General features: G+C 47.7%; 2 protein-coding genes across 3 annotated transcripts; one reads left to right on the forward strand and one right to left on the reverse strand.

The window, feature by feature from the left end:
- Positions 1–379: 379 nt before the first annotated feature.
- Positions 380–18,849, forward strand: PSMB7 (proteasome 20S subunit beta 7). Its single transcript, XM_054283952.1, has 8 exons — positions 380–482; positions 637–730; positions 888–985; positions 1,295–1,435; positions 1,952–2,067; positions 7,776–7,834; positions 18,039–18,190; positions 18,673–18,849. The coding sequence occupies exons 1-8, from the start codon at positions 421–423 to the stop codon at positions 18,782–18,784; spliced, it is 834 nt and encodes a 277-aa protein (XP_054139927.1). The 5' UTR covers positions 380–420; the 3' UTR covers positions 18,785–18,849.
- A 1,932-nt stretch (positions 18,850–20,781) lies between these two features.
- On the reverse strand, positions 20,782–63,663 carry NEK6 (NIMA related kinase 6). 2 transcript variants are annotated; one of them, XM_054283950.1, is made up of 10 exons: positions 63,600–63,663; positions 47,506–47,627; positions 41,011–41,151; positions 40,056–40,118; positions 38,858–38,968; positions 35,568–35,676; positions 34,219–34,326; positions 28,054–28,148; positions 24,571–24,684; positions 20,782–21,285 (listed from the first exon to the last, which is right to left on the reverse strand). In XM_054283950.1, exons 2-10 carry the CDS (start codon positions 47,596–47,598, stop codon positions 21,175–21,177), a joined length of 945 nt encoding a protein of 314 aa, XP_054139925.1. In that variant the 5' UTR covers positions 47,599–47,627; positions 63,600–63,663; the 3' UTR covers positions 20,782–21,174. The 2 variants fall into 2 exon arrangements, with proteins under 2 accessions (XP_054139925.1, XP_054139926.1); XM_054283951.1 differs by having other exon boundaries at positions 47,506–47,630; positions 63,600–63,617.
- Between the last annotated feature and the right edge of the window lie 79,814 nt (positions 63,664–143,477).

Here is a 143,477-nt window from a genome sequence, read left to right on the forward strand (position 1 = left end):
GGAGGAAAAGTTAAACTGGACGCTGGATGTAGTTTATTCAGAAAGCACTAAATTAATTTTAACGACATACAGCAGAACTCCTGCAATTTTGAAAATGGTTTTTTGTTTGGTTTTTTGTTTGTTTGGTTGGGTTTTTTTGCCACAGAACCATTCCATTGCCAGCACGTCGGTTTGGGGTCGACTTGGGGCCAGTTTTGGGTCGGATTCGGTTGGTTTCGGGTCGGTTTCGGGTCGGTTTCGGGTCCGTTTCACGCCCCGCCCGCTCCGCCCATCTTTGCCCCACCCATCTCTGCCACGCCCATCTTTGCCCCGCCCCTCAGCGCGCGGCCCCGCCAGGCCCCGCCCCTCAGCGCGCGGCCCCGCCGCCATTTCGCTGCCCCGGAAGCGCTCGCGCGCTCCCCCTCCCGTGCCCGGCGGAACATGGCGGCCGTGTCCGTGCTGCGCGCGCCCGCCGGCGGCTTCAGCTTCGACAACTGCGCTCGGTGAGGCCGGGAGCGGCACGGGGCCGGGGGGGGGAGCGGGACGGGGCTGGGGGGGGGGCGGCACGGGGCCGGGGGAGTGCGGGGACCGCGGGCCCGGGCCGGGCGGCGGAGGCGACACCGTTCCGCCCGGCCCCACCGGCCCGCTGTGTTGCAGGAACTCGCTGCTGGAGGCCGAGCTCGCCCAGAAGGGGCTGCGGGTGCCCGCGCCGCGCAAGACCGGCACCACCATCGCCGGCGTCATCTTCAAGGTGAGGCGGGCGGCGGCGAGGCCGGGCCGGGCCCGCGGCGGCGGCTCCGCGCTGCTGAGTCAGCCCCGGTGTGCCCGGTCCGTCCCGGCCCCATCCCGGCCCCCGAGCTGCCCCCGGAGGAGGTCGCGGCCTGGGGAATAATTCTCCCTTCCTGCAGGATGGCGTCGTCCTCGGAGCGGATACGAGAGCGACCGAGGGGATGGTTGTTGCTGACAAGAACTGTTCCAAAATACACTTCATTTCCCCTAATATCTAGTAAGTGTTGCAGTGCTTTGTTGGGTAATAAATTGTTTATTGGGTACATTATTGCGTATTGTTGGTACTGGGGCTTTTAGCGGTGTTCTTTACTAAGAGCAAATACTAAGCTGTCATTCAAAATGATGTTTTAGTAGCAAAGCTTGGGGGTTTGTGGTATTCCATTTACACTTAAGCAGGCTCTCTTGTTTCACACTCTCTATGCGAGAAGTTAATTCCCTTAATTTTACAATGAGAAAGTTGCTGCTTGTTGCCTGAAGCGTGGAGGTTTCTGTCTCCTTTTCCTCACTTGCTGATGACGTTCCTCAGCTGCTGCGGTGCGGGCACAGCTGCAGACACCGAGATGACCACTCAGCTGATCTCCTCCAACCTGGAGCTGCACTCCCTGTCCACGGGCCGGCTCCCACGAGTGGTCACTGCCAACAGAATGCTCAAGCAGATGCTCTTCAGGTAACCGGGGGATTTCTTGTTCATTCCCTGTGCTGGTAGAACCACCAAATAATGCTTAGGCAGTGTCCTGTCTCAGCCTGCTTGGCTTTCATAACAAGATTTCAGGAAAGATTTCGTAGTTGCTCTTTGCTTCATGGGCTTGTGAACTGAGATGGAAGAGAAATGGAGTCTGTGGTGTTTTACAGAATTATGCAGCAATCACACAACAAAAATAGAAGGATATTAGTTTAATACATAATCCCACCCATGAAAACTGCTGTGTATCCTTGTGATAAGAAGGCTGGACCAGTAACAGAGTAATGTGCAAGCTTATAAAGCTGGGAGCGGTTTGCAATAGAATCACTGCCTCAGAAAGTCTGCTGGACACTGAAATAAGCCATATTTTAGTACATTTCTCGCTCTATTGCTGCCAGCTGGTGAAAGCAGCCTGTTCAGTGCAGGCTGAACTGGGGAGCAGTTCCCAAGCCCTGTGTGGTGTTGAGCAGCCCCAGACTCACAGACAAACCTTGCTCCCAGGTACCAGGGCTACATCGGGGCCGCGCTGGTGCTGGGGGGCGTGGACGTGACGGGCCCCCACCTGTACAGCATCCACCCCCACGGATCCACCGACAAGCTGCCCTACGTCACCATGGGTGAGTGCTGCTCCGGGGCCCGGGCACAGAATGCCTCACGCTGGTACCTACAGGGCTTTCCCTTAGAGCCCCTTGTGTGCTGGGAGCTGGGTGGGCATCAGACAACAAAGATAGAGATGTACCTGGGTTTATAAGGCAGGTGCCCTGTTCTGTTTGCTCACAAACGTGGGCTGGGATAAAGCTCAGCTGCCAGGAAACTGGTATTGGGAATTTTGCTCTGTGTGTTCCACACCTTAAAGCACAAGAATTGTGGGATTCCCAAAATCTTGCTGAAAGAAAAAAAAAAAGTTCCTCAGAAACTTGATTTGCAGGTTGTCCCAACTCGTGGTTTGTACAAATTCACTTGGGGAACTTGTGTATTGTTTGGAAGACTTGAGTTATTTTAAAAGGAAGCTTGTATTTGGTAGAGCCATGGAAGTGTAAGGGAAAGTTCAAATAAATATATCAGAGAACTAATCTGAAAACAAACTGTGTCAGATTAGCAAATCAGCCTGTGCCTGGTGCAGCTTTTGAGCTGCTTCTGTGGTGGGAAAATACACATTTATGGATTCTCATTAATATTTTCTGTTTCTGGCTGGCATCTTTGGCTAGAACAGCTGCTCAGGAGGCGGCGGAGGTTCCTGTTTTCGCGGGTAGCGGTGTAGCGAGGCCGGGCTGATGAACGCCCGCAATTGGCGCTGGGCTGGGCTGGGCTGGGCTGGGCCGGGCGCTGCGGCGGCCGCTGGGTGGCGCCGGCGGGCCGGGCACGGCGGGCCTGCCGCGTGACGTCATCGGGGGCCGTGAGGGCTGCGGGGAACCGGCCCGAACGAGGCAGAACGGGGCTATGGAACCGGCCCGAACGAGGCAGAACGGGGCTATGGAACCGGCCCGAACGGGGCTGTGGGGCTGCGGAACCGGTCCGAACGGGGCTATGGAACCGGTCCGAACGGGGCTGTGGGGGCTGCAGGGAACCGGCCCGGACGGGGCAGAACGGGGCTATGGGTCCGCGGAGCCGGCCCGAACGGGGCCGTGGGGCTGCGGGGAACCGGCCCGAGCGGGGGCATGGGGCTGCGGAGCCTGCCTGAACGGGGCTGTGGGGCCGCGGAACCGGCCCGAACGGGGCCATGGAACCGGGCCGAACCGGGCTGTGGGAACCGCTCTGCTCTCTGCCCACGTTGGCTTTCCTGCCTCAGTTTTAAAAGCTTTACATCGCGGCCTGTCGGGAAATGCTGGCAGCTCCTCTTTCCCTCCACAAAAATAGCACGCTAGCAGGCTTAAGTTCAAACGAGGGGGCAGTAGAATATCAGAGGGTTAAGTTCCGTGTAGCTTAAACTTCGGTTTGCTGCGGGCAGTACCAGGTGTGTGTGGCTCTTTTTGGCCACGCTGTCAGACAAAGCCCCTGTCAGCATCAGAGTCCTTCACCTTCCCACCCCTGGTGCTCTGACACTTCCTCCAGTGACCAGCATCTGTTTTAGTAAAAAAATTAGGTAATGCATATAGGTGAAAGATAGAATCGAGACAGCAGAAAAACTATGAAAAGTCAAATTTAAGATAATAGTTGGAAATGTATTTAAGTCTTACTTAGACTAATCTACTGTTTTCTGGGGTATTTTATTCCAAATGTTCAAAAGGCGGTTTATTAAATCAGGGAAGGTGTGTATGGCCAATTAACTTCTGGAAATTAAATAGGAAAGGTGGTTGAGAACTTGAGTTTTATTTTGATGTGTCGGTCTGTCTGGATGGACAGTGGTGTCCCGCCTTGCAGGAGAGATTTAAAGGGTACACAGTGCTTACTCAGGAGCGAGAACATCAAATTAAACTGTTTATGCTGACAAAGGACAAAATTGGATTTCAGCAAACGATGCAAGATTGTCTGATTGCTTGGCTTGTCTAGGAAAGCTTCTGGCCAAGGCTTATAATGAAATGCATGCATAAAATTAAAGCACTTGAAGTGTGTAGCTGAGCTTTCGGAAGCAGGCGGAGTGCTCAGGAGTCTCTGGTGGCCGGAGCTGCTCCCCTGGTGCCAGTGGTGCTTCATATTCATAAATCAGCTCTTCACTGCAGTGGCAGTGTCGTGCTGCAGAGCAAGAACTCCCACTGCTGGGAGCCAGCCCCCAGCCAGGAGCCAGCTGAAAAATGATCCCAGTCCAAGGGGCTGCCGAGATCACGGAATTCTTACCTGGGATGAGCAGCAAATTGAATAACAATGAGTGTGTGTGAATAAATGCCCTGTCAGGGAGCCTTGGCAGTGATGGATGAGCAAGTGCTCAATGTTGCTCTCCAAGCTCTGCACATCCTCTGGTGTGGCAGCAAACAGGTCCTTGGGTGAGGAGATGGACTGTACCTGGCAATGAGAACTTGTCTTCAGTGAAGGTTCTGCTGAAAAGATCCAGTGCATCTGCTTTAGAAAAGCTCCTGCAGTTCTGATTCACAGTGAAAATTATTGTGAGCTGCACTTTGCTATGTATCAATAATTATCTTTCACTTAAAATCAGTACTGAAGTGGCACAACTGCTTCAGTGAAGACCAGATGGTATTTTTAAAGTCATTTTATTAGAGTTGCATGCACAAAATTTAACACCTTGGTTGGCAAAAATCAGGAAAGCACCAGAGTTAGTTAAAAAAAGAGAACGATAAATTCTCTTATCATTTCCTAATTTACCTGGTTCATACTGAAAAGCATTTGCCTCAGAGTAGTTCAGCTTCTGTAGTTTTGTAGAATTTGTTTGCAGTCAATATTTTTATCTATGTAGGTATTAGATTAATGCTTCCTGAATATTTGGTTCTGAAGTATAGCTTACTGCAAATATACACAAAGTAAATTCCTTGGAATTGAGATGGCATTTTTGACTTGATGTTAAGTGTAAGCATTCTTAGAAGATAGTGGATTTTAAAGATCTGAATGGATTTCTTCCTGAGTGCTATATAATACAAATAAATTATGACTTTGCTAATTATCCTTTACACATTATCACACAGCTTTCCTGGAGGTTTTAATGGATTTGGGGTTGAGCTGCTGCTGAATGTGACCTGGTGGTGGCTCAGCTCAGTTACCGTGTGTATGAGGTGGGGAATCCATCCCAAGTTAATGGATGGTGTTTTGCTGTGTTTGGATTTTATCCTTCTCCAGACTTTATGTTTGGGAATTGTGAAGCTTGTTTCTGCATAAAGGCAAAGCATGCTTGTTAAAAATGAATTATTGGTGGCCACTGAGTGCACGGACAAGAGAGCAGCTGTTTCCCCACACACAAACAAGTTCTCCATAGACCCTTAATATCCAAGTTTTCTGTGTTTTTATAGGAGCTGCAATAAGAAAACCGTGCTTGCAATGTTTACTTAAGTTCCCAGTTTTATTGCCCGCTCTCGTGTCACAATGCAGCTTTCAGGAGGCAGCTGGAGAGGCTGGAACATTGTGGGGCTGATTGGAAGGCCAGTGGGGTGGGACAGGGACAGGGATGCTTAGCTGTGCTGGGAGACTTTTGCTAAGGGAAATTTAAAATGTAAGCTTGTTTAGGATTTATAAGCACTAGAGAAAAAATGAAGCGAGTCTATTCAGCTTCCTGTTCTGCTAGAACCTCCTTAGGATCTTGGTTTTCAGATGTAAATGTCTCCATGTAGGTTTAATTAAGTTAAGACTTTAAACAACTCTTTGAAAATTTACATTATAGGACTGTCTGGATTTATTTATTTAAGGTTGATAGTAGATTTGGCATTTGTGTCTTGGTAACATAGTGAGATAAATAATTAAGTGTAATTCTTTATGTATAAAGGATTTCATGTACTGTAACACAAAATTCCCCCAGCCTTTTTCATTTTTCTGGTTTTTGTCTCTAAGTTACTGATTTCCTGCCCATAGTTCTTTTGGGAACTTCTTAAAAGGAGCTGGAGGAATCAGCATGAGCCATGTATGCAATTGTGTTATCAATAATTATTTATTTGTCACTAGAAGTTTTAAGAAATTAAGATCACTTTTCCCAACTAAATAGCTGATGTAGTAATTTTGGTCAGATATTACATTTTGAGCTTTCTTTTTTTGCACTTTTTCTCGTCTTTGTACTCTGATTTTGTAAACCTTTCCCCAAGAACAGGGTTGTTTTCCAGCTTTGAGGCTTCCCACTCAGCTCATAGTCGGCCTTCATTTGGGAATAGCAAGAATGTGGGCTTGGTTTGATACCATAGCCCAGATTTTTTTTCCCTCTCATTAGAAATATTCCTGTATAATTCCAGAAGAATTATAGTTTTATTGTTGAGGTTCCTTTATTTGTTTTGGCACATGCTTTATTTTGACCTTGTTTGAAGGGTCAGTAAAATTCCTTTTATTTGTGATTTGTTCTGTGATATCAGCTGTTTGCATCAGCAGTTCAGTTTTGCTATTAGTTGCTTTAAAATCTCCTTTATTCTCAGTTTCAGCATTTAAAAAATGGAGTTGTGTATTGCTCCAAAGTGTAAATGAATAGTCATTGCCTGCAATACAAGTGCATACTTAGAGTGTCCTACTGCTTTTAGATGTGATGTATTTGGTACTGTAAAGGTAATGATCCTCAACCACAGCAATATTCTGTAACAGGAATATCTGTCATATTCATCAGGATTACCATGTTCATTGATTTGTGTCTGTAAATCTGCTGTTTCAACCCTTTAAATTTGATCTATAATTGGACCTCCTTAAATGGTTCAGCTAAGGTAGTCTGTATTTTCTCAACAGTGTCACTGTCAGCTTCTCCTTTTTCATTATACATTCAGCAGACTTGATAAAATCAGCAGGACACCTCATTTGAAACTGTTTAATCGCTGCCTTTTGCTTTCACTAAACCATTGAGGTGGTCAAGCGATGTACACAAATCATTTTAAATAGGAAATATGGCTTTCTCTGTGACCCAGCTAAACAGATAGCACTATGCAAAACAAGTTAAAAAGTAATAAATGCCAAAAAATCTTCTAATTGGAGTAAAAAATTGCAGGTAACTTTATTCACTCCCCAAAAGTAGTGCTCTCTGAAATATGGGTAGGGCCACCGACAGACAAGAAAATCTTCCTGAAGGCTCACTCTTTCTGAACAAAGCAAGTTTACAGTTTCAAATAGTACCATCCTGCTTTTTGTGTATAAATGTGACAAAAAGCACATTTATAACTCTGCAGTCACAGTGCTTTGGGCAGAGATGGCTCCTGTTCCATCACTGCACTTGTACTTGGTCCTTTCTGGAGAGGAACGTTAAACTCTGGCTTTGTCTCTGCCACTTTGTTCAGCTGTTATTGCTCATTATTGTAAAAATAATGGCACAGAGCAGGAGCACAATTAACTGTTTAACTGCAGGGCAAATGTGCTGGTGGCAGCAGCCCCTGCCCTGTCCCACTGCTGGGCTGCTCATCCCCAGCCTTGGAGCCATCTCCTCTCTCCAGCACCCCTCAAAGAGGGGCAGGAGGGATGGAGGAGTGGGGACTGCAAACGGTGGCGTTCCCCTAACTCTGTTTCTGACCCCACTTTTGTACCTTATATTCAGGGTGGTGAGGAGGAAAGGCTGTCAGCGTGGGCCTGCGCCGAGTCTGTGCCCAGAGCTGTACCCCAGGATTAAATCAGCTTCTCACCTAGTGTACACACTGTACCATGCAGAGCAAGCTGTGGTGGGCTTGGTTGGTTTGTGCTGATGAGATGTAGTGTGTTTTTCTCTAAAATAAAGTGCCAAACCTGAATGCACTGGCTGAAGGGCTGTACTGGTGTTGTCCCACAGGTTCTGGATCGCTCGCGGCCATGGCAGTGTTTGAAGATAAATACAAACCCGACATGGAGGTAAGTCCTGGCTTTTTAAACCTCAGCCTTTCTTCTCTCAGCAATCCTCATCACCATAAGAATTTAGGAGGTTTGAAACTGTAAAAATTAGGTAAATATGCTCTGGTGTTGCTGCACTTAAAATGTACTAATGTCAGCTTTCTGCAAAGCTGTAAAAATTGACGGGTAAAATAAATAAGTTTGCAAGAAGCTGTATGTATGTATGGGAGAGTGTGTGATTTGAATGTAGGTGAAGGCTTTAAAAACATACAGCTTACTGGTTATAGTTTACTTCAGCAATTTACCAGCCCTTGCACAGTCAATATTTTTGTTTTTCTGTCCTTCTATCCATCTCTCTCAGTCTTGAAAAGAGAATGCATCTAAAAGTCTTCAGATGCTCCTCATTTTTGTAATGCAGCTGATGTGGGTCAGTGATGGTCCTATAAATCCTCAGTTCTTCTCTACAAAGCTGGTAAATGAAGTTTAAAATGTGAGATGATCTCCTGTACCTCCGTACATCTCCTGACACATCACAGTGTGCAATTCCAGCAGATGTTTAAAAAAGCAGTCAACTGGCCCACCTTGTTTTGAGAAGTTTGCCATTAGTTAATTGCTTCAGCATTAGTATAAAGCAGTTCTCCAGTTAGCCCTGGCCCCTCCTGTCAGTACCTAAGCAAGAGTTGTAGGTGTGCAAAGTTAGGGACAACAGTGGGATCAGGATTTTTGTGATTTGGGCAGCATGTGAAGATGCTGGCCTTCTGGCCTCAGGTATATTTACAATTGTTATCAGAAATACTGGAGCATGTTTAATGGGCTCCCAGGTGTCTCTGGGAAGGATCCTCACACCAGATGGCTGATAGAGCCACGAGACAGAGAGGAAGGCTCTGTTTTTCCCTCTCCCCTCGTGCTGCTGCAGCAATGAGAGCCTCCTTGTGCAGCCTCCTGTGTGACTGTGCACTTGGCATGTGTGCCATCCACTGCAAGCACGGACTGCAGTCCTTGGGAGCAGCAGCTCCAGCACAGCACTCCTCTTTCCAAGATACAAATGGCAAAGAGCTGTGCTGTGCAACTAAAGTTTTCATTTATTCTCAGCTAGCTTTCAGGCTTAGATTTTAAGTCATTTCTTGTGTTAGAGCAACCAAAAAAGGCACCAAAAACTGGTAAATCTCTAAATTTTCCTATTTAGAAAGGTCATCCTCATTAAACTGTCTTCGCACACAACCATAAGTGGCAGCAGATAGTCACTTATAACAAGCCTGTAGAAATGCAGCCTACCAATTTGTTGAAATAGATATTTAGATCTTTGAGACTTGCATGCACCTTAACCCTTCCTTTGGTTTTCCTGGGTAATCTGTTATCTAATAACAGTTCAGGAATCGTATTAACCAAACCAGCAAAGTTTCATGTGGTAAAGTTCAATGGTACCCTTAAACACTTCCTCATATTCTGTTATGGCTGTGAGTTTGTATTTACGTTCTAAGTCAGATGTGGGATTTGTTTTTCAATTAATTTATAAAATAACAAATATTTCTATTGAAATGAATCCAAATTAAATCTGAAACATGCTATGTATATTTTACATAAAACTGGCTACAAAATGGCAATGAAGATGAAATTGCTGGAGACTCATTTAATAAAATTGGTAGAAAATTATTATTTTTTTCTGTCAAGATCAATGCTTCTTTCTTTTGCACTAATTGTCAGAATAGCTTGCTAGGGCTACTGGAGGGTAGTGGTGTGCTTCAAGACCATCACATCACAGAAAAATGATTCAAAGGCAAACTGTCCTGCACCCTCTGGTATCAACTTGCAAATTAGCATCTGGAATGTAATTAAACAAGCTTAATGAAAGTAGCAGCTGAATACTACTGGAAAAGACAATCAGCTTTTTTGCCTCTGATATATATTCTGTACTATTGAAGCTGATCACCAAACGCATCGTGTGAGCACAGTTAAAAAAAAATTAGCATTTATTTGAAGAATAAGAACTGTTTTTCATTCTGTTATGCTTTTGGCATGCACTGGTGTCCCAGGAGAGCCATGCCACAGCAGATAGTGCACAATATTTATAAATCCATGACAGGCAATAATAGCAACTTGAAAAATTCTTTTGCTAGAATTTCAAGTTGAGAGCTGCCAAAAGCTGAGAGGATCAAATCTGCAGTGGCAGCTGCTGTGCCCTACAGTTAGAATCATAGACTTTGAAGATGCTCAACTAAAAAAAATAAAAAAATAATAAAATAAAAAAAAGACTGCAGGCTTAGCCAATTTTTGCAGGTTTCTAGAGCCCTGGCTCTCTGCCTTTTGAAGATGAGTTGCTGAAGCTTCTCCCAGTGCCTGAGGCATGCTAACACCAGCAGGATGTGTTTTTTTCCATAGACTTAGTGTGTCTTCAGATTTCAGTAGCACATGCTTTGTCAGTGCCAGCTGTGATGGTCCTTCCCTGGCTGCAGTGCTGGGAGAGGATCTTTCCCCCGTCCTTCAGGGGAGCTCTGGAGATGGATGGTGACGTCCCCGAGTGCCAGTCGCGAGCCTGATTTATGAGGCAGGGTTTGTTTGTGGGGAAGGAGGGCTGGCCTCTAGAGGAACCATTATAGATCGCTGAGGATGGGAACACTTTCAGCCCTGAAGGCCTCTAGATGCTTCAGAAATGTAATGCCAAGCACCTAACTACTGTGGAACAATATTAATCTGTCATGTGGGCAGCTATAGATCTGCTTTAAAAAACGTAAGTGGAAGAACAGCACATCTAATGGAGTGTTTCCAGCTTAGATCTTTCATTGGAGCCAATTTTTCTTCCAATAGACTCACCACTGGTTTTAAACCTTACGGTCATTTTGTAAATGCATTTGTGCCTTCTGGTGTTAAACAATAGCAAAGAAATACTTTGAGTCAGTGGATATGGAAACCATTGTGAGCTGGGGAAAAAAGTCTACAGTATGAAATGCTGGAATTCTGCGTTTATCTGTCCTGTGGTGGTTGAATTCCTCAGGAGATGGGGAGGGGGATATATTTTCTTCTGGTATTTGATTTCTGGTGTTTGAAAAGTAGAAGCATTTTGTCTGTAGAATTACTTGATGCTCAGTGGGGCTACGTTGTAGACTTCTTGTTTAAGCCAGGAAAAGTTGCTTGTAACTTCATTTCTTTTCTGTATTTCATCAAAACAACCAGGTTTAATAAAAAGAGGGTCCAAAAGGAAGAGAATCAGAAGCCTCAGAAAACAGAACTTTTGCAAAGAAAAGAAAGTAAATCTTGGAGTAGCAAGTTAGGAGAACAGGTGGAAGACAGGAGATAGGAGACAGTCTGACAGATATTTATTTCTAGGATGGATCACCACAAAGGTGTGAGATTATACTTACAGTCATTTCAACCATTTCTTAAGTGTGGCATGAAATCAAGTGGTGCTGAATAAAACCAAAAATACCCTGGAGGGTAAGAAAGATGAATAAGAGGACTGTTCTGAGGGTGTTCCACATGGAGCACAGACCTCTCGGTGCTGCAGCAGCTGTGCTGTCCCAAAAGCTGCAGCTGGTGTGCCTCAGTGACCCCCCTGCAGTGGGGGCTTTGGCTCACCTGTTTGGGTGGGACCTGCAGGGGCTGGGAGCCATCTGGTGAGCAGTTTAGCAGGCACGTTTGGGAGGAGAGGTTTTTGAGGCACTTCTGAGTAGCCCCTAAGCCATAAGTGAAGTAGCTGAGGAACAGAGAGCTTTCCTCAGGATGCTCCATGTGCTCTGGGATCTTTGCAGTATCGAAATGCGAAGTAGCCTAATGCAGCTTTTGCTGTGCACCTCTAATTTCCGTAAAAAAATGCATCAGGCACAAAATATGAAAACATGTAACTTTCTTCCATTTTTAAGCAGCTGACACACAGATCCTTCAAATGTTCCTGTGCTCACATTTCCTACTGTCCCTCAATGCGGTAGAATTATTTTTGTTTATGAACTAGTGACAACAATGCTGAGCTATTTTTGGGATCTGTCACAAGTCTCTGATGTGCAGCAGTAGTTGTCTCCATGGCCCTGGTGCCGTGTGACAGGGAGGGAGCGGTGACAGGCTGCAGATGCGCCCGGTTCATTAGCGATGGTGATCAGCTCTGGGCTCAGGTGTGGCAGCCGCGCCGATCCCGCAGCTGCCACTGCTGCTTTAATGACTCTGCAGGACAGTCACCACTTGCTGCGAGGTTTGTGGGCTCCACTCTGGCAGCAGACAATGGAGATCAAGCCAGACTAGGGGAGTTAGGCTGGAGAGCCTGCCTCAGATACTTGAACCCCTGTTGGTGTCAAACACGGAATTAAGTAAATGGGGGGGGGGGAGATGAGACGAAATCTGACTTGGTGAGCAAAAATCAGGACTTTGTGTTTCTGTGCCTGTGTATTTCATTATCCACTGACAGCAACTGAGGCTGTTAGTGGCATATCTTCACTCCTTGCTGCCAGAGCTTGTGGCACTGCAGTTTTCAGCTTTCCTGACATAGCTGTGTTCGTGTCTCCTGGAGACAGGGATTTCCATGGGTAAATATCAGGTCTTAGTGCATACAGTCAGCCAGAAAATAAAGGCTTATCATACCTGTTTCTTATTGTTAGGTTAGATCACAATTATCCCGTGGCAGCCTGGTTTCTGCCTGACACGTTGGACAGTTTGTACTGTTTTCATCATCTTTCACAGAACTGTGCCGTGGATCAATTTCCTTTGTGGAACTAGTGTTAAACAGGAAATCTGGGCTGATTTGGAATATGCCAGCTAGATATGCCCTGGCATGGTGGGATTGCAGGAGAGGTGTTTTGTGGGGTGCTTTCTGAAGGCATGAAAGCCTGGTTTGTGTGCTGAAGTCAGGGGGACACTGCCGGCAGCACCAGTCTGAGATCCCAGAGATACCCAGCAGTGCTGCCTTCCAGTTTGCTGATTGCAGACTGTATCAAGGGAAATAAATGTTACCTTTGTTTAAATTGGGCCGTGCTGCATGTCAAAGAGCAACAATTTCTTCACCTTTATGAAAGTAACAGTTAAACTTTGTCCGTAATAATGTAGACAAGCCGGCCAGAAGCAGGGCTCTGTGTTAAGGGATCATTTCCCTGCACAGGGTAGGGGGAGGACAGGTAATTATTTTTGATGCATTTCTCAGGAGCAGGTGTTCCAGTTTAAATTGTTCCAGTTTGTATATCTCCCATAACTGCAGAACACAGGCAAAACGTCCTGGAAGATATTTCACATGGCACGCAGCCCGAGCCTGCTCCCGCGGCGAGGCCGGGGGGCTGAGGGCAATTGCTGGGAGGGAGGAGGAGGAGGAGGGAGCCAGCCTGGCCTTTATGGAGCATTTTGGTGTGTTAGGAAGGATATATTACCAGAGGGCCCAAGGCTTCTTTTCCAAATAAAACATTGACCTTCATTCCCTTCTATCCTTTTGTCAGAGGTAAAGCAGTGGTCTGATGGGCAGAGTTTGCTTTATTTGAAGCCAGACATGTTATTGCTTGATATTATTTTTTTTATATACAGTAACATAAAGTAACTTTAACCACAGTGTTTTGCAGGGTTTGCATATCTGCGTGGCTGAGGGTTGGTGTGTTACTGCAGAGCAGCACAGAGGGGCCAGAGGAGGAGCTGCAGCCTGGCAGGATTTACAGCTCTGGTGCTGTTAAGCCAGTTCCAATTTTGAGAATCGGTTCCCTAAAATCCTATGAACTTTACTAAGTGATGGATTAAATGAGTTTTTGTAATCATTCTTAGTTCAGAGAATGGGAATAGTGTTAAAAGAAATCCCATAGTTGTGAGAAGAGCTTGTAATTTAATTCTGTGCCATCGGAAATATGGATTGTGCTAATCCCCGTGTAGGGAATGACATACAGCAACTAATGTTATTGAATAGTAGTTCCGAATCATATAAGTTTCTTGTCTTGGCAGGTAATTTGGCATAAATTGTTAATGTAAATCCAGGTTAGTGGGGAAGACATTATTTTACTAAAAAAGATAAACTGCTGATTAATTCAGTATAGAACTCAATTACAAATTGAAAGTGTCTCTGCGGGACGCCAGTACCCTAAAGACAGCAGATGTTGAATTGATACTCCAGCATATTTCACCCTGGTATGAAATATTAACGTGGTTTATTATACTGGTGGTGTATGATATCAGAGAGGGGGTGGGGATGAGCCTGCGCTCACAGGCAGCTTCCTCAGAACAGGAAAAAACTGTTATCTCTGAGAATAATTACCAGGGACCACTGAGCAGTTTATTTGAAAGTTCTTAGCAGAAGATGGTTAGAAAAATAAACATTTACTGACACTTCAGTCACAATGAATCCAAACATAAAACACATAGGTCTAATTAAAAAAATTAAGAGACAAGTTGGGTCATTCCTTATTCTAAGGCAGGACTGGAAATGCTCTTTTTTGGTGGGGGGAGACTTGTTAAACCTGAGTGGTTTGAAGGACACATGCCAGCCCCTTTCCTGACAGCCAAACCAAATCTGTTCTTGCTGCTGGAGCCTTCCAGCCTCCCCTTACAAGAAACAGAAAGTCCTTTGCTTCTCAGGTTTGTTCTCATTGGACTTAGAGCAGACTTCAGCATCTCTTGCAGGTACAGACTGATCTCCACCCCAGCCCCTCACTCCCCATACACTGCTGATTCTCTTCCAGACTCTAATTATGCTGCTCTAGGTGCTTATGTCCTTCAAGAGGTTTTGCTTTCTACCCCCAAATTCCCAACACTCCTTTAGCGATTTATTTTTTGTTGCCATTGTCCTTCCTTGAAGCTTCTGATTTTTTTTCTTCGCTTCCCACATAAGTCTTGGGGATTCTCATTTTAAGTAGTATCAACTTTTTATGTGATAGTATTTGAAAAAATCTCGTTGTAAAAGACTATTATGGTAAGTATTTGCATTTGTTTATTCTTACAAAAATACTTGTTTATGTTGATATTGTACTGATTGTGCATTGCATTTCAAATCTTTCTAAGAATTGCTTTGGAAAACTGCACAATGTATTGCATCTCTAACAGCATCCCAATGACCTGCAGAAAGGATTAATTTTATTTTGGTAAGAGAAAAAAAAAAAAAATCAGGAATTTCTAAAATTTTAAAATCTGGAAAAAACATCTCCTGTTTAACTTGCTTGTGAAGTTACAAAATGTGAGGAAATAGTGTTCACAAAGCCATTCCAGCTGCTCCCTTTGCTGCTGGAGCATAATGATAAACTTGTTTACAGGTTATTAGTGAAGACAGTATTAATACAATGTAGAAGTAGCCTCATCTCCTGTAGGAAAGTCTCTTTTTTTCCTTCAGTAGCACTTGAAATTTGGAAATTGCTCAAGTGAGCAGAGAAAGTTGATCCAAGTCATATACAAGAATAATGTGTAAAAGTTGCTCCTTGGTGCTGTTTGGGACTCGTGGCACAGCAGCTGTGAGAGGCAATCCATCAGCTCTGAGTGTCTGCAAACTGCAACTCTCCAGATAACAGGTTTAAAGTAAAGATTTAATACAGCCTCTATCTACTGTGATGTTGCAGTGACAGTTTAAAACTCATTCTCTAAATCTCAGCAGACTTTATAGCCGGCAGTGGGCCCATATAAAGCTTAATGGCATTACAACACATAAATCATCTTTTAAAGATGCTACCGGTAGCGCCAATATTAAATGCAGACAATTGTCTGCGTTATAAATAATTTATCAAACGGCGTTTCAGATGAGCCTTCCGTGCTGAGTTATTTATTTTTGCCTTTGCTGCCCCGCTCCTCAGGCAGCCCTGCGGGGCTGTGGTCAGTGTAATGAAGCTGTCCCCAGCTCCGTGCTGACCACGGCAGCGCTGCCGTTTGTCAGGCGCGGTAAATGGAGCTGCACATTGGAGCCAGGGGACGCATCGTGGGCTCTGGGATGGGCACAGACAGATCACCCCATAAAGTGCTGCTTGTCACCGCGGCCGCGCCGTGCGCTCCATCACTCGGCTGTAATCTCATTTAAGGAGCGCTGGGGGCCCCAGAGGAGGATATTCCCAGTTAGCTTGGTCTTTGCAACCATAAAGCACGAAGTGCTCCTTTTATATACTCTGAACTTTTAGGGTTTTTTAAGATTAATTATTATAGTGACTCATTGAGGGCCCTGGACTTGAGACTGTGTCAGCACTTTCCTGCTAACCCCTTATTTTGTGACTGTAAGTAGCAGTCCTTGCTGAACTCCGTGCAGGATCTCTGTAAGGAATACTTGGGGTTTTTCTTGTGGCTCTTCTGTTCAGCTTTGTAAATTGTCAGAAGAGGAGCAGGAAGCAGCACTGAGGCAGGGTTTTCTAATGACAATTATTCCATGTTCACAGCCTGAGCTGCACTGTGTCAGTGAAGGAGCTGAGGTTACAGCCTGGGCTCTCTGTGCAGTGGCTGCCTCAGTGCAGTTACAGCTCAGCTCTTCCAACTGCACTTTATTAGGTATTTTTTAACTATTTTGATAATATGATAGAGTTCATTTTTCAAGCAAATCAGATTTAAATTAGAGGAGTCTGTGAGGTTTGCAGTGTTGACTTAAAAGGATGCAATTAAAAGGAGGAGTGGAACAAACTCCACCTATCTGCTGTAGTTTTCCTAAGCTGCTTTTCTTACACCTAACCCTCATATAGCTTAAAATTACTCTGCTTTTGCTACCACTTAGTTCTTAGACCTACACATACTTCTTTGGTTTATTTCACTATAGTACTAAAATAACCTTTGTCTGCAACAAATTATTTACAGTTTTATGTCAGTTAAGTGAAGAATTACTTGCTTATCAGGATTTTATTGCCCAAAACACTGAAGGAAAGGTACAGGAATTATTTTTGCAGCATGGCTGTATTGTTCTAGTCAGCTCAGTAGGAAGCATAATTCAATTTATTATTTTTTATAAAGAGTAATAGTTGTGAGGCTGGGAGTGAAGTAAGAATTGCTGCTGTTTCTGTAGTTTGGTGGAGGCTGTGCCCTGCTGCCATGGCTGTTGGCACAGGAATGCTGCCATTGCCACTGTTCAGAGGGGCAGCAGGGAGTGCAGGGCAGGCAGGAGGCAGCTGAGCTGATTCTGGGCTCCTTGAGCCACACTCGGGGCTGGAGCAGCTGCAGTCAGGGCTGCGGCCCCTGGCACTGCGGCCCCTGGCACACACTGGCTGTGAAAATGAGGCATTTTCACAGCCGGTGCATTTATCAAATTCAGCGTTGACCCCATCTCCTGTTCCTGGTGTCTGGTGGCAGAAGATTATTCGAAGGTGTGAAATAGCAGCAAAGCAGTGAGGAGGGAGGCTGGCAGCCTCAGCATTCCAGCAGGATCTGCTGGGTGAGCTGAGCAGCCACTGCTGCACAACCTGGGGATGAGTCCACACCTCTGTGTCCATGGATGTGTGCCAGCCTTACTGATTGTGTACTGGAACAGGCAGCTCTAGTTTTCAAGTAACACACCTTTGAGAGAAAGTAAGGGGTCCACATTCTGTGGTTTGTACTTTCTAGGCTACTGAAAAGATCTGTGTATGTATATGGTGTATGCATATGTCCATATACATATTTATATGTTTTCCTCGCATTCTGACCCCTTGGCCAGGTGACGGGCACAGGCTCAGTGGAGCTGAGGGTGCAGGATGTTCCCTTGCTGGGCAGGGCTCTCCAAGGCCTGTGGTGCCATGGGAAGGGTGCAGGGCCGGGCTGAGGGGCTCTGGCAGTGAAAACATGTCCTTTGACACAATTTAAAATGATACATCAAGAAAGGTTACAGCAGGAGCTGAGACCATGTCAGATGGTTGCTGATGGCCCTGAGCTGAGTGTGGTACTTTGCTGGTTTGGAACAGCCCCAGCCCTGCCCGGGAGCTGCTGCAGAGGCTGCCAGCCCCATCAGTGCTCCCCAGGCCTCCACAGCAGCACCAGGCATGTGGTACTGCTGAGGGGGATATGTGATCTTAGAGATCTGCTGTAATAGTCTAATGGATATTTTGCTGACTTTGAAATGTTTCTTAGATACTCCTGACTGCTGTTGTGTAATATGGGCACTGTTGCACAGGGGTTCCTTCTAACTGGTAACTGTCTTAGTTAGATCCATTATGTAGCAAAAGTTCCTCTTTTGTTTCACTTCAGTGGTACAAACGTAACAATCTCAGCATTTTGACTGCAGTGCAGGTGAGTGGAGGGCTGGTGTATCATTTATTGTTCCAAGCTCAGCCTCCACAGGCACAGGGCCGCAGAGTCCTGGGAAAAGCCAGCCCGGGGGCAGTGACAGTTTTTCCCTTGCCAGGAGGAGGAGGCCAAGCAGCTGGTGCGGGACGCCATCGCCGCCGGCATCTACAACGACCTGGGCTCGGGCAGCAACATCGACATCTGCGTCATCAGCAAGAGCAAGCTGGACTTCCTGCGGCCCTACGACGTGGCCAACAGGAAGGGGGACAGGTGAGTGGGGCTGGAGCTCTCGTGGGGTCCCTGCTCTGCCTGGCAGGGCCCGTTTGCAGTAATGCCAGTTCTGTCAGTGTTCCCTGGCTGTAGAACTTTCAACTGCACAGTGCAAAGGAGCGGCTGTAGCAGCAGCTGAACAGAGGCAAATACATTGGTGGAATGATTCTAGAGTTGCAGAAATAAGTAAATTGCTCGTTCTTTGGTTTTTAGCACAAATGTCCCTCCCCACTTTGAGAGCCCACTGATTTCAATAACAACCCCTTCAGTTATGTGGCAGTGTTTTTGTCAGCAGTTTCCTGCAGTGCTGGTTTATCTGAAACTCTGTCAGTTATTGCAGTCAGTACAGATTTTGCAGTAAGCACAGCTTCTTTACTTTGGACTTTTACAGGAAATGTCTAAAGCTGATCAGTTCTAAAATTTTAAATGCAAGTTTTCCTCTGTACCATCTTCAAGACTAATTTTCCCCCATTTCTTTATAGGTTTGGTAGGTACAAGTGTGAAAAAGGAACAACTGCTGTTCTCACAGAGAATGTGGCACACCTGGAGCTCGAGGTGGTGGATGAGACCGTGCAAACCATGGACACATCCTGAGCCTGGTGGGGGCTCAGAGAGCAGCTGGTACAGAATAAAGAGGCTCTGCCCACTGTCTGTGTGTCTGTACCTGGTGCTGTTGCTGCTGCTTCTCCCTTCCTCCTTTAGAGCAGGTGAGGCTCGAGCAGCCCTGAAGGGCTCTGGGATTGACCCCAAGGGGAATGAGCAGGTGAGAGCTGTGCTCCCCTCCAGGCACCACCTGGCACTGGGGGCAGAAAAGGAGCTGCTTTATTACCTCACTCCAGGAACAGAAACAGCAGGAGTAAAACTGCTCTGCAGAAGTCTAATTTGATAAGTTTTAATAGAATGTAAGAAAACAGTGAGCATTGGTGGTTCTGAATTGCTGCCCTTGCCCCCTCCAACAGACACTGCTCTCCTACCTCACTGCAGGGTATCTCTCACTGGTCATCAGGGGCTGCTGCTGTTACTGCTTCCCTCTTTGCTGTATATGCAGGGCAGATCCAGCATCATTTCAAGTCTGATTGTCTTGTTATTCACCTCCACTTGGACCTTAATACTGGACTTTTTTGTTTTTTAAACAAAGGTGTTTATTTTGGAAATAATTTTTTTATTTATCTAAAAAGGCACAGTTGCAAAAAATTACCTTTTGAAATACATTTCTTTATAAGCACTACAAATTTTCATGTAGCAAGAAAGTGACCAGACTTCTCCAGATACTCGTATTTGAGCTGAGCTTCCCTGGAAGCCATGGCTCCAAGGAAAGCTGCAGTGGAACCAGAGAGGTTCAGGCTGAACTCTGGCAAGTGCTAAAAGAGCTGGTATAAATAACCAAGCTGGTTGGCATGGAAATGGTGGGAGCAATTTGGTGCCTCCACGACATTCTCCTGCTGATTTAAATTTCCCACATCTCCCGAGAGCAGCAGCCTCAACTTTCTGCTGAGAAGCCTCAGTAAGTGGCATCTTCCATTAATGATACCAACCATATTCACAGCAATTAATGGCTTTTCTTGGTACCCTATACAAATATTCCCAAATTTTACAGGAAGTAGTTGAAGATGGCACTGCAGTTTTCCTTTAAGTAAAGAAAGGTAGGTTAAAAAATCCACTAAAAGCATATATATGTATGTAACCCCCTAACCCTAATCTTAGTTCAAAAAAGTTAAAGATTGTAAGCTTTCTTTAAAAACACAAAACCAGGCACAGGCTGCATTTGAACTGTCTCACACAAATGTATAGATGGGCACTGGAGCAGCACAGGCTGGAGGGTTTCCTCTGGAGCACAGCCCTGCTGCTCCTGACAGGCACATGGAATGGAGACACTGGAACGTGAATCCACGGCTCTTCTAAGGCAGTGAGTATTTCCATTGGCAGTAAGGAAACAAATCATTGATTCAATGAATGAATTTAGCTGGTTGACAATTTTCATGCAGTTAAAGACGATGACTCCTTCAGATCACGTTGAGATTTTATAAACATTCACATTCTGTAATGAGCTTTCACAGTTTGAGAGAAGGGGCTGATCCTATGCAGAATTCCATACACAAAGCATTTCATTTATTTTTTTTAAATTTTCCAAGTGTTTAAAACACTGCTGAAGTTCCACCGATAGTACCCCATGTACTATTGAACATGTAAAAGTCTCTGCACCAAAACTGAGTTGGCTTTGACAAACACTGGTTTTAAACAGGAACCTGGAGGTGAAGAACCATTCCAAAAGGGAAAAATGAGGGAAAGGAGCAGGAGCAAGGCTGGTAGGGGTTTGCTTGGCATGTTTATCTTCTTTTCCCCAGGCTCATGTTTAACTCTGACAGAGAAATGCATCAGCAAAATACTCTTAAGTTTTCAATTAAAAAAAAAGAAATCATGAAACAAAAGGGTTTCCCACCCCCCCAACCCTTCCCATTTCCTAAGTCTGAAGAGGAGGAAATTAATAAAAACATAAATGGTTGCTTTAAAATATGCCAAGTAAAAACTGAATTTGCTATTAACCATTTGCAGAAGAGGCAAAGTAGCAGTTATACAAATTACACAAAATCTATGGTAATCCTTACATTAGTATAAAGTGATTTCACTGAAGGAATTATTTCAATATTTCACATTACAGTTAAGATAGAAGGTCTGGCAAACGCTGAGCCCTCGGTAGTAGCTGCTATCCTAGATTACACACGACAGTTTTAAGAAAGGACCCTTAAATGATCTACATCCGTAACATTATTTGCCTTAAAAATAAAAAATAAAAAGAATCACTTGCAATACCTCACAGAATCTTCACGTTAAAGCACAACCACCTGTAAGAGTCCTTGTCAAATAACCTGCAAACAATGGAGCCTCTGCTGCGAGTGCTCAACCTCCCACCTGTGTGACCTGGCACCAGTCGCGTTCAGCTGAGGAAAAGAATTCAAGTAAGACTGAGCTGTGCCGGCTCTGGCTCATGTGCTCGAGGTCCACACGTGCATTTGTTTGGCTATCTGGTGCACGTAGCTGATGTCGGGCCTCTGGTCTGGGTCGGGGTAGATGCACATGCTCACCAGCTCCCGCAGCTGCAAGAGAGCAGGACAGCACCGTGAGTGACTCCTCTGCAAGAGAGCAGGACAGCACAGTGAGTGACTCCTCTGCAAGAGAGCAGGACAGCACCGTGAGTGACTCCTCTGCAAGAGAGCAGGACAGCACCGTGAGTGACTCCTCTGCAAGAGAGCAGGACAGCACAGTGAGTGACTCCTCTGCAAGAGAGCAGGACAGGCACATGAGTGACTCCTCTGCAAGAGAGCAGGACAGCACAGTGAGTGACTCCTCTGCAAGAGAGCAGGACAGGCACATGAGTGACTCCTCTGCAAGAGAGCAGGACAGGCACATGAGTGACTCCTCTGCAAGAGAGCAGGACAGCACAGTGAGTGACTCCTCTGCAAGAGAGCAGGACAGGCACATGAGTGACTCCTCTGCAAGAGAGCAGGACAGCACAGTGAGTGACTCCTCTGCAAGAGAGCAGGACAGCACCGTGAGTGACTCCTCTGCAAGAGAGCAGGACAGCACCGTGAGTGACTCCTCTGCAAGAGAGCAGGACAGCACAGTGAGTGACTCCTCTGCAAGAGAGCAGGACAGGCACATGAGTGACTCCTCTGCAAGAGAGCAGGACAGCACCGTGAGTGACTCCTCTGCAAGAGAGCAGGACAGGCACATGAGTGACTCCTCTGCAAGAGAGCAGGACAGGCACATGAGTGAAGCCTCTGCATTCCTGGAAGGGCTGTGGGAACCAGGAGAGGGGAACCTCTGCTGCTGGGCAGAGTCCAGGCATGTGTCTGTCTCATGTCTGTGTGTCCCACCTCCAAAAAAGCCAGGAAGAATCTTTCCCACCAAATCTTCACTCAAGACTTAAATCTTCCTCAACCCCAGAATATTTTACATCCCAAAGGAGGACCCAGCCTGTGCACCCAGGACTGGGGAGAGCATGGGACAGAGGGAGGCACTGTGGCACAAGCAGAACACAAAGGAAGAAGGAAACCCGAGATCGCTTCCAAGATGTGACTGAGGTGGGAGGTGTGGAGGGACCTGCCAGTGAAAGGGAAGTGAGGAAAGGGGGAGCCTGAGCAGAGTTGTCAGGAACTGCAGTTGTGTTGCCCTTCCTCCACCATCCCCAGCACTAAACTCCAGCCTTCAGCATGAAGAGTCTGACCAGCACTTGTGGAGCCTAAGCTACTGGACACAGCTATGAGACCCTGGTGCTTCCTAAAAAACCTGTATGAGGAAGAGAAACTGGTCATTGATTATGTCTAATAAATAAAATGCAGAAGGGCTGGAGTCTCCCCACCTCCCAGCCCTCTTTATTGTGCACATGAAAGATTGTAGCTTTTAATTATACAGACACTGAAAGCTGCTGGTACCCCTGAGGCACCAGGAAAAACAGCCTTGAGCCTCTGATCTTCTCACATCCTCCCAGTAGCCACAGTGCCAATTATTTCACCGGTAATTAAAAGCGTGGCCATAGAGCCATCAAGCACTCGGCTTCAGCTGCATTAACGAACGTACCCAAGGATTCCAGCTCTGGATGGAGCCGGGCCAGCCCTTGCTCCCAGCCCAGACCTGCTGCCTGGCCCTGCCCCATTCTCTGGTGACTTTGACCAGCTCAGGGCAGGGACACTGCAGCCTTCACAACCCTGAGACCCCAAAGACTGAACACGAATCAGCCCTGACCACAAAACTCGCACCAACAGCTGAAAATGCTCCTAGAGCTCCGCCCAGGGCCTGTGCTATTTGTCCAAACAGGAGCTGTGCTCCCTGTGCCTGCAGCACTGAGACACAGCCCGGGCAGTTCTGTCCTCACAGGCATTCACCAGCCCCTACAGGAACCACAGGCTGAGCCTGGATCAGCATCTCCAGTTACCAGCCAATCTGTTCCCAATATAGCAAACCAGCCCTGGCTGGATCCCAGCTCCTCCTCCGGCTTCCAGCAGCATGCAGTTACTCACAGAAGGATGTGGACTGGTGAGGCACAAAAAGCCACAGAGGAGAGGAACATCCCTGAAAGGAAACTAAAGCTTAAAAAACACTGCCTTATTCCTCTTTCTTGTTCCAAGGAAGTACACGCTGGATGCTGTTGGTGCTGGAGCCCTGTTCTAATTCCCTGTTTGTGCTGTTCCAGTGAGCACCAGCAGCAGCTGAGGAGCTGCAGCCACAGGCACAGCCTCCCCAGCATCCTGTTAATAGTGCATGAAGCATCTGCAGTTCTCTGGGACCCGGCGCCTTTGAGCTCTAAACCATCCTTCTCACCCCGACTGTATCACTGCACTCCACACACTCTTTAGCACTGCCAGAGGGAAGCAAACAGACAGTAATTGTAAAGACAGGAAACACATCTGTCAACTTACACTAATTCCTGCTGCCAACAGGCATATCCTGAAATGCAAGCTGCAGCAGCACAGCAAAGGGATGCATGGAGCTGGGCGCTGCTACGGAGCTTGGGGCAAAAAAAAAGGTAAAATTCACTTCTACAGCCTCGTTCTTAAAGCACCGTTTTGCACGAGTTACTTGGCAAGGAAAAACAAAGCAAAAAGTGAAGTTGGTGCAGGTCCCTCCCAGGGCGGAGGCCAGGCCGTGCTCTCCCAGCTTCCTGCCTCCTCCTCAGGATGCTGAGGCAGAGTGAAACAAAAGAGAAACCCCATAGGATACAGTGAACATTCAGAATGCCATTAGCCATTTCCTTTCAAAGAGAAGGCACTGTAAGAAATGAGGAGGTTAAGGAAATCCAGCTGCTTTGTCTAGGTGAGGCAGAAAAAAGTCAAGCTCATCTCAAGAGGCCCTGAGGAAACCCAGCACACGTGTCTGCAGCTGGGCCAGCAGGAACTGGGACATTGGGTTTATGCACTGCTTCAGATGCTGCTGCCCGTCCCTCGTGTCCAGACACACAAACCTGCACAGCTGCTGTACAGGTCTTATTGCATTAAACTAAATGGCTTTTTTTCTTAAAATGAATCCTTCCCCACTTTGTCACACACTGAAGAATTCATAAACAAACATATCAATGCTCTTTTATGAAATGTTTCATGGAAAGGAAACAAGGAGAGGGCTTTCCTACAGCTCACTGCTGGTTTCTGCCAGCACCATAGACTTTCAGTTTCACAATATTCCTTACATTAAGAAATCTTTTTTGTCTTGATTTACCTTGTCAGTATTCAGACACCACAAAAGTAATTTGCTCAGCCTGAGGACCCACTGGCCATCCCCTGTTCTTCCCTAGATGTGGGGGGTTCTCCTCCCGGGTTCCCTTTCCCTGTGCCTGGAGAAGCTTCACTGCACCTCCCCACTCCCCTGCAACCACACTCCCAATTTACCTTTTCAGAATAATGTTCAGCTGGAAGAGGTGGGTAGTCACATTGCTCAATTTTTTGGCAAAGAGAAAACAGGTTCATTTTATCTCCATAGAAGGGACTTTGCAGAGCTGCCATCTGGAGAGAAAAAAACAGAAAATGTTTCAGAAACACAAAGGATTTGAGAGCCCTTGGTGCTGCCAGTTTGCAAGAGCCAATTCTGTTCTGTGCCAGTGAGCAGAGCAAGGGATGCTGCTGCTCCCCAGCCCAGGCTGCTCTGAGACCCCAACAGCTCTGCAGCCCTGTAGGGCTGGTGCCAGGCTCTGCCAGAGTTCCCAACAAAAATCCCCAAGAAAGGATGCTCAGACCACCAGCCCATCAGCAAGAACTCAGCTGGCTCTAAGACAACTCTGAAACCCTCTCAGATACAATCCTCTCTCTCTATCTTTGAACATTTAGCTGCTTAGAAGATGAAGAATCTTGAAAGCATGAGCATGTACTTAATCTTTTAAAAAACCCCTAAACAACCTCAAAACAAATGTATCTCCTGCCAGAAATCTGCTATTTAGAAAAGAGTATCCCAGGCAGATATGAGAACAAAACTACTGAAAATGTTCATCAATCTGCTCCTTTTCCTCTCAGCTTCATCCCAGGCCAGCTGAAGTTGATGCTTCTCACTGCACATTTAGGGGGTATTTGATGATTAATGGTCTGTTGCTCCTTACCTGTGCAGTGGAAGTGTCTGGAGAACTCTGGCTCTTTCTGACCCACAGAGAGCTCCCAGCAGGACTGGAGAGAGCCAAGACCAAATCCTCCAACCTCTCACCCCACAGTGAGGAACCAAGACTGATGCATTATGTTTCTTCGTCACTCCTCACCACTACTATCAGGAGTAACACTACGTTACTCCTCACAAACCCACAGACCTGAGGGTGAGGAGTCTCCTGACAGGATCCCAAAGAACCCCAGCACTGGGCAAGAGCGTCTGGAAGATTTTTGAAGGCAAAAGGTGTCACTGTTACGTCATTACTGTCATGACAGTAGTAGGCAACTCAGTAGGAGAAAAATTACACAGTCCAATTAGAGACTCTGCTCCCCAAGTAGGACTGATAGCAAACTGCTCTCAATCAGCTAAAACAAACTGGAGAACCCAGCACAGACTGTTCCAGGGAGAGCACTAATGGGGACATTAGGGAAAACAGAGAAAGCAAGCAAGAGTTAAACAGGGTCTCCAAGATCTCAATACACACATCAATAATGCCAGGGGGGTGGAAAGGGGTTTTCCAATTCCCATTAACTTTTCATTCCAGGTTTAGTTAAGTGCTCATGTGCAAAAGGAAAGGATTGAAAAGGACACACCGTGGGGTTTGGGATGGTAAATGCAGGGAATTAAAGTGGAAAGAGAGAGCACCCAGTTGTGACCACAGCAGCCAGGGCTGCAGGGCCATGACCACAGGCACTGTGAGTATCTCACTAACTACACTTTGTGATGCTGCACTGGGGCTTGCTCCTGACATTTTGATTAGAGCAATTACCCCGGGCCAGGCAGATCTCCATGGCAAACGCCCACCATGCAGCAGCACTGGTTCAAACATCCAGAGATGGGAATCCCTGTTAGTGCTTAAATTGATCATCTTGCCAGAACTGCTGAAGTCATTGCTTGTAGCTACATTCTGGGAATTAACAACTTATTTTTATCCCCTCCAAGTTATCTTGCTGACAGATATCTACAGGAAGTGAGGGATGAAGACAGTTACTACTATATTGATAAGATTTAATAAAAATCACTATTATTATCAATGTCAAAGTTAAGTGGTGCTATGTGGCATCATGTCCCAAAGCCCTCAATGTTCCCTAAGTGGATTCCAGTGGACACACATGTCTCTGAAGGCAATTTGTACATTAAATCTCTCTGCAGCTTATCTACACAATCTATCTGGAGAAATATCAGAAGTGACTCATACCCAAACAAGCATCCCTCCCTTACTTCTAAGCCAAATGGAAAAACATTCTCCTTACAAGACATAAAAGCAGATAAAATAATTCCTTCAAAGACACGCAGATCTGATGCTTCATTTTCAAAATTCTAGAAAGTTTAAGAAGTCAAGTAGTTGTTTAACAACTAAGCATAAAATTGGTAGCTGTCCAGTCCTCCCTGGAATCTGCAGTCTCTCACAGCTCCTGTTCCCTAAGTTAAGGTTTACCTACGTAGGAAGGAAATTTAAAACACTTCACATGCCAAATTTTTCAGATGTTACTGTAGTACTGCTACTCCTACCAGAGAATTATGTTTAGTGTGCAATTAATTCAGCTTCTTGAAATACAAGGAGTACCAAGACTCCTGTGCCATAAGGGGACCATATTGCCTGCAACAAAAACATATCTTAGCACAACGCTAAATATTTCTCTCTGCATAAATCTGGAATGCCATCCCCGGGAGCTGAGCCTGCAGTGACTCAGAGCACCCTGGCACTGCAGCCCAACTGGGCCCACTCTGGCTGCTCCCAGCAGCCCTGGGCAGGGCCACAGCCCAGCTCTGAGCCCTGCACATATGATGGGGAAATCTACTGTTATCATGTCCTACAACGTTTGTTAAATCAGCCAGCTGAAGTGCTCACAAAAGGAATTACATTTCTGTTTACTCTCTAATTTCATGGGATTACCAGAAGTTGTGTTGAGAAGCAAAATGTCATCAGTTCCCATAATTTGTTAACCAAAGAGGATGTGAGCAATATTCTTGACTATATATCCCAGGGATTTTTAATTCTCTGGGTGGGGATAAAAGCTTTCTAAATGCTGGCATGCACTGTCACTTGAATTGGAAGGAGCATCCATCTAAAAAAGATTTAGATTAGATTATAAAGAGGTACAACACTGATACCCTTTGATCCCTGCTAAAAATTAAATCATAAAACCAAAAGCACAGTTACTAAATCATAACACTTATTTTCAAAATACATGTAACAGCTTTTAAGAACAAGTTGCAGACTGGGCAGTTCATCCAAACGTGTCTGCTCTTACAGCCTCAAGCTGTAAGACAATGTACAATTAGAAAAAATACCAGCCATAATACAGTAGTTAGAGACACTGATTTCACATCACATAAAACCTCTGTTTTTCCTTACTGGAAGCTCCCAAGATTAAAATACCACAATTGGTCAGAAATCCATCTAAGAAACCAGTACCTTGCATTCAAATGAATTTGCTATTTTCAAAACAAAGGCAGTCAGGAAAAACTGTGACTGTGCTGCCCTAGCAGAGCTGTGCTCCCAGCAGGAAGGGGGATGCAGTGAGCTGGCTGTTCATGGCTCCATCCTCCACATCTCCTGTCAGCCCAATTCACTTTGGGTGGCACAGCCCTTCACTCTGCTCAGGAGGGGCACAATGGACACCAAATGCTTCTTCCAAGGATTCTCAACAAGTTGACTACAGGCAGTCTGACCTACTCAATCCCTGCCCCAGACTGCGTGGTTATGGAAAGCCCAGGAGAAAAGTGAAGATACTTGCCTCATACAGTAAACAGCCCAAAGACCAGATATCAGATTTAAAGTTATAGCCGTTCTCGTGTATTCGCTCTGGGGACATATAGTAGGGAGTTCCCACTGCAAAAACAAACAAAGCAGGGGTTAGTGCCTCACAAGTGGCTGTGCAACCCGTGTCACACACACAGAGACTGCGTTCTAGGGTCAGCTGTAGCACAAAGAGCTGACCAGAATCAAATATATCACCATAAACAGAGCAGAGAATGGTGAACGTGGTTGAAAATATTTCCTGTATTTCTGACATTTGGGAAACGTTTTGTTTCCCTTCCAGGCTCCCAAGAACCTTTAGAGTGTCTTGGATGGACAGAGCCACTGGAAGGGATCATGCCCTTGGACACCACTGGGTCTGGCAGGGCACAGTGTCACAGGGGGACCTCTGACAGTCACCAGGCACTGCAGGGACACTGAGCCCAGACCAGCCAGGAATGCAAAACCTGTCTGAAAAACACCAAGATAATAATTGCAAGCTTTAAAACCCTGCTCCAGCTTGCAGCTATGTCAGAAGCTAGGGGATTTCCATGTACTTCCACAAGTCTGTATTTTATCAAAAGAAATTTACTCAATATTTTGGACTGAAGTTACAGGAAATTATTAATAAATTCCTTACCTCAAAAAGGTTCTTTTTAAAATCCTAAATAAGTTTCAGTTGTGGTACTGGAAATACAAGACATCCTGGCAGTCTCAACTACATCAAATAATCCTCAGATACATCATTTATTAAAACATCCAAGGACTGTATATGCTCTTTTCTCCTGCTTCCCCCTTGCTTGTCCGTCCCCTGTCAATTTTTTTTTTCCTTTTGGCATCCCAGTGTATCCTTCTCCTAATTAAAGACCTTTTCTCACAAGATGGCAAATGCTTAATTTGCCTGTAATATTCAGTTTACAATTTCTCTGTTTGAAATGCTGCCTGAAGACAGCTGCAGGACTAATAAGCTGAAGGATGGTGCTAGAGGTGGAAGAAGAGCCACCACCTTCCCCAGCATTCCCATGGAGGGAAACAAATGAGTTCTGGGGCACAAAGAACAAGCTGGAGAGGCAAAACCAGGCCCTGGCACCTGCACATGTGACCCAGCACACAGAAGATAATTTATTTGGACCCTCAAGATGTTCAGCAATCAGCTGCCCTGTGTGATGAACTCAGCTCATGCTTCCAGGTCTTTCACTTTAGAAATTACTTCCCTTTCAATGTGAACAGTATCCTAACAAGAAGTTATATTTTTGCAAATTCTCTAAAAACCACAACACAGGGAGATGGCTTTGTTTCCATGCTCAGGAGGTGCAGGTCAGACTGGCACAGCCCCAGACCCGGCTGGGTTCAATTGCCTGAGAAAGGCCCCTGTGTGGGGAGCAGACCTGAGCCCTGGCAGTGGTTCAGGATTCTTACTGGGCTGCCCAGAGTAACTTCCTGGGACACCAGGAGCAGACAGGACTCCTTCTGAGGCTTTCCATGGCCCTGTCCACACCACGGACAGCACAGCTCTGCAAGTAATTCCCACACATCTGCCAGGTTTCTGTACAAGAACTGACTTGGCTGGGAGAGCACTGATTCATCTTCCTGCTTAAAAATATGCAGCTGCAGAAGAAATGGTGATTCATTCCAGGAAGTTGTGGAAGACACTTCTGGAAGTCCCCACTGAGCAGCAGCATAAGACACTTCCCAGCTGCAGCTCCTCCTCACTGCTGCTCTGCCAGCCGTGCCAGGAGCACGGGGTGGGCAGGAGGGGCACGGGGATGGCAGGAGGGGCACGGGGTGGGCAGGAGGGGCACGGGGATGGCAGGAGGGGCACGGGGTGGGCAGGAGGGGCACGGGGATGGCAGGAGGGGCACGGGGTGGGCAGGAGGGGCACGGCAGCAGCCCCGCTCGTGCCCAGGCTGGGCGGTGCCAGGGCCAGGGGCTGCTCTGGCACTCCATTATTCCAGGTCACTGCATGGGCACCAAGAGCAGCGTGTGGGCTCCAGAGCCAGGCCCCGCTGCCAGGGCAGCAGCTCTGCTGGGCCCGCTGTCGGCTCAGATCACGCCTGCCCGGCCGTGCCAGCGGTGACAGGGCCGTGACAGGGCCGTGACAGGGCCGTGACAGGGCTGTGGCACGGCTCAGTGCGTCACCAGCCCCGCTGTGGGGGCACAGGGCTGCTCCAGCCCATTAACAGCTCCGGGAGCGCTCCACGCCTGAGCTCATTTCGTGGAGCCCACCTTGCACATTTACCTATCATTACTGTAGCCTTGTCAGCAAATGTACAAACAAGCAGGGCTCTGCGTTTCCAAACTGATGCATTAATTTTTAAATAACTGTCATGATAAAAGACTGACAAGGCCAATTCTCTTTCTGGCCTGTCCAACATTACGTGGGAATCTCCTGTAATGAGCATCTTCTAGGAAGCCGCACAAGGCTTCCAGTGCAATCAGCCGGGGCTCGCCCTTGCATCCCATTAGTCAATTTGACAAGAGCAGTCTAATCGGAGACTATTAATCAGAAACTTTCTTCAGCGTTTGCCCTGCTGCAAATACAAAATATTGCTCAGGTTCAACATTACTCACCAGGAGGCAGAGTAATGCATTTGAAGTTATAAAGGTCGCAAAACCACAGGGAAGATTATGGTAATGGAAGGAGCTTCCTGCTCTGTTTCTGGAAGTTGGAGCCCCTTCATTGGAACATCAGCCACTTCAGAGATGCCAGAGCATTCCTGCTCTCCCAGCACTGCCCATGGGCAGCTACAACAGCCCTGGGATAGCTGCAACATCCAAGGTAAGGAAATGCTAATTATTCCCAGTTAAGATTAGGAGCAGAGTCTCTTCTTTCACAAGGAAAACACAAAGGCAAAGGTGGCAAAGTTATTCCAAAACTGAAATTAAAATTCCATTCCTCTCACATCTGCAAACATGGCTCAGCAATGAGCAATGCTTCCTCAGAAACTCATCCCTAGATGAAATCTACTTACTCTTCGAGAGAAACAACAAATATTTTGTGCATAATACTGCAGCCGTTGTTACAAGACCTGTTGTCCTAAGCTCTTTATTTTTTTCATTTCATTCATATAATTGAATCACACAACCCTATCAAACTCCTTTAGTTCTGTGGTTGGGTTGGGTTTTTTGGTTGGCTGGCTGAGTTTTTCACATGTAAATAGCACAATCTACCTGCAGCAATTCTGCAGATCTCTTTTCTTCCACAAATACCGAACTAGAGGCAAACCAAGAACTCCAAATACACTTGGCTGGTGACGTTTTCAGTGGATTTCTTGTGTCCATTTTTTTCTTACCAAGTCCTGATTACCAGCCCCTCCAAGCCCTGGGATTTTGTTTCAGATGGCAAACTGGCTTGGCAAGCAAAAGAAAGAAAAGAAGGCAGACAAATGGTCCATTTATTGAAGAGCTCTTCAGTTCCTCCCTGCTCACCCTGACATGCAAGCAGGAACCAGAAGGAATGTGTAACAGCCCATGTACTCCAATCCAGGGCTATTGGCATGTTCTAAACTGGGAAGATTTGACTTATGTGAATCTCCCAGAAGGAAAATCTGCTCCAAGTATATTCTTGTCCAAGAATAAATAATAAATCATCTGCTCCAAAACAAGACTATTCTGTGTAAAATTGGTTTCTTTTGGGGTTTGGTTGGATGTTTTTCTTATTGCTCTTGTTTCTTCAAAATGTAAAGCCAGTCAGAAGTTCTGGATAATGCCAAGTTTATTTGGCTAAAAATGGACATTATACCAGTTCTCAAAAAAGTTATCCATTGTATTATTAATGGAAATTCTCTGTATTTATTATAGCTCCTATGAAAACAAGCTCTATCAAGATTAATGTTAAGTTTGCCAAGTCCAAAATTAGGGAAGGAAGGTGAACCACCATGTTGTAACAAGTAGTAAAATTCACCTCAGCTACACCCAGTACCTTGCAAACATGAATTTGCTGGTAAGGCTTGTGCAGGAAGAGCTCTTCCCTATGGAGAAGCATCTCCTGTCTCTCCAGGGAGCAGCGGCAGTTGAGGCGTCGCCCTGTGAGCTCCCACAGCCCCAGCTGGTTCCTGCTGCCTGTCCCCGCACTGTGAGAGCCGGAGGTGCCCTGCTGCCCCTGTGGCAGGTGTGCCCACGGAGGTTTCCCAGGGGCCAGGGCTCTCCCTGCCCCGTGGCGTCCCTCTGCCCCGGCGCCGCTCCCGGCTCCCGCTGGCGCTCGGAGCTCGGCGCTCGCCGGCATCTCACGAGCTGTGTACAGGCAAATCTTTCATTTTTCTTTCATTACCTCGGCATGTACTGTCACTTAATTTTTATGTATGCAATCCTCCCTGACAAATATGATCTGCTGCCTGGTAATTCATCTGACGTTCATTCTGTTCCTTGCTCTAATTACGGCTCCGTTCCCGCCGCGGCGGCGGGCGCTGCCGAGCCCCTGCTACACCTGTCAGCCGGGTCGGGGCTGCCTGATGCCCTTTCATGCCAGTCTGCTGCTAGCAAATACAAGTAAAGGGAGAAATGAGATGAATATATTTGCATAAGCCGCACGTTCAATTCATGGGTCAGCAGCCAGAGAAACGACGGCTCGGGGCGGTTGCCAGGGCAACGCAGCAGCGGGAAGTGCCCGGCCCCGCTGGCGCCCGGTGCCCTGCCCTGGTCTGGGGTGTCCGTCCCCAACGGCTCCTTCAGCAAACGTCTTCATTAAACCAAGCCCAACACCAGTCCGTTTCCTGCTGCTACAAGCCTCTAGCTCTGGCAAATTATCCAAAAAATAGAGAGAAGCGTCACGTCTGCGTATTTTCTGATTGTTAAAATATTCTTTTTCACTTGGATCCAAGAACCGCTGGAAATGGTGATGCGTCCATCCCGCCCACAACACCTCCAGTCTCTCTCACTGCTCCCTCTGTCCTGCACCTCTCACCTGTTTGCAGGACACTGGTGATGGGAGGAAGGGCAGGGTTTGTGCACCAGGGGCTGAGCTCTTCCTACTCCAGCTTTCTCAATTAAGAGGGAGCAGCCCTGGTAAAGGTCACAAGCTTGGCTTACATGTGCAGCCAGTTTCCAAGCCCCAATTTATTCTTATTAATATAATAAGTGCAGCAGTCAAACTGGATAAGATCATATAATTAGACATGATCATATTTTGGCCTGTTCAGACGATGTGATTGTAACTTCCTGTGAAGAGGATTTATTTTCATCTATTAAGTATGGTGGGGATATATCCTAGGACAGCTTTTGATACAAAGGGTAATCTGAAATCTCCTATTTTACGAGAGTAAACTACAGAAATGCTTCGTATTTTTTAAGCACACACAAAACAAGGCAGGTATTTTCCTTCCTTGTGCACTGAGAAGCCCAGTGCTGCTGGCCAGGATTAGCAATGAAATTTGTTCACATCCAAGAAAGGATTCAGCAAGACACACTCAGCAGAGGAAATTGCACAAACAAAAATGTGAAACAAATATTGTGTGTTCCAAAGGCAACTGAGAGACATTAGCTTAAAAGAGCTTAAATATTACACCAAAAGCCAAAGTTCCTTCACTGCTGTAATACAGAAGCACCTTTGGGACTCAAAAAATTCAGATCCCTTAATAAAAATTGAAAATCAGCCACCTCTCAAGAGGTTACAGACACAATTATGAAATACTTTATACTGTAAGACTTAGAGAATGAACTGCATAACTATGCAATTTTCTATAGCACTAGAATTAATGTTAAAACTAAAAATGAGGAAGACAACCTTGAGATATGTGGAAGGTATGAAGAAAAGCTGGATGTTCAAAGCATAGGCCAGATTTCAAGTGAAGTCCCTTTTTGGGACAGATCAGCCATGAGGGCTCACCCACCTCAGGCAGTCCCAGCCCTATCAGGGCAGAGTCCTGACCAGCAAAGGTAAAAAGGTAAAAGGTGTTTGGGGGGAAACACTGAATTCCAGCAAGCACCGTGCAGCCAAAGTGCTCTTTAGAGTGCAAAAGCTGCATTTGCCATGTGTGCTGTAAAACACACACCAGGCCAGGCCTTCCAGAAAAAAATAACAGGTTTTTAAACAGAAGATACCTATGAATGCCTGCAAAGAGCATTTAAAATGCAGTCCCCACGGCCTGACTCCCACTCGTGTCACCCCGGGGGGATGGACACCCTGCATGTGAACATCAGGGCCCTGTTAACGAGTACAGCTTACCTAAGGAATGTGCTGCAGTGGTTTTAGAACTAAAAAACCGGCCTAATCCAAGATCTCCCAGCTTCACCACCCCTGTGGCTGTTATAAACACGTTGGCTGGTTTTATGTCTGCAAGAAGAAAAAGGTAAAAGGTCAAAGCCACAAAAGGTTATTTGGTTCTAATGCTGCAATAGAAGCATCGCCTGGAGCGCTCGCGGTACAAAGGGGCTCGAGCAGAACCTGCTTCTTTAGAGCTTTGATAGGCTCAGCCTTCCAAGGCTTCCAGCTCTGCACAGACACAAAAATCAGAGTGTACTTCCCAGCACACAAGAAATACCAATGAGGGAAAATGTAGGAAACAGCTCAAGAGAACAGAGGCAACCTCTTTAACTGCTGGAAATCAAAGACACGAGCCCAGTTCTCTTTGGGAATGATCACTTTGCACAGGAAACTGCACTGCCCACCACCATCCCCTCATGAAAAGGGTAATTACTGTTCCACATATACATAAATTCTGGGCTCTACACAGCCCAGCTGGTTCATGGAGGGTAGATATCACTACAACCCCAGTTTCCCAAGCAGTCATGTCAGAACTGAGTGAGAGGCTCTTTCCTCATGTTAGAGCAGACCCAATGTGAGAGGCTCCCCATTTCAGCCATTACAGCCCTAACTCAGGTACAAGTGATACACTGCACCAGGGGATGTGTAATGGAGCAAAAATGATATCACATTGCTGAAAAATACAGTGAAGAATTCCTCCTTCAAAGGAGAAGGAACTAACAAGCAGCCAAGATGGGTGCTGGTACCTTTTGGGAAATTTGCACTTCCTGAGTCCAATCCTTCCCAAAGCACCTCACTGACACTGAAAGCAATAGTGTAATTTTTGGATAGAGCTCAAAGTTATAAGATGTTCTGAGACAAGAGACTCAAAAATAATTAATGAAAATAGAGAACAGGTTATGAGAGTGTGGGACATATTTGTATTAATATTTTAGAAAAGCCCGCTAGACAGGAAAACTCTTCTCAACCCTCTAAGGTCACACCTAATATAATGAAGACTATTTCTTAGAGTTCACTGTATCCAGGAGTCTCAGCATTTTATTTCTGACACTTTTCTAATGGCAAGTTTGACACTTCTACTTAATATCAGTGTCTGGAATACAAAGCAGCTCATCTTCCTAATACCACCCTCACTTCGGCCTGAATGCTTTAACGATGAGGCAGAGACAGAAGGAGAAATCCATCTCGCAGGCTCCAGCCTCTCTAAACATGCATTGGCTGAACATCAGCATAATTGTTTTTGAATGTAGGCGCTTACTAATTGGAACATTATATTATTATTCAGTGAAAAGAGACTGAATTAATGTTACCTCTGTGCATCACCCTGCGGGAGTGCATGTGTTCCACTGCACTGCATAACTGCACAAAATATTTCCACACCGTCCTTTCCGGGATTAACCGTTTCTGCTTTTTAAAATACTGTGGGAGGAAATAAATAAAAGATCAGTGAAAAGGCAACATATTTGACTCGTTCCTGGAATTGTGTTAGTCAGCTGCAGGTTGCTCACGTCTTCCAGATCTGCAGCTGCATGACTTTTCTTCTGATTAGCTTTTAACTCCTCCTCTCTGTGTGGAAACTTCGATGCAGTTCGCTAATTAACAACTATTATGAAAAATATGCTTAAATAGGTTTGACATTTTTGAATGGACACAATTATGATTAGCATTAATCTCCTTAATTACCTTGCAAAACATATTTAATGCCTCAAAACAACAAATGTCTCAAATATTTTGCCTTAAGAAACAAAAGGCCATTAAACACCCCCCTTGTAAACATTCGTTATTGCATCGTCTACTAACAAGAATAAGGAAATCTGCTTTCCTTTTTTAAATGATGGCCAGGGCATCAATAAAGCATCCATGTTCTTTCTGTGATCAGGTAGAATAATATATTCCATTTCATGCATAACAGGAACACTAAATGCCCTGCACTCTGCAGTGACAGAGGCTCTCCTGATCAGCTGGGTGTGCTCAGGCAGCGCCGAGCGCAGCCGGGCCCCGTTCCAGGGACCTCTGGTGCCTCAAAGCTCTCAGAATAACGGGCAGCACAAAGCAGCACCACCGAGGGCAGCGTGGCCCTGGCTCCCTGCAATGCTGGAGTCTTCTTCAAGCCACTACAGGAATAAAGAGCCAGCTGCACACTTCAGGGAAGGCCAAACATTGCAGACCTTCAGCTGCTCTCCCTCCTTTGCAGGGGGGCAGCCCAGCCGTGTCTGGCACCGCACCCAGGCATCCCAACACTGCAGGGTTCAGATCGTAGGTCCCTGGCTTCTCACTGAGCCAGCCCTACAGCCAGAGCATTAACAGAATACCCTTCAACACTTGCAGAGGTTTCCCATTGCTCCTCGAGCCCTGCCACACCGGGTGGCACCGGGAGCACCACGCACCCTCCTGCCCCAGCACGGCTGCGCTTCCTCTGCACGGCACCCGGGAGGATCCCCCCCTGCAGCAGGAATAAAGGAAGGCAATGGCTTGCTGCCCCTTTCTGCATCTCATGCTTTCCCCCTCAGCAATCTGACGTCCGTTGTCACATTCCCTATTTTATGTGAAATGCTGTTACCAGTTCGTGTTTGACTCAAGCAATGGCAAATTTTCTTTTGCAGATCAGCTGTGAAGGGGCACGACTGTGCAATTCCCCAGGCAGCAAATCTGACAGATTGCAACAGTCTCAACCCAAAACTGGAGAGAGAGCACAGAGGAATTACAGAGGGTGAGGGAGAAAGTGTTATATACACAATAAAATTATTTCATTCTCATTAAAATATTTAAGAGTGGATATGCAAGACCACAAGTGATAATTTTCTAAATGTCATGTCCAATAAGGTTCGCCTGACATTTACAAGGAAGTCCCAACTCTCCAGTGGGTTTTCCTGCAGCTCTACATCCCTCATAAATAATGCAGGCACCGGGGCATGACAGAGACAGGCCCTGGGTTTATCACCCTCACACCTTGCCAGGGCTGTCACTGCTGCTCCACCAAAAACCCACACAGGAGCTTCAGCTCCCAGGGAGGGAGAGGGTGACACGGAGGAGCTGGTGGGGAAACTCCCCTGCTGCAGTGCAGCTGCATTTAGGAGGCAGCTTTTGTTCCCTCTTGCCTTGGTTTTGGGGTTTTTATCTCTGTTAGAAATTGTAAAAATTTAATTCCTAGATTTGTACCAGTTGAAAAACTTCATTTATATGACCTTGAAAAAAGAAATGCATCTTCTTCATGTCTGAAATACAGAGGGAACACAAAGCTGTGGAAGCTGGAAGCCAGCACAATCCAGAACTGGGCAAGGCACCAACCCGAGACTCTACCAGTTATGTTTTGGAAAATGTAACTCTTATTATAATGACACAGAAAGTTATTTTTAAAATTTAAATAGCCAACCCTGATAAGCAAATGAACGTACTTGTCAGTATTTTTGAACTAAAAACTACAGATGACTAAAAAATACAAATATTTCATATAATGAGATCTTACAATTCTGTAGGTAAAACTTTTGTAAGCCAAGATTGCAAAGTCAAGCAGAACCTTTGCACAGCCCAGGGAGGCCTCACACAGCCCTGACTTCTGCTCCCACAATCCCTGGGCTTTTTCCATCTTTGACCACAAGCACAAAGGGCCTGAGATGAGCTGCAAGTCTCCCAGGAAATGGTGGGGAAAGGGCAGAAGGCAGCAGGAGCCCCAAGGGAAGAGGGAGGCCAAAGGCAGAGCTGCTGTGCCCCCCCAGCTCCCCTTCCCCCTCGGGGAGGCTGCACTGCAGCTCCAGGGCTGTCCCAGGGTGACTCTGCCACCTGCTGCTCCCAGCACTCGCCCAGGGGCTCTCCTCTCACACCCAGCAGATTTTCCTGGATCTTGGAAATTTAGCCACTGACTATGGACTGAAAGGGGAACTTGTTTGACAGCCTTTGGCCTAGTGCCTCATGGCTCTGCTGGCAAAGAAAACAAATCTGTTAATAAGATATTTTAACTGTGACAACAAGGAGGAGGAGAACTTTCCAAACATTCATTTATGATAATTACAGAATAATGATGGCAAAAACCAGGTAAAACATGGAGAGAAGGTTGAGAGTGCTAACAAACATGATATAACACATCTGTTCTCACAAGGGATGTATGTCTAAAGATTAACATGTCAAAGAAAATATAAAAGCAGGTGGTAACAGCTTAACTAAAGCTGGTTTGCAGCAATACAAGTATTCCTAAGAGCAACATAAAAGAAGAACAAGTACTTGAAACATTTTCTCAAACCCAAATCCCCATTGCAAAGGAAGTCAATAGACTTCCTTGAATGTCTTCAGAGTGGCAGACAGGCGATGTGAATAGTGAACCCACCAGTAATTAAATGTCCCCATCAATCATGGGCTGGGTAAATCAACCTTGCAAATAACACATGTGTCCCACCAGATCACAGACACTTCCCTCTGCAGCAGTGACCAGAAACTCAGGGCATGGCTGGGGTATTTAAAATGCCACCAGCCACTTGGGTTCAGGTCTGGAAGCAACCCATGGGTGTGCAAAACCGCAAGGGGAGAAAAAAAGTGTTTCTAACCCAGCTGTGCTCACCCACTGCCTCAGGCCTGCCTAATCCTGCAAGGACAGACACATCCTTACCTTAATCATCTGAGAGAGATCCCCAGCATCAGCCAGCTCCAGGACAATGTTGAGTTCATTGTCTTCAATGAAAGAATCCAAATACTTAATTATGTTGGGGTGGTTCAGTTGCTGCAGAGGGAGGGAATGCAAGAGGAGCAGTTACAGGGTGGTCAGGACGACTCCAGGCACAGCACCGGCGCCTCCTGTGAGCCACAAGGGCACCCACAGCCTGGGCCAAATGCTCCAGACAAAGCCCTGGGACAAACAGCATCTCCCACAGGCACAGCACCCTGGAGGTGTCCTTGGCAAAGAGCAATTCCACCCAAACGGAGTGAAACAACCTCTTCTATTGCTAACTTGTAAAACATTTGAAAGCCATGTCCTGAAGGATGCCTTCTTAAGCAATAACCAATTTTTCCCCCCCATTAAATGGGAACAAACCCCCAGATGTTGGTTACAGTACTCAAGGTCTTTTACCCCTTAAAAGAACAGCTCAAACTAAAACTTTGAAGGAGGACAAAACCACACAAATTGTACATGTCAGTATCTGATTATTTATGCTGGCTTTTTCACTAATTCCTTTCTTTCATTTCAGTATAGCTCATTCTTACATTCACAACTGATGCTTGAATTTATTTTTTTCCTGGAACCCAAAAATATCACAGATCCTCTTTCTGAACGTAGACCTCAGCATTATTTTCCTTCTTAATACTGAGCAACTGGCTCATGTTTATCCTTCCCTACAGCCTACAGACTCAGGCTGCAACTGCATGAATTTGAACAGAAATCCCCAAAATCACAGGCACAGAAGTAATTATTTAATACTTTTAGAATGAAATTTGACTAGCTAAACTAAATTTTTAGCCCTTTGCAGTCTGTTACATTTACTAAAAATAGGTATTTAAAGTTCAACACATCCATGTTTTTAACCAACAATTTAAAATAAGCTACTAAGGCATCAAAATCACTACTTGTTTTAATCACTTAAACTCACTCTGGTTTCAGAGCCTTTATCTAAATTATCATTTTTCATATGTGATATTTATACACACACATACATGACATGCACAGCCAAAACTGCTTTCTCCTTTACTGTGTAAGCTTTATTTGCCAACCTGAAAACAATTTTTTCCACAAAACAAAACAAACAAAAACCAAAACCCTAAGAAAAGAAAAATTAAAAAAAAAAGAAAAAAGTTATTATAAAAATTCTTACCTTCAAGAGGTCAATTTCTTTAATGCAATCTTGCCTTGCCTTGGCATCCATCATTTCAAAAATCTTCAAACACAAAAGCATAGAAGATAAAAATGAAACAACAAAAAAAAAGTACTTTATACTTTAACAAGCAGTTGGTGTTTCCTTCCCCAGTTTGTACATCCTCTGCTGTAATGAGTATTCACACAATCCCCAGATCAAAGAAAGATCAATGTTTTCTTTATTTTGAAACCACCACAGGGATAACATTGGGGTAAAACTGATTTTAAAACCCATAGGCAATATTCTAACCAGCACAAAAAAGAAAGATACAAGTTTGTGAATTTGCTGCTGTGACTTTCATTGGTTTAATTATTATCAATTCCATATAGTAAATAAAAGACAAAATGTTTACTTTTCTCTTTTAAACAGATACAGCTTCCACTGATTTCTCTGTAATAATTAACAATAACTTTGAGCATTAATATTCATTCTGCAATGATCACTAAATCACTGGAAATGGGAGTTTGGAGGATTTGTTGAAGGATTAAAGGCAAACTTCTTCAAGCAAAATGCTGTTCTGAATACTGTCCAATACTTTCAGCCAAGTTTAAAAAAATCTACACTTCTGACATCCAAGTTCTCAGAAATTCTTCTCCAAGTCCACCAGCAAGCCCCAGCCATTTTCCCTTCCATGTTCCTGTGGTTCAGCTGTGTTGGGATGGCAGCTCCTCACGGCACCAGCACAGCCACAGGCCCTCGCTGGCTCACACATTTAACAACTATTTGGTGAGCCCTCTTCCCAAAGTAAAAGGTGAAATTTGAAATAAATGAAATGGCAGCAGTGCTGTGCAATCCTGACATGGACACAGGAACCCCCCGAGGGGTGATGAGGGACCAGACCCTGCAGGGCAGAGCTGGCAGCCCTGGGTGGTTCCCATCCCACCCCAAAGCAGGGGCTGCAGGAAATGCTCACCTGCACCTTCTTCAGAGCCACAGGTTTCCTGTCCAGCAGACAAGTAGCTCTGTAAACTTCGCTGAACTGGCCTCGGCCGATCTTTTTCTCAATCTGAAAATCTGCCAAGGTGCAGCGATACGGGTACGACGTTAAATGTCTCTGTCAAAGGAAAGGCAGTCAGGGACCCCAGAGAGCCACTCGGCCCCTCCTGCTCCCGGGCAAGGGCTCAGCCTTGGCCCTGGGAGTGGGGAACATCCCACCCCTAACACACCAACTCCTGGCACACGTAGCAGCAACACGGGCTGGAGGAAGCCAAAGGACTCCTGTACAAAGGGAATTAAAGTCTTGCCTTCCGTGTAAGTAACTAATTAATCCCCAACTGCTCCGGCTCGTTCCACAGCCTCTCATCAGCTCTGCCTGCCCGTGCCAGCGGGGAGATGCAGCCCAGCAGTCCCAGGTAAACAGGCAGGCAGGCAGGGAGGCCCAGCCTGACGAGGAGCAGGGACCCCACGGACCCCAGGGCTCCCGGGAGCCCCGCTCGGCTCCTCTGGCACAGCACGGCTGCCAAACAGTCCTTAAAATAGAAATTATCGAAATTAATTACTCCAAGTTAGCACACGTGCCAAGTAGAACACTTTGACTTTCAGCATCTTGAGCCATTTCAGAGTTTGCACCAAAAGCCCCAAAAAGAGAAGTTCCCCGCACAGGGGGTGGGGAAGGGCTGCCCAGGGATGAGGCAGGCTGCAGCCCAGCCACACCCAGCACAGGTGTCCCGGCAGGGCTGCAGGCTTAGGGAATGACCATTGCTAGCACTGCCATTTCCTAATGCAGCAGGACAGGGCTGGAACTGACATCTGAAATGCAGCAAAAGCCCTCAGCCCAGCGTTAGGACCTGCAGCTATTTCTGAAGGCAAATCCCACAGAAAGAGGAAGGTCATTTCTCCACGTGCTCCCTTCAAGCAGTTCAGGCCATGGTTCCCTTTAGGAACCTTCCAGTCTCCCCTGCACTCTGGAACAAGTCACCAGCTATTAACTGCAGTCAAAGCAAAAGCTTTTCTAACTTGCAGTCACCATTCACAATAGAAGCAGCACTTCTAACAGCATTTTATGAGGCAACTACTACAAAACTTTATTTTTCAGAAAGAAATCCATACCAAAATCAAGGACAGTTTTCACTCACCTTTCCTAAATCATTAAAGTGTGTGTTTACACCAATAGTGCTTACATGTAAATTAATATTTCAAGCACGTGCCCAGAAATATCTACCAACTCCTGAACTTGAAAGCATAAACAAACGTTAGGCAAGTGTGAGGGGAATGTGCCCCAGCCCCTTGGCCACGGAGAGCCCCAGAGCCTGCTGGTGCTGGGGGTGATGCTGCCCATGCCTGGACACCTCTGCTGATGTGTTCCGGCACCTCCAGGACTGCAGCTGCACATTTACATATGCAATGACCTAGATTTGCATGGGCTATCACAACCTATCAGACCTAATTAAAGTAACGGAGCTTTCAGAGAGGGCAGGAGATGTTCGATTGTGGAACAAACCAGGAATCATCCTCAGGTGAGCCCAAAGAGCACCAGAAAGCTCCCTCTGATCTCAGGCCACGTTCCCTTCTCGCTGTAGCTGAAGGCTGGCAGGATGATGCTGAGCAGCCCAGCAAGGACACCCAGAGCGCCGGGACCCAGCTGCCTCCCCTGGCACACACTGCATTGAGCCAGGACTCCTCACATGGGGCTCTCCACTGCTCTCTGGTCCCTCCACAACTCACCACCATCATTTCTCAGAAAGCTGGCAAAGAACCAATCCCTATTCATTCAAACCCGTGATCTTTATTTCTGCAAACCTCAGAGTTTTCATGTACAGATATCAATTGTGTGTAGTAAGACACCACCGTCATCTTCTAACTTGTCCATTAAAAATACATTTTCTCATTCTTAGGACAGATTTAGGCTCAGGTTTCCATAACTGCAGTCAAAGCAAGCCCCTGCCTCTACAGATCAGGTGTCAAGGTCAACAATGGAGCTTGAATTAAAAAAAAAAAACCCAAAAACAAACCTAAATGAGCCAAGAAAAGGGGAGAAAAAAACCAACCAAGCAAAAGGAACCCCAACCCTGGACAGTACAAAAACTGGGCTGTTTGCACAGTTCTGTTCCCAGGGCAGCTGTAGGAAGGGCACAGTCTGGGAAGAACTTGTTTTCAGACAAAGGCTGTTCTCTTCATGCACACAAGGAAGTCTCATTCTTCTCCTACTCCATGAAAACAAAGTGCCAAAGAATTCCTCATGCAAATAAAAAACTCATTCATTTTGAAGAAGAAATGCAGAGATCATTCCAAGAACAAGCTCTTCTGGACATCTCCTCTGGCACACATGTGCTCTGTGAGATGGAACCAGTGGTGCCAGAGCAGAAATTCCAAAGCTGGCAAAAGCAGGCAAGGGCAGCCCTTGTCAGAACGTCACGAGGAATCCTGCCAGGGCTTTCAGCCTCCAACTTTCAGGTGTTACAAGATTGTCTGCAGAACAGAATTTGTAAGGTTTCTAAGGACAGGCAGGTAGGATGCCTATACACCCTGAACACATTTGTTGTGTTTTATTTTTCTTCAGGAGTAGTTGTCCAGAATTTGTGTTTTGGGATGGGGAATAAGAAAACACTCTTCTGTAGAAAGACTTTCAATCTCCAGAACAATTACTGCTTGGCCAATACATTTACCTCTTTGTAATGACTTAAGATCCAGGGAAAACCTGACCAGCCCCAAGAGAGCTGTGGGAGCAGCTGTGCCTGCAGCCTCTGAGCCCTTGTTTTGGGCCAAGGAGCACCCTGAGAGTGAAAGCAAAATATCCCAAATGCAGCCCCACTGCAGAGCCAGGCCTGTCCCCTGCTCCCCCAGAGGCACAGGGAACCCAAGGGCTGAGAAAGGGCTGCTCACTGCTAATTGGCACAATACAGAAACCCAGAGTGCTAATGTTAATTAATAATCAAGTCAGTTGTTTTACTCCTGATTGGCATGAGGAAAACAGGCACCAGTCAGCCCTGCACAAAGGGCTGCAGGCATTTAGAGTATTTGTAATCAACCTAAAAACTGTTAGGATTAGTTAACCAACAGTTAAAAAGTCAGACAGTCCAATCTTCAGATGCCAATAAAAGCATCTTTCCTGTAGAGTCATGAAATGAAATATTCTTTAGAAGAGTAAAAACATACTCGCCCAATTAATTTTCTGAAATCTCATTAAAAAATTTAGCCCGACTAAGTCATACACTTCTGACCTGAATTTTAATTATCTTTACGCTGGATATAAGGTTTTTTCTGATATTTGCAATGCATCATTAATTTTAAAGGAACGGTTTCCTTGCTTCTAAAGTGCATACTTCATCTGAGTGACATTTACTGTAACTAATTTCACCTTTAAAAGACATCTGCAGTGCTACTGGGGGAGCTCCAGCCCCTCCTGCAGAACATGCACACACCATAAGCAATGATTTACTATCAACATCAGTATTTCAAACCCTTTTAGGATGTCCAAAATTATACACCTGCCTCCATTCAATAATGCCTACCTGAAAAGAATTTTGCATACTTTGAGGCTGAAATTCCAGCGTGAATTTATGAGAACACATTAGAACAGATTGATTAAAGAAGGAACTTCTAAGCTTGCAAGAGATGAGGAAACTTTTAAAATATGGATTATCCTTCAAACAGGTAGCCAAGTAATTATTGAAGAATACATCAGGTTTTTCAATTTGAGCTTCAAAATTAGACTACACAGTCATAAAATATCCTTCACCTGACCTGTTACCTGGAATTTAAAGTTTGCTGAAGAACTTGGCTTAAGTTTCAAAGTTTCAGCATCCCTGTCAGCATGATTGGGATCTATCCTGATATCCAGATATTCTGGGCCTATCTAGACATTTGTACTACTACACCACAAGGGAAGAGAAAAATACCAGCTTGGAAACAGTAGGACAAGGTGACATTCACAAAGAAATTAAAATTACCATAGAAATAATCTCTTAACAGCTCTGCTGCTAAAACGTGAGTATATAAAAGAGCTATTTAAAAGTGAGTTACTGTGTTTATTTAGTATGAAAACTAAGTGAAAAATTACAACTCTATATTTTTATATCACTGATTTACTCCTAAATAATTTTTATTGCTTACTGCTACTTAGTGTTTACACACTAAGTAATCTGGAGACTTAAATAATTAACACCTTCATTCTGGAACATTACCAGAAAATGTTCTCCCTCTTGCTAATGAACTTCCTTGGGGTATTTCTGGGCAGGTATGAGAGCCAAAAGCCAAAACTGTCATTTTATTGGACATTTTAAAAAAATGTTTGTATTACAGATAACTTCTAAGTATCCAGCATTACTCAAAGGTTTCATCTTATTAGCTAAACTACAGCAGTTAAAGACAGAAAAGCCTGACTCATATTCTGTACTGATGAGCTACAAAGCAGAAACAACACCTCTGTCAGAACTGACAAAAAAAGCAGCTTTAGGAAGCAGCATAATTATAGGAGAAGCTTCTGGGAGAGGAGTTGCTGCTCTGGACTTTTAGGGGCTGGCACAGTAGTTTGTAATGAAGGGGCTGCAAGGAAGAGAGTGCTGTTCCATACAAAGCTCCCTCCTCACCCAAGGCTCTAAGAACTCATGTTCTGGTTTTTTCTGCTTAAGTTTTTATCTCTGCCATTAATGACATTTCTCATAAGACCAGTTTGGTTAATTTTATCTTCCCAAACCTCCCCCCCCACAAACCATTACACAGCATGTCTGCATTACTCAGATTTTTCAGAAGAAAGAAAGGATCTAAGTTCAGATTCTCCAGGTAAAAAGTATCAGAGATTTGAAAAAGTGTATATAAATATATTCCTGAAAAATGGAAAAACAGAAATATGTCATCAGCAACCCTATCATGCCACCAATGGAAGGCTTCTAAACACCGCCTTTTCTATATGCATTTTTCCAGTTCCTTGGTAGACTGTATATTTTTGTTATTCAGGTCTTTTTATGTTACTTTGACAGCAAAACCAAAGACAGTCTTCCTGCAATTCTAATTCCAAATTAGACCATTCTCAGAACAGTTTACTAGAGCCCTCCATTAACAGGACTTGGGTATTACCAGAGTTGAGGGGAGGTTTCACTGAACAATGACCATACAGCAAAATGAGCCCACTCAGCATCAGCATCACAGCAGAACACAGATTATTAGCTACTAATTACACTTAACTATGTCATTACAAATTCTAACATGTGCTCCAAGATGCCATGAATGTATCTGCTGCACAGGAACACTTCCTAATCTTGTTCATGAAATAATTACAGGGGCACTATCCTGCCAAATGAGGCAGTAATTAACCCTAATTGCTCAAAATGCAACTGGCTAATTCTAGGAGATTAATCAAGGGGATTCAATTATTATTAAATGACTTAATATGACAAATTGCTACATTAGGAGAGGGGGCTTTGCTCCACACCATGGTACTTTCCCAGCAGTGCATTCAGTGTGTGCACAGAACTCCCCCTCAGCAGAGGCTGTGCTGGGCACTGGCAGAGCTTTCCCAAGGAAAGTGGGATTGATCTCCAGCTTGGGGACCGTGCTCACCTCTGCTTGGGGACCCTGCTCAGCCCTGCCCTGCTCGGGGACCCTGCTCACCCCTGCCCTGCTCGGGGACCCTGCTCACCCCTGCCCTGCTCTGCTTGGGGACCCTGCTCAGCCCTGCTCTGCTCGGGGACCCTGCTCAGCCCTACTCTGCAGTGGGAACAACAAAAGCTCAGCAGCCCTCCTCATGGTCACATCCCACCACTGCTGCAATTCTCTTCTTTCTGACAGCTTTCCATGCTGCTTTTGGTTCATTCCTTAATACAACACAGGGGCAAAACTGAATTGCTCTGATCAACAGAAAACAGGCTGAAAAGTCAAGCAGCCCGAATTCACAAAATCCAAGTTTCATGATTACACAGACTGTGGGTTAATCCTGGTTTTAGCTCCCTTCTGCAGAAAGGCAGGAAGAGAGAGGAGCTGCTACAGTGAAACTTCATTATAGTGTGGACAAAACACATTGCAGGATGAGTTCCAGAGACTCGCAGGGAGCCTACAGTTCCATGGAGAATGAGCTTTTTCTTTTATCTGGTAATTACTTCTCCGGCACTTACTATAAAAAGAGATAAAATACATTTATTCACTTACACAATAATCTATTTTACTTTGGCCTTTTCTTCAAAGAGTCAAAGACATGAGAAAGCCAACTCAGTATGTTTTCATAAGATGATTTAAAAACACTAGCTTTAAGTAAAATTCAAACTATTTCCTCTTTCTCTTATTATAATCAAAAAGTGGGTTCAGGAAACTGTCTGGTAGAATCCCAAACTGGATATTCCCTAAAACTGCTACAACTGCACTAAAAACAAAAGGAGGGGGACAAAAGCAGCTAAATGCTAAGAAATCAGGAGACCTTTACGGAACGAAGATAAGAAAAGACAGAGGGAGATGGATCAGAGACACCCGCGCTTACCTGAGGATCATGCTGGAATTCCTGCCCTGGCAGCTTGCACAGAGGGTTGTTCTGGTCCCCTAGATGATGAGGATGGTTGTGCTGCCCTTCCATGGTATCATACCAAACTCTGCCTCTCGGCTCTGCTGAGGCAAAAGAAAGGGGAGAGGTTTCAGGCCAGCCCAACACAGCAATGGGAAATGAGAGTCTGATCCCCTTCAAAAATGGTACCAGAACCTGCAGAAGCTGTAAAGAGCTGCCCAAGAGGCAGCTGAGGCATTCCAGTGCTGGAGCCACACTGTGATCCCAGATTAACTGATCCTCAGGCACAGGGCTGTGCACACACCTCAGGAACACCGTGGGCAACAGTGATGGGGCAGCTGTGGGACACCTCCCCTGCCTGCAGAGAAAGAATGAACGTACCCAGGTTTTCCAGCCCTTCTGGGAAATAAAACCCCTACTTGAACCATTTGTGTTCAAGCCTGACTCGAGGACAAACTCTGCTAATTCTGTCAGCTGCTCAGGGAAGCAGGACTGGATCACAGCACTCCCTGCTCCACACCAGCTCTGGGGTCAGGCTCTGGCCCCAAAACACAGTCACAGCATTCAGAGAACACGCACAATAAATACACCCAGAAAGGGCCATTCACAGGTTTGGCCATCCCTTACCCACACCCTGCCATTCCCAGTTGCATCTTTCCTGTCCTTGGCACTGACTGAAGACTAATGGAGACAAGGGAAGATTTAGTGGCCAACACAAGCATTTGCAGAAACTTATTTCAAGAGTTTTGGCAAGTATTCACTCAGTGAAAACACAACCTGACCTCATTAGTGTATTAATAGTGCGTGCCTGGCACTTGGTCAATGACTAAGTCTTAGTTTAAAATACAAAGGTATTTTAAATATTTGTGGGAGTGGGGGAGAAAATATGATGAAGAAGAATTCCTGCAGCAAGTAGTGCTCAACTCTTTTAACAGTTGTCTGTGAAATAAACCCTTAGCTCTGGCAGATCTTTCCCAACACCAGCTACCATAGCACAGGGGGAAAGCAGAGAGAGGCTCTTCTCATGTCTCAAGCAAATGAACCCTCACTCTGACAAAAGAGCTGCAGCTCCTGCTACATTACACAGGTGAACACATGGATTGCTCTCAATAAAAACAGTTTTTCAAAGTCAGTACCATGAACTGCAGTGGGGGAAGGAGAATCACTGCTAGTATGAAGAAATTTGATTTTAAGATCTTTTCAGTCTCAAGCATCTGTAGGTTTATTAGTAACCAGGTGAAGATACCTAGATAAAACTGTCTCAATACTGACACTAAAGTGCCCTATGAAATTCCTACCTTATGCTATACTGCTGGAACTATCTTAATTATTTTATTATTCAAGATCTGGAGAAAGGCAGTTTACTTGAAGGGAGAGCCACATGTTCTCGCTCTTCCAAGCCCACACACACAGAGCAAAGCCTGGTTCCAACACAGGAACCTGGACAGGGCACATTCCCAGCACAGACACATCCAGGCAGTGCCACTGAAGTGTCTGCAGCCTGACACTGATCAAACTGGGCATCCACTGTGTCCTGCCTTCTGAAGGACTAACACTCAAAAACAGGGGAGGGATTTACTGATTTATCTCTGGACATGGGAACCTGAACATCCTGACCACAGCCCAGTCTGGGCAGTGCCCGGGGACCCTAAGGAAACTCGAGGAGCAATCTTTGCTGTGAGGGAGCACCAGGGCAGGGACTCAGAGCCCAGGAGAGCCCACGAGCAGGGATGGGCCAGGGCAGGAGCTGCACTCGGGCACTGCTCGTTTGAAGCGCTGCAGCTGGAAGCAGAGGAAGGAGTAAGAACAAAATAGCAGCTTTGAAAAGAGATCCAGCAGAGCTCACATGACAGCACGGAGCCCGCTGACACCTCGGGACAGCGTGTCCTGCCCAGGCTGTCAGCTTGGCTATTCCAGGCTTTGGCACTGCACAGGGACAGGGCAGGGGAATCCCCGGGAAGGGGCTGCACAGAGGATCTTCAAATAGCAGCCAACAACACCCAGGCACTGCACTGCAGCAGCAAAGGTACACTCTGAACACTGGCCCGTTTTTACTTGGCACTGTCTTAGCTCTGCACTTTCCCTTTTATTCCTGCTTCCAAATGTCCGACAGAGTTCTGCAGTATCACACATTTTAACACTGAGTCTTGACTATGACTGTAAACCAAAACATCTTTAAATTGCGTGAAGCATCACACAGCTTTCCAGAAAGTGAATAAAAGAACAGGATCATCATAAACATCACAGGAAAAATGGCCACAACCCACATGGGATGAACAGCTCCTTCTCCCACACTACTGTCACCTTACTCTGTACAGTTATTACTCCATGCAGCAGCACTCACAGGTAACCTGGGGTTTTTCCAAATACAGGGAAAACAAAAACTCTCTTGTGCAGTCAGCTCCCCTGTCACATCCCCAGCTGCAATTCCTCTCTGCATACCAGTGTTCATACACCTAATCAGTAGAGAGCAAAACACAAAATCCCATCAAACCCCTGATACCTTGCAGGTACCTGACAGGTGGGATTCTCAGGGCAGAACAGCCCAGGGCACTTGGTAGCAAAGGCCAGGATCATTAGTTACAAGACACTCATTAAGGAGCAGAACCTCATCAGCATCCTGGCACTCAGTCCCAGCCGCCCCGGTGCCCCGGGTGCTCCTGGTGAAGCAGCTGTGCCCAGTCTGATCGGGTATCACCATGTGTCTCAGGATGCCTCCAACTCAACTGCAGGCCAAATTATTTGCTCCCAGATGTATAATCAACATGACAGGACCGTGCACCTCTTGAGCAGGCAGCAAAGCAGCAGCTTGTGCTCAGCGTTACAACTGCTTTCTGTACCAACACTTTTCACCCTCCTGCAAGACACAGCAGCTGCTCTGTGTGCCCTGTGCTCAGCCCTGCTGCTGCCCACCACACACACACACACAGAACTGAGAGTTAAAGCACAGATATGTCACACACACAAATCTGATTCCCCCTCAGTTACTGTATGCCTCTCTTATCCTCCTACACAGGGACTTGTGGGGGAGCCAAGCAGGTCTGTTTGGGTACCTTGTGTAAAACAAACAGAAACAAACAGCAAGTCATATATGGTTCCAGAAATCCACAAGCTGATTAAAACCAGTAAAGTACACGATTTAACCTAGTGCACAAATGTCCATCTTTTACCACACATGGGGAGTGTGAGACTGAAATGCAGCAGGGCACACCCAGCAGGCCCCCAGGCAGCTGTGATACCCACAGGGATGGGAGTACCATCCCTGGGTACCCACTGCCAGGGCAGCCAGGCTGTGATGCCCACAGGGATGCACTGCCAGGGCAGCCAGGCTGTGGTACCCACAGGGATGCACTGCCATGGCAGACAGGCTGTGGTACCCACAGGGATGCACTGCCAGGGCAGCCAGGCTGTGGTACCCACAGGGATGCACTGCCAGGGCAGCCAGGCTGTGGTACCCACAGGGATGCACTGCCAGGGCAGCCAGGCTGTGGTACCCACAGGGATGCACTGCCAGGGCAGCCAGGCTGTGGTACCCACAGGGATGCACTGCCATGGCAGACAGGCTGTGGTACCCACAGGGATGCACTGCCATGGCAGCCAGGCTGCCACTCCTCCTAGAGCCACTGTGCTGCTCACTGCAGGCTCCCCAAAGGCTGCAGCAATGCAAACTGTTTTACAGAATAAACACAACCACATCAGCACCACTTTCTTCCTCTCTACTGCCCAATAATATTCTTCCTCTTCCTTGCTCTTAAAATAAATCTGCCAGGATACTCTATGAGATTACCTATATATTTAAATGATGATCTGACCTTATGATTACATTATCGCTGTGGTTCAGGGTAGGTGCTCTGGGGAAGGCAGCCCAATCCTAGGAGAGTATTATTTTCGAGTGACTTTTATTGTCCATTACTTTACACCATTTCTGTCACAGCTATGATGCCTGGTAGGAATAGTTCACAACAGAAATATCTTTGTCGTTAGTATTCTCATTGCAATTTAGTCAGATCAACCTTTAAATCTCATCCGTCATACTGAAGAGCTTTGGCAAAGCGAGCACAGTAATATATGCTTCCATGCAAAACCTAATTACAGGCTAGGTTAAAAAGCCTACCCTGTTCCTTCTGCAGTGCAAGGTGACAGGAAATCCTGAGCATCCCTTGGTTTCTCACTCTCCCTTTTTGCCGGTGAAGTGCGTAACCCGTTCATTACAGCAGACTGATTCTGTCTGGCACATGACAAACTTACTTGAACCTAACAATTAAACTTCTGACAGCGTTTCCAAAAGCAGAGAGTATTTACTGTAAATGCCTGACAATTTTTTTCCTCTCTGCTCATCTCTCTCAACAGTCACCTTATGATGACTGGAAATTACCATAAGCAAATAGCAGTCTAACATCCAAAAAACCCCTCATGTAAATGTGAAATACACACCTGCCAACACTGAAAAAAAAATGAATATGAATGTTAAACGAAACAAGACGAGGAATGGCACTGAAACGCTTGAGGAGAGAACACTGCAAGAGCACAGTTAGAGAATGTGATTCAGTAAAAAAGTGCCCAGCAAGAGCTGCCTGTGGAGGGTGGTGGTCATGCACGGCCACCCTGCCCTGTGAGAGGGACTGGAGACTCTCTCACCAACAGCTCTGGCTGCACTGAGGGAATTCAAGCAAAAACTGTTAAACAGAGTCCAGTAAATCACCCAGAAACAGCTTCTGAATTTCAGGCCTAGCATCACGATGAAACTGCATCTCTAGAGTCACACACACAAACATTACAGTGTGAGTTACCTGCGATCTGTAACCCCCTGGGAAGGATGAGGGTCCTTGTAACAAACTGACCACTGAAGAGAATGGTGGTTTAGTCACACCTCACATTTCAGAGGGTTGGATTTACCCTGAGAGCAGATGCAGATGGGTTTCTGCTAAGACTTTGTGCAAACCAGATTTTCAACAGCCAGTAAGGGATGGGCTCCTCAAAGACCCCAAATCCCCTAACTGAGAATGTTTTCGTGAAATGGCTGAAAAGCCCTGGAGCTTTTTCATACCCTGTCAACAACTGATACTCATTAAACAAATGCTGTGACAGACACCATAATTCACTGTTCCATACCTAGAAGCAAAATGACATTAAGTCAACTATTTAAAGCTACGCAGAGTCATCTCTCTGTGGATGTCAATAAAACAAATGCTTCCTGCCAATAATTAACTGCATGAAACATCCCACTCTGTTTCAAATCACTACCTACACCCAGCTCAGGTCTGTATTCCCATTCTAAGCAAGCAACATTATAACTTCAAATACCCTGTCTTCTAGTTTGGGGGAAAATCTAGTACAGTGGCTGGAAAATAGCAAGGTTGGGCAGAGTGTGCTTGGCTGGATCACTGTGTTTGAGGATGCCACTTGAGCTAATACAACACTTTTGAGAGAACATTTCAAGTGCCCATCTCTCAGCAGGTAGGCAGGCAGCTGACTTCTAATTTTAGTTTTAAGTTTTAAAAGTTTTAGCAGAGTTACGGGTTGGGTTTTGTTTGGTCGGTTTTTTCCTGTGTTGTAGTACCAGCTCCCTAGAACTTGGTCCTGAACCAGAAAACATAATTGTCTAAGTCTTCTGGACACATTTCAGATGCTCTGCAGATCCATCCATTCCAAGGGATGGTTTCACAGGGCTCCTATTAAACAGCTCCAGGATCAGTGCCAAGAGCACTTGGTGATTCATATTTTAAGGTAAATGTTCCTTCTCACCAGCTTAACTGGACTATTCCCACCCCTTCTTCCACTGCACTCAATTTCCTAGTAAACACTACATGTAAATATTTATGTGTGATGTTTGTGTAGGACGTAAACATCAAATACATATTCACATCCAAAAGTCAGGACGGATAGCAGTCAGCAGCATTTAAAGGGACAATACTTCCTCTGAAGAGAGCTGATACTGTGACCATGGTACAGCAACAGCAGGTTGCATTCTTCCCCTACCAGTTTTCACTTAGGTGTGTTTCAGTAAAGTAACAAGCCAACTTTAATTTATATTCTTGCAGTTGGAATTTTGAGCCCTCCAGAAAATTCACTGTATTCATTTTTATCACCTTTGAACCATTAGAGCCAGATCTCTCAGGCCACCGCTGGTAATGAAACACACGTCAAAAATAAACACATACCAAATCTACCTGGAATTTTACTGTACTGCTTACCAAGCATGTGACAACATGCTCACGTTTTAATTTATAATGCAATAAAGCTTTCAAACACGAAGCCAAATTATTTAAGAACACTTCTGTTATCCTTCTTGGAATTCATTCATTTCTGATGAAGGGAAGATTAAATATAGGCTGGAAATATATTCACAACGTAAATGTTCACAGAAACTGCCAGACATTTTCACATCATTAAATGCTAACTGAAATGAGTCCCATCCCGTGGAACACACACTGTCTGTACCAGCAGCACCACCCCCGTTCCAGGCTGGCTCCTGGCACAGGAGGGAACATCTCTCTGAGCCCCCAGCCAGGTGACAATGACACTGAAACACAGCTCCACTCTCCTGCTGCACCTGAAGAACCCTTGCCAAGGAGAAGAGTCAAAACTCAAGCACTCGGGCAGACGGATTGTTCTGAGGCTATGGTGAAACCCCTCAACCCAAACCAACCCCTAAAATAAGTTTCTGTTAGACACAGCAAAGAATGCAAACTGCTTCCACAGCTGGATCCTGTCAGACACCTTTAGTGACCACCCATCCCACACAGGAGCACAAGTGAACAGACCATCTTAAGCCGGTAAGACAAAACCAGAACCAAGATCCAAAGTTAAAAAAAAAATCTGAATCAGCTCTGCTGCTAAAGGGGCAAACCCTGAACGTGGCATCCATTCAGCCCAGCCCGCCCTCAGAAAGTTTAACAAAGTTTTCTATAAATCTTTATGTACATATATGATTGGAAACACCACCACTTAGCACTTACAAATATCTTTTAATTAGAACACTTCCAAGCACTCAAGAAGTGTTAAGCAAACCTCACAAAAAGACTTCTGAAATACTGCTGAAATTTCTGAAATGTTTGAGAAAGGTAGATCAAAGTACGAGAGCAAGCCCATGTCAGATGGGCTCAAAATCCACAAAACCTGCTGGAACCAACTCTGCTCATGCAGCTTCTCTCTACAGCCGTGCTGTTGGCTATTAAAGACTCAAATTATATCTTTAATCCAGGGAAAAGGAATGGAGGAAAATAGAGATATATGTTCCCCCAACTTCAAAACATCAGAACAACAGCTTGAAGTATTTACACTTCCCATAATCAGAAGGAAAAGGAAATGATGCTGAGAATTGTGCAGCCCAGCCAATCCAAAGATTCATGTGATTCAAATCCAAAAGCAACTTCAAAGCCACCTCATAAAACTCTACCCAAAATGTGCAGGCAGCCAGATGTTGGCATCGCAGGAAGTGCTTCACAGCATCTGGATCCTGCAAGCAACAGCCAAACGGAAGCAGCAACTCTTCTCCACGTAAAAATATTTAACATTTCTCTGCTTACAAAAATAGTTATGCTAGAAATAGCATCTGTGGGTTTTCCACCCCAGCATAACTGGGGCGGAAAAATGAGTGAGTGAGACTGCATTATCAATATTGCTACTAAATAAAAGTCAGCTTCCCTGCACATTCCTGAGTACCTGCAACCGATGGCACAAGTTTTCCAAAAACAAATGCAGCTCTTTGGTTCATCTCCCCGCTTCTGTATCCCTGCATGCAGCACATCTCCACCTCCCCTCCCACACGGGCACAGCTGTCCCTAAAGAACAAGATTCATTCACCAGTACCTTGCAGACCAAGGCCACAGGGTAAAACAAAGAAGATCTGTTCTTTACAATGTCTGCAGAGCTACTTTTATTACTTATTTTGATGACAGACAGGGTTAATGAAGTTCTTGCAGAGAACTCTCCCTTTCCTGGGCTAAATGCCCAAATTCTTTCAGGATTCACAAGACTTGTCTATTTAAATTGGGTCCAATTTTTTTTCCCTACAGAAAGGCCTGCACAGAATGTTCTGAAGAGAAGCTGGGAATTAACCTTTCAAGAAAATTATAACTAAATGTGCAAGCTCTGTATAAGAGACAAATCACATTTCCCACTATATTCTGCCCTCTGTAACCATTTTCTATTAGTCTAATAAGCTTCAGTGTTGAAGCATAAACTCAGTAGTATCAGATTATTAAAAACCATGAGCTTACTCATGGAAACAAGAGTCCTGCCCAGCCTGCATTTCTTTCCTAATCTCCCCAATGCTGACACCTTATTAATACCTGTGAATAACACACTACAACTCATCAAAAGAAATTTTTCAAGTCCAGCAAAATCCAGGTGCAGCTATGCCTGACCAGGGAAGTTGGAAGCCACGTGGCAAGGCAAGTGCAAAAGCAGAACAGTTCCTCTTCCTGCATTAGTGATGAAGCAGAAAAGCTAAAATAAGACATTACAGTCACTTCAAAGCACAAACCACGGGAACTAAAAGAAATCCCAATAAGCCAGTCACAGAATAAGTTATTGCATACCTTAATACATAAAGGACTAAGTGCAAACACAGGTAGAGAACCATCCCCAACACTGTTTACTCTTGGATGGTAAAGTTCTTACATCTGACACAATGTTATAAATTGAGTAATTGACCCACAAGGAAGTAAAGAGCTCAAGACAGTTAAAAATTACCCTATAAATACCATAAAGATTAACAGGTTTGTAATACCCACCCAAGAAGCGCTTACTCTAAGTAGAATGATTATGAACACACAGCAAGAATATTTACTCCATGGCCCTGAGTTCAGTATATACAGACTCCACAAAAGGCAGCACTGCTTCTTAATACACTGACAGCTGAGAGTCACTCCTTGGCTTTCCCAGCTGATCACAGGGTGGCACACAGACACATGGTTGTGACTTACTTGGTTCCTTAAAATACAGTCATGTTTTTTAAAACCTTTTAATTGTTTCTTGGGGGGTTTTGTTACAATTTAATATTTCTGAGACTCTCATTTTTTTTTACAACTCCGATAGAAGAGCTAATGAAACACCAGCAGCACAAAGAATTAATCAGAATCTCCACGAAAGAGGAAGGAATTTTTGTGTTCATGTTTAGTATCTGTGTACCCTGAAACCCTACTCTTGGGGAAAGAAACTTAAAATACCTACAGCTTTTCTCCCCCTCTCCTCACTGCAATGACAGAGATTTGCCTCAAGAAGCAGAGCCCACCACAAACCCTCCAAGAAAGACTTCACATTCAGAGTGTTCCTAGGAACACTTTTGCAGGAAACAAAATGTTCCAACAAGGAGAAAACTCATGCCTTTTCAGGATGGCAACAACAAGACACTGAAATTCCTGAAGGGATCATATTGAATGTACTTTGAAGCTGTCATCTGTGCTGTAGGTGGGCATTCCCCAACTACTGCACCCTCTGCAGGGACTTTCCCCTCCGACTCCACAGTTTAAAAATCACCAAGTTAAGAAAAAAGTCACTCTCCCAAGTCAAAGGGGACAGTTGGCTCTAAGGAAAGAAGAAAAATCGGAACTTACATTATCCTGGACCACTTGAGGCAGGAGACAGTGGTGGTGTGGGAAGTGAGCACCACCAAGCAGGGGTGAAAGAGCTCGGGCTGCGCCACCCCCAGCTCTCAGAGGCAGCAGTCCCAACCACCCAGCATCTGCTTTTCCTCTCAGCAGGGACTTAAAACTCCATGCACTCCAAAAACCATGAGTTTTTAACAGGCTGGTGGATACTTTTCACCTCACAGCAAGAGGGCTTCCCAAAGACCCAACGACAAAAGTAACTGGAGAACAGGATCTGTCACTGAGCTCTGCAAAACGAGAGACTTGCAAATCCTCCCCAGGGTGTGGAGCAACACCTGCTCTGTCAGCAGGCTGAGCTGGGACCGGGTCACAGCCCTTATCAGAGCGGTTTCTGGCCCTGCAATCCCACCCACGTGCTGGGGAGACCGTGATTCATCTGCAGACACCGCGTGGAGGAGCGCGGCGGCAACAGCCTCCCCCAAAGGGACGGCACAACCAGTCCCAGAGTCCCACCACATCAAACAGGGAAGGGTGTTTGGGCTGAAAGGTGGGAGGATGCACTGAAACAAGACACTGAAAGCTCCCCTGGAAGGTCCCTCAGGTCTGCTGGCAGTGCTGCCCTGGCTGGAGGGAACACTGACAGCCACTCGTTTTGGAAGGTGCTGTGCAGTGCCAAATGTTATCACCCTGCTCTGAGGGGAATCTCTGCCCTTTTCTCCAGCACTGCCACACTTGAATTTGTCACCCTTGGTTCCTCCAGCTTGGCTGGTTTGGGACGGTTTGAGTTCACACACCGCCATGTGTCCTCCTGCCACCACCAACAGCACATCAGGAGCAGTCCCTGCCTGCTAAGAGGGCTCACTTCCAAAAGGGGTTTCTGGAACAGCAGCAGCAGCATCTCCACGCTTGGGAAATCAGCATTTCAACACCATTTCCAACTGATGTTATACAAACAATCCATCCATCCATCTGCTGAATTCAGGAAAAAGCCTTTTACACCCTGGACTGGGATGAGCCCACCCAGAGGTGCAGCCTTGGGGAGCTGAGGCGAGCAGGGACCGCTGCTCCCAACAGGGAAAGCTCAACAGCTTCACAGAGAGAACTGCCTCACACTGCAGCCCAAACCAGGCAGCACTTGGATAAAACAACAAAATTAATTGCCTTCCTAAACCAAATGCATTGATCTGTCCAGACTGGTGCCCAAGGTCTGGGGATGGACTGGAACATACTTTGATTCATCATGTGAAGCACAATTCAAAGGTTGGAGTCCAGAACTGGAGACCAAAGTCACTCAAAACAAATAAACACAAAAACTTTAAGAAGTGATTAAGAACTGTAAAATGCCTATAAATAGTCCAGAGGGGTTAAACCAAGAAAGACAACAAGGAAATCACTATAAAGGAGACACTGGATGCCAACAGCAGCAACAACTTTGTCATTTAAAAAGAATAATCCTACCATCTTCTGCACTTTGTGATTTGACATGTTTTAACTGTTTTAATAAGTTTATAATTGCCATGGTGAACTAGCTCATAGAACAATGAACTAGCACATCCAATTTATAATCTCAAACTTCATGCAGTTCTGTGCAAAACTCCATTTCTACCATCTCAAGATCTCAGCAGAAAACACTCAACCTTAAACCTGAAATTTTTTTCAGACTTACTTATACCTGGACTTGACTAAAAATGTGGATTTGCTGACAGTCTCTAAACTACCTGATTTTCTTGGGTGAAACACAGTGCAAGCACAGGACAGACAGCACCACCTGATCTCACCAAAACACAGCAGACTATAGAAGGCATGAACTACCTGCAAGGCCTTTTTTTTTTTTTTAAAGATGCAATAAATAATACATCTGACAGCTCAACAAGCATCTCTGAGGTTTCAAGAATGCTTTGGAGTACAAAATTCCCAAGGTTGCATTCACTTACACCACTTGGTTTCAAATAGATACGAGTCTGCTGTCGGTTCACTTAAACGTGTAACAGGAAACTCAAATTTGACTAAAAGGTTGTATTACATTACTACAGGGTTTATATGGAAACCTTTTTAGAAGGAAGAAGCTAAGGGTTTTTTTCCTCTCCCATCTGCGACAGACAGCTGTTCACTGCCTGGAATCTCTGATAGCAGACACTTAAAGTAGCACCACGCTGAAGTAAATAATTTAGAAATTTCTTTAATTGTACTGACACTGTACAATTATTTGCAATTTATTGTATCATGCCATGTTATAAGCCATGTCACAAGATTTAACACTGGAAACTACATACACTGTTTTAACAGAATAGAAAATGCAGCTTTTTGCTGAAATATTTTAAAATGTTAAAAAACAATCCAAGAGCCTTCTCATGTCTGGACAGCAATGGCGCTTACAGTGAGTCCAGATGTTTAAATACTTAGAACAGGTTGGAACTTGAAGTAGTCTTGATTCAATTCAAGGTGCATATAAAAAATATGTCAAGATAGAAAAATACTTATCTACCTGTAAAAAGATCTGACACTTTCACAGGCTTCTGCATTTGAACCACTATTAAAAATAACTCCTTGCACTTTTCTGGTTTTAAACAAAACTTTACTGCCAGGCTCTAGAACTGGCACTTGGTCACACACTCAGAACCTCAGCTCTACCCGTCCTGCATTGCAGCCAGCTCCAGACAGCAGCTCCCAGCCTGGCTTTAGAAACACACACCTCCTCACCACCCCAAAACCGGGGAGAAAAGAATTATAAGTACTTTGTGCAGTTTAATTTTCTATGTAACTTAGACACACTGCAGCATTTCCAAAAAGCACTATGACTTTCCAGTCAGACCTAAATCCAGATTATGCATGCAAATGTTTTGGCTTCTGGGGTTTTTTCTTCAAAAAGAAAAACACTGACTGGGCCACCATCACCTCTCAGTTTGAACACTTTGAACTCTTCTTTCACCTCCTAGATACTACATGTTCCTCCATTTAACTTTAGAGACACAGCTCTGCAGTGAAACATGGAATTCACAAGTGGAGAGACCCAGGGTCCAGCCTCTTCCCAGGGCACCCATCGCAGTCCCCAAAAGCAGGCCTGGATCCCTCAGTCCCACCAGGGGAAAAGGCAAGGACACAGCTTGGGAAAGCACCACCTGCCCTTCCCAGCCACAAAGAGCCAGGCCCTGAGCTCTCTGATTTAATCCAGCCCCTTTGGGCTCCTTGGTTCTACAGCAGTTCACAGAGAGCTGAGGCAGCCCACAGGATGGGGAACCCTCCAGGCCAGCAGCAGTGAGCGACATGAGCCCACGGAGACTGCCTGGTGCTGACACACGGAATCCTCCCCACTGCTCCCATCAGCTGGAGATAAGGTGCCCTTATCTCCCAGAGCGCACCCTGACCTGCCAGGAGAGCAGCAGGGCCTGCCTGAGTCCTGGCATGTGCTTGTGCTGAAAGCACTACAGAGGGTGAGTACAATAAACACAGCTTAACAGCGTTTGGTAACAGAAAAAAACTATTTTCAAGGCCTCTGCCTTTAAGAGGACAGTGTTCACTTTGCCCATTTTAGACAACCTTTAACTTCCACGTGATTGTGTCCTGGGAAAGGCCACTCTGCCCAGTCCATGGAGTGTGGCACGGGCACAGAGCCTCTTCTGCCTCCGTGCCTGTCCCACAGCCAGGAGCAGAGCAGCTCACCATTCTCTTGCTACATTTTCAGCATCTTCAGTGACAAGTGGCATCAAGGTCATCATCAGAAACTATATTTCAGCTGCATGACTATGAAGTTTTTGCCTTCAATATTACAAGATTTTTTCCTGCATCTTGTATTTATACTGGCTACATGGACACACATCACATAATTTCCTACAAACACCCCAGTCAAGCACCTGGGGAGGTGTACATGGGTTAGTCACCAGCTGCCCATAAAAGGTAAAACAGACTGGTTCAGTGAGTTTCCAAGGCAAAGGCAGGAGTGTGTGTCATGGGCAGAACGGCCATTCACGACTTCCAGAACCATAATTCTGTGCTCAAACCACACAAAGCGTCACAACCACTCTCTGTCTATACAAGTGCTGAGCTGTAGTAAAACTGTGGAAGTTGCAATTAGAAACAGGTTTGTTCAGTGGTGAAGGTGAGCCCAGCTTCTAAAATGAGGTTCCGTGTACTTAATGTTCTCATTGCTGAAGATCACCATGAACAACCTCCTTTGCAACAAGAACCTCTAAGAAAAGCAAGTCAGAATGACAAACACTAAAGCAGAAGTTCGGCTATTAAACTCATTTTCCCTAAGGACCCATCTAAGCTTTCATTTAGGACAAAGCAAATGTCCTACAAGGCCCAGATTTCCACTTTCGTCATTTCATTTTTGAAATCTTCCTGCAAGTCCTTCCTCTGCTCCTCCAGCCACAGTTCCTTTTTTCCTTGCTTTAAATTCAGACTGAACACATTTGATTTCTCCCACCTGCCCCAGCTGTTGGCTGCTGCAGCCACACGGGTTGGTCTGTTCTGCCAGGTTGGCTGTTATTATACATTTTTCATAGCCTTGAGGTCAAATATATTTTGCATCATATAAAGGAAGAAAAGATGCTAAAATACATCCACTAATTAATCCTTTATACTTCTAGAAAGCTGCAGGTGTTCAGGAAGGGAACTTGTTGGTAACCACCCCCATTTTACAGCCAAGAGAGCAGAGGCAGAGCAGGAGAAAAGACCACACAGACATTTCTGCCTTCTACCCCCATTCAAACAAAAATACTCATTTTACTCTGAGTAAACAACAGCTCCTTCAATATTTAAAAACCTCTTTCAAGCCATTGCAAGAGCCCTTCAGACCAACAGGTATGTGTGAATAAAGCCCAAAAATACATTGCATGAGAAGCATCAGAATCTCTATTTTCTCCAGTACAGCCTCGATAACTGCAAGAAATAAGAAAAAGCCAGTGTAGGCTCAATATTTTCAATGTATAAGTCAGTGTTATAGACTGACATAAAATTTTTCAGGCAGGATCATAGAGGGCAAGTGTTGCAAAAAAACCTGCTTCCCAATATGGGCTTGGGGTTCAAGTTATTCATCTTCATCTGGTTTTCTCCCAACAAAATGAACAGTGAAGAATTTGAAAAGGTATATAAAAACATTCCAATTATGCATCCATCCTCTCTCACAAAATACCTATTTGTCAAAAAACAGAATTCCAGAGGAAGGAGGGGAAAATTAAACAAGCAGAAACATTTCATACATCACAGGTGTTAAGAAAGCAAAAGTTTGGTTCTGCTCTGACAACTCCTTTGGGGTGACAGCAGTCACTCACATTCCATCTACAATCTCACTTCCCACAGAAGATGCTCTTTTTCCATCATAATAAAAGTTTCTCACAGCTCCCATTTTTTTAGGTCTCTAAGACTCAGAGCCAGAGGAAACAGGCAGCAAGAGTCTTATCTAAAAGCAGTTCCTTCTTTTTTTCTGCTGTTGCTTAACAGAACATGACTGTCACAAAGAATGTCTACAGGAAAAAAATAACAGTGGAAAGAGTTTGACTCAATGTCAAGAGATGTCTCAAATGTGAAAGCTGTAGAAATGCTGCAGAAGTTAAACGGTTGCTTACAGTGATTCACCAAAAAAATGAACTTTTAAAGGAGATACAGAACTGACAGCAAGACAGCCTCAATGTGTCAGGAACTTGCATCACTGGACTTCTAATTGCTACAATATTTCCTATCAAACTACTTCTCCTGCAATAATGCCATAGGCAATCACCATGGGCAGAGCTATTCCATGTGTGTGAACAGGCAGACAAACAGATGGGCTCAGAAATTCACCGTTATTCGAACCAAGCATAAATCACACTTTGGAGAGAAAAGATGGTATTTGGTAGTTCAGCTGCACCATGTGCTCTCCCCATGCCATGTGTAATCCTCCTCCGGCAGCGGGGTTACCGCGGGCTCCCACCTTCGGAGAGAGCGCGGCAGAGGGAGCGGGAACGGCCGCGACGGCTCTCGGGAGACCCCGGCGTGCAGCACCGGGCAGGGTCTGGGGCCGCCCGCACAGCCCGGGGCTCCGTGCGCCAGCCCCGGGCACCGCCGAGGGCACAGCGAGCACATCCCGGGCTGGGGGCAGAGGCGCTCGGAGGGGCGCGGGGTAGGAACGGGGAGGGTGGGCTCGGAGCAGAGCTGCTGCTGAAATGGAGACCCCCCCAAACCTCCCCAAGCCTCCGAGCGACGCCGGAGCGCGCAAACGCTCGTGTCGGTGCCACGGTCTCAACTTTGCTCGAGTCGCAAGGCCGCCGCTCGGCCCGTCCGGCGGCGCCGGGGCTGACCCGCCCGGTGCCGCTCCCGGCCGCTTCCCGCTCCCGGCCGGGCACGTGCGGACCCCGCGGCCCGGACCCCCCGCTCCCGCACGGCCCCGCCGCTCGATCCCCCCGCCGCCCCTCGCTCGGTGCCGCGGCCCAGCCGGGGCTGCCCGGAGGCGCCGCGCGGGGCCGGGGCCCGCGGCGGGCGGGCACACACCCCCGGCGCGGGGCGGCGCGGCCCGGCGGGGCGCAGGGCCCCGAGTCTCACCTGCGGCGCGGCGGAGGCGCGGCGGTGCCGGCGCGGGGGCGCGGGAGCCCCGCAGGACCGAGCGAGCGGCGCCGCGTCCCGCACGGAACTTCGCCGCGCGCGCGCCCGCCCCGCGCTCTCGCGCACGCGCCGCCGCTCGGGCGCGCGCGCCGCCGCTGCCACGCAGGCCGGGCGGGGGCCGCGCGCGGGGGGCGGCGCGTGCGCGCTCGGCGCCACCTGCGGCCCCGCACCTGGAGCGGCCCCGGCCCCGGCCCCACGGCCACACGGCCCCACGGCCCCACGGCCCCACGGCGCTGCCCCGCGGGACCCAAGGGCCGCCCGCCGCTGCCCCCGCCCCGGCTCCCCGGGCCCGACATCCCCTCCCGCCCCGGCTGCGGGAGGGCGGCAGGGGCCTCTCGGCTCGGAGCGGGACCCATCGCAGGTCCGGCCCAGGCGTTTCGGAGCCCCGGGCCTCAAGCGCGGCGCAGCCGAGTTCCTCCACGAACCGGCCTGAACGGGTTTGGCTCCAGAATCTATCCAGCTTTTGGGATAGAAAATCCTCAGTTTGCAAATTAAGGCATGAGTACTCGGCATAGATTGAATTTGAACCTCAAATTCAACAGGTTTTTTTCACAAATGAGCACGAACGTGGCAATAAACACAAACCAAACGAGCGAGGCTCAGCAGTGGTCCCTGTGCAGCGGCGGGGCTCGGGACCAGGGCAATTGCTCCTATTTTGTCAAGTGCTGTCACCTTTGTCAAACTTGCGTGGAGATGTTTGCTGGTACGGCTGGAAGCTCCCAGCGCTGGCACGGCTCAGTGCTAACAGCAGCCCTAGAGCAGCTCACAAATGAAACATGCTGTGCCAGCAAAAGCACCTTTGCCACTCTAACCATTTCCATGCAGTCCTTTGCTAGTAAAAATACTACTTTAAAGTGCTTTTTTCTTCTTTCCGATCACTCCTGTAGGGCAGACGAGTTGAAGGGCCCCAGCAGCGAGCAGGGAGCCAGTCCCAGCAGGACAGGACGGGGAAGGTCAGCCCTGTCCCCCGGGCCGAGGCCGGGCCCCGCGGCGGGCGAGCCCCGTCCTTCGGGACAGGACCGAGCTCTCCCCGCGCTGCCCGTGCCCCGGCCCCGCCGTTTCCCGATCCCCCAGGTGTGCCGCAGCTGTCTGCAGCAGGCGGTGGCACACGGAGCCGCCCTGCCCCGCAGCGCCGGGGATTTGCTGCGCGCGTTCCCGGGAGCAGCGGGAAAGGCCCCGCTCTGCATCTCTGCCCGTGTTCCAAGGAAGTGCCTGCAGCCCTCGTGGCGTGTCGCTGCTCTGTCCCCTCTCTCTCGACTGATTGCATCACCTCCACCTACACCAGAGCTGTGGGGAACCTGCTGCCCAAGACATTTCAGTTCAAATAAGTCACTTTTTCCAGTAGACTCCACTTACAGACTTCAAAATAATTCTGTGTTTTACAGAACCTGAAACATGATGGTAGATCTTTGCTCAAATGGCTTTTATCCATAGAAACTCATACTTTAGGAAATCCTTCTTGCTAAAGCAGTGCCACCTCCAGCATCCAGAGAGACCCAAAACTGCCGTGGTTGTTTGGTAAGATTTTAACTGTTTCTTCTGGAAACATCACCCAGTTTTGGTTTTGTTATAAAGCTGCTTACACCTAGCTATAGAAATTCACTATCAGTTTGGGTGAATATAAACAAGATCCAGGGCTTGAGTTTCTGATACATTTAAGAGACAGAGAAAGTCGATTCTCTCTCCTGGAGCATTTCTGATGGCGCAGAGTTTCTCTCCGGGGTGCAGATGCCTGCACAGCTCTGCAATGCTTCTCACTAGAGACAGAGCAATAGACACAACAGATGGAAACTAAGAGGCCACCTGGTTTTAAAGCAAATCATATCATCAATCTATCAGTACAAAATCTGAAACATGGGAAAGTGCTTAGAGAAACAAAATTAATTCAATTTTTTTTCTCCAAACTCAATTTTCCCAAAGTCTGTTGATGTACCATTTGCAAAAATGCATTTCTTTCTCTTAAAATGAGAATGTCAGTGGATTGAGGTGGAAGAACTTAAGTGCTTTACATCAAAACAACAAAGAAATATCTATTGTTAGGCTGCCATAAGTTACCGTCTTTCTATTCAGTAAAGCTGGTTTTTAAAATCTGCTACATTCTTGTGCACAGCTCCAAGATCCAGGTTTTTCATGGCTAAATTAGACAGACCAGACAGAATTAATTTAAATTATCAACAGCAATTCAGTTAAGAAAGAAAATTAAATTTCCTCAATTAAGTCTTGACAGAAATAGACTTTTGTTCATATCTGTGCTACAGTTCTGTGTGAAATTCTCTTTCAAACAACCCCCGAAGTGAGAACTTTCAGATGTTTACATTACTACTTATGTGTTTCAGGGTCTGTAGGATCAGCCACAGATCAAGTCTCCTGAAGTGTAAAAAATGTATTTTATACACACGCATCTAAATGAGGGTTGCATCATTCACAGATCCCAGCTAATAATTTCATTTAATCAGTTAATTATCTCATACACTTCAAGGATGGGTTGATGTACATCTTAATCTGCACTTCTTAAAATCACACTGATTCAACTGTCCAAAGGAATTCTTAGTAGTTACTGTGAGTCTGTAAAGAATGGAGAATTACCTAAATAAAAGTATTTAAACAACTTATTTTTTAACCTAAAACACAAAGAAATCATTTTTTATGCCTCTAATGCACTTACAGCCAATCCTCACAGGGTTGTAGAGCACCCTCGGCCTCCTCACTATTTACAGCCCAATGTTGTAGCACTGACCCACTGGGAGTGAGGCCACTTCATGATAATTGATCCAACAGAGCCGAGCACAGCAAGGGAGCACTGTAATATCAGGGGCTGAGAACATTAAACCAGGAACATTCCTGTGTTACTTGTGGGTATGGAGATTCACAAATCCGTTTTGGGAAAACTAGAATGATCTTGACCCAAATCTTTAAGGATTTTAAATCAACATACAGTCAATTCGATTGATTTACTTTATCCTGAGAGCTAAATGCAACTGTCATTGTATCCTTCATTCTCAGTCCATTATCGATAAATTCCTGGCCTTACTGACTTAATATATGCCTATTGACTTATTTATTTTCCATTCCTAATAGCACACAGAGAGCAGACTGCTGGAAGTTCTTTTTCAGGGAAGGAAAAGCAACACCAAAAACAAACAAACAAACAAACAAAAATAAAGACAATCCCAAAATAACCTTCTTAAATGTAAATTGTAGAGTTTAAGGAGAGCCAGCCTTCCAGCAGTAGCTGGAGAAGCCAGGCTGTGGATTGCCCCTTGCACAGGCAGGGCTGCAGCTCCCTCCACACAGGCTGAGCTGCATGGAGTGGCTGCAGCCTGCACGCTCCGGCTCACATTTCCATAAGGTTGGGTCCCAGAGGAAGCATTAATGCTGAAGGAATGCATACCAGCGTGGAACGAGGCGAAAAGGCAGCACAAAATCTCTCCAACAGATTGCTCACAGAAACACCTCTTTTGTACCATATTTAAGATCTGTAGATTGATCTCATGAGCATTTGTGCAGCAGTTTAGTCTCGAACTGATAAGCGTGCACCGAAAGGAGAGAAACAGAATCAAGGCAGATTAAAAAGCGTTGGTGCTGGGGCAGATAAGGAACCGAGAGCCACCACGTGACTCAGAACGCTCCAGCCCGGCCGCCTGCAGATCTCATCAGGGAACCAGATGTGACCAGTGGCAGAATATCCTTCTCAGCGTGAGATCTGGAGGATGTGATTGCCATCCAGGAAAGGGGAGATGGGAAAGTATGATGGGGAAAATGGCCTTTTTTTATAGAGTTTAATTGCTTAGAAGAAAGACACGTTTTCCTTTAAAGAAGAAGGGATGCTCAAAAACAGGCTCAGGAAGGTGTCTGGAGGAAGGAGCAGAAGGATTTTTCACATGGACAGAAAACTGAAAATCGCTTCCTCTTTTCTGGTGGTTGTGTGTTTGAAATGATGAAGTGGCAGCAAACAGTTCTCATTCATTTCTCTGGTCAGTTGAAACCAGGGTGGGGCAGTGCAGAAAAAGTGAAGAGGCCTGTTGTCCTCTTCTCATAGAGCAGAAAATTGTGCATTTTCATTCATGAATTTGTTCATTGTCCTGCATGGAGAGGACAGCTGGGAGAGATGCTCCATCCCAGGGGAGGGAACACCTCGGCCCTAGCACACTCTCGCTGGTACCTACACCACCCCAACTGCAGACAGCTACAGCATGAGCTCCACTCTGCCTCACAGGGGCTGTGGGGCAGCTGCTACTGGTGCTTTTGTGGAAGGACAAGTGGAAGATGGAGTTTTTCAAGCACCCAGTCTTGTGGTTGCAGCTCATTTTGGGGTGAGGAGGAGGAGGAGGAGGAGGAGGAGGAGGAGGAAGTTTGCTGTATGGAGTTGGAGCTGAGACACAGAGTAAGCTATGTGTCCTGCACACACAGGTAGCACTCACTGTGCTCCTGAGAGAGAAAGAGTTGTGGATGCCTTGTCTCAGCCCCAGCAAAAGGTTTGGAGATGAATCCTGTGCCCTCAATCTGTATTCCAGCAGAGCAGAGAAGCAGTGCAGGGAGCAGCGTGCTGGGGTGAGGCCCCCAGCAGCCTGGGCTGCCAAGCAGATGGGCTGCCGTGTTCTCAATCAAGTGCAGTTTTTAAGGTCATGCCTAGATAATGAGCATCACAGCACCCAAGCCTACAGATCATGAATATATGGATGAATATTGACTCGCACGCTCTCCTTTCTGCAGCTCCATCCCTGGAGCTGTCCCTCTGCTCCAGCTGTGCGAGTCTGGAGCTGCCACTAAGCCCTGGTGTTAGAGCTCACCCTGCCCTTGCTGCTGGGCCCTGGAGCACCTTCATTCGGGTGCCTCCCTCCCACTTCTCCGGGCAGGGTGTGAATGTGGCTCACTGGGGCTGCAGAGCAGCAGGACAACTGCAGAGCCTGGGCCCAGGTATGAACTCAAACCACATGTTAAGCTGATAGTGAAGATAAACCCTTCTACGTGCTTCATTATTGTGTAAGCAAGACACAAGCTTTATTGCTCTGTCTCCCTGTTTTCTTAATGAACTGCCTTAAGTTGATCCCTGTTTATACAGTTTATATAGTTTATATAGTGTCCCTGGTCATTAGTGAGGCTCAAATGCCCCTCCTTGAGCAGTCAGAGAAGAAGAGAGAAGAAAGAAACAGAGAAAAGAGAAGGAGAAAGGCAATTGAAGCCAGATTGAGCAGCTCTGGCTTTAACAGTCCTAGGCCCTGCCCCTGTTTGTGCTGACATTCCTCCCAGTGACCCTTTCCAAGTGTTCCGGGCCAGTTTCGCAGGAATGCACAGCTCTGTCTCCGTCAGCTCGCCTCGTTATTCCAAAGGAGCTGGCACAGCTCCCCAGCTTTCACAGCCAGATGTTAGCAGGGTGACCCTGCCAGACACTGCAGGCATGCACCTTCCCACTCCCAGCCCCTTGCACGGGGAATCGTTTCTGAGGAGTCTATTCTGGGTAATACTTTTCTTTTGTGACTTGTTCTCTTCCTTTGCTCTCAAGATTGATTCATAGCACCAAAGCTGCATCATTTCACAGCTAAGGAAAGTGGGACGAATTTTGCTATAAACTTTAATGGCAGCAGGACAGATTGGTAACTGAAGGATTTTTGGTCCTACTCATGAGTCAGGACCCAAGCTGTGCTTGTTGTTGTGAAAAAAAAAAAAAAAACAGGACAAAAGGAGACTCCTGCCCAGAGAAAGCTGTGGGTGGTTTTACATTTCAGACTAATCATATGGATCCACAGAGACAAAAGAATGCAAATGAAAAATGAGGCACTATTGGTAGCAGAACACACAGGGATCATACAACATCAACAGCTCTTCTTCCATCTTTTCTTTGCCTGTCCCAGGTGTTCCTGTAGCTTGTGGACAGCTCTGGGGCTGCCCACACCGAGGTGCAGAGCCAGGGCCCATCCTCTGGCAGAGCAGCCACACATCACTGCACGCTGACTGACAGCACAACAACTTTACAATCGTAACTTCGTGTTCTGTTGCTGTGGGACAGCCACGACCGTTTCAACCTCCAACCTTCTTTCTCTTCTACTGCTGCTCATAGTTTTGAACTAAACTATAAATTCTGTGGGACTTTGTGCAAAAACTTTGTGCATTGTAGGAGCACACTGGATTCCTGACCACTGTTGTGCTTTCCAAGAGCTACTGCGCTGCAAATACTTAAAAGTACGTCTCAGAACTAATGACTTGTAACTTCACTTAATTGATCAAGATGTCAAATGGAGATTGCACTTTAGCTCAAAATGAGCTGGGGTGGAGGTGGAAATAATGTCATTTAAATTTAATACCATTTTATGATTGTAACATTCAAGCATTCAAACAAATTACAAATTTAACCTTTAAAATAGTATTTTGAAAGGAAGTTAAAATAATTGCAGAGCGTAGCTCTTAAGGTTGAAGTGCTTTCTGTTCCTGCACTGATAGGTGCTGCAGAAATGTAGAGCATTATGTTTATTTATTAATAATCCCACAAAGAAATTTTTATGATCGCCACTGGGGACTGTCTGACAGGTGACACAGGCGACCTTCTGCCAGGAGTGACATCTCTCCCCTACAATTTACATTCTCTAAATGATTTGCAATCAAATTACTTACAGCACAAATTAGTTTCTCTCCCCACTGTTCACTCCCACAGCACCATATTCAACTGTTTGTTCCACAGGGCCATAAAAATAATAATATGGAAAGTCAGTGCCTCTGCTTCCAACATGGAAACAGTGCATTGGCCAAGAGATCGATTCCTGCACTCATTTTCTCCGGCACTGGGATTTGCATCTGGGGGAGATGCAGGTCATTGGCTGGAAAAGAGCATCCTGGGTTCACATTTTGATTGCACAACCAGATAAACAAACCAAGTGTCCCAATTAGAGGGAAGAAAATAATCAGCATTCGGCGGTAAAGGAATGGAGCAGACTAAGGAACAGCTTTGGAACAGCCGAAGAACAAACCCCAGACATTTACTGGGTGTTAGGGAGACTGTAACAATCAGTGGCAGGGAAATGGTTAAATAATGGTTAATATATTAAAGGTGCAAAGGGTCTCCTGACCTCTGCCACTGTCAGTTCTGTCAATGGGCCAAGAGACGCCAGCAGAATAATTATGGCCTATATTTAGATTATGGATGCATCGGACAGGGTGAAGGTTGAACATGGGGAACATGGTTGTTTGCAGTTCATTAGTGATAGGAGCAGCCAAGGGTGGGAGGAGGGCACTGAACTGGATTCATCCCACCTGGAGTACTTGTGCTGAGCTGCATAATGTCAGGGAAAGAGATCTGATTAGATGGGGAACCGAAGGCAATCAGCAACTGTGTTCAGCCTGTCACACCCAGCAAGGCCAAGGAGGGAAGGAGGGAAGGAAAGAGTGGAGAAAGCAAGAGCAGGCTCTGGCTCTCAGCTATGCTGTTCCTGCAGCAAGGAATGCAGCTGAGACCTGGGGTGGGAATGCAGAGCTGGGAGCCTGTGCATGTGATTGTGAGGTGTGTTTGCACGCGCGTGTGTCACACAGAAGAGCATCAGGAGTGCTCTGCAGCTGTACCTGTGCATCCTGCACCCGCTCCCAGCCCGTGTCCCTGGGAGCAGGGAGGGGGCTGTGGGCTGGCATGGGCTGTTCTCCGTGGTGCACAGCACACGCACAGCAGTGAGATGTGCAAGGACTGTGATGGCCCTGCTGACAAAGGCCTGGGGGGCTGCTGCACAGCTCTCCACCTACTGATCAGTCAACACAACTATTAGTAAATGGCAAGTCAGGTAAAGAAGAGGCTGCAGGGAATGTAAAATGGAAACCAGATGCCACAGCATCACATTAATTCTTCAATGCAGACTATAAATGACTGACAGTTTCCTATCATACTGACTACACAGGACCCCAGTCAAATGGCTGGCAAAGTTTCTTTCGAGACACTGGGGATAATGAATTCAGAAGATTCTGAACAGCTGCCTTTCATGGATCATTTGGAATTTGCGATGCAAATATGAAAAATCCATGTTAAACGCCCTCAACTAATTGAGTGGAGAACAGCAAATACAAAAGAATAGATCGCTGACCTTGGTAAAAACAGCACAAAAGCCTTAATCTGCCCAGAGAGACCAAGTAGGGAACAGAGGAATAGGAGAAAGCAGAAGCCTGTATACTCTCCCTCAGGTTCCTAATTCTGCTTGCCAAGAGATAAATACAGACTTTCCTTTTGGGTCTATCCAACAGCACCTACCTCCCTTCCTACAACCCACAGCAGTGGAGAAGGAGCGGCTGGGGAGTTCTGACAAACTGCCAGTGTCAAACTTGATAATTCAAGGCAGAATCTGACACTGAGGGAAAAGAGACAACTGTTAAAGGGTAGCTGTTAGCAAAGGTGGGGAGGTGGGTTTTAACAGTTGAGAAGGCACAAGATAAAAGGAGAAGAAAGGCAGGGCTGGGTGGGAGTGGGGCGGGTGAGAAGCAGGACAGCTCAGACCCCTGGGGTTACAACAGTGCTGCTCACAGGCAAGGATGACACTGAAAATGCAACGCTGGCAAAACTGAAAACAAGTGACAACTGTGGCTTTCTAGGACGACATGGTAGAGCTGTTCACCTTGGAAAAACAAATTCATGCTGCCTGCCTGTACCTTGCAAATCCCTAACACTATTCACTAGCTAGGTGTATGCTCCAAAGGTATTAATTGTTGACCATCAGCTGCCTGGATGAGGGGCTGTTTCTGCTGAGCAGGCTGGACAGATAAGGCATTGCTCTCCCGAGGCTCCCTGTATGGAAAACAGCAGCAAGGTCCAGTGAGCTAGCAAGTCTCCCCAGCTGCAGTTTTCCAAAATTGGAACGTCATGTCCGCTGGGCAGCACATACCAGCTCTGGTCCTGTCAGCTGTTTCTCACTTTATCATCGTGCTTCTTCCAGGGAGACCAGATAACTGATCTTGTGCTGTTGCAGGCACCGCCACACCTTTCCCAGGTTGTGTCTGTGAGGAGCAGCAGAACAGAAACACTGGAGACAGAAGAGGCCAATCTATTATTTATACTCAGCTACTCCCCTTGGGCCTGAACAAGCAAAAAGCTCTCTTTAAAGGCTTATAGTTCTTGGTCAGGTTCCAAGAGAGACAAAGGGATGTTGTAAAAAGAGTTTCATATGAGCTTGGTAAAACACTCTCCTAGGGAAGAGGCAGCAGGTTTCCTTTGTGTAGGAAGGCAGGAGGTAGACGATTTTGTTTAAATTTACATTCACAATGAAAGATTTTCCTGTGTGTTTCAATGGCTCTCATTCAAATTTACATTTCTTTGAGCAGTTTTCTGCATTTGTAGGGTTTCTGTGCCATTTCTAAAGCAGCAGCCCTGTTTCATGCCCTCTTAAGTCTGTACCACTCAGGAAGTTGAGAGTGCTGACTCAGCTCTCTGGAGAGCCTGTGAAGCATCGCTGTCCTCACTGTTAGCAGTTCTCAGATGTGAATAACCACAGAACAAAAATGTTTTGGTGCCTGTGGCCTAAATGCTGGGCAGATATGGGGCTTTCTTTTAAACCGGAAGGAAACAGGGAGGTACCACAGGGGTGCCACTGCTGCTGAAAGAAGAGCAAAGACAACTGAAGCAATAGAGTATTGGGAATAAAGCAGCGTTGCAGTCAGGTGTTGTGCTAGAGGCCTGGGAAAATACTTGGAACGTGCTTTTGCTCCACTAGCTTCAGCCAAGATTTAAATGCCCAGAAAGGATCTGGAAGGTTGCCAAGACAACAGCGTTTTTGAAAACCGCAATGTTCAGGTTTGGGTGGGGATGAGGAACATGTTCAAGTCATTCCACACTATCTGGAGTCACCAGGCAGCAAGAGAGCACATGCGGTCGGTAATGCCCAGCAGGAACCGACGCAGCCGGCACAAAGTTCTATTATTCCTTTTACTCCGCACAAACCACATGTTTTTCATTAGGTCCAAATTGTAAAATAAAATATATACATATTAAACCAAATACCAGAGTTGTGTGAACGTGTGTTTGGCAGTTTGCGTTCAGGTTACAAACGCTCACAGTGTATTTCACAAAAATGCTGTTTTACAAGGTTGCGATCCGCAGTCAATAATGCGAGACGTGCCATGCTCCCAACCATCATTTTGGCCCACACTTCCTCAAAAAGCAAATAAACAAAGTAAACTAAATCATCCTGCACTTCAACAGCTTGCTTGGTTGGGTAGATTAGTGCCTGGGAACAAAAGAGTTCATGGATCAGAGACCTCTTCGGTTTCCTGAATGTTTTAAGCCTGGCTTCCTAAGGACGCAAGACTCCTGCATTCACACCATCCATCTGTCATCTCCCCCCAGCTCCCCCACCCCCATCTTTTTAGCTCACTGGCCAATTTTAAATACTTTTATGTAATTTGGCAGGCAGCTGAAAGAGGCTCCAACACCGAATTCAGTTTGCCAAAGTTTGTAGAAGATCAGTGGACTAGAAAGCGATGAGACAGATGAGTGTCCGTGCTGAGCGCCGCGGCCGGGAGGGCACGGCCGGAGGGCACGGCCGAGGGGCACAGGGGACCCGTCGTGCCCAGCAGGGCGGTGTCACACGCACACAGCAGGGCACTTGTCACCGGAACAGCGGCTCCCACCGCGGCCTTTGGATGTGGATGCTGCCGGCCCTTCCTCCCAGCATGCTGCTCCCTGGCATTGTGCACGGCCTGGATTTCACTGTTGAGAAATCGCTGAGAACAAGCAGTAACTGTTGAGCAGCAATATAAGCGAAGGTGGTGTTTATGCCATAAAAGTATGCTGTGCTGGTGAGACATGTATAGAAGGAAGCAGGATCTGGGAAGTGATTGTTTTATGAGGGACTGACTTTAAAATGACTCATTTAGCACAGAGCACCAATTGTGACTTTATTAAAAATCACCATGTTCTGGAGTGAACTCCTTGGCTTGGTTACATGTGCTGCCAACTTCAGCTTCATCAGAAAATAGGTCTTGCTGAATTCCCATGGAAAAGTCCTGGAGTGGCTCCCAACTCTGTCTCCCTCTGCGGGGATGGTGCTGGCACCCCTACTGCAGGGCAGCAGGGCCGGAGCCTGATCCTGCCCTGGTGCAATCACATCTCCTGCTGCTTTTATAACAGCCTACTGTTGTTATTTTTGTTCCTCTGCATTCTTTAGGTACATTTGGTGCAGTGCTCAGACACTTCCAAGTGCTGGTATTAAATAAAGATATTAAAAAAACACTTACTTGAGATAAAAAGTCTCAGAGTTTCAGGATTTCAAGCTGCAGCCCCTTCCCCGCCACTGCCAGCGGCTGCAGCACACACCAGGGAAGGATGCTCAGAGAACACAGAACCCAGGGAAAGCAAGTGTGGGAGAAAGGGGACTTCTTGTAGTTAAGTTTCCACAGCCTTTAGGAGAATCCAACAAATTCCAATATAAAACAGACTACTTCATAGTTTAAGTGTATGGACTTTACATGGCCGATTTAGAACTCTGCGTTAAACTGTTTCTTCTCTCCCTTCCCCCCAAAACGGGTTTTGGGGATGGAAATCCTGATCTAAACTAAATCCCAGGAGCCTGACAATCCTTCTGCAGAACTTCCCTGAGACTCTGGGATGTTGCCAGCTTCAAGAGATGTAAAGGAAGATTGCCAGGTCACAGGGCATGCCACAGATGGGATTTGACTTCTGAGCAGTCTTTTAATTTAGGCCTGGAACAAGATTTATTTCTATCTGAAATCACAGAGAAAGAAAAAGATAGAGGGCTGTGGGGATGAGGCAGGGAGATGTGAATTCAGATAAGACAAATTTCATCTGAAGTGCGTAGAATATTCCTGTGAGGCTTCTAGTTTCCATCTCTGTTTTACAGATTGAGAAACTAATGCTTCAAGTTAAAAATCCATGCTAGCAGAGAGAATATTAACTAAAGACACGCAAGTCCTGCCGCCCAGCTTTATGGTCTGAGCCTCCCCTTCCTCCACATAGTCCCCGTGCAGGGAGGATGGGACAAAAAGGAAGAAATTTTGTGTTATTTTCTGCTTGTACCAAACAAGGCCTCCACAACTGGAGATGCACCATGGGTTGGCCTTGCACACGCATTAGGCAGGAGAGGTCCAAGCAGCAGCCACAGAGAAGCTTGCCCAGCACAATCCCTCTTTGCAAATGAGGCCTCAGCTCAGTGAGAGGGACGGCTATGTCAGTCCTGCCCCCTGGAACAGTTTCACCAGCTGCCTCTGAGGCATTGCTGCTCCTACTGGGCAGCACCTCACCCAGAAAAAGCTGGTCTTCCCAAGTGCTTGTCATTTTCTCTCTTTGGTCTCCTCCCCTCTCAAACCAAACCAAACCAAACCAAACCAAACCAAACCAAACCAAACCAAACCAAGAAACAAAATTGTTTCTCCATAGGCTGCAGACATAAGTTCAGGATGCAGGCTGCACAAAGCTAATGAGTTCAAATCCCAGCTCCCCACATACCTGCCCAGGAGATGCCCAGCCCTGTGAAGAGTGGAAATAAAAAGAGAAGGAGCACAAGTTGGTGCACCTCTAGGAGCTGGTGGCCACTCCTGTTCCAGTGGTGTTGGCGGCAGGACCCTGCTCCAGGATGCCACACTCACTTCACAGTAATGTCTTACCCTGAAGCACTTTAAAGTACAAGTTAAACATCAGCCTTTGTAGCACTGCAGTGCAGATGGTCATTGCTGTCCCCATATCACAGCTGTACAAACCAGGGTGCTGGGTACAACTGGGAACTTGTCTGTGCAGACCATGAGGTTTGTCAGGGCAAAGACACAGGTGGCTGGGCCCACCCTGCTTTGATGCTCCCTTTCCTGTCAGCTGTGGCCCCTCAGCTCAGCCAAGGAACTCAGTTCTCTCCTGTTAGTGGCAGTGACTGGTCACCATGGCAAATTCAATGTAGAGGGAGGAAATTAAAATGGCTCCTTTCCATTTTGGAATAGCAGGAGCCATGTGAGACTCAAATTAGGCCAGGGGTAGCAACATGCCACCACCTGCCCTGTGAACAGCACAGCTCACGGTGCTTTCCACACCAGGACCCACAGAGCTCCCCACGGGAGAGGCACCTGAGCCAGGACCAGCCACGGATGGAGCCAGGGACCAACACCTCATCTCCTATCTCACCTCAGATCCCTGTGAAGTCCTGTACCTCACCCTGTCCCACAGGGAAACCACTTAAGAGCAGCTTTACAGAGGAGTCCTGGCAGTGATGTGTCTTAATCACTGCAAAGCCCTGAAAGTCAGTGGGAGGAGAAACATGTTCCTACAGCTTTAGATGGTGCTTTCCAGAAGTGTCTCTCACTTTTCTGCTGCCAGCTTAGATTCCTATTATTTTGCCTGTTTGGCACATCTGGAGAGGAGGGGAAGCCGCCTCCTTCCCCTGCCCTTGACCGGCCAAGCAGCTGCCAAGCCCTGCAGGCCACCGGAGTGACCAGAGGAACGAGGGGCTCACACTGCCCTTGCAGAGACCCAGCTCCATGTCTGAGCTGTTCAGTTGCCCTCCCTGCCCTCCCAAGGGCCACCTTTCCCCACTCCTCAGCCACAAGCCCAACACGTGTCATACTGCAACTTGGCAAACTTTACAGAACACTAGAGCACCTCTCCCACACCCCAGGCTGAGAGGGACATTTTTCTGCTCCACAACATTCCCAGTCATGTCCCGCTGAGCTCTGCTGTTGTGATGCTCGTATTCACCAGAGACCGTGAATATGCAAACCCCAGGAACAAAGACACAACACCCACACCCACATGCCAGTGCCTGGATTAAGACAGAATCCATTCGATCCCGCAGCCAAGAGTGGATGGGCGCTGAAATTCCGCGGAGTGCCGCACATGAACCACTCAACAGAACAGAGCAGCTCCCAGTGCCCTCGAGACACAGGGCTGGGAGATCCAGTTACCCACTGGACAGATTCCCCTCTGCCCCTCTGCTGGTCTGCCCAGAGGGCAGGACACCGCTCCTGGGTTCTTGCTGGGAGCAGCTGGTACTGGTGGGAGTTAACCCTTTCCTCCACATGCCACCAGTGCCACCTCTGCAGCTGGTGGAGCGCCTCAGGCTGGGGCTGTCCGGGTGCCACCCGCTGGGGCTGTCCGGTGCCACCCGCTGGGGCTGTCCGGTGCCACCGGCCGGGGCTCTCCGTGGCTGCGGGCTGGGGAAGCCCCTGTGCCGTGCCAGCCAAGCGGTGCCTCCCCGCAGCGTTCCTGCCCGGGCAGCGTTCCCCAGCTTGGCTGCTCTGCATTTACTCACCAGGAAATGTTTGAGCTTCACGGAGCTGCAGAGCTCTTTCTGCCGCCGGTTGTTACCCAGGGCAGGGCTGCGAGGGGGTGTTCACCCAGGACCTGTGCACATTCAGCCCACTGCTGACAAGGGGCTAAAAAATTCCCGATGCAAACAAGTGGGACTCACGGCCCAGCCCCAAAAGCCAGCACAAAGCCTGGCAGGAGCTGGACCCCGTGGGGGAGCAGGATGCAGAGCCCAGAGCTCAGAGCAGCTGCCTGTTTCCTCAGGGAGCTGAGCCGGAGCTCTGGCCAATGTGCCTGATTTCCCTCTCATTTATTTTAGATTTTCAGCAAGACATTTCCACAGCTACTCCCGATTTACACCAGTGGGAATAAACGATGGTCCAGGCCCCTCCTCCCAGAAGCCTGGCCGGGGTTCCTCAGATTTCTTCCTTACAGAAAGCATTGAGGGTCCATTTTTTCCCTGTTAAATCATCCGATTTTTTTGGCTTCCCTTTTGAGAGGAATTCTTTCTTTCTTTTGAATTAATTTTGCTCAGTTCCAGCACTGACCCATGTTTATGAAAGGGGCTTATGAGCTGTAATGTTAACTAGCCTCAGTTTGCTGATTCAGCAGCAGAGTAAATAGGTAATTACACTCTGCCATATGTGTCTCTAATTCCAAATAGGTGGTGTCCAAAAGGCACTGTGCATTACTAGTGGATGACTGGAGTTGGGACTGTAAAAATGAGTAAATTGGTCCCCAAGGCCAGAAAAAGCTCTGTCAAATCCCACTGTTTATATCATACTGAGTGGCTGACTTGTGGTTATTTTGTAATTTAATACTGCTAAATGTCAACGGGAAATCCTTTCAACTGCAGTTTGATACCTAGTGACAGAAAATCATTCAAGACTTAGACAAAGCAGCAAGCTCAGAGAGGAGCACTTTTTTCTTTTAATCTATGCATAAAGAGTGATCCTGCAGCAGCTGCCCTGCCCCGGGGGGGACAGGGCAAACACACTGCTGCCCCCAGAGATGCCCCTGTCCTGTGCTGTGTCCGCGGCAGTGAGTGCCAGGCACTGGGCAGGGCTGCCTGTGCCTCCACCCGGAGCAGCAGTCAGCTGGGCTCTGTGTTCTCAGGGCCTCCCCAGTCAAGCCCAGCCAGACAAGTTTCTTTAGTCCTTGTCTTGCAAAGCTCAGTGTAGGAGCCCAACACCTCCGGCTGCACGTTAGTTTTTAAAAAAACAGAAAACCCAGAATTGCCGCATTGTAAAAATACTTTCTGTAAACAAATCCAAACATTCAAGCAAGGGCTGCTCAAGCTCTGCTGGTGAAGAAGCTGCAGAGGAGATTGCAAATGACTTGCAGTGTGTCTCTTTCAAACGCTGAACTGAGTTTCATAGGCTGTGTTATATAAAAGTCCGAACTCTCCCAAAGCAGCCTCCTGCACTGATTCACGGTGCTGTCCTGCCCCAGAGAGCTCTCTGAGGTGAGACAGCAAACTGGAGTCACCTACTCTGGTGCTCCTGGCTGCTGGTCACGGCCTCAGTCAGGGACAGTCACCTCCTGTTCCCTGGGATCAGGACACACGGTGGCACACTGGCAAGGAGGAGGGGACTGGGCTCAGGCTGGCTGGGCACAGCCCAGGGGCACCTGCCACAGCTCTGCGCTCCCACGGGACTTGGGGCCATGGGGGAGCGCCGGCTTGTGGCACACACGGCCTGGGGGACTCTGACACAGCCCAGACAGGCAAGTAAAGAGTTTTCTTCTTCCCAACGTGCAAGCACAGAGCTCTGCTCGGCCCAGGCTCAGGCTGTGTCCCTGCTGCTCTTTGTGCTGGGCAGCAGCACTGTGGTTCCCAGGGCTGCTGTCCAAGCAGGGTTTGCCGCACCTGATCCGCTCTGCTCAGTCTGCCTGCTGCAGATCCCTCATCTCTGGGGGCTGAACAGAGTAATTAGAGGGCTGAGAGCTGGACAAAGCCTGTCTGGTGGATGGCTAATTTACAAATGCTCAGACTGTCCACAGTCCTAAGCCAAAGAGGAAGCTTAATTAGAGGCACAGTAGAAATTCATCTGGGAGGAAATTAAGGCAGAGAGAAGCCCCACCCCATCAGAGGCAGAAGGACACCCTCAGTGCAGCCTGATCCTTCAGGGAATCCTGCTGGCATGGGGCAGGGACCAGGGCTTTGCTTGGAAGAAAAGGGCAAGTGGTGGCCCTGTGCCTAAAAGCAAAAAGGGCACTGCCATTGCTCACTGAGTCTCACTCCCTCCTGCTTTGGGAAGCTCTGACAGGATGCACTGTTCAGCTCAAGCATCTCTCCAGGGCTGGGGGCCCGGCCTTATGTTGGCAATTCCAGCTCAGGCTAATGGGGTCTGCGGGGAAGCTGTTTCACACTCAATTCTGCTGTTCAACACTGCTGGCTGCAAAGTGGGGGGAGCTGCACAAGCTGCTCTGGCAATATGTTAGTATAGGTCCCACAGGATCCTCAGTGACCCCTTAGGATCCAGTCTGCTTCTTCAGCTCTAGAAAGCAAGTGAGTGAACAGCTCTAACCTTTCTGTGCCAGGCTGGGGTACAGCAGTGTCACACGGCAGGAGCTGCCTGGCTCTGTGTAACATCAGGGCAGTGGACACAATTGAGGCCAGGCTAGAGCCTGACACAGCTCCAGGAGTGCCAGCAGCTTGTGCCACAGTTCCCCAAAACTGGGGCTGTGCCACTAGTTCGCCAAAAGTCTAGAGAAGCCTTGTGACCTAGGAAATCATATTCTCCCACTTTCTCCTGTCCTAGTAATGGGATGGAGCTATTTTGTGGCTGTGATCTGCTCCAGCCATTTGCTCTGAGGCTTTAAGCAGATACTTTTTGGCCCAGCTTCTTGCATGCACCTGACAGAGACAGAAGCCAATGTTGAATGCATTCCTGCTCTCCACTTCCCGCTTTGTGAGCCGGGCTGATGCTACCCCAGCCCTGCCCAGGACAGTGTCTGCAGTAGTGCATGTGATGCATGCCGAGATCTGCAGGTGAAAGAAACAGGAAAATGCAATGAAACAATCTCTGTGCTAGCCCAGCCTGCAGAAGCTTAAGGATGATTTGAGTGCTATAACATCATTTCCATGTGCTAAGCACTGTCTCTCCCAGACTCCCCACTGAAAACCAGTTCTTGGTGAGGCTTGGGGCACCTCCCAGGTAGATCAGGTGCTCAGGGCAGGACTGGCTACAGCACAACCCGCCCCCAGCTTCTGCTGCTGCTACATGAAGCCAGAGAGGCACAGGAGAAGCAGGGGATGTCTCTAGCCTCTAGGAATTACAATTCATGTGATCCTTCTTTCCCCATGGCCTCATTTGGCCCCAACCCCAAATTCCACAGCACCCACACTGTGCTGCATCTTCACCCTTTGCCCTGCCCGAGGCTGTTGTGCATTGCATGCCCACACTTTCTGTGAGCAGAGATAAGGCTGGGAGAGCTGAGATTGGATGTGCAGAGGATTTCCCAACTTGTTCCATATCACAGATTTCTACTTTTGGGATGAACATGGAAGGGAAAGTCTGGTTTGCACACCAGTCTGTAAAGCAAGGCAGCTGCTCTGCACAGTGGAACAGCTTCGCCCTGATGCTCCCAAAGCCACGGTAACTCCAGAGCTGCTCACCCCTAAGGCTTCCTACAGCCAGATCCAGCCCTCTGGGGTGCTGAGGGGACCCGTGACACCGGGGTGTGGCTTCCCTCTGTTCTAAAAACTTACAATTAAAGACAGCCAGTCCTAGTTTGTTTGATGAGGGCTCTAGAATGGTTGTATCTCCAAGTGAAGTCCGTTTTTCCTTTCATCCCTGGGCCTTTCACAAGGGACTGCTGACTCATACATTTGGGGCTGCCTGGGCACACAGAGTGGCACTGGGTCCTTCACACAGAGCATGGCTACAAAAGGGAAGAGGGAACAGGGGAAGAAGAACAGCTCTGACAGAGTGTGACTGACCAAGACAGTCATTTGAGAGAAACTGGGATACCTGCCCTGGCCAGGGAACAGCTCCTAGCTCCAGGGACAAGGAGAGATGAACTCCAGAGCTGCAAGGCCCATGGAAACAGGGACATTCTCTCTGCCCTGGGGTAAGTCGTGTCTCGGGGAGGAGGCCCCAGGGAGGGGACAGGGACCATGTGGCTGTGCTTCGGCAGGCCACATCTGCCCTGTCACCCCAGCCTGAAGTGACACCTGCCAAGCCCTTCCACTGCCTGGGAGAGATTAAAGGATGAAGTGGCTGGCAGTTAAGACTCAGTTCATTAGAAAGAGTCCTGTTAATTGGGTATTAACTGGCCTCTGGTGGGGATCAGGGACACATGGGCTGGGAATACAGGAGCTGCAGTGTGATGCTTGTCAGACATTTGAACTTTGGCAGGCTGGTGTAGCTGGCATGGGGAGGGCAGCCCAGCCCTCAGCTGCCACGTTGGGCCATGCCCCTCGGAGATTCACAGCTCCTATTGTCTTGGCCAGACTAATCCCTCTTACTGGGATGCTGGTCTGATGTTTCCTCCCCATCCCAGATTGTCTATCACACCTCTTGGGCTTTTCTCAGTTTAAAAATACATTTTTAGGGCTTAATCGGTGCTGCTTTAGGGCACAAAGACCAGGCTGGCCCTGAGATCACCTGACATTAAGTCCTGAAACAAAGCCCTTAGGGCAGAGTCCTCATACTCTGGCACTAAAGTCTCAATTCCTGTCGCCTGGAAACATAACAGGATTGTCTCCGTTTAGTGGGATTATGTCTGAAAAAGCCTTTTGTTACTGCCACTCTCTGCTCCAGGGTTGACAGCTGAATCAAACCAGATGGGAGTCCCACGGTCAGAAGGAGGAAATGGCGCAGGGCTCCCGGCCCTGACACGGCTGACCTTGGACAAGCCCCTCCACTGCCCTACACTCGGCCTCTCCTTCCCGGGGCAGGGGCGAGGAAAGGCCCTCAGGGATCAAAGCCTTTTGCTGCAGCACGGCAGGGAGCTGTGAGCAGCTCGAGCAGGGCAGGGCTTCCTGTCACTCGTGCCCCTCCTTGACCCCAGAGCAGTGTGTGCTCTTGGGGGACAAGCGGGGACTGCTGGCAGCGCGGCAGGTCACAGTCACAGGGCGCTGAGGGAGCCTGGGGAGCGCTGGGGGCAGAGGGGAACACGAGGCTTCCCAGCCACGGCTGCTGCCTCCCCGCTGCGTCACACCCCAGCAGCGCCTCTGCGTTCCCAGAGCTGCTGCCATGAAACTGCCCAGCCCCAGCTCACCCTGAGCAGTACCCGGGGAGGAGGAGGGTGCTGAGGGGCCTCTGAACACCAAGCTGCACCCAGCCCGCTCTCCCTGACGCTTCCAGAGCTGCGGCATTGACGGAAGCCTCTCTACCTCTAAGGCATGAGGTATGCTACATACAGCAAGAAGGTTTGCCTAATTAACTCCGATTGTATATGACATTGTCATGTTGATTTACTAAATATACGCGGGAAATCTCTTTATTTCACCAGCTGATTGGTGACATAATCTGGGTCTGTAAGGAGCAGCCTTGACACCAATTCCCTCTGGTTATGTTACCTGTCTTTTCCACCTGCAATCGCATCAATGAAGCCCACAAGGAACTTCAATAACTAATTTATTCATTTTGCTTCTGATTTATAGTAAAAAAGAAAGGATGTCAGGATACACTTGTCTAGAATGACAATCAAGCCCAGAACCCTTCCAAGCTCACGCCTTCTCAAGAGGTAGAAGGCTTCACCTCAGCAGCATGTGCACCGTGCTGATCGCAATTACCAACCCTTCTGTGTTACTGCAGACTCTCCCCACCTGGGAGAAAGTTTCCAGGTAACACAAGCCTGGAAAAGTCAATTACCTTGTTCCCTTATCTGCTAAAGGTATGGCATCGCTGACTGACACATGGCATGTTCAACCATGCTCATCATGTCCCCACTTGCCCCAGAACAATTCTCCATGTTTACCAGGCTGTGTTGAGAGCCTGCTTTTGTACAGTGGTGTCCACAGAACCCTGGGACAACTTGTGTGAGCAGCAGGAACAGGGAGAAGACTCAGGGTGATGCAAAAGAATCCACAATTGTCTGTGGATGAGTCCCAGCAAACTGCAGTACGGCTCAAGGACCTCCTCCTTATTCAGCCTTATTTATACCAGAGTACAGATATTCCATCAGTATTTGCTGTCTAAAGAAAACGGGCTCCAAAACAGCTCTGTAATCTCATACTAAAGCCTCCCCTCTCATGCGACATGGGAAATTTTCAGAAGTTTGTATTGGCAGGAAACAGTTTCCAGTGTCTGACCATGTGCCAGGAGGTCAAGGCTTTCCTCCCCAGATGGAGAGCAGAGGCATAATTACTGCTCTCCTCTTTGGAGGCCCCAATGAAATCTCTTTCCAAAAGAGAATACAGTCGCTGGTGATGTTCTGAGAAGCAGCAGTTGTTAGTGAGTGGTGCCTGCAGAGCACTGCTGGGACTGCCAAATGCCCAGGTTTGCCCTAACAGGGCTGGTCTGTGCACTGCGCAGACTGCAGAACCTGATGTGAACTTTTCCAGGCTAAGAGGGACCAGAACCCACATTCCCTGCTCTCAACACAGCAGTGGAAAGAGCACTGCTGCGCACCATTCATCCCACTCTGGCTCAGCACATCCCAGGCTTCTACAGTGGCATTTCCCATTTCCCACAACTCTGCTTTGATTTGTTTCCCACACTGGGAGATGTTTTTAAGGCTTAGTCCACAATGAAGCAGTAGTTCTCAGGGGCTGGCAATGTCAGTGGCCTTACACTGGCAGAGATACCCTGGGAGACCAAGAATGCCTCCTTCAGCAGTTCTCTGAGCTGCTCCAATTTCTGCCTGGAACAACTAAAGTTACAGACCAAACCCACTTCCTCCCGCACACAGACTGTCCTCATCAATGCAGCACTCCTGATCACAGTGAAACCAGAGCCTCATTTGGCAGAGCAATCAGGGGAGCAGGGTTAGCTGCTCCAGGGGATGTGCAGACACTCTGCGTCAGGCATGGAGCCCAGCTCAGCAGCAGGGAGAGCGGGGGACAGGAACACGCAACTCCATTGGAGGAGAGCCTAGTTAGGACCCGTCTGTGTCAGCCCAAAGCTTAATCTGGATTGATGCAAACTGCAGAAAGTATCATTAGAGACTGTCTGGGAAACTCACGGAGCTTCTCTGCTCCCTTCTTGTCTTCCGCAATAATAGAGATATTTCTGTTTACAAAGGTGAACTTGATCCTCAGCATTTCCTCTGTAGATCTCTAGTATTTGCATGTGTCACCCTGTTTTCCCTGGCTCATTAATCACTCCCTGTGCTTGTCAGAGTGGAGCAGCGCCTGCTGTGCTCCCACAACCTGCTAGAGGGGCCCCAGGCCGAGTGTTTGTGCTGCTGCAGCAGCGCCGTTGTGGCACTTGGGCCAGCCCCTGGTGTGCCCAACATGCCCCCACAGCCCCTGGGCAGCTCAGGGCACAGCCCTGGCACAGCACATGGCACATGGCTGCTTTCCTGGCTGTGCAACTAAAAGCTTTCCCTAAACTCCATAAAAACACCTTCCTCTACCCCAGGGACCAGTCTGCTGTCCAACCTTCCCTGTGCCTCCCCTGACCCTGGACAGGGCAGCCACCCTGGGAGTGTGAGCTCTGTGGGCAGAGGAGGAGAACGTGTCAGCAACATGCCAGGATTGCTGCTGAGCCAGGACAGACAGGCCCAGGTCCAGCCCCAGCCCCAGCAAGGTCTGTGGCTCTGTGTTGAGCACAGTGAGGTTTGTCTCTGCAGTGTGCAGTGTCTCTGGCTGATTAGGAGCAAAGCCCATCTCCTCCTTCCTGCCTTTCCCATCAGCTGCAGCACACGGCTTACAGGAACAGTTCCTTGTTTTCTTGTCTCCCATTTTTAATGACCAATCTCTGTGATTGGCATGAGGAGCTGAGTCCTGGTAGCGCTGGGGAAATTCAATATTGCTAAGACCAGGACAGGAAACAGCAATGTGTTCCTGCAGTCACAACTCCACATTAAGTAATTTGTGTATTAAACTGAAGATGACACTATGAAATGCTGAAATTATCTGGGTCTATTCCAGCTTACAGGCCAAAATAACAAAAAGGGGTTCCGTTTGGTAATTCTAGGACACCTATCACCTTTTTATCAAGCTTTGAAGCATGTATTTAGGCATTTTGCAGAGCTGATCTATTGGGGTGGAGGCAGCACCAAGGGAGGTTCAGTCACAAAACCTTGTGCAGAGCAAGGAACATGCTGACAGCCCCCCTGGTGAGCCCCAGGGCCAGTCGGGTCCCTGGTCCACAGGACAGTGGGATCCCTGGTCTGACGCTCATCTGCTATGCTGCCTTCACAACTGAAGCTGCAGGAGCTGCCATGTGCTCCCAGATAAGGAAGCTCTGCCAGATCCCCATTGTACCGAGCACGGCAGGGATGACCAGGGCAGGAGATGTTTCTCTGGGCACTGAGGGGGAAAATCCCACAGGCTAAGGTAGTTCTTTCCATTTGAAGATTTTTAACAGAAATGTTCCTGTGCTTGCTGCTCTGCAGAGCTCGGTGAGAGACTTGTGCAAAGCCAGGGCTCTCAGGAGGTGTCCAGAGTGCCTATTTTTAGTCAAGTCAGAAGAACTCCAAGATAGCACCAGTCAGGGCTGAGTGACACCCAGGAGGGCAGCTGGGCTCTGACCCAGGCATGGAAAAAGTGAACTCTGCCTCATCTCCAGTGTCAGAGTCGTGGAGCTGAGAGCTCCTGCAGCCGAGACTGGCACATGCTGCCCTTCCTCACTTTGTCCTGCTTTGCTCTGCACCCCACTCCCAGACCAGGCTGGGACTGGGCACTTGCTCTGAGTGTGCCCGTGTCCATGTAGGGCTGTGAGACTCACTGAGGCTTCTGTTCTCCCTCCTCCCATTTAAACTATTCCCCAGTGAAAATCAGAATTCAAAGGACAGTCTGAAATTTAAGCTTAATGTAAAGGTACTTCTGAAGTTCTACAGAAAGTTAAAATTAAACCCTACAAAACTCTCATTGAGTCCCATGAATAGTTATTAAATTTACCAAAGGAGTCAAGAACAAGTTTACTGATTTGTATGCTCAGCAGCAGAACACTGAAAAGAAAAAGCCAAGACCATAGAAATCTGGGAGGGCATTGCCAGAATCACACTTTAACACAAACAATCACTGGCAGATATTTCATTTTAGGTTGTCAAATGTCAAGTTAAAAGAGGAAATACAAAATATCTGTTGTCTTCAGATTGAAGATTTGCAGAGCTGAACTGCAACTGAATTGCCATAATCCTATGGATTGTTCCAGGTAGAAACACCTGAAATGCCTTTTGCACAGCATTTGATTATTTCTTTCCCACTGTTCATTAGGAAATTGCAACAAAAGCCTTACAAATACCCACCATGCATGTCTGTGAAAGGGAGGAGCAGGCTGGTGGAGCAACTCTGCCCTCCTCACTAACCCACTTAACGATGTGCTTAAATATAAGCTGCTGCTTAGTCACATACCCACAGATACACACACACTTCCAATCATATTTCGTTCATCCCAAACTTAGTATTTCTATTAAAAACCTCTGCAAATGCAGAAAGCCAAGACATGCCCCGGTATTGAACGGCAATTAAGCAATTTGCTTTCCTCTAAAACTTGTCTTCTGTAATCTTCATCAAGAAAACCAAGCACACCCAAAGCAAATTAATATAGATATGCCTGCTCAAAGTAAATAATTGTTAAAGCAATCTGCCTACTGGGGAGGGCTTAATTCTCTTCTTTTCTTACTGTTTACAGAGCCACTGCCAAAGAAAGGACACGTTTCATTTTCTCCAGTTCAGTGGGGTGATCTAATGGACCGGAGTGGACTCACTAAAGCTCCAGAGCACGGTATAAATGGGCAACAGCCATTAGACTATGCAAGAACAAGACAAATCAACCCTTTCTAGCTTCAGGTCCTCTACATGGCCCATGGGATTGAGCTAATGCAGGAACTAGGCAAACAGAAAAGCAAGGATGCAGTCCCTTAGTGACAGGAGCTGCCTTCCCTCAGGGACAGAACGCTCCCTGCAAGCAAGACAGAGGGACACTGTGAGGGGACATGGTGGCAGGGAGCCACAGCTAGGGGGGCTCTGTGGTGAACGTAGCAGGGGAAGGGGATTTTCCACATTGCATTTCTTAGGGAAGGAGTTTGAGGAGCCTGTGGCACAGTTTCCCTGGCCCAGGGAAGGGACAGGACTGTTTTCAGCTGAGGCTGTGGGGGGTCAGCACAGAGACAGCCCCACAGCCCAGCCCCAGGTTGCTCTGTGCTGTCCCCCACAATACAGTCACCAGTCAGGGCACTTCAAACTCCCTTTGATTCGTCCCTCTGGGGCAGCTCTGCATTTATTTGACTGACTCCAGGGAGCAGTCCTTGGCATAAGTGATCAGGAAAAGAAATTTTCAAAGTCACCTGAGTCAGCATCACTCACTCACCAGCCCAACCTGTCCCTCCCACACAAGGCACTCAGACTCCCCAGTCTAGGCACCAGGAACAAGCCTGTGGCCAATGTCACTCTCAGGCCAAAAGGGCAGAGCTGCAGTCTGGAATATCTGTGATCAATATATGGAATCAGAGAGTCCGAAATAGTTGCAGAACAGAAGTGCAAGCTCTGCTCCGACACTGCAACATGTTCCAGGAACAGGCACAGAACAGGAGGGGATCAGTCACTGCTGCACCCTCATGCTTTGGCCAGCACAGAGTCACAGGGCTGAAACAGTGCCATGTCCTGGGAAAAATAATTCACATTCTAGTGCACACCCCACTTCCCAGCCCAGTGCAGTTTCTCCCAATTCCTCTCTATTCCTACCACTGCTCCAATGCTATGTCCTTTTAAAACCCTGTGAACACACCTGTCCAGAGGTTCCATTCACCCTTTTCCCCCACATCTCTTTCCATGGCCTTGCTTGGTTTCTCTGCTGTGAAAATGACCCCACCAGCCTTGCCACAAGGTACGTGAAGAGGAGCTGCTCCACTAAATGAGAGAAAAAACGCTGGATGAAGATCCAAGGAAAAGGCAGGCAGCACACCCTGCATTCCCAGGGTATGTTGGAAGATGAGTATGAAGACCTGCAGTGCACTTGTTGCTGTTGGGGGTGTGTGTCTGTGCCTCTGGGTCTGACATTCAGCCAGGACAAGAGAGCTGCGCTGTTCCCATGTTTGCTCCATTTGGGCTCAGCCCTGTGGGTGGACCAGGTCCATGCTGGGTGCCCGTCTCCTACTGCTGTTCAGTGTCCCAGTACAGCACCGTGCACAGCTTCAGAAACACAAGTGCACTTGAGAGTGTGACCCACTGAAAGGCATTTACAGCTAATGGGGAATGGCAGAGGGACAATAAATATGCGTTTTTCAAAAGGCAGTATAAAAAAGTGTAGAATTAAGCTAGTGAAACAGAAATTACAGCTGGAGCCCATGATCCAGGCAGAATAACTGAACAGCTGGAGGCCTTGTCCTCGAGGTGCTGGGGGGGGTTTGTTCTTCAGACAGGTATTTACCACTTGCACTTCCCCAGATCTATTTCAACGTCTTGTTACAATCTTGTTACAGACTTGTTTCAAAACAATGTTCCCCTCTCCTTACACCAACATAAAATTTTTAAAAAGAGAGTCATAAAACACAGAGTAGCCACACAAGAAACTGGAAGCATGGCAGCTCCTACCCACTGGGTATAATTTTGAACAACCCAAACCAGCTCCAGAATAAAGCACAGAAAATGTCACCCCTTTGTATGAAAGGGCTTTTGAAAAAGCCAAGCTGATTCCAATTTGCCAGAGGCATTAAGACAGCATATGTCACAGTGCCTGGGAACTGAGAGGAGCAGAGTTGGCTCCCGTGCGCCGGGTAACGGAGCCACTGCTGCAGGTCCAGCGAGCTCCGGCTGCCACCCTGCTCCTGGTAGCAGTTTCCAGCATGCTGGCACTCAGTGCAGGCCACCTGCAAGCCAGATCTGCTCTGTCGGAGCAAACTGGGGCCTCTTTCGGTTGCCCAGCTGCAGCTCAGCTCATTTGCACGAGGCAGGCTGCCACATGAGAGCTGCTCGAGGAAGCAGCAGGAGGGAAACCAATCTGCTGCCTCCACACACAAGATGGGGAGGAGGGGGCGGCCCTGCCCCTGCTTCCACAGGGGCACAGGGGGTCGCTGTGGCAGGCACGAGAAGGCAGGGGCTGTCTCCTCACCCAACACCCTCTCCATTGCCATCTCTTCCCACGCCTGGCCTTTTATTAGATACAACTTCCTTCTCTTTAGTCACACATTCCTGCTCTCCTGCCAGAACTCAACCTCAGACCTAACAGCAGAGATGGCTGAGCTGTCCACGCTCACACATAACCCCGTATCCTCTTTCCTACTCCACTTGCAAGGTGTCTGCTCAACTACCTGCAGAGAAACAATAACATTGTCCCTCTACAGTTGTCAGCTTCCAGGAGAGCAGAGCTGTTCAAGGCTATTTATGTTTCAATAAAAAGCAGTGAAAATACAACCACAGCAAAGGACAAGAGACCTCTGTCCTCTGGAGAGAAAAATTGGCCATTCTCATCTCTATTAGCCTGTTTTCTTACCAGTAACCAGTGGCCAGGTGGGATGGACAGGAATGAGTCAGACCCAGGACTGGTCATAAAGTGAGTAGGAAATGAGAAGTACTGTTTGTGCAAAATGTGCTTATCGGAGGGCTGGAATGAAAATGTTCTTTTCTTAGGGAATGTTTTTAATGGAAATGTTCCAAGTATTTTTGTTAAGAAAAGGGTCTAATGCTTCAATTTTTTCACTGTTACTTTTTTCATTACAGAGAAAAGTTTTTAAACTATGTAGAGGCTGTTATTTGAGGGATAAAATGTTCTTCTGACATCAGCCTGCAGCAAACATCCCAGGAACGCCAGTTTACTGGTAGGAATGGTCACAGCCCAGCAAGTCCTAAACCACCCTGAAAGAATGTTCCACAAAGGGAATTATGGGCTCATAAACCAGCTTTTGCACCTGATACCATGAGTTATGCTCCCCTGGTTTGGGAAGGGAAATGCTACCACGTGCACTGCATGTCAAACCAGAGCAATGCAAACTTCAATTGTACCGGCTGGCAGCTTCCTGTCACAAACAAACTGCAGACCAAGAGCTCCTCATTACTACCTCAGTCATTTCAAAGCGTAAATGTAATTATCATGATCTGATCAGGGACAACAGAGAAAGAGGCATAATTTGCTGACAACAGTATCTGCAATAATTAATCTCCCAGATCTTGTCTTACAGGGTCATGGACGTCTTGAAATGGGAAATGGGATGTTTAAATCATTTGAGTCCCTTTAATCATCTGCACCAGCCAGGGCGACTCAGGGACTCCTGCTCCAAGTCTGGTGTATCCAGAGGGGACAGGCAGGGCTCAGCAGGGCCCTCTTTCCTTTCCCTTTCTTTCCAGGGACCAGGACTCAGCAAATCAGAAGGAAAAGCTCTGCTTTCAGTTAAGAAGAAGCTGTAAAGCCTTTACAGACATCAGCCCAACCAGTATTTATCACCTGGAGTAGTTCAGCATGAAGGCTGCAGCCCTGAACTGCAATGCCATCCAATTCAGTTCCCAGCTCAGGATTTACAATGGGTGGGCATGGGGAAGTTTCAGCTCTACTGAAGACTAAGGAGACACCCAGAAAAGGTGTAAGAAAGATCAGTAACCAGACAGCGTGTCATGAGCAGGCTTGTAGGCAGGGAGGAGTCAGGCACAACAGACAGGGCACCAGCAGGGTTTAGAGAAGCCAAGCCAGGCATTAACCCTGCCCTGCAATGTGCTGGAGGAGCTCAACACCCAAAGCCTCTCTAGCCCATGGACTTGCTGACACTGCCCACAACAAAGCAGTGATGGTCTGTGGGAATAGCTGGATGCTGTGCTGAAGACGCCTTCACTCCCTCACAAAAATTAAGGATGTGTCTCACATCCTCCCTGTGTTCTGTCTGACAGCAAAGGGCTTCATGTCAGCCACCCAGCTTGCCTCAGGAGGGAAGGGATGGCACGAACAGGGACACGTGTGCTCCCAGGTCTGCCCACGTGCTGCTGGTCCTCACGGCACCCAGGCAGGTGGGTGGTGCAGCAGGATGGGAATGGTGCTGCTCTAGCAGCAACACGCTGTAAAAAGGAGCCTCAGAGAGTAGGATTTCTTTCATGGGGAAAAAAAAATCCCTGCTCACTTGAAAGGCAGCTGAAGCAGAGATTAAAAAGGGAGCCTGAAAGAGGCAAATGGAGCTGGAATGCAGCTGCATTTGGAGGCACCATTTCCAGTGCTGAGCTCTGGCCCCTGGGCTGAGATTGCCTCACTTTGCTCCCTGGAATGAGGCCTGTCAAAACTCTCCTACCTTTGATCACCTTTTGCGGGAAAATTATGTACACATTAGATGCTCATTAACATTTATGTAAGTCATCTGCTGCAGTAGCAGCTTATCTTGTCTGCTACTTGCCTGTAGGAGAAAAAAAAAGAAAACTCACAAAAGACCTGCACAGAAAAGCACCAAGACCACAGCACTGGAATGATGGTGCTGTAAGTCCATCTGACCCCTCAGCACCAGCCTTACGCCGTGCTCCCACAGAGGCAGCTCCCAGGGAGCTCCCCAGCCCAAGCCTGAGCACTGCTGTCCCAGGTGAAGTGGCTAACTGGATGCGCTCTGCTTTTAGAAAATGGTTGGGTGAGCACAGCTGTCACCAAACAACAGCAGCAGAGCCTGAACAAATGCATTCAGGGGAAATCAGATAATAGAGGTGGGAAGTGTCCTGTGATCCATTTAACTGTGCCTGCTCCCACAGGAACACCACAGAGACTGCTGGATTTGGTTAACCAGCATGACCGTGCACACGCACAGGGTGGGAGCTGCTCACACCAGCAGCCCTGGGCAGGGCACGGCAGGACAGGACGTGTGGCCCTGCCAGCAGGACAGGACAGGACATGTGGCCCTGCTGGGCACTCGCACGGACTGTGCTAATGGGCTCTGGGAGCAGGTCTGCAGGGAGGGGTGGGCTCTGTGCTCTGGTCAGGACTCATTTCGCTGAGCTTGTTCCTTCACAGAGCCTGTTGAGCAGATGAAATCTCATCAAAGCACTGTGTGGCATTCACACTGAGCCAGGTGAGTCTCACAGGCTCCCCTGCTCACCTGGCTCAGACAGACTCAGACTACTCTTCCCACTGTTGGCTTAATAATTAAGGAGTTGTTCTTACCAGGTTAAGGACACATCTTTCTTTACAGAGCAGCCGGCTCAGTTTACCCCTAATTGCACTCTAGGTAAGAGGTTAAGAGGAGAAAGGATCTTATTATCTGGGTAAGCTGAAAAAAAAATCCCCAACCAGGAGGGCCAGTGCAGCTGTTCCTGCTTCTCCAAGGGCAGGACTCTGCGTCTGGAGCCTCCCCAGAGCCTCATCCCTACCCTAGAGAATTAATTATCTGCTCTTTGTGCCCGGGCAGAGAGTGCAGAGAGACGATTCCCTTGTGTTAGGAGAGGAATTCTAAGACAGACGAATTAGGGCTCGCTCAGTGTTTGAAGTCCATCCCGGCCCAGCCCGGCACGGCTCAGGTGTGCACAAGGCGTGCGGAGTCCTGCACGCGTCCACAGCCCCGAGCGGTGCTGAAACAAGGAAGGGTCGCTCCTGCAAGGGCCTGACACCGCTCAGACCAATCCCACCGAGCAGCTGAGTCCGCAGGACAGCCCCCGGGCCGCCCTGCAGCCCACGGGCCCGCGGTGAAGGCGCCGCTCCCACAGCTCCCTGCACGGACAGACCGCGGGAAGCCGGCGGCAGGGCCCGAGCTCTGCTCGGCCCCGTCCTAACCAAAAAGGAGCAAGGAGCTGCAATGCCGCCGGTGACCTCTGCAGCCCCGCAGCTGGTACGAGGTGGAGCTGTGCGTGCCCAGCTCAGGGAGGACGGGGCAGCCCCAGGGCACCCAGTCGGGATCCCTGCCGGACTCGCTCAGCCGGCGTTGAACGAAAGGCGCACAGAGGACTTGACACAAACCACCGCGACAATTCACCCACCTGGCAGAAAGAGGGCTTAAGCAGAGTTTCAGAAAAAGCAAGTTCAGGAATGCTGAATTTCTGCAGTTGAATTTGATTGGAAATGGGCAGTACAAGACACCCATCGCTCAGCAGTAATTCTGCCAAAGGAATGGGGGCCCCGTTTGGGAGGGCACATGGTCTGGGTTAATTTCCTTGCAGATGTACTTTGATTTCCTGTGCTGCTCAGAAAACATGCTTACCCTTTCCAGGTAGGGCTGCTTCTGGACACAGCTAAGAGAAGCTGGAACGCTCTCTGGGAAGCACAGTGTGTTCCCAGCAGGAACTGCGCTTCCATTTCCCAAGCGCACCACTCAGTTCTGCAGCAATTTCTCCTTCTCTGTTAACAATGTAAAGCTTTGGCAGATTACCCAACTTAAAAATAATTTAAACTGCACTTATAAAATATTTCATGAAATATTTCTAAAAACATTGCCACTTTCACTCCCCAGCCATGACAGCAGCAGTTGAAAGGGAGTGCAGTGAAATTTCTCTCTTAAATTCAGATCTCTTGAAATTTCTGCTGCTTCAAGCTGCTATTTCCATTCTGTATTCACTTAAAAGGTGTGGAAAATAGGCATATTCAATATCAGATTTTGTTGTTTTAAAACTCATGGAAGTAAATACTTTGATCTAATCACATGTAAATTATGTGTCACTGTTAAAATATGGGACTGCATGTAAATCTCAGATACAAAAGAAGTCATCACCGTCTCCATGTAGAATGAAAAGAAATATAGAATATTAAAATCAGGAGGTTCAACTTTATTAGCATAACAGCTACAGTTGATATTCATGTGCGCCAAAAATGCATTCACAGCAAAATAACTCAGAAAGAAGAAAAGGCCTGATTCAGCACAGGAATTTAACTCATATTTAGCTTTGAGCATGTGCTTAAGTTCAGCTGGGCTTAAGTCCAGATGAAAAAATGTCCTCTGATAGACAAGGGAAAGTCAGTAAAAGTTGAGCAAACGATTGCAGACTGAGCAAAAAAACCGTAATAGTTTTAATTTAAGTTCACTCTTTGTTTCAAGTAAGTCCTGCTGTTACAAAACTCTTTGTCTGGGCCTATACAAAGCTCTCTCTGATAAATTCATAATAAACACTCTCCTTGAAGGATGGAGGGGAAAAGCTTTCAATTTTCCATTGACAGCCAAAGAGAGACAGAGCAGTTACAAGTAACACCAGCAGAAGTCAAGTGGAGCAAAGGTGTCTGTAGAGAGCAGAACAGGAGCGGCTCTTCCTCTGCTTTGTACGAAAAAATGCAGGAGGGGCCTGAGCTCCCACCTGCTCCCTTCTCCTCCTGAGCTGGGCAGCAGTCCAGCACTCTATGGGATCCCACTCCCTGCCCATCCTCCTAGCTGGGGCACACTTCTGTTGCTGAGAGGGGTGGCAAGGCCTGCAGCTCTCCCACGGGAGGAAGGGCAGGAGATCGCCGTGTCGCTCCCCTCCCCTCCCCGCCGGGGGAAGGCACTCCTTGTGCAGGAGGGGATGCCATGGGCAGACGCTGGGCAGCACACACAGGGATCCCTGAGCTGCCAGAGTCCTCAGAGAGCCGGCAGGGCCTTGTCAGGCTGCTCCCAGATTTCCCAGCTCACTGATCAGTGACAGCGCGTTCCGGACCATCAGGGCACTGAATCCACGGCTCAGGAGGGGGAGAGAGCCGAGAGGGCTCCTCCCTGCCGGTCCATCACCGTGTGTGTGTGCTTGTGTGTGTGTCTGTCTGTCTGACCTACCTCCAGCCCATGGAAACAGGGAAGGGCTTAGGGACTTGCCTGGGTGAGACCATGGCCTAGGGGTATGTTAAAATCTGAGTAGGATAAAAATGATAGGGAATGGTTTTGAACCTCTGTTAAGTGGAGGAAACTTGTGTTACATTTTAAGTTACAGCACCTGGCTCCCAAAGAGAAAAGGATGGAGTCTCAGCTCACACAATGCCAAGGCCAACAGATGCCAGCTGAGAGTAAGAGACCCTTGGACTGCCTGGGGAGGGTGGTCTGGGGCTGCTGGGCTGCAGTGGGCAATACTGGGACAAGAGGGAGGAACTGCACAAAACCACTGATCACACAACCCTCTGCTGATATCGACAGAGCTGCTCATTAAACCATGAGCCTTTCAGGGCAACAGCAAATTCTTACTCACTATGTCCACAGCACCTAGAGAAGGAAAATACATTGTCAGTGAAGGCCAAGACCTTAGGATAAAAATTACAATTGAAGAGAATTGTTCTCAAATTGAGGAAGAAACACACCTGAATAATCTGGGCAGTGGACTGTGCCTCTTGCGAGTGCAGGTGTCAGCAGCATGGTAAAACATTTCGTCCTATCTCAAAAGACTTGATGCCCTAAAAGCTCTAAACTCAAAAAAACCCCTCTTTGGTGACATGAATTCAGCAATTTCCCAGCAATCTTCTTTTCCAAAGCAACAGCGAGACACCCTCTTTCAAGGCACTGCAGAGAGTCGCTGGCCCCGTGCACACAGGAGGAGATCACCGCTTCCTCTCGCTGCACATTAGGTGACTTCACTCTGTTTGCTGTGAGCTTTTGCAAAAGGTTCCTTTCATCAGCTGCCTTTGAGGTTCTTTGAAAAATGGAAATAATTAGGCGTGTGTATTTTCATTGGCACAGAGAGGCTGAAGCCTGATCTGAAAGGCTTTGCCTCTGCAAGAAAATAATAGGTCCAATTAAATGTACTTTATTCTGTGAAGTTCAAACGCCATAGCTTTGGGGGCAAGAATTACGTGCAGAACATGGATAAGGTATATATAGGACTGGGGTTAAAGACACTCTGCTTGGGTTTACCAAGTAACAATGCTGGTGATTAACTGAGATGCAAAGGGTACAGGATTGACACTCCTGTCCAGAGGGACAAGGAAAGGTCCTGTGTCCACTGGCACTAAGTCCACTGAGAGCCGAGTGACTCCATGTGCACCTGCAATACCCAGCAGCCTGCTGAAGCGATGGACAGAGCTGTGATAAAAACACACTGGCCCTGAGGGGAGCTCCATCAGACCCCTAATTATCACTCGTGATTCCTTTTTCAGTTAACGCTTGCAAGAAGTTTCCAAAGTTTCAAAGGAATATAAATCTTATCAAAGTATTTCTAATTGCACGTAAATGACAGGTACCGAGTCATTTATCCTGGGCTGCAGGGAAGGGGCAGCAGAGCCCTCCAGAACCCGTGCAAAGGTCTAATGCTGCATTCAAAACTCACAGAGAAATCAAACCTTCATATAAATGTTAACTGAGAGCAAAATTGCAGTTAAAAAACAGAGAGGATGCTCTAAAAGTAATTAAAATCATGTGAGACAAATCAACATGCTCCTCTGCTTATGGGTCTGGGCTCTCTGGGGGCTAACGCCTGTCTCTGCTGCCTGCAATGGCTTTCTGTCTGTATGCTTGGACAAAAGACACTTTATTACAGTAATTTATCACCCCATAAAAGTGGCTTTCTTGTATTGCTGAATAATTTTGAAAGAAATATGTTTTAAAAATTAAAAATGCAGTCGGTGTACACACACTCAGGTCTGCTGGGAGACATTTCTGCAACTACTGTAACTGCCTGGGTAGTTTTAATACCTCTACCTTCTATTATTTAAAGTATGATGATATTTTTTCCTTCTCTGAGCTTTGTCAGCTATAAATAAAAGATAAGGGTTGAATCGTACAGGGTATCTGTAAGCACTTCCATTATTGATACTTAATGTTACTTGGAGGGGGTAGTGAGACCCTGGTGCTTCTCATTGCACCTAAACCCTAAGGCCCAGCTGAGAGGAGTGGTGGGTGCATGTTTGAGAGGTCATTTTCTCAGTGTATGCTTCCATTTTTTGTCCTCCATGTGGCACCTTCCAGCATGAGAATGAGACCTATCTACAGATATTGAATGAAACATTAAACAAAGATGTTTGGGGAGACTGTGAGGACTGCCAGATGGGTGGGACCCACGATCAACAGGAAAGGCTTCCTAGGATAATCTCAGGACTCGGCAGATTTTCAGACAAGGTCTAGAACTGGGTCCATGATCCTGAAATAACAAAAACTGGTTTGCATTTTATTCTCCTAGATCTAAAGTGTTCTTTGCCTGCTGAACTGCAGCTGCCTTCTCTCCATCTCCAGAAAAAAGGAAACCCTTTTCTTGGCACACTCTTGTCATCCAAGGTGTTGCCCTTGTTTTTAGCATCACATCAGTCTGTGGTTTCTCAAAAGCAGTAAATTGCAGGATGACATAAGGAAAAAGAACACATTGAGATGGGATTACTAACAAACACACTCATCAAACTGCTGCAGAAGCAGAAGGGTCGTGTGACCTGGAGTCAGTCTGAAGGAAAAGGAACATGTTAGCAATGCTCTCTTAAGGCAGAGCTGTAATTTGGTTTTGCAGGTTCCAGTGTCTTTGTTCCTCCCTCTGCTGTCCCCACCTGTCCCAACTCAGCATCCTTAGGCAAGACATTTGCCCCAAGGTGAGCGTCCCTATAAATGCTTTATTTACAGCTGATTCACATCCTTGTTCCTCAGGAAAGCTGTGGCAAACCAAACCTCTTGTACATTTTTCTGCCCACTGATGTTGGTAGTTCAAGAAAATTTTTGTTGTTCAAACAGACTCTTCAACAGGGTGAGGACTAACCACTCCACAGGAATCTTCATCACCACAACTCCCTGGGATTTGCAAAGTAGCAGAAACTGGGCTGAGAACAAACACGTGCAAGTAATCCTGATGGATAAACTGGATGAATCCTGCCCTTTGTCTCATTTCTTTGATGCTTTTAAGGATCATGTGGCAAATTCCAGCCCATCCAGCCAGGTACAATACAAAAGCTGGAGAATAACTGGGAAGGGGAGTCAGTGTGACAGCTGTCCATGTATCCACAGGGTCACACAGGGAAAGGGACCACTCAGAGCAACACTGCTTTGAAAAGAGGGAATTTTCCTAAGAGCTAATGATCACTTTGGTGTTTACTGAAGCACAGTGAGATCAGAGTAACCAGACTGCCTGGTCCTGGAACACCCAGCATTTCCCTGATGGAACAAAAAGCACCCTGAGCTGAGTGTTCCGTTCATGCTCTGTTTTCCACCTTGCCTCAGTCCTGGTGAGGACTGTGTCAGATACCCCATGCCAGCCAACTCTAACTGCAGACCTGCAACCAGCCTGATGCCTCCTCAAACCACAACGTGCTAAAATTAGATCATTACTCACATCACCCTCTTTGCTGACAATTATCAGAGGGATGCAACAGTATCTCCCCATTTCATTTTCTAAGAAGTGACTTCAAGACCCAGAGAGTGAGATAGTGACTCATGCTCAGAGGTTTCTTTACTAGCTTTTATTTAAGCAGAGCTAACAATGAGAAGAACTCCTCTCTGTGCACAGAGACCTAAAAACTGAACACTCATGTTCACACTGCAAGAACAGCCACACAAACCCCAGGCAGTGTGTAAATCCAAGTCACTGATCTACATCCCAAAACTAAAGGGGCTGCTAGGCAAATTTCAGGCACCACTGAAAGCAGAAGAGTGGGAGGCTGCATTCAACCACAAGCATAAGGGAGAATCCCTTATCTCACTGCCAGATGGGCTCCTTCTGTGTCACACATCCTTGAACTGCCACTGCAGTTGGAAACACGCAGCAAACCATGGCAGAGACCCTGCAGGAGCCTCGACAGACACTCATGTATTGCACTGGCAGGTTTTGCTAGAGGTACAGAGCTGTGTTTGGCCACAGCAGAGGTTCATGGAGCCAGTGTCCCATCTCCAGCAGTAGCCAAAGACAGATGCCTACAGCAGGGTTTAAAGTTAGGCCACTGTCTGTTAGGGCTGACCCAGGTCAGTTGTTCATTTAGGGGCTCATGCAAGGAAAGACACAGCAGGCTGAGCTGGAATTTCCCTCATAAGCATGGCAGCATTCCAGATTTCCCAAAGTGCTACAGCACTCCCAGCCCCACTGCTCACACTCTCCTGCAGCCACCTGTGTGTGTCCCTACCAAACACTGCTATCTTTCCAAGCATTCCCAGCCAGTCCTGCAATATCACAGACACTTTACAAACCTGCCCTGATTATGCTTCATGTTACAGTCCCAGTTTTACACTGCTCAAAAGGCATTAATAAATAATGAATTGGAGTGGTTGGCCTGTTATATATAAGCAGCATGTGTTCAAAATGGTTACCAGCACATCAGAGCAAGTTACCATAGATAATGATAAGCTACAATTAAAAGCAATCTATTTCTCTGCTGGACTGTGTAACAGTATGTAATAAAAGATTAATCACTTATTAAAACAGCTGCAAGTATTTCATTAACCTTTATGCATTATTTCTAATGGGGTTTGCCTACACTGCAGTCACTGCAGTGACTAAGTGGGCTCCGTGGCAGGAGTGCTGGGCAGGATTTAAGCAGCCCAGCTCTGTGCAGCTGCTGCACTCTGAGCGTGGTGGTGCTCAGCCCCTTGTGTTTACCCAGCTCCTCGGCTGGGGTCTGCCCTGGCTGAGCCCCAGCAGGGCACAAAGCACAGGTTCTGCTGACTGTGAGCACACTCAGGGATGGCTCTGCACTGCACAGCCTGGCACCACTCTGCCCTGGCTGCTGCTCCCTGGGAAGTGCCCATTCCCAGAGCTGGCATCCCAAACTGAAGGTCCGGGCTGCATTCCTGCACACCTCCAAGACATGCTGCCTGTGCCTGCTGGTCATGCTCTAGTGACCAGCTGAGCTTTTGCCCCCTGGTTTCCTTCCCATGACAGAAATCAGATCGGTCTGTTTTCTGGAGAGGGGCTCTCCAAAGAGCCCTGAATGTGTGTGCTCCCTTCACTTTGTGCCACCTATGCTGGGAACATCCATTTTGCCATTTGTACCTGGGGAACTCATTCCATATAGTGTGTTCATCTTCTGTTATTAGCTGGACCTGGATTTACATGAGCACAGGGAAACTCAGGCAAAATCTTTCCCTGTGCACATGCTATTAGCTCTGCTGATTACTCCCAGCAGTATTACCACTGGATAAGAGAGGCCTTCAGAACTGAAGTACTTCAAGCACTGTGTTTCCTTCAGAGAAGCCAGTCTGCTTCTTCAACACCTTGCTACTTGAAGCTCTCTGTGCCCGTGGCAGCCTATCATGAGTCTGCAGAAACTGAATTAACTCAAAAATGATGTGTGCAACTGAACAGTGGCTACCAGGAATGCTTTTTAAGTGTGTAAAGTAACTCAGTGGCTTGTTGAAAGCCATCAGGAAGCATGCTTGAGAAATGGTGTTTGGAGACAGCAGAAAATAGCTCCTCATTCCAAAGGACAGTAAAATATCTTTAGTTCTTTCTTCCTCTCCTATGCAAATGTTATCCTTTAATGTGGCTGGTCCAAGGGGCATAAAGGACACAACATTCTCCATCAGATGAAAGCATAATCTCTTCACTGTGTTCCTAATCACACTTTCTCTGTGCAGGAGGGAGTCTGAATTCTTCCTCAACTTCTCAGATTCTGCTGTGTTTAAGCCCAGCATTACACCCTATTTGGCTCTCCAGTTCTTCCAGCTCTCAGACAGAATCATCTGAGGCATTTCCTAGGCTGCAACCCTCCTTTCTGTCATATTAGTGGGACCTATTCACACATAAGGGACCTCCATTATGCTTGATCTGAAAGATATGTGACACGTGGAACAACATACTTTGAAACATTCATGTAGCAGTTCTGTAACCTCAGCCAGAGTTCACAAGTTGTACACAGAGAGATTCCCTAAATCACTCCACTGAAACACACTGCTCAGCAAAGCCACTTCTCCTGTGCCTGGCTGCAGTTCATCCTTGTTGATGCCTTTTGCTTTTGAAAGCTGGAACTCCTCTGATATATCAAGGCTGGAAGAGCAAGAAGTATTTTGCTCACAAAGGTTTGAAATCCCCATCAGTTTGCACCTGTGCCTTTCAAGCCAAACAAAGCTCTTGTACTGCTGGATGTTACCACAACAATGAAAGGTGTTGCTTGAGCCGTGGGGCTGTCACCCCCGAATTCCCCAGCAGCCGGGTTGGAGCTCCCACACGGCCAGCAGCAGCTGCTGGGGACAGAATGGCCAGTGCTGCTGCCCAGGGTGCTGTGTCACAGCTGGCAGGGACACAAGGGCCAGTGCTGCTGCCCAGGGTGCTGTGTCACAGCTGGCAGGGACACAAGGGCCAGTGGTGCTGCCCAGGGTGCTGTGTCACAGCTGGCAGGGACACAAGGGCCAGTGCTGCTGCCCAGGGTGCTGTGTCACAGCTGGCAGGGACACAAGGGCCAGTGCTGCTGCCCAGGGTGCTGTGTCACAGCTGCTGGGGACACAAGGGCCAGTGCTGCTGCCCAGGGTGCTGTGTCACAGCTGGCAGGGACACAAGGGCCAGTGCTGCTGCCCAGGGTGCTGTGTCACAGCTGCTGGGGACACAAGGGCCAGTGCTGCTGCCCAGGGTGCTGTGTCACAGCTGGCAGGGACACAAGGGCCAGTGCTGCTGCCCAGGGTGCTGTGTCACAGCTGGCAGGGACACAAGGGCCAGTGCTGCTGCCCAGGGTGCTGTGTCACAGCTGCTGGGGACACAAGGGCCTGTGCTGCTGCCCAGGGTGCTGTGTCACAGCTGCTGGGGACAGAAGGGCCAGTGCTGCTGCCCAGGGTGCTGTGTCACAGCTGCTGGGGACACAAGGGCCAGTGCTGCTGCCCAGGGTGCTGTGTCACAGCTGGCAGGGACACAAGGGCCTGTGCTGCTGCCCAGGGTGCTGTGTCACAGCTGGCAGGGACACAAGGGCCAGTGCTGCTGCCCAGGGTGCTGTGTCACAGCTGGCAGGGACAGAATGGCCAGTGCTGCTGCCCAGGGTGCTGTGTCACAGCTGGCAGGGACACAAGGGCCAGTGCTGCTGCCCAGGGTGCTGTGTCACAGCTGCTGGGGACACAAGGGCCAGTGCTGCTGCCCAGGGTGCTGTGTCACAGCTGCTGGGGACACAAGGGCCAGTGCTGCTGCCCAGGGTGCTGTGTCACAGCTGCTGGGGACAGAATGGCCAGTGCTGCTGCCCAGGGTGCTGTGTCACAGCTGGCAGGGACACAAGGGCCAGTGCTGCTGCCCAGGGTGCTGTGTCACAGCTGCTGGGGACAGAAGGGCCAGTGCTGCTGCCCAGAGTGCTGTGTCACAGCTGGCAGGGACACAAGGGCCAGTGCTGCTGCCCAGGGTGCTGTGTCACAGCTGGCAGGGACACAAGGGCCAGTGCTGCTGCCCAGGGTGCTGTGTCACAGCTGCTGGGGACAGAATGGCCAGTGCTGCTGCCCAGGGTGCTGTGTCACAGCTGGCAGGGACACAAGGGCCAGTGCTGCTGCCCAGGGTGCTGTGTCACAGCTGCTGGGGACAGAATGGCCAGTGCTGCTGCCCAGGGTGCTGTGTCACAGCTGCTGGGGACACAAGGGCCAGTGCTGCTGCCCAGGGTGCTGTGTCACAGCTGCTGGGGACACAAGGGCCAGTGCTGCTGCCCAGGGTGCTGTGTCACAGCTGGCAGGGACACAAGGGCCTGTGCTGCTGCCCAGGGTGCTGTGTCACAGCTGGCAGGGACACAAGGGCCTGTGCTGCTGCCCAGGGTGCTGTGTCACAGCTGCTGGGGACAGAATGGCCAGTGCTGCTGCCCAGGGTGCTGTGTCACAGCTGGCAGGGACACAAGGGCCAGTGCTGCTGCCCAGGGTGCTGTGTCACAGCTGGCAGGGACACAAGGGCCTGTGCTGCTGCCCAGGGTGCTGTGTCACAGCTGGCAGGGACACAAGGGCCAGTGCTGCTGCCCAGGGTGCTGTGTCACAGCTGGCAGGGACAGAATGGCCAGTGCTGCTGCCCAGGGTGCTGTGTCACAGCTGGCAGGGACACAAGGGCCAGTGCTGCTGCCCAGGGTGCTGTGTCACAGCTGGCAGGGACACAAGGGCCAGTGCTGCTGCCCAGGGTGCTGTGTCACAGCTGGCAGGGACACAAGGGCCAGTGCTGCTGCCCAGGGTGCTGTGTCACAGCTGGCAGGGACACAAGGGCCAGTGCTGCTGCCCAGGGTGCTGTGTCACAGCTGCTGGGGACACAAGGGCCAGTGCTGCTGCCCAGGGTGCTGTGTCACAGCTGCTGGGGACACAAGGGCCAGTGCTGCTGCCCAGGGTGCTGTGTCACAGCTGCTGGGGACAGAATGGCCAGTGCTGCTGCCCAGGGTGCTGTGTCACAGCTGGCAGGGACACAAGGGCCAGTGCTGCTGCCCAGGGTGCTGTGTCACAGCTGCTGGGGACAGAAGGGCCAGTGCTGCTGCCCAGAGTGCTGTGTCACAGCTGGCAGGGACACAAGGGCCAGTGCTGCTGCCCAGGGTGCTGTGTCACAGCTGGCAGGGACACAAGGGCCAGTGCTGCTGCCCAGGGTGCTGTGTCACAGCTGCTGGGGACAGAATGGCCAGTGCTGCTGCCCAGGGTGCTGTGTCACAGCTGCTGGGGACACAAGGGCCAGTGCTGCTGCCCAGGGTGCTGTGTCACAGCTGCTGGGGACACAAGGGCCTGTGCTGCTGCCCAGGGTGCTGTGTCACAGCTGGCAGGGACACAAGGGCCAGTGCTGCTGCCCAGGGTGCTGTGTCACAGCTGCTGGGGACACAAGGGCCTGTGCTGCTGCCCAGGGTGCTGTGTCACAGCTGCTGGGGACACAAGGGCCTGTGCTGCTGCCCAGGGTGCTGTGTCACAGCTGGCAGGGACACAAGGGCCTGTGCTGCTGCCCAGGGTGCTGCCCACGGCACAAGTTCCCCTGACCCTTCAGGTCAGGGCAATCCGTGCCTGAGCAGCCGGGTTGGGTACCCAGCCCAGAACCACCAGTGTTTGTAAACTCACTATTCTAACGGAGTAATGAGACAATCCAGACCGAGATGACAAATAATTTTTTTGCCCTTTTTTGCACACGAAAATTTTGCCAAATTCAAAGGATAATTTGAACAAAGAAGACTCTCTTTTTTGTTATCTTAAGACTCCTGCTTTGCAGAACATTGTCTCTGCAAGAGTTTTCATAGTAGTGGAAGCTGCCCCAGTGCTGAAATGGGGGAAGGTTAATGAAGATTCAGGAGGTAGCTATGATTCCTTAAAGCCTTCCTGGGGCATATGTCTCCCTTGGCAATAAAAAGGGGTTCTCTGCTGTGGACCTTACAGAGAGGGTGTGGAGCACAAGGAAATTTATGAACTGTTTTCTGGAGTGCAAGTGCCTTTTGGTTCTGGTATGTACAAACTTACATCTTCTGCTCAATTTGACAAGAAAGCAGAGATTCACTAGATTGTCCCTGCATTTGCTCCATCCCACTTACTGCTTTCACATGCAGAAAGCATTCTTCTTCTTTTCAAAGATCCAAAGAAGGCAGGTCTCAAAAGAGAGCATTCCTGCCCAGGGCTGGATCCAGAGCTATGCACTTGACTCAATTAATAACGGGTGTCCCTGAACTCACTGTTCACAGGATGAATGAAATATTTTTCACCCTTTGTTTGCCTCCATTCTTGGCACTTCTGCAAACCATGAGAAGCTGAAATATCTGGAGCTTGCCAAGAACTGTTAATATGAAAACATAATCTTTCCTCTCTGGTCTGGCAGTCATATGTGTCAAACAACATCTCATGTCTGATCTTGGACAACACCTGAGCTTTTCCATAAAAAATGGAGCAGAGCTGGGTCTCCACACACATGCTGTACAGCTTTCCCTTCTCGTGCAGCATCAGGAGAAGTCAGGCACTGCAGCACAGCTTAGCCTTCCTGTGTGTGGCTTTCACACCTACCTACTTTGGTCTGCGCTGCTAGGCAGTGTCTCTTGACAAATCAATATTCTTCCTAATGTTAAAATATTTTGTCTCTCTTCAGCCATGCCAAAGTTAAGTGCAGTTTGCCTCAAGGAGGACACGCTGCTGTGTAACTGGGTGTGTTAAGTCAGCTCCTAGGTCTGGTTTTAAGAAGCACGGAACACTCACAACTCCTGTCACAGCCAGGAGGTGCCTTATGTTCACTGAAAGCACAAACCCTGCAAGTCCAGATCTCCATGTCCCCATTCCTCAGCTCTGAAGCCAAGCCCACTCCAGACGCTCAAATGATGTAAATGAGCCGGACTGCACTGAGGTCAGCTGGACCCACAGACTCGCCCTGGTGCTCTGATCCAGCTTTGGCAAGGACACCGTGGAGCTGTCCACTGTCTGGCCCATATTAGCGTTCCAAACGTATAAAATACTGCCTGCAAGCTGAGACGAGATGGCTTGGATGGGATAGGGATTATCAGGAAGCCAGGCTGGGCAAGTGACTGCGCGATGCGCACGCCCTGTCCGTGGCCTGAAAGGCAGCGGCAGGCGCTGCCCTGCGGTCCCTGCTGCAACTCCCAGCGGCAGCAGAGCGGGCTGCACAGCCCAGCCCCGACAGGCTGTAACAGGAGCTGTGCCCCCAGCTGCACGTGCTGGAAAGCTCTCCTTGACACCACCACAGTCTGCTCTCTTGGAGCCCTGGAATGGTTTCAGCATTTCTCAGACAGTATCATATCAAATGACTGAAAGTATTTTCAAAGAGGTGTTCGCTTCCCGACATTTTGTTTGAGTTAATAAAAAGTGACAGAGTTGGAGAGAAAGCAAAGCACATGTGTTCCTGGAAAGAAAAAAAGCCAGTCAACAAAAAATGTGACCAACTGGAGACCAGTGCAATCAGGATGGCTTGAAAACATCTGCAGCCAAAGAATGAGGGAAGGGCACAGAAAAAGAAGGAATGAGGAGGGGAGAAGGCAGTTCTGCAAACCTCAGGCTGCCCTCCATGCCCTGCCCTTGCTGCATTCTCTTGCAGATGCTTATTTAGCTGTGACTGAGTGTAACAAGCAGATAGGGTCAGCATGGCACAGGAACCCACTGCACTTCAGCAGCAGCACTCACCTCCTCAGGAACAGATCCAGTCTCCAGGCTAGGACAGAAAATCAATCTCCAAAGTTGACATTCTGGTACCTTTTAGGAGCACTAAACAAAAGATGATGGCAAGAGGAGACTATTTTATTTACTTGTAAGTGCCAGAAAACAGGTTTTTGTTTCTTTCTAAGGTCAGGCATGTAGCTTAGACCTAATTAAAATGCTAAATTACCTCCAGCAACTGCAGAGAAAAATTCTAAGTTAATTACACGTGAAAAAAAAAATTAAGCTTCTTAGTTCATTTTGAGATAAACAAATGAAGCCCCTAAGATTTGTTGCATTGGTAGCTTTTCATAACAGGAAATAGTAATAACACATTTCTGTCTGTAGGAACTTCCTCTGGTCCCCTCTTGGCATCAAGGGAACTATAGGAAGCTGCCTGAAACAGGCACAAAAGCCCTTCTGTGGCAGGAAGCCAGTTCTGTTCACTTTCTGTCTCCTGCTGAGGGTATTGGGAGCCCCTGAAAGGCTGCTGGCACTTGGCTGGAACAGGAAAGGACAGGTCTGTGTCCGGCAGCTCTGCATTCCTAACTCAGACACACAAGGGAATTAAAAGAGGAAAAGTAATGCCCAGATTTCCTCTCCCAAGCTCTGTTTCTCAAGGCGATGCAGCCAATCTCCCTGGAGGACCAGAGTGAGGCAGTCTGAGCCCAGACTGAAGCTGTCCATGCACACAGACAGGTACTGCCCTCTGCACTCATGGCAGCATTCTCACAAACATTAAAAGGCAGACAGCCTTTGCGGCAACAAAATGAAAGCTGAACTCATCACAAATCAAGTCCTTTGGCACGTCACATAAGGTCCCACTGAAGCGTCCACATCCCAGCCTTAGACACGCCTGCCTGAGGTTCCAGCCACTCCAGTTGCCATCCTGCCCCTGCTCTGCCAGCGTGGCCCATGCAGGCTCAGAGCAGGGGCTGCAGGTTTGCCCCTGGTTTTAAGGAGCCTGCTGGTCAGTGCTGCTGAAGTTCTTCTGCCAGTCACCGTCCTGGCTCTGAGTACACAGAGCTCTACAATGCCCTGTCACTGCTGTGGGGCCAGGCTGCCTGGGCACAGGAAACAGGACCTACAGTGCAAAGAGCAGGCCAGGGTAACAGTGCAGATGCTCTGCGTGGGACACCTGGAGGGGCACATCTGACACTCCCCTGCCAGGTCTGTGCCACTCCAAGGGGCCTTCTATGTGACAGAGCAATAGAGGTCCCTGAGTGTCACTTATTAGCCACTGGAGTACGTATCTCACTTAGACACACTGTTAAAATACATCTTTCTAATTTGGCAAAGCAGATTTTGCTATCCTCCCCCTCTTCAAGCTCAGAATTGTTAACAAACGCTGCAGTTCAGAGGTATGAACACGGCTGTCCTAATAATGTGTCTCTCTAGATTCTTGTCATGCTGCCCTGGTGATATTCAGCGTGATAATGAAGGCAGCAGGGAAGGAAGAACAGAGAAAATAGCAAACAACCTGGGAATAATGTGGAGTTGCCATGAAGAGTCACAGATTTGCTTACTGGAATTTAGAGCAGTTTGATTTTTTTCTCCAAAGTCCTGCTTGCTGTAGCAGAAGTAGCAGAAGCCCACATGTAGCAGCAGAACCACTCAGTGGAGCTCAGCACTGCAGGGGCAGCTCGGGTACAGATGAAAAGGTTTGTCCTGGGCACTTTGTCAGCTCAAAGATGCTCTTAGCCTACAAGATCCAGATGGAATGAGAGGATACAAACAGCCCCAGGGCTGACATCACCTCACAGCCTCGAGACATTCCTAGTTAAAATGCAGGAATGACCTCTCCTTTCCAACCATCCCTGGAAAGCACCTGGGCTGCCAGTCACTGAAGAGATCAAGGGTCAAGAAAGCAGAATGGAAAAACAGCTCCTCCAGTTTGCTGCAGGGCCTCAGAAGGTTACAGCAGCTGGGAGTGAGGGAAAGTGAGAGGGGATGGAGCAAATGAGAGAGGCAGGACCTGCTTGTAGTGGAAGGTGCAGGGGCAGGAGGGCCCAGAATGGCTCCATCCACACACTCTGGCCTTGCCCCTCGCTCTCTCACCCGGCTGGCTCCTGCCTGCACTCGCTCCTCACTCCCAGCACACCCAGCCCTGTGCTCTCCGTCCTCCCCAGCAGCCTTGGGCAGCAGCTGTGACAAGGATTGAACTGAGATCAGCAAGGGATCCAGACTTCTCTGTTCCTCCAAAACCAGTGCATTGGAATGAAGTTAGCTTCTCTTTCCTGCTCATTTAGCTGGACTTCAGTGATATGGTTAAGGTAGCAAAACTTCACTGCTCAACTGGACCTAAAGCAATAAGAGCCTTTTGCTAGTTTCTGCAGAACTGTGTACATATACATTTATCAATTTGTGAGATGATTTCTTTTTGTCTTGACATTTGTTTTTTATCTTTCTTAATAGACACAATGTTTAATTCACTGTAACTAAAGACACTGGGATTTTAGTGAGTTTTCTGTCAGTTCCCATAACTCATTTTGATGGGAACCCATTGGATTTTAATGGAAACCTATTAGGTGAACATACTGTGATCATTAATGAACTTGATGCGCAATTATACGGGGAACCACCTAAAGGTAATTAAAACCTATCAAGACCACCAGGGAATAAAGAGAAAGGAAGTTACTCTTGTTTAAGACAATTAGTGTAGACAATGATCTGAAAACAAAATAAATGATCCCTGATGAAGAAAAGCTGTGTAGGTGGCTACCCTGGAAGACACAGGCCATGCAAACAAGGGTTTCTTTAGAAAACAACAATTACTGTAGATTTTTCTATTGCAAGTAGTGCTTTCACAGGGAAGTTCAGCATTTTCTTTCCCATTGCTTAACTCTTTGACATTTTGCTAATGTCTGGTTCTCTGGGTCTGGGGCAGAAGAGCACAGATTCTTCTGACACCTTTTGTGCTTTCAGCTCCAGGCAGAGGGAAGCAAAGTAGTATTAATCCGTGTTGTTTCAGAATGATCTGCTGATGACATTGTGCCTGGACTGTGCACCCAGCCCCCATTTTCTCTGTGTCCAGGGTGGCTGGAGAGGCTGCATGCAGCTAACAGAGCCCGGGGATGGCAACACCCCAGCAGGTGGGTTCCAGCACGGAACAGAGGGAGCAGAGCTGTGTTCCACCCCGTTACAGGCACTCAAGTGCAATGAAAATTTTCCTTTAGTTCTTTTACTGTTCTGCCCCAGTGAAGCACTGCTTGATCCCAGGAACATATCCCCCTGACCATGGAAGACCAACATCTCACTGAGCAAGCAATCTGCAGATTCAGAAAGTACCCCCAAATCACTGCTATATTCCCCAAAATCACAAGAAATCTTCTTGCTTGCTGATCACTGGACAATTAAAGGGTCCCTCACTCCATTGTCCCTGATCCACTCTGCATGCCTTCGGTGCAGAGGCAGGGAACAGAACGTAATTAGCTGGCGGGTGATGTCCACCAAATGTCATCCCTGAGCACATTTGCTTTAGTCCCTATTCACCAGCATCGACAGCAAGGCTGCTTCCCCATCCACTGGCAAAGGCTTTCGCCAAGATTTTAGAATTCAACAATGAAACAGGCCTGCAACTAAAACATTTATCTGGCAGTTTTCCCTCTTTAAGTCAAAGTGTTATGTTGGCACACGGCACTGTGGGTGGCGATTTGCCAGAGAAAAGCATGTGTTGGAAAACCTTGCTCAATATTACAGCAATCTCGTGCTCGCAAGCCTCGATCGAGTCGAGGAGGAGACTCTGCCAGGGGGCTCCCGGCAGCCGCCCCTCGCAGGGCAGGCACAGAGCAGCGCCGCACGCTCGCCCCAGCCACGGACAAATGAGGTGCTGCTGGCCACAGCCTGGCCTGCTACATGTCCTGCTGAGCAGCACTGGGAGAGCTGGGGGCTCTAGGGTGACTGCCTGGAGTGCAAGTCAGCTGGCCAGCAGGAGGTTTTGTGGAGGATAGCACAGAAAGGCATTGTTTTATATTTTTTAAACAGTGCCCTGCGGGTCCTTAAGTTTCTTTGGGACCGGCCCGAATGTTGGACAGCTCTGGTAGGCTTTTTATATGGGGCAGATAATCCTCACTAAAGCACAAAGAAAGACTAGAGGGACTTGCCTGTAGTACAGAAAAACATATTGAGGAGGCAACAGTAACTTAATATGCAAGAGAGGCCTGGATTCAGAAGTCAGTTGCATCATTCATTTAGCAACACTCAAGCCATGGAGCAAGAGCTGGGCTGCCAAGTGTGTGCACTGGGCATTGTGCTCCTGCCAAGTTACATCTTAGAGGAGCCAAGGAATGAGCCAGGACAAAAACAAGAGGATGGAATGGAGTAGTACTGAGCCAAACAAAATCAGGACTCTGCTCCCCCTGGCCTCAGCTGCCCAGGTACGTGGCCAATGACGGGACCAGGAGAACAGGGCCTGCGAAAGCTGTGCCCATCCCACTTGCCAGCTCAGCAGGGCAGAGCCTGTTGCCACAGTGGAGCTCAGTGCCAGCAGAGCTGGTCCCCTGGCAAACACTGGCAAGCCCACAGCTAAAACGTCCCTCTGGCCATCCAGCTGAAGTTCAGCCCTTTGGGGCACTTCTAAGCAGGTCTGTGAGACATGAAGTATGCTGCTGAAAGAAAGGCTCTAACTCAGCCCTGGCCTCTGAGGCTGGTGCTGGGGGTCACTGGGTGAGAGAGGGGCCTCTGCTTTTCAGCCAGAATGTTCAGAGCAAACCCTCTTCCCAAACACAGCACGAGCAGGACAGCAAGAACAACACACCTTCTGTTCTAAGACACCTACCAACAAAGCTGCTATCACAACTGGCAGCTAAGTTAGACATCAAAAAGCCACAAAATAGGTTACCATTCATTTTGCTTTTTCAGCATTATGTACACCTGTATTTCAAAGTCTTCAGACAAAGCCTTATCCTGCTGCCTCATTTCACTCCTCTCCTGCTCCCTCCTCCATCCCCACAACAGCCTTGAGGCCAGATGTTCACCAAGCATGTGGCTCTGTGAATTGCACCAGACAATGGCAAACTGCACCTCCTCTGTCATCTGATTTTTCTCCCTTAGCTATACTGAGTGACAAAACCACTTTTTCACATCAATCTTTTTTATTATAAAGTTGTGTGATGCCTCCAGGGTCTGTCTGAGACTCCAGATGTTGTGCTGGGGCAAGAGCTGCCACTGTGATCACCAGGAGTTACTGCACCCCTTGAAAAGTGTAGTTTCAGCTCTGAATTCCTCAGTTGGGATTGTAATTTCTCATTACACCTCAAAAATGAAAGCAACCGACTTCAATCCTCTCCTATGTCCATGCAGCTGCAACACTAGAATTGGCGTTGAATCACCTGGATCTAGAAGATGCAGGACAAGTAAGTGCCCAAGGTTCTGGGCGCAGTCTCACAGCACTGCAAGCTCTTCAGCCAAGCCGAGCCCTAGGAGCAGGGTGGCAACAGGAAGTGACAGGCCAAGCTGCTACAGCTATCACAGAGTGTGGTTAGAGCAAGAGCAATTTCATTTCCCTTTAATGAGGTTTCCAGGTAAAGCCATTCTGAGTTTTCCAGGACCTTCACGTTCTGTGTTTCAAACTGCCGGCAGGGCAGATGTCGCACAGGAAATCCCAGCGCTGGGCAGCTCGTCCTGCCCAGCAGAGCCTGCTCTCCTGAGCTGCACAGCAAACACTGGAATCTAGCACACCTCAGTGGAAGTCAGTAGAAGAGCCCCCTTGTCGGGGCTCCCGTGCTTGGAGCACTTTCTCCTCCAGCTGCCAGGCAGAGCAGGAGCCTTTCAGACTGAGAGGTACTGGAGAGCAACCACTCTGGAAGAAAGGATCACAGAATAAAACAGCCCTGCAGCAGGTACTTCAAAATTTCTATGTAAGCAGAGGAACGCCTCACTTCCTCTGAAAAACAACATCAAGTAAAAAAAATTGTGTGTAGAGCAGGAGGAGAAAAACATGTGGCTGTGATTCATACATCAACCTTCTGTTAATAAGCCTTTATATTTCTATCTGCTCCACCTCACTGATGTGTGCAGCTGCTGTTTTTTCACATGTCTTGCAATGCATACAGGGTCTTAAAAATAAAATAAAGATAATGCAGTAATATTGTGCTAGTACCAGTATCACAAGTCATCCTTCAAACTGCTCCCCTCCTGACAGAAGTGCATGCAATGTATGTGCCTGAAATCCTCCTTAGGAATCCTAGTCTGTTTCGTCTTCATCCTCCATTTGAAATGAAGCAGGAGAGGGGAGTAAAATCCTTTCATTTTCTGCAGTTCTTGCCTTTTGTCTCCATGGTGTGGCTGCCCTTGCTCCTGCTGCAGCTGAGCCCATTCTTTTGCTCCATGTACCAGTTGGGATTTTTGACCTTTGGAAGAAAATAGCAGTTCCACCACCAGCAGGTTCTCAGTTCAGAAATACTTCTTCCATAAGGGACACCATTCCATTCTCCTTTCCTCTTCCCCCAGACCAGCAGCAAAAGCTTCAATTACCTTTTCTTGCCACCCCTGCAAGCCATTTAACCCTCTGCTTTGCCCTGGGCAAGCTCAGTAACTGATCTGCCATTGCTTTGTACCTGTGTCTCCTCAGCTGTCTGAAGCAACACAGATCAGAGGGGCAGACACACAGCAAAACTTGAGGTAGGAGGTGGGATCTGGAGTGGTTTCACCTTTTTGCCTTTGTTTCCTACATCTCTCTTCAACCCAGCTGCTTCTGATGGAGGCCGTGAAAAGGACTTGAAAATGCCCACAGAAATGAGGGAAAACATGAGATCCAGGATTGCATATTGTATTTGTTGTTCCAGTCTAACACATCTAAACATTAATATTGTCCTTGGATAGATTTACATTATTTTTGGTGTTTGCATTTCCTACATTTGACAGAACCATTCCAAACCTGTCACGGTCACCCCAGGCTGTCCCAGGCCCTTCCCAAGGGTGGGTGTCAAACCCACTGTTTCTGTCTGTCTGCAGCCACCTAAACCAGTCACACACTGAGTCCCTGCTTCCCAAGACACACAACTTCCCCGTGCCAATATAATACACAGATCGTACCTGTATATCACATTAGCACTGTGATAGCCTATTTTCATCCCAATCCTCACACTTACTCCTGGTTCTAAATTGTTCTTTATAAAGAGGTCTGCAGGGACCTTGTTATTTTTATTGCTGTAATAAGGCAGCTCTACAGGAGAGAAGGAAAGTGTTTAGAAAGATAGTAAAGGCCCCGAGGCTGTCTGAATGTCAGGGAAGGCCTGTTGCAGAGGCCAAGAGACTTGGGCTCTTGCCTTGGTGAACACTAATCAATTTGGCTTGCAAAATGCATGCCAGACAATAAAATACAAAGGGTGGAGGTGCCCAGCTCAAGGATTAACCTGCACCAGCATCTCTGCCCAAGAAAGGAGGAAAACAGAAATACAACGCCTCCTCAGAGGTTGCTTTGGGATGGTGCTCCTCCTCCCACCTCCAGGGACCAGGCACCTTCAGCCACAATGACCTGAAACCCAGGGAAACACTCTGAAAAACCAAATTACCAGCAGCACTTTTATGTATTTCAAGTAACTCAAAGCACAGCTCATCAGGCAGGTGATTAATGGCGTCACCAAAAGTGTGTGCTCTCAGGCACCAAGGCTCAGCAGCCCTGTTAGAGGACCATGGATAGACAGACAGACAGACAGACAGACAGATGAAGTGTCCCATGGATTTGGAGGAGAGGAAGTAGCACACTGACAGGTGAGGAGTGCCTGTCAGTAAAGAGGACCAGGACACTGAAACAGCCATTGATGCCATCAGTGCCAGTGTCTGCTCCAGAAGCAAATCCTCCAACATGCATGACAAAATGTCACAGCCTGGATTTAATTTCCAAATCATGCAGTAATAATGCAGAGAGAGATAATGCTAAAGGTAGAGCAAGAGACTTTCAGGGTTACAGCTGAAGCAAAAACAAACATTAAACAAATTGGGTGACAAGAGCTGTGCCCGCCCTCACCACAGCCACTTTGGCTGAGCAGAGATGCTCCAAATGCTTTTGACCAAATGTCAAAAATCAGGAAATGCTATTTCATCAAGAACAGAAGTGCTCCCTGGGAACGTGGGCAGCTCAACAAAGCTTGAAATAGGAATACTTCTGAACAATTTGTTCCTCCATTCTGAACTCTATATCCCTATATACTTTACTGTTATATATCATCTCTGACACTTGGAAATTATTGCAAAGAAATGCTTCAGTATAAGAGATTTGTAATGGTTTGATAATGTTACTTTGCAGGTTTTTTCCCAACTGAAGTATTGGGACTAATATAACATTTCAACATTTTGATTTTAATCACAATTTAGGACCAAAAAAAATAATCTGAAATACTAGAATTTCTTGAGGGACCAATATTTTGTTTTCCAAAAAAGCCTTATTGCTGAGGAGAAACTAAAAAGTTAGTGCCTTGGGAAGTGATTCAGTGCTGCAACAGCATCTGTGACACGAGAGCACACTGTACTAATAGATGAGGCTGTTGTATGATGCTAATGTGGAAACTGGAGCTCCAGCAAACCGTTCATCTCCCTGGTGAACAGCTGAGCTCAGTAGCTCACAACTGTTTGCTTTATACGCTCCCTTGTTGTTGCCATGAGGCCAAGAACACATATTCAGTTCCCTCAACATTCCTGCTAGACTTAAAACCCATTCCAGGTTCCCTCTTGGCACAGAGAATTTGCTGGCTTGATCCAAAAGTGAAAGCCTCTTTTCTTGTCTCAATCCCGTTGCTTTCAGCAAAGTGGCAACTCGCTTTTCTGAGTGCTGGGATTGAAAGAAAGAGCTCCCTGCTCCATACCTGGGGGAGCCACAGAGGCTGGGCCTGGAAGATTTGCAATGGGAGCCATTCTGCCACCATTATCTCAGAGTTCCTTTCAGATCTTACAAGGCAGTGATTGATCTGCCCATTGCAATGGGTTTGACTAACATTTCATTACCTGTCCCCACTGAAAATGTTGTTTGATTTAGGTTCAAAGAGCTCATTATGTAGGGCTTTTTTTTTCCTCAGGGAAAAAAAAAAATGAAATGCAGAATCAGGGAGCATCAACTCCTGAGCTAATTACTATTTGCCAAGGTTTGGTTGGTGTATGAGTGTGTCTGAGATTTTGCTCATTACCAGTTGTATAATATGATTTCTACTGCACAGTTAATTAGTACCCAAAAAAATAACCTAAGGAATTTACACAAGCCTAGTTGGAGGACAAGAAATAAATCACTGAGGAGTAGGCCTGGGGAGAGTCCCCAGTGAGGACACTTTCACTATTGATGTAAAACACTCAGAGGTTTAACTTTCAAAACAGACATTTTGGGAGAAGCTCTGATGGGTCTCAAGGAGAGTCTCTGTGCCATAATCAGACAGTTGAACTCCATCTCGTTCCACAAGCTCAGTGATTTTATGTGGCTGATGTCAGCAATCTCCAAACAGGTTCCAGCCCAGACTGGGGGCCCTGGTGTCCATTGCCTTGGCAGAGGCACTGAGGTGACGCTCGGCCTGGCTGCAGGGGGCTGACTCTCGTTGCAGCACTTGGCTTCCAAGAATCCCCCTCTTTCACCAGTTCTTTCCAAATACCTGAAGCTGACTTAGAGAAACTTGACCTAAGCATTAGCACAGACACCCCTTCCTTCCACCACCACAGTATTTACTGTGAGACAGTGGAAAATGTCATTGATCCTTTGAATTCAAGAGAGCCAAGATAGACCAGTTCACAGATCTGCTCCCCCACCATCAACCAGGCTCCTTCAGGTTACACATAGACATGTGAATTACCTCCCCAGCTGTGCAGTGAGACTGAAGCTCCTAAAAGGCTTCATCTTGGCTAGCGTTGTTCACCACTGCAGGAACGAGACATACTGGAAAGATGCCACTTCAATTTTGAGGCAGATGGGTTTTACTATATGTGTGGGTTTGGTGGATTTGGTTTGTTCTCCAAGGTCATTGAGCTATTCTGACCTTTGGGCTGAACCTGAAAGGACCCTCTGTATATTCCTTCTAAACTGGTCCATTCAGTCTTACTTTCTGCCCTTTTCAATTCAAGATGCCTTTGCTCTTTCAGACATGTGCAGTTGTTCTATCATGAGTTCTACCAGCCAAAACAGAAAATAAAATTTACGATGTACACAAGCAGACTCTCGGTGAGCCTCTTCCAGCAGCTTGGCAAGAAATAAAACCTACTGGGAAGTATTAAAACCAATGACCATCCCAGACTCTTTAAAAAGAAGTTAGATACCAGTAACCCAATATGTGGCTGTAAAATGTCTTGCTCTGTCTAGGTCTGTGTTTGTCATCATATCAAAGCCTAGAAGTGATCTCCACTTTGCCTGTATTGGAATTTTTCATTATTCACCACTCCTCCCAAATCTGATGTGATCTGCAAACTAGGAAATCTTGCTTTCTATGTCCTCAGCCAAGTCTTTCATACACTGTAACTATCAGAAAGACCAGGATCTGCCAGTGCAGTCTCCTACAGTACACGCTCCTTTATTAACTTGTCTTTCATCTTGAAAGGCTTCTATTTATGCCTCCTTTCCCCACTCTGCTCCTGTCCTCTGGCCAATTTTCAATCAGTGAGCCAATTCTTCCCCTTTCCAACTCCCCACCTTTAGACATTAACCTCCGACGCGGGACCCTGTCAAACACCGTCTGAAGATCCAAGCCTCTCCTGACTCCTGCTTAGCCTCTTGTCTATGCCGACAGGAGTGTATGTTCTAAAAAAAGAAATTTCCAAAAGTTAGCGAGGCAGAAAAGGTCCTTTCCGGAAACCATACTGGCTATCTTTGGTCAAGCTGTGCGTTTCTCAACAGGCCACCTTTCATCTATTAAAACATTTTCTAAGACTTGTCTTCACCTGAAGGGAAACGAACTTCCCTGCAAGACCCTGGTGCACATCTGGGTCGTTCCTTAAATAATGGTGGGAGGCTGTCCGCCTTCCACCTTTGAGGAATCTCCTGCAAAACACTTCAGCTCTGTGAAGTGCCTGTGAAAACCTTTCCAATTTAGACCCACAGTTCCTTTAACCTCTTTAATAAGAGAGCCATGGAGTAGGGGGTTTGGTACCAACCATCCACTTCACACCCTTCAGCTCCCTGAAAGCTTCATTTTCTGTGCTCTCTTAGCCTTTGAGGAATAAAGTCTGGTTTCCACCTTTCTACTTACAACTTTGGTCCCGGCAGCTTCTCTCTGACTCAGGTGTATTCTCTCTGCCAGTAGCCAAGCCTGATATTTCTACTTGCCTTTCCCCTACTCTACAACCAATAGATTAGAACAAAATTAGTTTCTATCTTTGCAGCCAGCCCTTTTCTTCCTGCTGACGAGCAGACTCTGGCAGCTTGTTCTCCTGCTCCAATGCCAAAATGTCCCCAATTACCAAAGAATCCCATATATCCTGCTCTGTGTGTGATCATTCCTACACCATTACCTGCCTCTCCCAGAAGCAGCAGTAAACCCTCTCAGCGTGCCACTTTGCACCCACATTGAGTCTCCCTGGCCTCCAAGGAGTGTCTCAACTCACAGCCACTTTTCTGCCACGCCACTTATTGAGATACCTGTGAGAACAAGCAGCTTCCTCACACACCACATGAGGAGATGAATGTCCTATGTTGCTTACAGAGCTACATAAACAGGCGTTTTCCCAGGCCAATAGGTTGTTCTGCATGATTAGAAAGAGCTGATTTAAACACATTCCCACAGTTTCATGGGCTTGTTACAGTCCATCATGGGGAGTGGCTGCAGTTTGTTTTCTCTGTGTGTTCTCATTGCCCTGGACAAAGACACTACATTTATAAAATGGAAAGGAGCAACATCACTTAATTTAGGCAGTTGTTTTTGAGTTTGAGTCATTGGTGGTGCTTAGTGTGAAGCAATAGAAGGATCAGCTGTAAATAATTTCTAAGTCCAGCAAGGACCGAACTCTTCACAGGCTTCCCAGTTCATCCACAACGTACTGGTGTAGGGAGAAGTAAAAACGGTTCTGACTTCCATGTCCTTCCCACCAAGGCAAAGCACGGCAAGGCAAGGCAAGGCAAGGCAACTCTTCCCTTCAGCTTCTCTTTCACTGTCCTGTGTTTAGGTCATCCAAGGCAGAGATGGTTCCTTGCCAGAAACCCTTCCAATCCGCAGGCAAAACAAAGCAGCAATTCTTCTGGCAGCTGGTGGAGCAGAGGACTGAGAACCAAGCTTGTCACCCTTCATGGCCTTGCTCCAGGCAGACAACCTGGCTGACAAAGCTTTACACTGAGGGCTACTCTGAGCAGCAGCCATGTGAGGTGGAAAAACAGCTGCTCCTCTGGGTTTTCCTGAATTCTTCTGAGCCCAAGGGCTCCCCAGCCCCAGCTGCACCCACCTGGCCAGGCATGGCCTAGGGACGGTTCATTGTGCAGGGGAGAAGGTAAGTCAGGCCTCTCACAGGTGCTTTCCAGGCTGCCTCTTAGGGCCTCCACGAGATCTTAAAGCATCAGTTCAGCAGAGGTGGCAGGAAAGGCTGGAAAGGGGGACTGGCCCTCCCCAGCACAGCCAGGGCTGCAGCAGGGCCAGGACAAGGCATCTCCCCTGCTCGGGTGTCCTGGCTGTGAGGTCATTCAGCTCCAAGCCGTGACTGCAGCAGACTCTCTCCGGACTGTACTTCTTTCCCCTTGGCCCAAAAGATAGCCAAGGTCACATTTGCTGAGCTCCAGGCTCCACAGAATCTTTGTTTGTTCCAGACAAGCCAGAGGGAGCAGACAAGAGAGAGTCAGTTAGTGTTATCACAACTAATGCAGCTCATTAGAATTGTTTTAAGCTCTGAGAGCAAATGAATATCTAATGAGATTTCCCCCCAGGTGTAATTAGCAATAAGCTTTACATTGCTCTAAAAATACCCTCCAATTTTTTGAAAAACTAAATGCAGATAACTGGAAGCTCTAGTTACACTTAATGAACTGAACAAAGCACATTGAAAACTAAGAATATTTTAATTGTGTTTATTTAGCCTTCAGCAAAGGATCCAAGACATTTTCATAATCATCAAATTAATTTCAAAATGCTCCTTTGTAAGTTGTCCAGCCAGCAATGTCGATGTTGATCATATTCAGAGGACTATTTCCTGATCGGACAGTCCATTTACTAAACAATGCATTATTCAAGAAACTGGAGCCATCTCTTCACCAATTCTTCCTCCCATGGGCAGTTTAGAATATGAAAAGAATTTATTGATGCAAGAAGAAACACTGCAGTTCTGATTAGTGAAAATAATTATGATTACGTATCTTCTTTCTCCATATTTGTCCCAAAAAGAATGGTGAGGAAAATATTCACTTTCTTTAAAAATCCCAAATATTACTAAAGTAGATATTACCTTTCACATTCACTTCAGTAAGAAGTTGACTTCATCTCAGTGAGTATCCCAAATGATCAATTAATTTTGGCAGCTATCAACCAGACCTGTCTGAAACTCTGACCTTTGAAAGAAAAGAAGCTATAACTTAATACATGCATCATCTTTCCCTATAAGTGTTTAGGACTCAATCCTGGCTTTGATTAAACCAGGAAAATACCAGTAAGATTTTGTGCCATGGTTTCTCTGCCTCTGGTGGCTGCTGCCAGGCTTCCAAGATGGAATGTGAAGTGGCCACTTGCCATCAGATACCTCCAGCCTCAACCCGCAAGCAGAGCTTGAGCCAAAGAAACAAAGCCATAGAATGGGAGCAGTGATGAGACCTTTCCTAGGAACTGTCAGTACCGTTCTACTAGAAAATTCAAAATCCCACTCAGTCCCTTGGATTGCCCTGCACTTCCATCACAAATAACAGGATGGCTGCTTCTTCACAGCTTCATCCACACGTCCCTGAGCAAGCAGAGAAGAGCAGGACACAGGAATGGACCACGGCAGCTCTCCTGCCCGCTCCTGCCAATTGTGCTCCATGAGTGGCACTGGAGCCCGGCTGCGGCCAGCCCAGCCCAGGTAGTCACATCCCATCCATGTCCTCTGCCTCCATGCTCGCTGGCCTCCTCTGAAGCATTGCAAAGGAGAGTTAATTAATTCTGATCACTCCTAATAGTCTTCTAGGTCACAAATTGGTGATTCAGCTTCATTAATTTGATTTCTAACATTTCATCCTTTGCACTCTCTGCCCGATTAGCTTCCTGAAATTTAGTTTCAGTAAATGGGATGAGCAAGGCAGAAACTTCCAAAGAGATTTTCCTCACTGGCGTTTGGAGGACACGCCACAGCGCAGAACCCCAGACTCGCAGCCAGGGTGCGGTCACCTCAATTCTGCAAACTTCCTGATGACGGGGGGTGCGGCCAGGCTGCAGTCCGAGCCACTTTGCAAAGGAAGCATTGATTCTCCTTTCACTCAGACAGGCCTAAATCAGGAAAAGCACCAGCGGAAATTGCACTAGAGCAAGACTAGCACAGGAGAAAAATCAGACCATCGAATGTCTGAAGAGAAGAAAGAACTAATTTTTCTGATAGTGTTTTTAAATAAAAGCTGACATTGATTTGGAGGAGTATGTAAGTAGAGATTATATATACTGAAAAATTCCCCAATCCCTCAGGCATCTACACAGGCAATGTTGGGAAGCAAAGCCAATCGTGTCAGCCGCACTTCGGAGTAAGGACACTGTGAGCCACCAAATGCTGTTCCTAGTCTTAAGGCATTCTTAGACACACCATTGCTAAATGACCCCTACAAAGAAATATTGCAGGTAGAGCAAGTGAATATATTCTACTATATTTGGGATCTTGGTGGGGTTTAAAAACAAAAAGACTTTTTTTAATGACTCAGAGATGATTATGGCTATATTTCTGATTTTCAGATGAGAAATCCAGATTGTAACACAATATGTTTATATTTGTCTCCCTGTGATAAGTTTTTATTGTATTCTATTGTACAGCTTAACGCTTCCAATGGGAGACCAAACCAATTTCTTCCTTGGGTAGGACCTAGTCCTCCTTCCCAATAAATAAAAGCTTCAGAATACTAAGACATTCTTGCAAATCAATGCTGCATACACAAAAATCATTATTTCAGCTGCAGCAGGGGGAAAGAGGACAGGAGTAACCTCAGTTGTGTAGAAAAACAGTGTGTAATTCTGTGACACTGAAAGTTTCATGAGAAGGTCAGAGGAAAACTAGAAAATGTTCCAAGGAAGAAAATTGTACCTTTGTCTCTGTACAGATTCCTGAGAAGCAACTTCTTCTAGCCCTGAAACTCATTGTGAATGTCAGCCCAAGCCACAGCTTTTCAGCCAGGTTTGAATCAGAGAGCTGCATGTGGTTTTGCCACAAAACCACGAGGCAATAGAAAGTTTGGGGACATTCTACCAAACCTAAGCTAAAGTTTATCACAGCAGAGCCATTTGAACTCAGCCCCCACCTGCCTGGTGGGTTTCACTGCAAACTCATCACAGAGCTCCAGCTGCAAAAGGAAACAGATTTCTGAGGCCAGTGTAAATCTTGGGGCGAAAATATTTTCTAGGAAATTAGTTGAAACATGCAGATGTACACCCAGAGCAGCAAAACCTGAGAGAGAAAACAAACCACAGCTGTGGCTGGAAAACCCCTGCCCTGTCGGCAGCACAGCTTTTCACATGACAGGAGCCAATGAACAAGTGCTGGAGTGTTCTCACTGCTCAGACATGTGCAACCTGGACCCTTCGCTGGGCTTATTGTTCCCTTGCAAAAGGCCCATTTAGAGCAAGCCCAGCAAGCCTGAGAGGGGAAGGAGGACAATGGAAATCTCTCCCATTCAGCAGCACAGGCCTAGGAAATATTTGCTACTCCAGGAGAGCAGCAGAGGCGCCTTTTCAAAGCTCCCTTTGCTGGGAGGTGAGTGACAGCTGAATCACAGTGCTGCTTTCCAAGAGCCAGACCTCAGTAGCACTGCCAAGAGTGGCCCGTTGTATTCAGAGCCCCGACACAGCTGCAGTTACTGGGAGGTCCTGCCATTGTCCTCCCCCAGCAGAAAGATGTTTCTGTCCCCCCTTCACAGACCTCCATTGCTGCCCAGTACAGGCAGGCTGAATGAAAATGTCAGCAGCAAGCACGGAGCAGATGTGAAGGGACCATGCTCTCTGACCTGGATTCACCCATCACGTGGGCTAACGCTGTTCAATTGAGAACTGCTTTGTGAGACAAGTTCAGGGGGATGGGACACTGCCACCCCCAGCAGCCCGAGCACAGGCCACAATCCGACCAGCTCAGGGATGGGCCCTCGGGGCAGACTGAGAGAAATTCTGCCAGGGAGTCATCCAGGGAGAGACCAGCACCATAAGAGCTTTGCAGGATTTGTGCACTCAGAGTATACTGAAAACCCTCCCCATCTAATCCCACCTTTGCATTCCACACAGTACATGTGGGTCACAGCTAATACCTCTCTTCTGAACAGCAACTGTAGGCTTCAAGTCCAAGCTTTAGTAGAAATAAAACCAAAAGTTTTAGAAAGCATTAATAATATAATGTCTCCTGGAAGTAAGGCAAACAGTTTGTGGTACCATTCTGTCTCTAGAATAGTAAAAGAAAGTTTATTCAAAACAAACAAACAAACAAACAAAGTTAAAATAACTAGTGTAGTTTCACAGTCCAAAATAAATAAGATTCACAAAAAGCAGAGCTGAATAAACGGAGAGAAAAATGCCACAGATGTTCAAAACATATTTTAAGCAAATTTTGTCCCCATTATGTTTGTGACACTTCCTCAGTAAATGCTAGAACTGCAATTCATTAGCCCAGTGCTCACGGTGAGATCTTACATATTCATCAGAAGCACATCCAAGTGCCTGCCTACACAAAGACTCATCCCTGGCCTGTCCCCGTGCCCCAGCAGAGCGCCCAGCACCTGGGACCTGCCACGGCTGCAGCCAAACATATGGGCACAGAGCTACAGCCACCGAGGAGAGCACCAAGCAGCGTGACTGTGGCTGCCTAAGAAAAGGAAAGGGAAGGGAAAAGACTTGGGAGGTCTGTCAACAGGGCAAGCAGTGTGGTCCAGGGGGGATTTTCCTTCATTTGGGAAACAACAGGACGCTTACGGAAGGGCCTGTGTTCCTGGGGATAGTACAGGAGAGCAGCTGCTTTACACTGTCAGCCAGATCAGAGAGAAGTCTGCGTCCAAGGGCTGGATGTGAGCCAGGTGTACTAAATGACTACAGAGATACCTAAGATACAGGGATGGTAATCTCTCACCAGGTTTGAAATGCAGATGAGGGTCTGCAGAAAGGGCAGCAACACAAATATCTTGGAGCTGAGAAACGCCAACTTTGAAGGGAAATGAGACAAAGCTGAAGGAAATTGGCTGGGATTCAATAAAGCCTGAGAAATGCACAGTGGAAGGAGTTTAATGCAGTCAGAAATTACATTAGAACAATTCTGCTTTACAGCACTTCTTGCCTCATTGGAATTATTTTTTTGTCTCTCTCGATCAGTGGCAGAAGCCAAAATTTCACAAGGAAAAACTCTCAAAGTACTACAAACATGGGATCCATGGGATCCCGACTCCTCTCATCTAAGGACGAGGGAGCAGAGCAAGGCAAAGGCGGCGCAGGGAGCAGCGGCTGCGGGAAAGCCGCGGCAGTTCGTCCCTGCCCTGAAGGGCCCTCAGGTGGGCAGCAATGGCCGCTCTGTCACACAGCTCCCGGCAGGAAGGTCAGTGCCGCGAGCCACGGAATAAAACTGGAGGGACGGAGCAACTTCTTACCCACACTTCAAAGCAAACAAAGTGCCAGTACAGACAGCACAATGGGGCCATTGAAACCGGAGAGTGATAATGGGAGAGGAGGCAGCACCATACAGCTTAAAACCAAAGCAGATTCTTCCCAGAACTCACTCCCAGAGGCATTACAAACTGAAGGGAAAAACAAGAGAGTAAAAATAGATTCAACTGTGATCCACAGTAATTGCACAACGGGGATAATAGGGATCTCAGAGGTGGAGATCGTGAAGTGGCAGGATTTTAGAAACTAAAACTGTGAGCACCAAGAATTAAAGCAGAACTTGATGAATCTGGAAACTACAACCAAAAAATGCTGCTTCAGCTCTGGGCTGGCTGGGACCTTTCTCTAAGTTCAAGAAAAGGGCCTTCAAGGATTCCTTCTGCCTTGACAAACAGCCCCTTAACAGGAAAGTGGGGTATGGGCAGTTTATACAGGCACTAAACCCCAGGAGAGAGAAAACCATTCTGCTCCCATTCCTGGCTGTAAACAGAGCAGACCTGAAGCCTCCACCTCTGTCTTCTCCCCAGCTCCGTAGTCATTCTGATGAACTACTGTTTTCCAGCCCAGCAGGATTCCTCCAGCTCTCAGTTCCAGGGGGAGCTCACACTGAACAAACGACGTGTGCTCTAACTTTAAAAGCTTGCTCTTCCCGTGTATCCATCTTTGTCCTGATTTCATCTGCCTCAAAAGGCAAGATAATTTTGACTAACAGAAAGCAATTAAAATGAGAGACTACTCCACATGTGAATTTGTTCCAATGTACTGACTCCTCAGCAGGTTCGGCATGGTGAGCAGGAGGCTGAGCCAGCAGAGGGGCAGCCCCGGTGGTTCGGGCACAGGAGGGGGCAGAGCCTCAGCGCTCTTCTCCCATCCAAGAAACTGCCGGTGTCCTCACCTCCCAGGGGAGGGCAGATCGGTTCCACAGAGCCTGGGCAAGCGCTGTGTGCAGCTCCTTCTTTCTGTGCACATTGGCAGGTTTGGAACGGGGGTAATCACAGCCACTTTTATGTGCTAAAAAATAGTGACTCATTCTTCCTCCCCAAATCAACCACGTGATGGAGAGAAGAGATATACTTTGTTTTCTCTTTCTTTGCCTTCTGGTTTGTGGTCCATTCGCTGAATTAATTTCATGTCTTAAAACGTTCTCACAAAACCACAAAGATTAGAAATATATTTCATAATGTAAGAGCTCAAATTGCACAAAAAGCCATTTCTTTCAGCATCTGGAAGAAAAAAAATTCCCATCAAATCTTACAGAATTTAGTCACACTATCAACAGGATGCAGTGAGCCCTCTTCTAGGGCATGATCTGAGCACCTTGTTCCCAATACCAGTTCTGCCTCAGGAACAGCTAGGCAAAGTCAGAGAGCAAACCTTCTGCTCTCACTGCTGCCTCCACCCAAAACCCTGAGGAACACAAGCATGGCTTTTCTTGATTGACAGTTCTCTCACACCTGTAAGAAAATATTTCCAATATTACATGTAGTGCTATTTAAAAAGGATCTTCCTGCATTTACAGCAGGAGCACAAGCCTGGTGAAGAATGGAGCACTGGGTCTCTCTCAATGTCACACTAAATTTATACAGACCTCACAGTAGAGGCATATGTCATTTTTCTCTGATTAACACATTTCAAAAGGGATCCAGACGAGTCTGATGGAGAGACAGGGTTTGGAGGTAAATGAGGTGGTTTTGATTCGAACCCTGGCTTCCATCAAAATGCTGTGGTCTGCTCAGAATGTCTGCAGACATCATTTTACAAGGCACATTTACACAAAATCCCTGGGGGTTTTAAACACGGAGTTGCAGCAGGGCCCAAACTAGAATCTTGTGCAACCAGACTGCCTGGAGCAGTCTGCCTGCACCCCCAGAAGATGCCGAGATGCTGCACCACACCACGCAGACTGCTGGCAAGAGCAGGCGCTGCCTCTGTGCTCCCACCACAGAACCTGTGCTGCCTCGCTCAGACAATGGGGATTTGTTCTTTCAGGATGTTCTACAAGTGCCTTAGGACTAGATTTCTGAAAGCAAACCCTTGGCCTTGTTGCTGGCTTTAGGCTCCACTGCAGCTACCCTGGAGGAAATGTTTCCTTCATCCTGGCTCCTGGAGCAATGCCCAATGCACGAGGCAGCATCTCCTGTATTTTAACTGTCTAGTAAATCCTTCAAATGCTTCTGGCTCACAGTTCAAGCATTCGCACCAGCCTTGTCCCAGGGTAACAAGCCACCCCAGTGTATAAAGAGCAACGGTTTATGCCTTTCTATCTGAGCACACAAGAGAACAGTAGCAGAATGTCACCATTCTTAGCTAATTTGGCACTTCAAGCAAGAACGGGGCTTTTATCTCTTCCTTTTCATTACAACATGGTGAGACAAACATTTGATATCAATAAGTAACTAAGCTGGCTGCAGAGGACAAACAAATAGCTGCAGACGGTTGTTTGGTAAGTGATGAGCCTTTTTGGGTTCGATCACCACCTGTAGGCAAGCTTTGATTCACACATGAGATCATGGAGGAGAGAGTCAGGCACAAAACAGACATGCATGAGAGCAGCACCTCATCTCTTCTGGTACCTGGGACAGCAAACAAGTGCAACTCCTGTAAACGCCAGTGGGGGAAGGGGCAGAGGACATTTCTCCAGCACAGCTCTTTTTCCTACCCAAATTAATATCTATTCTTTGTACTGGTGCTCCTCCCTATTCCCACCCAAGCACAGAGTCTGCACCGTGTGATGATATCAGTGGGGCAAAGGCTGCTCCAAATGAACAATTTCATGTCACTAGAGAGAGTCTTTCTCACCTGTGTATACATACACATGAGCACACGGCAGATCACCAGCCTGAAAAGCCTTTTCTTGGCACAGGAGACTTAGTGGCAGCAACACAACAGCTTTGCTCTCGTTCACAAAGCCATGAGGAAAATTACTTGAACCATAAGCTGCTGGATCTCTACAGTGGGGAGAATTTGGTTCTGCTTCAGGAAAGTGCAGCCAGCCTGAGGAAGGAACCTCAGTGCGTCAGCCTGGCACAGCAGGACTGCGTACGGAGCTGGCTCCTGGCCCTGGAGGGCTGAACCTGACACAAACGTTTCCAAATTCCGACTCCAGTCCGGGACTTTTTGGCCTGACAGCATGTTTCACCTTTAAGCGAAGCTCAAATGCCAGCCAGCCGCTAAGCAAAGGGGAGCGGAGCCGCGAGCAGCACCAGCACGGCAGCGGGTGAAGGGGCAGCGGCCGGCGGCTCTCCCTGCGCTGCCGCCAGCCCAGCGGGAGCGGCAGCAGCGCCTGAACCAGGCGGCTTTAGCCGGGGCGCTTCGGCCGCCGATATCCAGCCCAGTAGCCGCTAGATGGCAAACTCACAGCCCGAACTGCGCACGCTGACCGCCAGGCTCCTCCAGGGCTCTGAAATCAGGGGCGCCCAAAGCCAGCGGGAGGGCGGGGACGCGGGACTGACACACACCAAGCACGATGGTTCCTTCACCGGGTTCCGTCCCTCCGCGTGTTTCCGTCCCACCACTAAACAGCGCAAAGATGAGCTACAAACGTGCTGCCAACTGTGTAAACCAGCTCCTGGTGTTAATGTGCAGGTCCAAACATCCCAGGCACAGCTATGGCAGAAGGGACAAAACAAGATTCCAACACATCCACTAAAAACATATTGCTTAAGCCAGAAAAAACCCTGAAGCCTGCAAATGACATGGCTAAAGAATCCCAGATTGCAGATGATGTATTATTCATTGCTAACATCTCTGTAAGCCTCCAGCCAATCTCGTTTTCTCGGTGCTGGCTGCAGGAGATGTGGGGGCACTATGTAAATCAGCAATGTCTTGCAAATGACTGTTACATATTAGCTGCGTGGCTCTGAAAAGAAATTAATTGCATGGTAGCCAAAGCTCTACACAAGCAATTGTCTTTGTCTAGCAAAGTGGCCATTTGTATTTTATCTCAGCCTGTTATTATCCTGAATCAGTTCTTGAGCAAAGATCTAAGCTAGACTGGGTAAAGCACTTCTCACTCATTACGTGCCAATAATTTTTCTAAGTAGAAATCCTTTCCAGGAGCTGGAGTCACAGCAATGGGCACTGCAATGTGCAGGGGGTCTGCAAAATGTCTGGGTCACACTGAGCCAAAATTCCAGCCAAGATGCTGAAGGCAGCTGCCCACCCCACACCCAGAGAGATGGATGGCCAAAATTGCTGTGCATCTGCAGGAATACAAAGGCAGCAATGCCATGGTAATTTTACAGAAAGCTCTGAATTCTCCTTTAGCTGCAAGGGGAAACTTCCCTTGCTTCAAGAATAATAGAAAATAGATACATTTTTATTTAATGTCCAAAAACCTGTGATTTTACCATGCTGCTGTACAGAACACAACAAACTCTGAGGCAGTTAATTTCCCTTGTATGCTGTAGCACAGTAGTTACAGACTGTAACACAGAGCTGATCACAACAAATCTCATTTTCATGCAATTCAAGTTAATGCTCCCCAATAGTAGGGTTGTTTGTGCATTCAAAGTAGCAGCAGTGCTGTGTACCCAGATTCAAAAACTCTTTCCATCCATAATTACTTTCAGAATGTCAGGAAAGAATAAATCCTGCAAACATTACTGAAAATATTTTCCTCACCTGATGACACTATTTCATGCCCCATAGCAAATTCAGCTGAAATATAGTGGATCCTACTGATCCCCAGTTTTGAATGTGCAAAGTCTGTCACCAGAAGAATTCATTTCCAAGATTACACTTTCATAGAACTTATCAATACATTTTGCACCATCAGGGCTCAATTACAGAAACTCCAGTAGATCAGGTAATCACCACGGGCAAGGTGTGCTTTGGTTGTGACACCCAATAACCATCTGCTCCTTGTGACTGTGAATCTCAGCTCCAGAAAAAGATATTTTCATTGATCCACTTTCCTAGAATCCAAGCTGAGGTACTCTGAGGTCCATTCATATGGTTCATCCATATATACCCTCTCTGCTTTGCCTTTTTCAATTACATGGATTTACACTGGAAAATTTCTCCTGAAAGTGTGCAAACCAACAAGACATTGCTCCCTTTTGCTATCCTGGTTCTGTGTGCCTCATTTCCATCCACTCCTTTGAATTGTTGACCCATCTCATGACGTGTCCGTTATGACCAACATATTTGATCAGTATATTGCAAACCTGAGCACTGCACTTGCCCATTTAATGAGCAATATTTTAGACATTTCCCAAACTTCCTGTCACCAGCATTAGCTAACACACGAGCGATCCAGACAGACTCTTTTGTTCTGAGCAGCTGTGCTGTAAAACAAGCTGAGTATCTCTGTGGCCACAAACTGCTCTCCAAGGCCTCCCCATCCCCAGTCTGCCATATGTTGCCCCTATAGCTTGTACAAACTCTTTCATTTCCTCTCGATCCTGTTGCATTTCATCAGGTTTCACTACAGCACACCCCAGCATCCAAAAGCCTGGCTGTTCATGGTGCTCTGTGTTCTGCTCTGTTTTGCAAAAGGCACACAGCGTTTTGGTATAGATCCTCACATGGCCTCTCATTCAACTTCTCTGGTTTTTAGGGTTTTCAAACCCTTCTGTGAGCCTTGCAGCCCACTCCACTGCAGCACTGTGAGCACTGGAGGTGCCACATCCAAAGCAGTCCACAGCAAACAGAGTGCTGGGTGGCTGCACTACAGTGGGGCTGTCTTAGGTAAAAACCAGGAAGTCAAAGACACTTGGATAAGGAAAACGACACCGTTTAGCTATCAAACAAACACAATGTCCAGCTCATTAATAACTTGTGTCAAGAGCAGATTTTGAGAAAAGCAGGGAGAACTTCAGGCTGGAAGCAGCCATTTGTAAAGGCAGAGGCTGTGCTGTGTAGAATCGTTTGCCCTTCTCAAGGGGAGAGTTCGTGTCCTCCGTGGGTTCTTGGAGTGGTCGCACTAACACGGCATAGCAGCGATGCTGAGATTGGAGAAACATTCACGATCTCTTGAGCTCTGAACACAAAGAGGAGCTGCTTTAACTCTTCTTGGTTTCCACTTAGGAGGCCAGTGAGATGCGTCAAGCGTCTTGTCGGGAGGATGCTAACGCTATGTATAACCAGTGTGACGGGCAGCCCCGCTCCCCGCAGGCTCGCTCAGCTCCGAGGGCGCTCCTCCCCCGGCAGCCCGGCCCCGGCAGCTGCTGGAGCTCGCTCACTGCGGAGGGCCAGCATTTGAGTGGCAGCGCTGCGCTCCTGCACCTGCAGCCCATGCACGTGTATTCCTGTCCGGGCGGGCCCGCGGGAGGGCCGTTCCCCGGCCGTGACCCCGCTGGCTGCGCTCTGCGCTCGGCACAACTTCGGGAGCGCCGTCCCTGCTCCAGGAGACGCTCCCGAAGTCAGCAGAGCTCAGTCAAAATGTCGCTTCCCCTGCTTCCCCTGCATCCCGCTGGGGGACAGCACACTCTCCATTCCTCTGAACAATCTTACTGAACTGCAAGCATCAGCAGCACTAAATTCTGCTCTTTTTTGGGAAGGAGCCAAGACTGCCAATGTAAAGCACAGGATGTGATTTCCTGCCCCTCCTGGAAAAGGAAGCTACAGTCCAAAAGGTAGAGAAAGAACTATTAATCCAAGAACAACCATTTTAATGTGGATGATCACATGATGCAGCTGCAGAAATACCAATTCAATTTAAACAGAACTTGTAACGTGCTAAACATGCAGGACTCGTGATACTGAAAAGGAGACACCAGATCCGGGTGCCAAGAGGAGGAACTACTGTTCACAGTCTCTTGAGGAAAGATGCCCCCAGGACCACTGCTCTTCTGACAGAACTCTTTAATCAAGAAAATACTAAAAAACCCATTAAAAACTAGGGGAGATTCTCCACAGAATCTCCTACAGTTCCACTTTATACTGTGTATATGAGCCGATTAGCAGCAAGGTGCTGGGCTCCTTGGGAAAGGAAAAGCTTATGGAGTGAAAAGAAAACCAATGAACAGCCCCAGCAGGTTTACTTTTGCACAGGCTTTAAAAGAGATGGAGAAATAAGCAGCGCTATTGAGTTGGTGCAGAGATGGCCTGTACAATTCCAGTAGCTACTGCCTGCTTAAGCACAATGAAATAGGATGAATAGAAGCCCCAATGTGGCTGACTCACCCTCATTACCCAACAGCCTAAAATGGGGGGGTGGTCTTCTGAGGAGATCAGAAAGTGTATTTTCAGATATCTGAAAGTGTGAGTGCAAATGGATTATGCAGCCCAAACCACGAGTGCCCATTATTTTCTATCTGTATGGCTGTAAGAACTCTCCTCTGTACAGCTACTTTTGTTTTCAGTGTCTGCAACCATTTGCAAAAGACTGACAGACATGTGTGTGCAGACACACAGCCCGTGCTGTCATGGGGACTTGCCTTCTGTTCCTTTTCACTACAGTTCTCCTCAGCCTAAAATAAAAGCACGTTATGTGCAAAAAAAACATAACAAAAGAGTGTTTATTTGCCTATGAACACTATAATCTTCATAGATCGATATTAAAACACTTCACACTTATTTTCACTGCCTACTTCAATTGAACTTAGCAATTCCAGTGTATCTTGAAAGAGTGCTGAACAGCTGCAAACTAGGCAATGGATCACATTCCCACAGATGGTGTTAAGAGTCCAAAGCTCTTCATGTTTGACTGTGGGATTTGAACAGGTCAAATCAGAAGTTACCCTGTCTGGGATCAAGGTTTCACAATCCTTGCAGACTGTTACTGGTTTTTACACTTCTTTGATTTTATGCTGTTTACCTGGAAACCATGACATTACAGGGGTTTCTGTACAAGTAGCTCAAGGCCAATTGGCTTCACCAGAGCCCATCATCTGCGTAAGTTCAGGTACGTCCCAACTCTGCAGCCTCTCTGCTGGTTGAGGTAAGGTCTGAGGTGATGTTTGCAGCACTAATCTGACAGGTGTCCAGAGAAATGCATGGGGCTGCACAGTGATCAAAGGATGGGATTAGGAGCTCGGGCCCATAAACTCCAGATCTGCTCAGTGTTGTTCACTGTGCTTTGCCAGATGCCCTACCCTCATTTCCAATGTCAGAGACGCACAGTGCATTTCCTGGGTTGGGAAGGAGGAGGACGTGCCCGGCTGGCTCTGGCAGGCATTGTCTGCTGTGGCTGTGCTCAGTGTCACATGGAAGGTAAGGCTGTCAGCCCTGCCACCAGCACCCTGCAGCTGCCTCCAGCTTGCAGCTCGTGGTGTGAGCGGCCAGTCCAAGGACAGCCAGTGCCCACAGAGATCACTCAGGAGAAGGCAAAGCGATGATGACAAACACAGCAACTCGCCGTTGCTTGTGATAGGTAGTACCAGAAAGGATGTTACTATGGTCAGAAAGACCAAAAAGCAGGGCACCAGGCCTGTTTTGGAGACAAAATGACTGCTTGCATGTATATATGAGAACAAGACATATAAGAAAACGTGTGACAAGGGAGAGAAGAACAGGTGGAAGCACCAGGCGATTGTTCCAAAGCTCTGCCTCCCACAGACAGAGGAATGGGTCACCCCGTCCACAAACTGCTCAAGCAGTTGTGGCCTTCAATGACCTTCCAAACTACAGGGAAGAGGTAAGCACAGATGCAGAACAAGATCTGGCGCTGACTGTGCCCTGTCCTAACGCCTGCAACTCACCCATCCCATCTTGCGTTGGTCTGCTCTGGACATCTACAGCCCAGAGCTCACGTGAGTGGATTCCCACTCAGGGCTCTCCCCAGGATGCAGAAAGACAAGGATTATCTAATCACATCTGTATAGAATATATCTGCATTGCAGTAGAATGGGCAATCTCAACGCTTTCCAGTGGTATTCAGAGAGTCCTTCTTCGTGTGAGCTCCCAGAATTAATCACCAGTGTATGAATTTGGCTTCCCATTCCTTTCCCCAGCTGACAGGAATTGATGGCACCAACTGCCGTCACCATGAGAAATAAGTGATTCCTTCACTAACATGGCAGACATATGCCAGCTAGGAAGAGAAGATCTGATCATCAGACTTGCTTGTTTTGGCTTTTCAATGCACAAAAGGCTGTTTTTCTCAGAATTAGGGTGACTGCGACAATCTGTTTTTAGACAGAGTTAGAACCACAAGATAAAAGAGGCAGAAATCTTCTCATCTGCATATTTATCATCAAAATGCAGCAACTGCATAATTTAAGCTTAGTGTTAAAAATATTGTATGTATATTTTAAGGTTTTCCTACTCAGGTGAAAAGGAGACATGCTTTCACTAAGGAGGTTAATTATTTTCTAATGGTGTGAAAACAACAGAAAAAAAAGGAATCAAAAGGAATTTTTTTACCCTTCCCCCTACCCTGAGGCACAGTAGAGAGGTATCTCTGTCCATATCCTTCACAAACACACACAGTGAACTGACTCAGAACAATAGAGCAGAGGATGAGCTGGTAACCAGAGTGCTACTGGGCCCTGAGAGTCTGGACACTGGCACAAAGGTGCAGGTGACAGGACACTTGTAGAGAGAGCAGGAACATTCTCTCAGCTCATCAGACATTTCAGCTGAGAACAGACACACTCCCACAGGCAGGGAATGGGCACAAAGTGCCTGCAGGGCTCTGCCAGAGGCCATGAGGGTCCAAAGGTGCCACCCAGCTGGGTGAGCACAGCACCAGCTGCCTCCTCTGCAGGGGCAGAGCACACCTGAGCTCAGGCTGCCCTGGGTCACCCTCCCCACCCCATGCCATGCACCCTCAGGGAGAGGGCAGGGGTGCTCTTCACTAGGCCAAACCCTGCAGGAAAGAATGAACCGAACACAAGCTGCCTCTGTGGTACTCAGTGGGACCCTGGCAGTTTCCTCATGGCTCCTCCCTATCTCTGTGTACACCCAGAATCTGTGTTCCCTGTGGAGCTCAGGTGACTGCCCTAGCTATGTGTGAGATCCCTCTTCTTAGCAGGACTTCTTGACCCAGAGGTGCCCTGGTTTATTGGCTTTCCCGCTGCCTGCCTCCTTAACAGAGTTCTTGTGTAACCTCTGCTGCTGTCCATGCAGATGTGATGCCCCAGACAGGACCTCACTTTCCCACTAGGAAGCATCCTGTCCTCTCCAGCACTGCCCAGGAACCCCCCAGCACAATCAGTCACTGCTCAGAAATGTCTCTGGGAGCTTGGCAGCCCCTCCAGCTGGCCATCTGCTGCTCCCCCAGCTGACACAGCTTTCCCATGCTCTCTGCTGGCTGCCTCTGCATCCCCACGCGGCCACAGCATCCACTCTGCTCGGACAGGCCCATCCCTAAGATCCCAGTCCCCGTAAGCACCTGATACGCACACGTGCTTCTGTTTAAAGAGACATGTTGGAAGGGCAGTGCGTGACAACACACCGCAATCTGAAGACAGCCTATCAAACCAATAAATCCCCCCTCGCTCCCCAACAGCTGTAGCCCAATTAAACTCAACAGTTCACAGGTGTTCGTGTAATGACTTTAACACAAAAAAGCACCGCTCCCTTTAGGGGCCTTTAAAAAAATTTAGAGCTCTTTAAATTTTATATACCAACAACATCAAACCAAAGTAGGAAATAATAAAGAAGGAAAGGAGATAGAGCAAAGAAAATACACAGTGTCAGCATCAGCAACAGCCTAATTAAACAATAGCCAACAGGAAAATGCACATTCTGCTCACCCAGCCGTGGTCCTTCTGGAGTTGTGCTGGATGCAAAAGCAGTTTCCTTATATTCCTTTCAGCATGGCTGCACCGGCCCTCTCCATTCATGCAGTGCCTCAGCCTCCCCAGCACAGAGCTGTGAATGGGCTCTCACTAGCAGCACCAGGGCCTGCAGCTATCACTTCTCTCCAACGCTTTGCCTCTCTCCCTAGCACCAGGTCGAGCCTGGGCTGGTGTCCCCGGCGTGCAGGGGAGGCAGAGCTGCTCACCTCTGGAAGTGACTGATGACCTCACTAAGTCCCATGGCCCTGCAGCACACGTTGGCTGATCCAGGGAGCGCTGGGGAAGCTGACACCATGGCTGGTCGGGTTGTCTGCACCATCTGCCTGCTGTGTACCAGCAGCAGCTCTTGCTAGGTGCCTCCTTGTTCCTGGGTTTCCTTGCACCTGGCTGGAAACTCTGGCCACAGCATCGTTATTTGCTTTTGTAGTTTTCCCACTGCTAGCAGGTGTTCTCTCTCCTTCTCACTCACCTTCATCCCCCTCGTTCCCAAAGACCTGCAGGCATGAGCCCCCAGCAATGTCAGGATCACAGCCAGGAGCTGCCACCTCTACTCACTGCAGGAGGGATGAGGAAACAGGAAACACAATTCCCATAAACCTAGGGAAGGCTGGAAAATAACCAATTCTTGTGGGAAGGCTGGAAAAGAACCAACTCTTGTGGGACCCTGCAGGGGTCTGAAGAGGCAAGGAGTTTGCAATGCCTCAGTTTCAGGGGAAACCCAGCACAAGGCTTGTTACTGCCCCTGTTTTGATTATGTGTTTGTTTCCCGTAGTGAAATACTGAAGCCAAAGTGAATCTGACACTTCTGCTTTAAAGCAATCCTGGTTTCAGCTCTTCATTCATATATAAGAATATGAGGGCCTCTTATGACGGAACATTGGTGTCCAAAAGAGGGACAGTGAAAAGGTACTGCTCCATTGTAAGCCAGAAGGTTCTGGGAGGGGAAATCAGTTTATTTCCATCTTAGGGAAACCCAAGACCTTAAGAAACTGAAATATTTTGAGGCCAGAAGAGTGCAGAAGAAACCTTTTCCAGAGTCCCTAAACAGGAAAAAGGCCATCTTGGCAGGCCTCTGAAGCCAGGAATTTGGACAGGATCAAAGGGGCAGCCATTGTCCATCCTCTCTGCTGAGTGGGACTGCAAAATGGGACCTCCCTACAGAAAGGAGATTCACAGAGCAGTATGGAGGTCAGTGCTGCCCACGTGTCTCATTCGTGCACTTACAGCACCTGGCACACAGGGCCCAACCTGGGAGATTCCTTTAGGAATTATTGTAATATAAATAGTAAATAAGTATGAATAATTATGTGAGGATGATAACCAGTGATTTAGCAATGGAAAGGCCCCAGGATGCAAGTGCTAATCTCCTGAGATACTTAGCCATCCTTTCAAGATGCTTGAAGACATATAAGTAGGCTAATTACAAAGGAAAATGTCTCTTGTATATAAATCTCATCTAAATTCAGAAGTGATGCAAAAAACAAACTGAGAAGATAGCCAAGAAAAGTTCAATAATATTGCTGGGAAAGGTTAATTTTTAGAGATTTTTTTAAGATAACCCAGAAGATCCTTAAATATAAAAATAGTTAAACCTTATATAGCAACTGTAAGTATCACACCAGAAAAGCACTCTAAAATGAGTAGAACTATTGAACTGTGGAAGCATCATGGAAAAAAAACACAATTTCATTTTCTTAGTTTAGTTTCAATTTATAATTCACACAAGTAGCTTAAACACGTCGATTTGAGATCAAAACAGAACTTCAGGTTACATAGCATCTGTTCTATAGGAGGGTGCTGTGTGCACTGAGATAATTTTAGATGAATGTGTTATAAACAAGATCTGTGGAACATTGCAGAGTAGCAAGTTTTGAGAGAGAAAAACATACAGTTTAAATGCATAAATTGTTTAGAATGTTTAGCATGTGGTTGTAAAGCCATCAACCAAGTGATCTGTTTTCCAGAGGAGGACAGCTTGCACAGATGAAACAGCCGCTTCCTCAGTACTAATGCAAGACTCGTTCAACGCTCAGAGGAGCAGCTTCACACTCTGCAAACATGGTGATCCTAAAGCCAGAGCTTTCAGCCACTGCTTTTGCTCTTTCCCAACACCTCCCCAAGGTGTGTATCTAGAAATGTAAATTAGATGAACATTGTATATTTCTTTACAGTTCTTTTTTCTGCTATGGGAAAAAGAACACGTGTATGTGTAACACAGGAATTTCTGACATACTGCGCATCAGGTCATGGATACAAAAGTACTCTACATTCTAGATCCTCCTTCAGTCAAAACTAGAAGCAAGTTCATGATAATGATGTCGTTTTGGTCAGAAAAGGTATTTCATATGTTAATGCAAATGATGATGTATGAAAATATTTCTCCTTTTAGAAAAAAAAATCTGAGATTTAAAAACACGTTGTGAAACAACCTACAAAACAGAAGACAAAATCCATTCAGTCAGTAACGACAATCCTCTCCAGGCTGCAGCGGAACATTTCCCTGAAACGTCTCCTCCTGTACTCAGTTATTTATGGTTTGGTTTCCAGCCTGACTGCAGCAACTGACACCCTGCACAGAATCAGCATCAGAAGGAAAGCAGCTCCCCCAGAGACAGCCACACCTTCAGGCATCCCTTACCAAGCCATCAGCACAAGGCACTGCCTGAGCCCCAACCCGCTGTGGTGCTCCTGATGAGCTCCAGGTCACACCCAGGGCTGTGGGAGCAGCTCACGGGGTGGCCTCGTTCAGCTCAACACCTGGGTCAGGTGGCTCTGAGGATCTGCTCAGGGCTGAGACACTGCACAAGTTCTCAGCTGAGTGGCACCTGTGCTGAACTGTCACATCCCCTCGAGCAGGTGTCTGCAGGTACCCACTGGCTCAGAGATCAGGCTGTGCTCAGGGTAAGGCGCCCATCTGCTGTTTGCACTGGCTGCTCACATGGCATGCTGTGACCTCCTCCCACCCTTCTCCAGACACCAGCCGCTTCCATACATCCATCTTCCTGCATATTGAGCCAGTGCGCTGTCACTCCCCAAGTTTATATTTACATAAGCCCTTCTGTTGAACTCGAATTAAATATAGCCCTCCTGAATCTGATACCATGAGAGAACCAAGGCTGGAGGCGAGAGAGAGAATGAGGAGGAGATCACAACTGAACAAATACATTTAAAGCTGCGAAGTTAACACCCGGCTGCACATCTGACTCCGATGCACACTGGGGTTGTTTCTTTTCAGCTCAGCTATAGTATTAGTTGCAGTGAGGTCACCCTCACATGTCCTTCTGCTTTATGCCTCTTACTAGGCAGACACACACAAATCTTCAAATTTTACAGACAGAATGAAAATTCAGACCAACATTTGTCTCCCTGACCTGTCAGCACTTACAGCAGTGTCTGACTGACTGAGGTACAAGAGGGCAAGTCAGAAGCTCTGAAAAGGCAGGTGTCTCAGGACTAATTTTGGAGCCTACTGACAACAATAACAATCAGTTTTTAGTTAATGTCAGAGAGCAACAACAAAGCCTGTGGCAGCCTGTGCTGCAATCCCAGCCAAGGGCTTATTTTGGGCTCTCTCCTGATGTGGGTGGCCCTGCCAGCCAGTTTTCAAACAATGCTTAAAATGTGGTTTGGGGAGAGTGGCTTGGGTGGCTGGACCCGAGAAAGGACCAGAACTTAGTGTGTACATATTAGCAAAAATGTAATTAAGGAGCCCAGGCATAAAAAAATACAAGAAAATGTGTTCATAGAAGTAAAGGAGGCAACTTGTACCATTGTACAAAGAAAGTTCACAAGAAGTAATACAATAAAGATAAGAAACAGATCTCCAGGCCTGAGAGACTCAGGCATTCAAATCCACTGAGTTGTGTCCTTAATGCCTAAAACTTTTTATTAGGCTTCAGGATGAACAGCTTCTAGCAGCAGAAGAGATTTCATCCAGGTCAGTCAGCCACAAAAAGACTCATCAGTCATCATATGATAACCCTGACTGAACCATCTATATATATTTAAGATACCAGTCCCGTTAGTTGCACTGGAAAGAAACAAGCCAAGTTGTTCCTATTTCTGTCCCAGTATCCTAAAAGATAATCCTAAAAACTAGTCCAGGCCTCCTTTGCTGTGGCTGACTGACTTGCCTAACAGCTACTCGTTGTCTTTGACAGCAATGAAATCCACTGTGCCCAGTTCCAAACTGGGCTGGGGCAAGGAGCAGTGCAGGGAAAAGCACGTGGAGTGAAGCAGCTGGGCTGGCAAGAGTTAAAGCTGCTGTGAGTCCTGGTGCCTAAGGACTGTCTGCAGCACGGATAAAACGCTGTGTGGAAACATACGATAGGCAAGCCCTGCTTTGTCCTCATGCAATCTCTTCAATTATTTTTTGTGTTGTGTATTTTACAAAGGATAAATCAGGGAACATTTCAAGAAATGTTTTCTCATTCTAAAACTTATCAAAATATTGCTGACACTGATCCATGGCTGGGAATGTCATTCCTGAATAAACATGATGTCATTCTCATTCCATTCATACTTCTCCTGGACAGCTGCTGTCAGCCTCAGTGAAGAAAAATGCCACCTCACCGGTGACAGCTGCCACTTGAGGTACTTTGTATATCAGCCTCCATAGGAGTAAAAAAAAAAAAAAGAGTCAGTCATGCACATGCTATTTAAAGTCTGTTGCATCTTGATGAGAAATGCAAAAGTTAATATGGGGCAGGTTGCTCAGTGTCAAAAGTCTGGACAATGAAGAATAAGGAACTTTTCTGGTCTCACCTTCCTAAGAAGCAAAGCTCAGGCAAGGCCCTCACACCCGGGCTGTATTTGCTTTAAAATAAATTTATATTCTTATAAATTTTATCACAACAAAACGAATTAGACAATCATAACAATCCCAGAATGGTTTGGGTTGGAAAATGCCTTAAAACCATCTCGTTCCCCACCCCTGCCACGGGCAGGGACCAGGTCACCCCAAGGCCCGTCCAGCCTGGACTGGAGCACTTGCAGGGATGGAAAATCAACAATTTCAGTTCCAGCACTGGAACTTCCCCAATCATGTTTGCTGGCACCCAGCTCTCCTGCAATTTCTGTAGGAATTGTTCTGGGCTGAGGTAGCTCTCCAGTTGCTTTCCAAGCATGGAGACAGACAATCCCTGCCCCAAAGAACAGCCCAGACTAAATCTGTTTTCTGTTCTTTCTGGCCTCCAACTTGCGCTGCTGCTTCAGTGTCAAAGGGGCAGATGTATAATCTGGGAAGCTTTCCAGATGCATCTTGAGCAAAGCAAAGCATTGTGAATCACTGGTACTAAGCAGGATCTTTCCATCTGTCACAGTACCCCTGGCAGCACTCACCATGCACTCACAGTACACACAGGATGACAAGCACCTCATGGAGGGGACACCAGCATCTACCAGCGCCAGATTCCCAAAGAACAAATAAATAAGTGCTCTTGTCTTGCTGTGGTTTTCATCACACAGGCTGTGCTCCAGCAGCACTACTCTGCCCCCCAAAAGAACGGCAGCAAACCCATGCAGGGCTGGAGCACCTTTCTAGCCATAAATGTTGCACTACTAAGTTTCTTTCTAGTACTGGGCCATCACTTTAACTTTTATTACTTCTCCTGTCCCATAAACGCTCTCAGGTGCTCTTCCAAGGAATCTGAGCAGATTGCCAAACTGAGAAGAATGACAATGACATGGCCTCTGGCTCTCCCCTGAAACAGCAGCTTTCCTGTCATCCCCTGGAAATGCTCCAGTTTCTTTACAGCTCTGGAAACGTGGCTCAAGCAAGGTTGCCAACACATGTTCCTCTGTGTCAGACATGACTCTGATTCTGGAGCTGTGAGGAGCCTGTCAGCTATCATTCTGCCAGGAATACCACAGCCCTGGCTCCTCTGCTTTCAAATTCAGTCTGCGTTAGGTTGAGTAAGAAGAGCTGACAGGTATCTGAAAAAACAATACAGCTCTTGCTTTAATTTGCATGCTTAGCCTTGAAATCCTTTGTCACTAACTCAAGTGGGCAGCGGATAAAAACTAAGTGAAATATAATGATGCAATTCGCATAACCGCACAAAGAGAACAGCTCTGCACCTAACCTCACACTTTCCGATGCTCTGGTGCAGATTTGCTGTGTGAAAGCATCAGAAAATAAGTGGATATCCAGCGTGCTGGAGTGGTCTGGTCAAAATGAGGTTTACTGAGTCTCCTGACAGGCTGTCCAGCTCTCCAGGTTTCAGAGTGACGTGTCACCAGTCCTTTCCTTAACCTGCTCAACCCCAGCGCCTAAGCATCCTTGACCCTGCTGGGCCTGGCTCCAGGACTGTCCCACATCAGGCTGCTTGGCATTTAGAAGACAGAAATAAACCTCAGGCAGCACCCGCACACTTCAGGCAGCACTCACACACCTTGGGCAGCGCCCACACACCTCGGGCAGCCGAACCCAGCACCTGCCAGCACTGCCGGCCCCTCACACCTTGCAACGGGAGGGAAACAAGGAGCGCCAGCACCTCCTCATGAAACACAGCCAAAGCACAGAGCCGATACAGGACTTCCACAAACCGATATAGGACTTCCACAAACCTTTGTTTTAAATCAGCCTGAAGTACAGCTGAACTCTGCTCCAGGGCAAACCCCTCCATGCCCACAGCCCGGCTCCCGCTGTTGCGTGACACACACCAAACTCCAGGTCCCTCATAATAAAGGTCTGTGAGCCTACCAGCCCAAGTTCCAGGCCCCTGTGCATCCCCACCCAGGCCCTCATGGCCTCCTCCTGCCCGCGCAGGGCCAAGCCCACCTTGAAGAGCCACCGGGCATCCACCGACACACACCTCCAGCTGCTTTCCCCTCCAGCCTTACCTGGTGTCGGCTTCTGGGCGCTGTTTCCTCACAGGGTGCCCACCGTAGGCCGCTGCTGCTCCGCTGGGTCCCGGGGCACCGCCTGCCCTGCCCCGCGGTGCCCTCCGTGGCACGGCCGCTCGCCTCAAGGCACGGCGCCTCACGGAGCTTCCCACCGCTGCCGCTGCGCGAGCGGTCACTGTGCTCAAGCGAGCTGTGGGATTTCCTCCCCTTGAGGATAAATCACGCCCTTTGCAGAGGCCACAGCCTCACCCAAAGCCCCTTGCACCTGAGCAATGCCGCAGCTTCCTCCCGGCAGCCCCTCAGGGTCCCGAGTTCTGTGGGACGCCTCTTATCGGAACACGGCGGCCTCAGCAACCCGGCGCCCCCTCAGGAACGGCGCCCACAGCCCCGCTGCGGCCTCTGTGGGCAGCCTGTGGTGGGCACCGGCTGCCGGCCACCCTGGCCCTCACAGCAGGACCCGCTGCGGCTCCAGGGGCTCCGGCACCTTCCGCAGGACAGGGCTGGAACCCTGCGGGGCGGCGGCGGTGGAGGAGCTCTGCCCTCACGGGCACGGCGGGCCGGGGGCAGCGGCGTGTGGGATCGCGGCGGTGCTGTGGGAGCGGAGCGGGGCCCGCCGCTCCCGGCCCCGCACCGCGCCCTGCCCCGGGGGCCTCGGAACGGCCCAAGGGAGGAACAGGGCTCCCTCCATCAGCCAGGGCCTGCAAGCCTCAACAAAGGAAAGCTCTAGAAAGGAGTTAATTAAAGAGTTCCAGTTCCCTTCGACGCAGCCCCTGGTCCTTTGTGAGCACAAAACGAAGTCTGGGCATTCCCACTGCTAATTATGAATAAGTTGAAGAGCTCTTTGATATTACTGCTGTGGTTCAGGCTGGTGCCACATAGTGCAAATAACAGCCACATAAAACCTCCGGTGTGTTGGCTGCAACCTCTCCCCTGTTCTGGTCATTTACATTGTGTTTTATTTATTTATTTGTGTTTTGTTCATTGACTCTGTTTTCTGGTCAGTTACACGTGTTCTGTTCATGTCAGTTGCTTGCAAGTTTCGCCATCAGCCTGTGTGTATTTCTGGAACTAAAGCTGTAACTGTTTTCTCCAGCAAATTCTTAAAATTGCTCCAGGTGGAGTTAGCCATGTACTGGCAAAGATTTTTTCCTGTAAAAGTTTCCTGTATTTTCCCATCACCAGGGAAAATTCTGCAGGTGATTCTGCAGGTGGCATACGTGCAGACCCGTGCAAGGCCGTGGCTGCAGCACGTGTTCCATCTTTGGCCAAGGTTCACCAGAGGCTCTCCCAGCTCCGGTTTTCCAGCACAGAGCCAAGTGCTGCAAGCGGCTGCTCGGGGATGTGTTTTGTTCATTTGTGACCATGGGAAAAGTGGCTGCAGAGCTCAGAAACACAGACTGTTCTTCCAGAGCTGCCTCTGCTTCAGGGCTCACTGAGACATGCTCTGAGTGCTGAAATACACAGCCACCTGCCAGAAAGGTGTGCA

This window comes from Melozone crissalis, unplaced genomic scaffold (genome assembly GCF_028551555.1).
Source record: "Melozone crissalis strain CALT ecotype California unplaced genomic scaffold, PUWL_Pcris_2 ptg000041l_1, whole genome shotgun sequence".
NCBI lineage: Eukaryota > Metazoa > Chordata > Aves > Passeriformes > Passerellidae > Melozone > Melozone crissalis.

Coding starts and splice junctions, on each gene's coding strand:
- PSMB7 (XM_054283952.1), top strand. CDS start 421: ATGGCGGCCGTGTCCGTGCTGCGCGCGCCCGCCGGCGGCTTCAGCTTC. Junction 986..1,294: donor TTCATTTCCCCTAATATCTA/GTAAGTGTTGCA, acceptor GACGTTCCTCAG/CTGCTGCGGTGCGGGCACAG. Junction 1,436..1,951: donor CTCAAGCAGATGCTCTTCAG/GTAACCGGGGGA, acceptor CCTTGCTCCCAG/GTACCAGGGCTACATCGGGG.
- NEK6 (XM_054283950.1), bottom strand. CDS start 47,598: ATGGAAGGGCAGCACAACCATCCTCATCATCTAGGGGACCAGAACAAC. Junction 38,969..40,055: donor AAGAAATTGACCTCTTGAAG/GTAAGAATTTTT, acceptor CTCCCTCTGCAG/CAACTGAACCACCCCAACAT. Junction 34,327..35,567: donor CCGCAGGGTGATGCACAGAG/GTAACATTAATT, acceptor TTCTTCTTGCAG/ACATAAAACCAGCCAACGTG.